Source organism: Lissotriton vulgaris, chromosome 2_1 (assembly GCF_964263255.1).
Source record: "Lissotriton vulgaris chromosome 2_1, aLisVul1.2, whole genome shotgun sequence".
In the NCBI taxonomy this organism is placed as follows: domain Eukaryota; kingdom Metazoa; phylum Chordata; class Amphibia; order Caudata; family Salamandridae; genus Lissotriton; species Lissotriton vulgaris.
Window position 1 is genome coordinate 1720126739 of NC_141687.1, and position 144179 is coordinate 1720270917.

Sequence of the window (144179 nt, forward strand, 5' to 3'; positions counted from 1 at the left end):
ATATGCCAATGTTGATGGCAGCATTCCTTGAGATACCACAGGCAGTAACTGCACCTGTTGGTATGGACACCGGCTCCTCCTCTGACACCCAGGCTTTGGGTGGCGCACAGGCTGCCCCAGCACCAGCTGCGGACAACGTGGAACATCATCTGTGCTCCATTGACGTACTCTGCGAGGTGCTACAGGGGCCATCTTCAGCAGAAGCAGGCAACAAAAATGTTGTGTCTACCAGCCAGGACATATAAACATTTGACTCATCTTTTGGCTCGTCTTGTGCTGAAAAAAATTCACCCTTTTTTAAACAAGCTCAAATTTGGAACTCAAAAGCAAAATTGACATTGACATTCCTTTCATTTATTGGGCATACATGGCTTTCTAATGCTTATAGTGATTCGGACTATAACTACTGACACTTCAGAGCTATGGCTTGCAAAAAACAATTTTTAACGTTTTTTACGTTTTTTTTAATTTATTTTTTTAGAAGTTTAAAACATTTAAGTTAAAGAGATGTTTTTATAAAACTTTGTGCGTAACAATATCCAGTAAGGCTAGTAGTGCGGTAATAAGTTACATATGTCGTGCAGTCGGAAGAGGAGTGGGTGTTATATTCCATATATGTACCCTACATAGGCGCAGGTAACATTGCAACCTTTCACCTATATTCTTCCCTACATTACATACATAACGGTTCATAGGGACTGACCTTTCACCTAGATACAACACTGCATTCAGAGCACAGGTTTTTCCCTAGTTCGAATCTCACACATTATGGATGAGTCTAAGCACAGTAGGACTAACAGCAGGACCAACATCTCCTGTGTAATATCTATGTATAAAGTTCAGGCCTGAAGTCATCCTTTAGGCCAACACAGTAGCACAGCAAGGTAGGACCCCTGGGGAGACCTATGGGTACACATATACATCAAATCTTGCTTAGAAAGACAGAGGAGACCAAGACTTCCCTGCTGAAACACTGATTAGAGAGACGGAGGTTCTTGCAGGCAGACACTCCAGCTGCAGTGGTCTAACATCCCTAACAGGGTGTCCAAATCGAGACCAGGACGGGGTCCCATATTCTCTCATTCTCAGGTAATGGGGTTCACTAAATCCTACAGGGATTTTTGGCATAATACCTACTTAGATGCTAGGCATATTTAGGTACATCTAGTTAGGGAGACATCATAGGAGTACACACTTTTTAATCATGTGTTTTAGATAATTGTATGTATTCATGATTATTGCAAAATGGTAGAGCTATACCATCCATTTACTTTCTTAGTGCTTCTAATCATATATCTCTGCTACTGTCTAATGGTTGTTGTAGCTCATCTATTCTACACTAGAATAACAACTGCTCAATAAATCCTTATTGACAAACGCCCAATATGTTTATTCTGTTTATCTCTGAAACAAACTAAGTGAGCATGAGTGACTGAGCGAAAGGTAGTATACTGTTTCCACGATTCTGAGGGATCAGGGTTGTCATGTTCTGAGGTTGCCAATAACTATTCTCTCCCAATAAGAGGAGATTCAAGTGGCACTGTGAGCTAGCTGATACAGACAGGTTAAGGTATCCAGTGGGGGTGCACGGAATCAGTCTGTCACCAATCCCAAAGTTTGTGTTATCCAAACGCGCAGATCCTGTATAGGTAATATAGGAACTACACAACAAAGCTTGTGTCAGGACTTGCAGGGATTGCATTGGGCCTTGGGGCGGAAGAAACGTTCACCTTGCTTTTAACATTCATTACAGGGTGTTAGCGGTTCCTAGTAGTCTATTTTTAGATCTCACAGACCTAGCGTTTGAGCGCGCATGCGCTCCTCGTTCTGCGAGGCTTATTGTGATCAATAAGATTTCAGAAGGAGAAATGAAGCCCCACCCATCGTACCCATTGGCAGGCGTCATCATTTATGTTAAACGCTGGCCTCTGATTAAAAAGGAGGCTTTTTTGTTACCGCCCTGTCTCTTTCTCGGATGGCCCATCCGGACTGGATCGTTTGCTAGCGGCGTGACATGGTGGGCTTTATCTGGTGGGTGAGCACTATTTAGTGTATTGACAATGGTGGCTACAAATGAGCGGCTGCCTTTGCTGAGGGGTCATCGCGGAATATTCTATCCTGACACAGAGTGCTGATTCTATCTTGACACCAAGTTCTGACTCTATCATGACTGAGTGCTGACTCTTATCATGACAGCAAGTGCTAACTCTCTACTGCACAGAGTGCTGAGTCTATCGTGACCATCTCAGGCTATTCGAGGCACCGGCCTATAGGGATTTCTAAGTCTCACAGGCCAGTCCGCCCTTGCAACAGTACAAACCCGCTCACGTCTCTTTTTAATGCCGCTCGGGTGAGGCTTCCACAAGTGACTTACCCTCCCACCCCCCTCACATCTCATGTTAATGCCACCCCATGCGCCCTGATGGCTGTTTGGGCCTTGACTGAGTTTACACAGCCTTTAATGTACACAGTTTTCAGAGAATTCTTTTTCAAAGGATACCCAAAGGACAAGCACCCTCGACTCTGTACGCTTGATGGACCTTGGAGTTACTCTGGCAGCTCTTGGCGTGCTGGGTCAAGGTCAGAGGTTACCCTCTCCCCATGTTAAGAGCTCGCTCAAGAATGTGGCTTGCAGCTGCCAGTGCGACTCCCGGCTTTACTCCTGGCTCGTCCCCCCTTCGAACTCTTCGAACTAGTCAAACAACAATCCAACAAACTCGCCAAAACATCGAGAGAAAACCCCAAGTCTCTAACATCATCCGAGGAATTCTCCTTGTTTTTTGCGGACAAAATCAAAACCTTAGGTAACGAACGTAGTTCCGCCTCATACTCTCTATCCACTGACCTGCCTCCTCCCCCAACTCCGCCCCAACAGGCTTCACCTAAGAATCAAGCACACTGGACCAACTTCACACTCTACGACGAAGACTCCGTCTCCAAAATCCTATCTACCTTAAACCCAAACAACCATTTCAATGACCCGCTCCCCACTAACTGCCTAGCTGCCACTGCCCAATCCATTATTCCTAGCTGGACTGCAATAATTAATGCCTCTCTCCTGCAGGGATCAATTCCTGACTCTCTGAAAGTGGGCCAAGTCCTCCGCATTCTGAAAAAGCCGTCCCTGGATCCAGCCTCCCCTGACAACTTCAGACCTATTTTCAACATCCCTCTCTTAGCTATAGTGCTGGAGAAGTGTGTAACTGCAGCTAAGTCATCACATCAACAACTTCCACCTACTCAATGACTTCCAATCTGGATTCAGACCGTGACACAGCACTGAAACCACCATGCTCCACATCGTTGATGATGCCCTCCAAGCCCGTGACCAAGGCAAAACTTCTCTCCTAATCCTACTAGATCTATTATCTGCCTTCGACACTGTCAACCATGGGGAGCTACTCGAACGCCTCAAACTCAGAATGGGATTAGATGGCTCTGTCCTAGAATGGTGTAGATCCTTCCTCCAAAACCGACCTCAGAGATTCCTAGTGAACGGCAACCTGTCCGCTCCCTCTTCGGTCACTGTTGGAGTCCCTCAAGGATCAACGCTGTCCCCCCACCCTCTTCAACCTTTATTTAGAACTGCTTGCCGAAGTTCTTCGCACCGCAAATATCTCCTACCATATGTACGCCGACAACACTCAGATCTACATCAAATCTCATCTCTTGAGGAGATTCTCTCCCTGAATGAGGCCCTGAAGTTGACAGTCCAATGGCTCTCCTCAAATCATCTCAAACTCAGCGCAAAGAAAACAGAATTTCTTCTAATTTCCCATCCGAAAACCGACCCTGAGACTCAGATATGGATTAAGGCCATCACAGCCTTAAATTGTCCACCGACCATTGTGGACCTGGCCAAATCACTGGGAATAACCTTGGATTGCAACTTGAAAATGCGGGACCACATCAACTTGATGGCCATATCAGCCAGATTCCACCTGAGCTACCTATGGAAACTGAAACCCTTTCATGACGCTTCCGACCTAAAACTGGCAGTCCAAGCACTAGTCATTTCTAGACAGGAATATGGCTGTTCCACCTTCTCTGGTTTACCCAAGATCTCCCTAGCACCTTTAAAAGCCTGCCTCAACGCGGCCTTCAGACTACTTACCGGCACAAAGAAATTTGATCACATTTCTCCACACCTGAAAGCGCTGAACTGGCTTCCTCTCGAGGCCAGAATACAGCTTAAGCTGTCATGCATCACACACAAGGCCTTATACTCAAACTCCCCTGCATATCTTGCACAGAAACTTGTGGTATCCGGAGGAATCAGAAACTCACGGTCCGCCAGAGACCTCCTACTCCAGCCTGCACGCTTTCGGAAAAAAACAAAACGTATAATCGGGCGTTTGCTGGGGCTGTGCCAAGAATATGGAACTCCCTCCCACCTGCCATAAGAAAAATCTCCTCTCTTGCACGTTTCAAAAAGGAGGCAAATCCTTCCTTATGGGTAAATTCCTCGTCTAAACCTTTACCTTCAACCGCCACAGAGACCTTGATCAATTTATGGCTATTGCCTCCCTCCGATGACCTGTCACCCCACCAAGAAACCTGGGACTATCTTCAGCAACTGTAATGTAAACTGTACATTGTACCACCCCATCCCTCTTGTACCCAGCACCCTGCCCCTTCTCAATTTATGGTATACTCTTGTGATTCCATGCCTCTTGTGCAACTCTATGACTATGTAAAGTGCTCTGATACCCTAACGGGTCAAGTTTGCGCTGTATAAAACACAACAATAAATAAATAATACGTATATATTTTTAACAGCAGATTATTTTTCTCTTAGCCCTTCATCAGAATCGATGATAAGTGATTATTTGTTCTATTGTATGATTTTAATTCATTTACACTCTGTAACTGAAACTGAAACAAACTGAAAATGAGTGAGAGTCCGTTGAATTGTAAAAGACTATTTACAAGTGTGAAACTCTGTTGAAGCATATGAGGCCAGCGATTCTGAGAGCTGGCTGATCTCTGAAGATATACATAGGTCAGAGCTTTTAAAATAATGTGACATTTTAGTGGTACATGAGGCAGTAAAAGGAGGAGAGAAATCTGCCTCAAGCGCTCCAAAAGTGCTGATCAGTTGCTTTATAAAGAGGATCAGGATGTGAAAATGCCCTCCCTTTTCGCCCCTTCCTATTGCACAATGCTAAAGCGCTTAGATCAGCCAGCCTGAGCCCTTGAAGGAGAGGGGAGGGGGGGCGGGGGGCTCACAGGAGAGCTGAGTCACACTCGCGCTGCAAGACTGCCAGCTGGGGCAAGGGCCACCGCAGAAAATTAATGGAGCTCTAGTTCTCTCTGCCACCCTATATACTGCCTCAACCCCTTTTTCTACTCACACTTCACTAGCTTATCTAGCAACGCTTTAGCATTTCATAATTCCCTGCTCATTGCTTGACTAGACTGACTCTCGACACCCATTGGGAGGAGGGCAACAGATCCAACACTCACACACACCACCTACACATGAAAGTGGCAGCCCGCCTTGATAAATGCAATACTACACCACTGCAGGCCTCTAGGTTGCACCACTGCACCAGCATCTTCTCCATACAGCAAAAGCCAAGTCTGACTTGCCAATGGGCGCCACTCGTGCACAAGTAGCTGCTTCTTCCAGTATCTAACCCAGTGCTAGGTTACAACTGCACAATGGGTGCACAAGATGCACCAATAATGGCTCCTTTAATGACCTCAGCCCAAGGTAGTACCAAAACCTGAATACACTCCACTTTCAAACAAAATCTAATCGCAACAGCGTGTGAACTCAACACTCCCTAAAATAGCTCCCTTCACCCACCAGTCCACCACTTGTCCATTCATCCTTTCATCTTTCCATCCATCAATTCTCCTACAACTCATCCATTCTTTTAGCCTTCTCCTCTACCTTTCATCTTATCTACCTTCTTTCGCCCTTCTTTCTTCCTCCTATTCATACCCCTTTCTTTCTGCCCACTTTTTTCTCACATCCTTACTTTTCCTTTCTTACCCGTCTCTTTTGCTCTGTCTCTTCCTGTCCCTTTTTCTCAATCCTCATCATTCTCCTCTCTCTTTTTCTTTCAAAGTAATGGCTCATAAGGCAATATGGTACAGCAAGACCAGGCCAACGATGAGAGAGCTAAGGAGCTTTATTAGAACAGGTCTAAGGCTAGATTTTGACCATGCATTTATTCGTTAGCCACCTCACTAATCAATTGACAGTGCCTATCTCACACCACCTGTAAGCCCCCCTGTGAACTCTCACAACCAATCAAATACATCCCCATTCCTATATAGCTTTTGTCAAACCCCAGCCTTTCAGAATACCAACCATCCATGCATCACTCCCTTTCTGCTAAAGATCAGTTATCCCGCCTCCTTAAGTGTCCCTGCTTCCCTTCTCTCCTCACCCCTTTCTAACTGCAGGCATCTACTCAACGACATCAGAGCTCTTTGAGACTAGTGCACCCTCACTGTCTTTTTCAGTAAACCTGTAACTCTTGTGAGACCTGACAGCCTTAGGCAAGCCCCCCATGATTACATGATTTCACAGTTTACAAATAAATCGCAAATTGGCACTTTTATAGAAATGCAGCGATTTTTACAAAAGTGCCCACAAAATATGTTTTTGGGAGAAAATAAACTAGCATTCACCATCTCTTTACTGGCTCTGTGCTGCCACTGAGCCAGTAAAGGGAGGGTGAGCAACAGGCAGGCAGCAAAGGTGATACATTTCTCTGTCACCTGCCTTTGAAATGCACCTCACCCTCTCTTGAGCAATTAGCCTGCAGGCCGCCTCACACCTTTGTATGCCCTCCTTCAGAACCTGAAGACCATTTCATAGGCTCTCCTGTTCCCCACCCTCCACTGCACTTCTCTACTTCGGTTCCCCATTGTCTCCCGTTAACCCCCAACATCCCCCATGTCTCCTAATTTTTTTGGGATTCCCTTTATCTTCTCTGACGCCCCCCCCCCCCCCTGCACCCCTGCTGCCCTTCACGCATAGGATGTCTGATGCCAAAAAGAAAAGGTTTCAAATTGTAATCTGTTCTCTTTGGCAACAGACACCCTTTGATTCCAGGCGCTGTGCTGCTGGAGACTCTGCAACGTCACAGACTGTGACACTGCACAGTCTCCAGCAGTGACAGAGCACAAACCTTCAGTATTTTAGTGGCGGGCAAATGTTTTGCCCACAGCAAAAATGCAGCTAATTTTTAGGTTTGGGACGCAAACTTTGCTTTATTTGGCACCCAAAGCTGCAAAATCCTGGAGGGTCTGCTTAGAGTGGTTTTCTCCGCAACTTTTTGCCTTCCTCCTCTACTTTTCTGACCTAGTTTTTAGGTTTCGCCTATTACCATTCGCTTGCGAATAGAATAGGCGAAAATTCAAGGGCTTGATCGACTAGTGAAACCACTGCGGTTTCTTCACAGTGCATGTGAGGTCACGTGACCACAAAAGCGGGTCACGTGACCACACAAGCACGAGCATCTCCCTAATCCGCCTGCCTCCCCTCGCTCGCATTCACGCCCCCCCACCAGGCTCTCCCGCCCCCATCAGGCTTCCCTCCTAATCCGCCTGCCTCCCCTCGCGCATTCACGCCCCCCCCACCAGGCTCTCCCGCCCCCATCCGGCTTCCCTCCTAATCCGCCTCCCCTCGCTCGCATTCCCGCCCCAGGCTCTCCCGCCCCCATCCGGCTTCCCTCCGCGCATCTGCCTGCCACACTTCTCCATTTCGATGAATACATGAAAGCCATCGGTAAGGTAAGCGCTGCATTTACATCTCACGCGATGGCTGTAAAATGCTGAAGTCAGCCTTACTACAGAGCTGCGGACGCATACAATAAAAGAAATGACTAGCCGTCATTCCGAACCAGGGTCAACCTCGCTACACCTCGCCCTCTAAATAACTTACTATAGCTGTCCCTCTCGCCTATATAGAACCACTAGCCGTTAGGACAAGATAGATCATCACCACACGAAATCATCACCCCACCAGGCTCTCCCGCCCCCATCCGGCTTCCCTCTGGCCATTTGCCACACTCCTTGCCTCTGTCTTGCCTCCCCCTCCATTCTCCTCTCCTCGCTCGCATTCCCGCCCCCCCACTAGGCTCTCCCGCCCCCATCCGGCCATTTGCCACACTCCTTGCCTCTGTCTTGTTACCAGGAGCTTTCCCTCCCCTATCAGACTTTACCACTTCCATAGCAACGCCGACAGCGGTGATGCCTACCTCGCCTCTCCTGACCTCATTGTTAACATCCCCTGTGCTATCCGGGGCTCATGCAAGCCGAGAACCGAATACAATGGGCCAGATCAAAGGTGTTCTCAGCTTGTGAAACAAGCACCGCTGTATGTGGGATCAGTCCCACGAGTGCTTCATTAGCCGCTGTCTCCATGACGGAGGTAAGTAAATGCAGTCAGCCAGTGCACCGCTCTGCGTGCTCCAGACACCGGCCGGTGCGTTGTTGTGGATTTCTGATCTATTTGTTATCATCGCAATGAATAGTGGTCTGTGAATATCGCCCTGGTGGCAGGCTCTCTTGTCTCGGAGGTTGCCACATGCCTTCATCTTGTTCCCAGTGACAGAAATGTGGGGGCTTATCACAGCAAGGTGACCCATGGGAACAACGGGAGCCCATCGCTGAACGTGGAAACGTTTGTGACATTTCTGGCTATTAGCGCAGCTTCTTTGAGAGATTTAAAGAAGCCGAATAGTCCAAAACCTTCAAAAATGAAATGCCTCCTAGCAGAGCCCCTCTCTGTTCATCCGAGTGCTATTCTTTGTATAGGCTGCACTGGCAGCTCCATGCAGAGACTGCACCAGTCGGCTTATTGTATTGCTTGTTTTAAGTATATGGTGTGACACTGATGAACAAGGAAAAGGTGGAAGAGGCACATTCTGCAGTCCGGCACCTTATACTATATGCATATGCAACGCTGCAAACGTCTCAGCTACTTACAACCCCTCCCCCCTCCAAACAAACATTTTCACTTTTGTTTTTATGCTCCATCCTGCACAGCATACCTGACCTCACCAACCACATGCTGCAATAAAGCGAACAGGGTGCAATGAGTGCACAAGAAAACAGGGTGAGTCATAGCCGACTCGTTTTGAGCGTTATTTTTAGAATATTAACGTTCTCGCCTCCGGAAAATTCCTCCCTTGTCTAACTACAGCCAAGTACGAACCGAACATTACCTCTACGTCCCTCGTCCTCGACCCAGTCATAACACATGAGGTATTCCACCCGACAGGAAACAAAACAGGAAACCCTTTTTAGACGCCACCCACCCTCCTGTCAGGTGCTATAATACACCTCACCACCAGAAGCAAATCCTGTTTTGTTTCCTGTCGGTTGGACTACTGATGGGTGACGCTGGGGTGAGTGCCGGGCACTTACCTGCTACGGATGTCCTGTGGTTTCCTCCTTGGCGGGGCCTTGGGGGTGCTCATGGACCTACGTGGGACCTTTTGTAAAGTCAGGCTGCTGGGCTTCCTGTACTTTCCTCCTGACGGGGACCCTGGGTTGCGGGGCTTCTCGGGTCCCCGTGGATTTTCCTTTTTCGCCCTGGCTTCACGGAACCCCGGAGCTTTCTGCCCGTTTCCATGGCTCCGGTGGGCTGGCTGCTGCTGGGAGGGGAAGACTGCTGCCTGTGCGTCCTGCTTTTGCCGGTGTTTGTGGGCGGGACGCGCTTGCTTCGGAGGAGTCGGGAACGCCCTCCCTTCTGGTGCGGATGCCCCTGGTTGGCGGGCGCCGGTTCTACGGTGTTTCCCGGGGCCTGGTGATGTCGGGAATCGGCAGGACGTTAACGGGCTTCGGTGCCTCATTTCTGCCTGGGCGGGCACCCGGTTGGGCTCCGGGTTCCCTGCCTCCTCACCTGATTGGCTGGATGGCGTTTGATGATGACGTCATCGTCTCATTTCGGCCTGTGTGACCTGGCAGGCTTTCCCTCGCTGGCCACTCCTGGGATGCTGGTTTCTGCCCCTCCTTCTTCGTTCGAAGTGGCTGCAGCTGCAGGGGTGAGTGTTTTCCTCCTATTTTATGGCGGGAGTTCAGTTCTCTCCTGTGACGCTTTTGTGTTGCTGTGTTTTGCGTGTGGCTGTTTCCTGTGTTTGGTGGAGATCGTTGCATATGATGGGGAAACACCACAGGAAGAGAAAGCATGTCTCTCCTGTTAGGTCATCTTCCTCCTCCTCATCCTCCTCCGACAGTCGTGATTCTGCGCCTGCTGGTCGGAGTGCTGGTCTGGGGGGCTCTAGGCGCCTGAAACGCCTGCTTTTGGAGACACTGTCCAGTCTCAAGGCTTCCAAGAAAGGTGCGGGGGGTCACTCTGGGGCGGCTGCCCCCCTGTATTCGGATATTTCTTCCTCCGCTTCCTCTGATGAGTCTACTTTGGGTGCGGTGGATCTACAGGGCAAATACATTTCGAGGGAGTTGATGCCTGATCTGCTTTGCCATGTTCGGGAGAATATGGGGTTCCCTGTGGAGTCTGTGCCCAGTACCTCCCAGGATGTTGTTTTGCCACAGTTTAGGAAGCCTGCGTCCTCTTCTATGCCCGTCCACCCGTTTGTCATGGATGTCCTCCTTAAGGAATGGAAGGACCCGGACCAAATTTCATGTCTAAGCTATATCCTTTGCAGGATTTGGAGGTTGCCCTGCCTGATTCAGTGCAGGTGGACTCTGTGGTTGCTTCTCTGGTTGGTCGGCCTTCCATGGCTGATGATAATATCCTGCAGGATGGCGTTGATAAAAAGATTGACTCTGCTCTAAAAAAGTCCTATGCTGGCTCTCACTTGGTGCTGCGTTCAGGGGTATATGGTGCATATGTTGCGCAGTCTTTGCTGGCTGACTTCAAGACTTTGTTCTCTGCTATGCAGGAGGGGATCAATTGTCTGGAGTTGCTGGAGTCTATGGAACGTCAATCTGAGTTCCTTTCGGACATCGCTTTTGACTCTGTCAGGGCTTCTGCTCTGTCTTGTGGTTCCTCGGTTGCTGCCCGTCGGAACTTACTTCTGCGTGGTTGGAAGACGGATGCTGCGCAGCGTTCTATGGCTTTGAGGTTGCCGTTTTCTGGTACTCATCTTTTTGGGGATGCCTTGGAGACCAAGCTCCATAAGGTCTTCAAGGAGAGGAAGCATTTGTTGTCTTTCCGTCATACTCCTTCTCAGAAGGGGTCCTCCTTCTCGAATGCCAGGTCCTTTCGCCAGCCTTCCAGGTTCCAGCAGTCCTCGTTTAGGGGCCAACGTGGTGCTCGCAGGTCCTTTCCTCGGAGGTTCCAGAAGAAGCTCCAGCCGGATGGTGGGTCTGGTGCTCCTCGCTCCTGACTACTCCGTTCCAGTACCCGTTCTCACTGGTGGTCAGCCCTCGGTTGGTGGGAGACTGCGGCTGTTCCTACATGCTTGACTGCTGACGACCTCGGACCAGTGGGTGCTGGATGTTCTTTTGCGGGGTTACCGGATGGAGTTCCTGTCCCCTCCTCCTCCCTCGGGTGTGGTGGAGACCTCTTTGCCTGCGGACCCTGCTCGCCGTCGGGCGTTGCTGGAGGGGGTTCAGTTGCTGTTCGGCAAACGGGCGATTGTCCCGGTCCCCCCCCTGGAACGTGGACTGGGGACTTATTCCGTTGTTTTTGTCGTTCCGAAGATCACGGGGGGGTTCCGTGTTGTCATCAATCTTCGGGCCTTGAACTTGTTTGTTCAGAAATTACCATTCAAAATGGAGACGTTGCAGAAGGTGATTCCCCTGATCCAGGAGGGTTGGGTGTTCGCGTCGCTGGTTTCTTGTTTTTCTCATATTCATTTACCCACAGCCTGTCTGTGTAGGGCTTTTCGTTTTTTGTATCATTATAACATACATCAATCATTGTCAGTACTTATTTTTGTTTTCTGCCAACAACCTGGTACAGAATAAGCCCATCTGAGAGTTTATATGGCTCAACTACAAACTTTTGGTTTCTCAGATGAACTCTTCGCCTCTCTTGTTGGAACCACAGTTACTCCAATCAATGGAGGTCCCACTAATATATCGAATAGCGAGGACTGCAGAAAACTCACTGAACTTAAAAAGAAACTGACCCGTATGGAAGCCCACGGGGAATTTATGCTGGCTTACCTGAAAAATGGCATTATCCCAATGGGTTTGAAAGTTCGCAATATTCCTGGCCTTTTTGTGAACCATAGGCCTTTCTTGGAAAAATGGAGCCTTATCGCGAATCGATGCTCTAGGGATCTCATGATCCTCATTATAGAGACAGCCAAAGAGCTAGCTGTCGACATTAAAAAGGAAATTGATGCACTAGAGACTAAACTTAAGAGCTGTGGTACTATAGAGGACGCTTTGAAGAAAATTGAAGAAGCCAATAAAGAATTGGAATCATTCAGTGCATATCTTAACAAGCGTAAGAATGACAAATTAGTTAAAGACAAACGCTATTACACCTTGGAAGGAACATACCCATATCTGAGACAGGATTTTTATAAACAGAACCACTATGTCGACGATATTAGAACAACACCTCTAAGAGTCAATAATTTCACTGACTCCTCTGATTCAGAAAATGAAGGAGCCAGTAATTATTATGAGGCAGAAAATCACTCTAACCAATATAATGGCCCTCGCCCTAAACAGCCTTTTTTATCCAACAGAGGCCCGAGGAGAGGGAGGCCGAGGGTGCATTTCCAAAACCAGACCAGAGGCAAATTTTCAACAAGCCCACCATCAGCAACAACCACAACATCAATATCAGCAGCACCCTCAACATCAGCCCCAGGAACCCCAATTCATTCGCGAGACACGCAATCGCCAATATTGGGGACAAGGGATGTAATCCCTATCTTTAATCTGTCCTCTAAAAATATTGATCCTCCTACTGAATCATTGTTATCTAAAGGCTTATTTATTTATTTATTTATTTATTTATTTCGATTTATATAGCGCTATATAACCCTGGGGTCTCTAAGCACTTGTCCAGTAAGCACCACAGGAACCAAAAGAAACATTACAGGAAATTTATATCCCTCCCCAGGCTTTCTGGAAAAGAACAGTCTTCAGCCTCTTCCGAAAGGTCAGCAAATTGGGTTCTTTGCGCAAGTCCACCGGTAGACTGTTCCAGGCCTCTGGGAGGGTGTTAGAAATGGCACGACCGCCCACTGTCGCCAATCTAAAACGGGGTTGCATGAGCAGGGTTGCCTTATGTCCCTCATTCTCAATTAAACATCTTTGAATTACAAACAGATATTATCTAATTCTTTCGCAAAATTAGGTTAAAAAAATATTTTTCTTTGCACACTGATGGCAACGATATACCTCAAGAGACTAGACATCTCTCCTTGCCTTCTACTTTCAACCCTTCCTTAGACCAGGTAGGCCCAGAAGTTGCGACTTTCGAATTGGTCGTTCTGCAACAGCTTGAGAGAGCACTCAGATATATACCAAAACCAATTTACAATCTTAGTAGACAAGAGTCAGAATCTCTTAAAAATCTAAGACAAGACAATACTCTAGTCGTTAAGAGCTGCGACAAAGGAGGTGGCATTGTCCTGATAGATACAGAAAAATATGAACAGAAAATGATGTCCATGCTCTCTGACACAGCCACTTACTGTCCAATAAAAACTAACCCCATGAAAATTATTTCTAATAAAATTTATAATTTGACTGCTTCAGCACTCACGAACGGTGATATCAATCAGAAGGAATTTGAGTTCCTTAATCACCACCAGTCCAAAACAGCATGCATATATGGCATGCCAAAAGTTCATAAGAATTTAATTGATCCACCGTACAGACCTATTGTATCCACGATAGGTACTAACACGGAGCCCCTATCTAAATTCATTGACTCTTTTCTACGCCCCCATATACCGAAGATGACGTCGTATATAAAGGATACAGGCGCCATGATATCCAAAATAGAAAATCTACCTTTTGACCCAAACAACGACCTTCTGGTTATTATGGATATCGAAGCGTTGTACAGTAACATCCCCCAAAAAGAGGCAATGCTTGCAACAAATTGGTTTATTGATACCTTCAACATTGACTGTCCGAAAAAACTCATATTAGATCTTCTACACATTGTCCTCACTGAGAACATTGTAGAATTTGGGAACAACCTCTATCGCCAAATTCAGGGCGTGAGTATGGGGGCTTCTGTTGCCCCATCTATCGCGAACATTTATATGGCAGCATTTGAAACAAAAGCCATCTACAATGAAATAGCACCATTCTACGAGTCAATTTCCCATTGGTCCAGATATATTGACGACATCTTCTTTATCTGGACCAATGGGGAACAAACACTCTGTGAATTTTTAGAATGGATCAACCTGGTGGATAGGAATCTTAAGTTCACAGCCCAATACAACAACAACCAGCTTGAATTTCTTGATATCATAATAAAACACAGCAATAATAAATTAGTCGTCGATCTTTTTGTCAAACCTACAGCGAGGAACACACTCCTCCATTTTAAAAGTTTCCACCCGCGGTGTCAAAGAGAGAGTATACCTTTCTCACAGTTCCTTCGTGTCAGAAGGAACTGCTCCAGTTTAGCTGACTTTGACACACAAGCAGATATCATGCGGCATAAATTTCTGAACAGAGGCTACCCTCATAGGTTAGTTAGAGATTCATATAAGCGAGCAAGATTTTACGACAGAGACTCACTACTCAGATCTAAGCCACCTACGATGAACAAACAATTAGTGTGTATTACAAAACACTCCACACTTGACAATACTGTTCGACATATTATAAACTCAAATTGGCATATTTTGAACGCCAATCCAACGAATTGTAAATTGGATAAACCTATGTTTGCTCACAAAAGAAACAAGAATCTCAAAGATCTGATTGTGCACTCTCGCTTCAATACGAACAAGAAGTGTTCAGAATTTGTTCAAAGATCCATTTCAGACAATTTTCCAGTCAGAGGCACTGTTAGATGCTCATCCTGTAAATCTTGTAAAAATATAATCACAGGTGAGTCCTTTGAACATAATGGCTGCCATATTAATGCCAACGACATGTGGAACTGCAAAATGGCTAATTGTGTTTATTTTATCATGTGCCCTTGCCAGTTGGGCTATGTAGGTGAAACTTCTAGACCCATACAGACGAGACTCACAGAACATCGGTCAGCTATCCGCACAAACAAGACCCTAGCGCCCTTGGTGAAGCATTTTTCAGAAAAACAACATGGCCCAGATGATTTTAAATGGCGGATACTTGAAAAGATTAGACTCCCAGATAACAAAGGGGGAGATAAAGTTAGAAGGAAAAGGGAAGTCTTCTGGATTTTTGCCCTTGGAACCTTTAAGAAAGGACTTAATGCGGAAATCCCGTGGGAAAACGCTCTAATCTAAATATATGTTTCACTGCCATCAATCGGTGTATTTTTCGTACATGTACACCCTCAGACGGAGCGTTTTATTCTAAGTTTCCCTCAGCTTACATCTGCTCCTCTCCTCATAGATATAGCTTTAGTAACTTAGTCACCTTTATTTGAGCTATCTATATATCTTTCCCTCCAAGGACTCTTTTATCCTTAAGCTGATTATAAGATCAATAGTCCGTCTATATGTATCCTGTTGAACTGTACGGGGATACTGACCTGATCATATAATATATTCATTATATCTATGATGTCATAGATGCATATCTTTTCTGGTGTCCATTTCAAATAAATAATTATCTTTATATTCTCCATTCCTTTGTCCATCAGAGTAATTATATACATACCTCATCTCTCTGAGTGGTATCTTATCTTGGTGATATATAGAACAACATGATACACCTTGATGCATTATTTAAATACACCACCTCTGCATCTTGTACTACTCGGAACAGCCATCTTGGAATGAGTATTTCTCTCCTATATCGTATGGCAATATCTACTTTGAAGTTTTCACATTAGTTGAAATTAGCCATTTCCTTAAGAATCCTACGGTATCTTCACGCATCTATCTTGATCATTAAGATAGCTCGTGAACAACTACAATCCCCAAAATATTCGCGCTGTTTTATAACATATAGCGCCATTTTGGAACTGGTAGCCTCTACAATACGTGGCCCTTAGTCCGTTGTTTGTTTTTATTATTTTGCTCACTAACCAAGTAGCATTCCGTCATTTGTTTTCTTTACCTCTTTTTTGGCGCCACTACCAGGGCTTTAAATACCAGCCGGCAACATTGGAACCTGATGTTCCCGACCACATTTATCCGTTAGGCACGCTGCCCCGGGATCTTTGGAGCAGCACCATCCTGCTGTCCGCACTACCGGCTCTACATTTTGGTAAGTCCCGTTTTAAACATCTTGCGTCCCGAGAGACTAGCGGACCCACGCGTTCCGCTCTCTGCTCCCTCTTCACCTCACATTATCCTGTTTAGCAATTGCTTTTAAACGATGTACGCATTCATACATCGTTTTTCTATTATTTTCGTTTTCTACAGTTTTATCGATCTTGTCACCATTGTGGATCTCTTGCTTCGGCTAAATATGGATTAAGAAAGACCATTTACGAATACTAATGAGCGGACGAGGTACATGTCTACGCTTTTACATTTCTAAAACGTGATGCCAGGAACGTTTTAATAATGTTCAGTTCACAAATCCAATCACCACCTTTCTTCTTAAGCAAGGGTTATTTCTTTATATTTTTGTGTCCTTTATCTATAGCCACGTATTGATTGACCTTCTGTGGACTCAAACATATCCTGGTTAATAACCTATACGCCTTCACCAGAACCCTTAAAGGTACTCTTCACTCTCTATTTGCTACGTTTTACTTAGCTGTAATAAGTTTACTCCACTAAAGTAAGGTGGTTAAATGCCCAACATCATCTCCTAATGTGAATCTTCTGTTTTCTGTTTTTCTAGCATCCTTTTACTTTTAGCCATATGATGTTTAGAATCGCCCGTCAGCCTTGGTTTTATCTTTCCTGGTGCTGATCGTGAATACCGGTATTTTGGATATAAAAAAACGATGTGTTGCTATTCCAGGTACTCTTGCCAACCACAGATGGCATTTTTTTATATATATTACTCAGTTAGGCATCTGTTAGTCACGAGTAGTATCCATACGGTAGAACATCAGTTATGTCTGATAGGTCTGATCGGCTAATTTATAATATCATTTACTGATTCCCATTGTTCCTTGTCTGACTATGGTATTGACAATGTGTCATCTAAAGGAACGTTTCCTCCTAGTAGGGGATGAGACTGAAAAAGGGTAGCATTCCTCCACGTTCCCCACAATTAAATGGCTTTCTCTTGTTTATTGGACATCACCACCTAGATAGAAGGATAGCGAATAACGGGACAGCCGTTGCATCTATATGGCGCTGAGTGTTTAATGTGAACCATTTATGTTCTTTTCAATTACCTCAGCTATCTATCCCTTTACCCCCTTAGTGATTTTTATATTATTATCTTTTACCAGGCTTTAGCCTCTATCAAGTGGCTCTGACTACCCACATGTATGAAGACGTTGTTTCAGCTTCCATGAATTGTATCAATGTAAGTGTCTATTGGTATCAAAGGGGTTGTCTATGGTCCATCTTAGAAATTAGACCACGTGTCACTACTTTCAATGCTCTATAGTTTCTGTTACCCATATCAGAAAGGAATATCACCTTTATACAGAAAAGTTGTTTGTATGATTAAGTACTGTACAATGGATTTATGAATATCTGTCAATCATATGACAAGAAATGACCAAATTTAATGTCCTTTGTTGGTAGTCTGTAGAGATTGACACTGTTTTTAGATATAAGATGAATTTTTTGTTTATATTGATACATATGCCATCTGAGAACTTATAGGTGTTATTTGAAAATGATGTATGTTAAATTATACTAACAAAACTCCATCTTTATATGCATTCTCTTTTTTGTATATTTTCTTTTTAGAATATCAGCAGAGACTCCTGAAGAAGGCGGTTTTCTGCCGAAACGCGCGTCGAGTGTTTCATGAGTGTTTTATGATTACTGATTTCAAATTCCCTGTGTAATCCAATATTGTGATTAGGTTGTGCCTTGTGATATATTTGTATGATTTATAGGAACCACATGAATTTGAAGTCTGTGTATTTGCATTTTTATGATCTATATTTTTAGCTCATCATATAGTCTATGTCACTATATGATTTTTATTTACACTAATTAAATATATATATGTATACAGTTTATTTTTTGTCTTTTCTTTACACTACTGATTAAGGTATAATTGGTCATTTACTCAGTTGACGTCCTAGGCTTGTTTTTCTCTACATACGCGTCGCTGGTTCTCCAGGATGCCTACCTGCATGTCCCGATGGCGTCAGAGGATCAGATGTTCCTGCGCTTTCGCCTGGATGATCGTCATTGGCAGTTCTGCGTCCTTCCTTTCGGTCTCCGGTCCACCCCCAGGGTGTTCACCAAAGTGGCTGCCCCTTTGGTGGCTCATCTCCATCTCCTGGGGGTGTCTGTGTTTCCGTACCCGGACGATTGGCTGCTACAGGCTGCGTCTTCGGAGGTCATGTCCCACCACCTTTCCTTGACCATGCGTACGCTCGAGGATCATGGCTTCCTTGTCAATCTGCCGAAATGTCACCTGGACCCTGCTACTCGGAGGACCTTCATTGGGGCAGTGTTCGACTCTGTGCTGGGCAAGGTCTTTCTCCCGGATTCTACGTCTACAGTCTTTGCTGAGGAGGTTGCTTTCCAAGGTTTCGGCTCCTCTCCTGCAGTGGCTGGTGGTTCAGGGCCAAATGTCTGCCACTGTGTTCACGGTGCCCTGGGCCAGGGTTCATCTTCGGCCTCTGTTGTGGCATATTCAGCGTTGGGTGCCCTTTCCTGTCCAGGACTTCTCGATTCCTGTTCCTGTGTCTCCAGAGTTGGTGTCTGCTCTCCAGTGGTGGCTGGATTCTTCAAATCTGACAAGGGGCATGTGGTTCCATCCTCCGCCCCCCTTGGTGTTGACGACGGATGCCAGCGCTTCCGGTTGGGGTGCGACTCTGGGCCCTTGGGCGGTGCAGGCGCATTGGCTTCCTGCGGAGTCACACCGTTCATCGAATTGGAGGGAGCTGTCTGCGGTGGAGAGGGCTCTTCGCCTTTTCAAGGATCGTCTTCTGGGGTGCAACGTGTTGGTGAGATCGGACAACACTGTGACCGTGGCCTACATCAACCACCAGGGCAGTACCCGCTGCCTTTCTCTAAACTTGGTGGCGTGTGCATTTGCGAGTTGGGCCGAGTGTCATCTGGTGGCCCTTTCTGCTCAACACATCCGGGGTGTGGACAACGTGGTTGCAGATTCCTTGAGTCGGCGGTTCCCGTCTTCTCTCACCCTGTGTCTGTCTCCTCGGATTTTCCGGTTGCTGTGCCTGAGGTTCGGGACTCCGGTGCTGGATCTTTTTGCCTCACGGACAGATGCCCTGCTTACCCTGTTCTGCTCCAGGGCTCCGGAGTCGGGGGCTTGGGGAGTGGATGCCTTGGCCGTCCTTTGGCCTCCTTGGTTCCTCTATGCATTCCCCCCTTTCCTCTGATTCCTGCCTTCTTGCTGAATGTTCAGCGGGTGGGGGCTCAGGTGGTGGCTGTTCTGCCTTATTGGCCTCGCCGCTCCTGGTTCCCTCTACTGCTGAGTCTGGCGGTGGGCCCTCCTTGGATCCTGCCCCGCTACCCATCTCCTCTGAGTTCCCCGTCAACCTCCCTGTTGGTCCCTCTCACCTTGGCGGTCTGGAGGTTGAACGGCTGTCTCTTGGTGTCCGGGGTTTGCCCGACCACCTCATCACTGTGATGCAGGCTTCTCATCGGAAGTCCACTCTTTCCTCCTATTCCAAGCACTGGGTTTCCTTTTCTTCTTGGTGTGCTTCCCTGGGCCTGTCCCCTGCCTCCTGTGATGTTTCTTCTATTTTTCAGTTTTTTCTGGATGGCTTTCAAAAACACTATGCTTTGTCCACTTTGAAGGGTCAGTGGGCTGCTATCCGGGCCTTTCGGGATCCAGCTTCTCTTCTGCCTTCGGACGGGTTGTTGGTTTCCCGTCTGTTTCGGAGTTTCTCTCTTTCTGCTCCTTCAGTCCGCTCCCCGGTTCCTCCCTGGGATCTTTCTTTGGTTTTGGGTGCCTTACAGTCCCCTCCCTTTGAGCCTTTGGAGTCCGTGGACTTGAAGTTCCTCTCTTTCAAGGTGGCCTTTTTGGTCGCTGTTACGTCTGCTCGGAGGTTGGGCGAGCTTACGGTGTTGCGCTGTTCTCCCCCCTTCTTGAGGTTTCTGGACGATGCGGTGGTCCTTTCTTTGGACCCCGGGTTTTTGCCTAAAATTCGTTCACGTTTTCATTCCTCCCAGGAATTGATTCTTCCTTCTCTCTGTCCTTCTCCTTCCTCGCCTTCTGACATCTTGCTCCATTCTTTGGATATGAGGCGTGCTTTGTCTGTTTATGTTGCACGTTCTGCTGGGTTTCGGTCTTCTGACTCCCTCTTCGTTACCTTTGGTCTGGCTGGTAGGGGGAAAGCTGCCTCTCGCCTTACTTTGGGTCATTGGATCAAGGCTGTGATCTCTTTGGCTTACCGGGGCTCTGGTTTGCCTTGTCCTTCTGGTGTTCAGGCGAGATCTACCAGGGGTGTTTCTGCTTCGTGGGCTGCTTTCCATGGGGTTCCCCTTGATGAGATTTGTAGGGCGGGGACGTGGGCGTCCGAATCCACTTTTGTGCAACATTATCGCTTGAATTGTGCTCTATCTGGCCGCCCTAATTTTGGTTCTGGTGTGTTGCAGGCTGTGGGGGTCCCCCCCCCTGTTTGATTTTGTTTGTTATTAAACTCTGTCTTGCTGCACTCCTTTGTGTCTGTTCTGTTTTCTGGGTGTGGTGTGCCAAAGGCCTTTTGGGGTTGCTTTGGTATGCCTCATGTGTTATGACTGGGTCGAGGACGAGGGACGTAGAGGTAATGCTTTGATTACTGGAGGTAATCCTCATTACTCTTAGTCCTACTCGTCCTCGACCCAGTCATACAACCCGCCCGCCCTCCCTTTCCAGGCCTTTGGTGCTTGGTACATCAGGATTTGCTTCTGGTGGTGAGGTGTATTATAGCACCTGACAGGAGGGTGGGTGGAGTCTAAAAAGCATTTCCTGTTTTGTTTCCTGTCGGGTGGAATACCTCATGTGTTATGACTGGGTCGAGGACGAGAAGGACTAAGAGTAATGTGGATTACCTCCAGTAATCAAAGCATTTCACAACATTGCATTCTTTTCCACAAAATCAATGTTTCCCTCTTTTGCAACAAGCACAGGGCCTTTAGAACTGCCACAGCCACGGTTATTTACTAAGAAAGCGCTGTAAAAAGAAAGTTTCAACACTGCGCATTGCCCTTTGGCCCTCATTAAACGGTATTTGCGCAGCAAACACCTCAAAGCTGCCAGCTGTACCAGAGATACATGCTCGTTTCACCACATAAGTGTCCCGAAGGCCAGGGAAGGGGCCGAATTAGGATGACGGCGTACCATTACTACTCTTGAGAGTAAAGTGACAACTTTAATGTCTTGGCGCCATTATTTTAGGTGTGCTGAAATGGAATCAGGACGTCACAACGCCTGTTCCAACTAGTGCCACGGCAGCGTCCAATCAGGTGGCATTCTCACTTAACCTCAAGCAGACAACGTATTGTTGTTGCGTTTGCATAGCGCCTCAAACCGCTAACACAGCTCAGAAGCACTTTCGGGCGTCATCCGCAGGACGCCAATCAGTTCGTCAAGTGTCGCATATAGAGCGTGGGTTCATAGAGAGGAATGTGAGGAAAGGGGTTTGGGTTGTTGTAAGACGCCCAAAGGGGTGCCCCAAAAGTGTTGGGGCACACTTTCTGCTTCTCTTATGAGTGGAGTAGAACAAAGAGGAATTCGACATTTGCATTTTGTACGTAGTGTGCACGCCTCGTGTCCAACAGTTCAACCCGGCATGCTACAACCAGCACGGGCTAGTAAAAGAGGCCCAAGCTGCAAGCCACAGAGCAAGTAGTTCATAAGGAGGTGAACGAGCACCACGGCCCCTGGGGCGACTGCCGACAGTTGCCCTTCCATCGAGCCCCGACGTTTGCAGGCCAAGACTTTCAGTAGGTCCCATCATTGAATTCCACATCTGAAAACACTCGATTCCAAATTTTGAAACAACTGACACTGGGTCTCAAATAAGCAAATTCCAGGCACTGCATAAAAATCTGGCACTGGATCCCAAATTAGGAAATATGTGCCCCTCTGTTCCAAATTAGCAATTCTTTTGAACAGGCTCTTAAATTCACAAATTCCAGGCACTGGATTCTAAATTACCATAAACGCAGCCCAAGGCCGCAAAATAACAAATGACGGACACTGGATTGCAAACCTGTAAACATGGATTCCAAATTATAAAACGCTGGGGACTGTACACCAATTTTAGTTAATAGAGGGGGAGGGGATGTTAGTACATATTGCAAATTTGATAGTGAAACACATTTGGTATCTGCAAAAAAAATATAGCCACAAATATATATTTTAAAAGAAAAGAAGTTGCTCCTGTGGTCTTATGAGACCTTCAAAAACATCACAACATCAGATACACTTAAAGAAAAACAGGTCATTATATGCATGCCTTTTAATTGCAAATTATAGTGCACTAAATAAATAGTATGCAAAGTACTAATCCTGGAGTGGGTTTCAAATGTACAAGACGAATTCACCACTGGTAATCAATTTTGGGGCGTTCTGTACCAGTGCAGATACTTAATTCGGCAGAAAAATACAAGTTTCCTTCATGGAAAAGAGAGAGAGCGAACGAGAGATTCTACATTTGAAGAATGTAAAATAGCAGCAAAAAATGAAAGTTGAAAGATGTATTGGCATGTTCTGCTCAGGCGTTTCCCACTAGCCCTTCCTGTACATTAAGAACACTAAAGGCGGACTTAAGAAATTAAAACAGTGCTTTCTCCATCCACCTGGCTTACATAATAGTCTTAAAAAACATATTTTCTGACACTTTAGAGCGAAAATGACCTTTCAAAGTTGTTGGCAAACTAAGTTTTCCAAAGATCTTGTGCATCATTTGGGGGCCTCAGAAGACTTAAAAACTATCCCGGGGGGGCATTCATTATAGCGTGCTTATGTTTCTAACATAACCAGAAGCAAACATGAGACAAAAGGAGGAAAGGTAGTGAGAAACTAAGGTGGTAGTGGGCAGAGGAAACAGAGCCAGATACATGAGAGGGAGTCAGGAAGAGCATACATGGAGGCCTATACTGTTAAGTAGTCCCTCATACAGTTCAATGCAGGCACTGCACTGGAAGTGAAAAGATACACCCCAACATGTGAGTGTGAAACACTCCTTGCGCTCAGACAAGATGTTATTGACAAAGTCTCAAACCAATGGCTGAAAAAGGCTGGTCTAAACAAGCACTGGCTTTGCCAATAGGTTTCGCATTTGGAAAGTTGGAGCTATTGGTTTTGTAAATGACATTTTATATTTATATATCGTTATTGGCATTGTCAATAACAATATATAAATATAAAATGTCATTTACAAAACCAATAGCTCCAACTTTCCAAATGCGAAACCTATTGGCAACGCCAGTGCTTGTTTATGGTATTGGTACTCTGTGCACTTTACCACTGCTAACCAGTGGTAAAGTGCTTCAGCTCTCTTCCCCTAAACATGGTAATATTGGTTCCCCCCAAATGGGCATATTTAATTTACTTATAAGTCCCTAGTAAGGTGATAGACCCTGTACTCAAGGCCTGAGAATTGAATGCTATTAATGAGCCTGAGCCACTGATTGTGCCGCACACTTAAGTAGCCATTTAACCATGTCTCAGGCCTGCCATTCCAGAAACTGTGTGTGCAGTTTACACTGCCATCTCAACCTGGCAAAATAAACATTTTGGAAGGCTTAAAACTTCCCTTTTTATACATATAGGTCAACCATAAGGTTGGCCTTGGAGAACTCAGGGACAGGATGCACTGTATTTAAAAGGCAGGCCAAGTTATCTTAAGTTTTACATATCCTGGTAGTGAAAAACTCTCAAAATCGTTTTTCACTAGTGCAAGGCCTATATCTCCCATAGGATAACATTGGGATAACCATATTAAATTTTAATAGAGTAATTTCCAAATGGGAAGGAATGACTGATTTAACTTTGGTGTCTCTGGAGTCATAATTTAAAATCCAAATTTACGGTGCAGTAGGATTTTAAATTGCAAATCTGAGAAAGCCTCTTTTAGAAAGTTGGCCGTTTCTTACTTTAGTCATTTGGTGCCTGCTGCCTATCTCTGATCACATGTTTGGGGTGGGCAATAGCTGTGCTTTGTGTATCCCCTCTGGACAGAAAAGAACAATGGAGCTTAGGTGAGACTTGATGGGCCATCCTGTCAGGAAGGAAAGGAGGAGGAGCTGGACCCAGCCTCACTTACACCTGAATGGACTTTGTCCTGTCCCTACCCAAAGGGATGCGCCCCTCCTTAGTGAGTCTGGAGACAGGGCAGGAAAGGTAGGGCCTCTGTGCACTTCAAAGGTGTGTCTTTGAAGCCCCCCCCCCCACTCCAAAGGCACCTCTGGGTATAAGTACTGAAGCTCAGATACCACCAATTCAGTACACTTCTGGACCTGTGGATACCCTGCCAGAAAGATGGACTGCTGTGCTGCTGAAAGACTGCCAGTTTGTTGAGTTTACCTGCTGGCCCTCCTGTTTGGGTAAGAAGGACTGGACCTGCATCTCTTGACCCCAGAACCCAGAGTGACTCCAATGGGTTAGTTGCCTGACCTCCTGATCGGTAATCTCAGGGACATAACAGGATCCACCCCCTGTCTACCCTGCCACATATTGCTACCCCAGTCCTGGACCCTTGGAAGTGGGCCTAAATATGCTTCTTAAATGTGCTTGCCAGCAGAACAGACGCATCTCCTCTGCTGAGCGGTATATCCCCTAGCAGAACCGATGCATCTCCCCAGCTGAGAGGCACATCACCGAGCAGAACCGATGCATCGCTGTTGTTGCATTGATTGGACCAATTCCAAAAGAATTGAATTGCTGCCTCTTCCTCCTGCATCTTGGGAACGACTCATCGCCTGCGGAACCAACACTGCACTATGCTTTTCCCAGAGCAAGCCCCTCGCATCCCTCAACAGTAGCCTTGATGCTGATGCCCAATTTTGGATTGCAGCTTCAACGCTCATTGGAATAGACACATTGCCTCAGCAGTCCCTCGCATCCTCCCCACCAGATTTCGCATCGCAAGCCCAGTCAACAGGAACTTCTATGTCCACACATCAGGATCTCGCACCTCAGCCTTGTCACACCTCGAAACCGACATAATGCCTCTGCTTAATGACGCATCTTCAGTGCGGATCCAAGCAATGCTCTGCCATCAGGATTTAAGGTACTATTTCAGTGGGCCTAACTGGGTCCTGTAGCCAGCCCACGCTCCATTGGGTTCTGCCTGAACCTATGATTTTGTCCCGGTACAGAGCGACCAGATATCCCCAATAGTGCTTTTTAGGTTTCGACCTGGCGAGGGCACGCAGTGCCCCTTCCAGATCGAAAACTTTTGTCTTCAGTATGGATGTTCGGACCGCCTCTGTTTCCCATTGGCTGGCTCCATAAATGGACGCTAGCCATTGGGAGACAGAGGCTGTCAATCACGCCTTCTCAGGAAAACGCGATTCGGGGGCGTTTCTCGGGCTTTTTTTAAGTCCCGCCCCTTTGTCCCGGGCCGCGCTGTGATTGGCTGCCGGCCCGGGACCTGACTTGTTTACAAAATGTTGCTGAAACAGTGTTTTGCGGATAGGCAATATGCAAATGTGGCCCACTTTTTTATCGTGCCCGGGACGATTTTTAATCCCAAGCCAACCCTGATGGGAAAGTGAGTGACCTTAAATATATTTTCTGTAGTCTTTTTGTGACCAAAACATAGTCTTATTTCTATGTCTACAGCCCTCCTGGTTCTTTATTCTGAAATTCTGGCCACCCTAAGTAGGAGGAAGCCCCTTTGCAAGGCTGTCCCTCAGTTTGACTCCTCGGCGTGTCCTGTTACCCGCCCGGTGCTTCGCCGCCATGCACCGCAGGTCCTTCTGTGCTCCGAGTCCCAGAGCGTCTCTACAGCACCTGTGTGATCTTGTGCCGCCCGCAGCTCAGGTGAGGCTGGGTCGTAGCGGGAGTTGGGAGTGAAGGTGAGACGCCTTTGCAGCAGTGGTAACCAGCGTCTCCCCACAGCATCAGTCCTACTACCGCCCCCAGAACCGCGAGCTAGATCAGACTCAATCATGAATACATGTGATTATGAAAACAACAACACAGAAAGCATATTTTGGTCTCTTATGTGCATAAGAAAGTTTTGTCACCAGGTAAAGAAAAAAGAGTGTTTCTATCAGCCATATCCAGCCCCCTGGCTGATTCACTCAGGGCTGAGTCACATTTGGAGTCCGGATTAGTATCAGCCGCTTCCTTTCCGGGTGTCTCTCGATAGCAGCTAATTGGAGCCACTGGCCCCCGAAGATTGGACCCACCCGATATTTATCACACTGGGGTCAGGGGTCACCCAAAGCCGCGCTATACACAATCAGGCTGATGCGCTCTTAAAAAAGACAATGTGGCATCGTTTGATGACACGCCCATCGCGTTACCTAGTATCATTCGTTTTGGGCTTGCCCAGAGACTTACTATATGGATAAACCCAGATATCTCCACATATGCCCGTGTCCACTATTGTACTAGTGAGGCAGGGGTAGCAAAGAGATTTACGGGCCTGCCTCGGGTTCTCCACATCAAACGCAAGCTGAACTGGGAGGGCAGCCCCATGTATACCACCCCTCGGGAGTATAATAAAATCTTAGTTTATTTTATAATGCTGGATCATGAGCCTAGGGACATTAACCCCATTTTTATTTAACCAGGTCTATTAGACCGTCTGAGCAGCGTCAGTCTGCTTGCGTCGCTGCTGGGCCATTGTCTGCCAGGATATTCAGAGTATCTGGGAGAGTCTCGTCGCCAATTTGTATATCTTTACCAGTCCAACCAGTTCGCTTGTTCCTGGCAGTAACTCATAGAAGGGGATTTTAGGTTCCCAGGGTCTATCCCTTTGTCGGAGAAGAAGTATCTCATTTGCATATATTTAAACATACAATTAGCACGTACTCCATACTAGAATATGAAATCTGAAAAATAAAAAAACTGTTGATCCTTTGTTTTTTAATATCTGTTATTGAATTTTAACATCAAAGCAACAGCCACCACAGTTCACATCCAAAGCACTTCTCAATTATTATTATTATATAATAATTTATTATGATTTAGAATTCAGAAGAATTCCACAAAAAATACACAATTAAAACACAATTCTATACACCAAAAAATTCAAATAAAATTACAGATTCTCATTTTCATTTTAAAAAGACATGAGCTTTAGGTAATAAAGTTACTGTATATGGATTGTTACCAGTTCATGCAGATTGTTTAAGCTACTTCTGTTTCTAAAAACATTAAAAGAGAACAATTTTTCTATTCACTGAATTATACTTTGCAGCGGTCAACTCAATTACAAGGCAAATGGTCTTTCAACATATACACACTTATTTCAAATACAATAGTTTATAATCTAGAAATAAATATCAAACAACACACGACATTTGAGAAGTTTCACATGTTTAGTTGTAAACATAAGAACCTGGACTTGGGGGCTGAAGGCAGAAAAAAGTGCAAGTGCTCTATGCCTCTTCTTTTGGAGAAGCTTTCCCACTTAATCCTAGCAGCAAAAAGTTTTTATAAGGTGCGCGGTAAAGTGCTAGTGCTCTGAACATCCTCTATGGAACACTCTTTATCAACAATTAACTCGCAGCAAAAGATATCTTGTAAAGTGTACTTAAGAACTTGAGCAAGACAACTGACGCGTTGAAAAAAGTGCAAGTGCTCTGTACAACTTTTTGGGTAACTATTTCCCAACCACCCCTAGCAGCAGGGTATTTTTATAGAATACGCAATAAAGTGCAAGTGCCCTGTGCATCCACATAAAATGGTCTTACCAACAATAACTAGCACCATACAATTTCTTTAGCCAATGACGGGAACTTCAGGGTAAGCATCAGGGACGGGCAGGTACAACAAGAGAGACGTAGAATGCCCACTGGGAGATACACACCTTGCAAATGGTCACTCAAGGTTCTGGGGGCGTCAACAAAGGGATTGGGGAACCCTACAAAGGAGACGAAAGATCTTCAGCACCATTAAGGTACCTCCGGAAGGGATCCCATGTATCTTTTGGGCAGACGGTAGGGTGCATAGTGTCCGCGTGTTGTCCAGACATTCGCTGACAGTAGACCGCACCGCGTATCCATTGCTCACCTTTGCATCAAACCGTAGCAATCCCCCGTTGAGCCAGCTCCAGCAGGATGGAGGCAAGCCATCGCTGTCCCTAGGGTAGGTCCACGGTGTCCTTCAGTGAAGCCATTTGGGGTGGTGGATCCAGGGGGATCTCGGGGATCTCGCCAATAGTATCAACTAAATCCAGCCAATATTTTGCAAGTGCAATACATGCCCACGCCATATGTTAATAATTGGCTAACACAGTCCCACAGCGTTTACATTCCCCCCAAGAAACTGTTGCTCCTTGAAAAGTTGTCCAACAATCTATAACCCAGTTTTAGCTCACTCATCATACAGCCATCATGAGGAAACGAGGGAAATCAAATGAAACAAGCACTCGCGTTGCCAATAGGTCTCGCAGTAGGAACGTTGGAGCTATTGGTTTTGTAAATGACATTTTATATTTATATATCGTTATTGGCATTGTCAATAACAATATATAAATATAAAATGTAATTTACAAAACCAATAGCTCCAACTTTCCAAATGCGAAACCTATTGGCAACGCCAGTGCTTGTTACTTCTTGGCACTATTTTAATAAAAAACTTTGAAATTCAATCTTTCCAGTTCTTACTAATTGCTTTTTTATCATTTTGATCTTGTTTTATGTATTAAAATGAGAGTTATTTTTCTAACTTGGTGTGGAATCTTTTTGTGTGGTGTTTTCACTAATTTACTGTTTGAAGTGTTGCACAGATACTTTACACATTGCCTCTAAGTTAAGCCTGACTGCTCTGTGCCAAGCTATAAGAGGGTGAGCACAGACTAATTTAGGGTTTTCCTGCCTCTTACCCTGACTAGGTTTGCGGTTGCTGCATGACAGGGGCTCATACCCCAGTAAACTAATAGCTGAATTTCTAACAACCCTGCCCAGGAGTTTTCCTGTTTGTATCAAATGTATGTCCATTTCATCCGGGGACCACTTGTGCTCAACCAGTTTTGTCCTATACTCTTCCCTCAACCCCTCCATCCTGTCCCCTACAACCTTTGTCATCAACACCAAAACTGCACTACCAGTCTCTCCATCTGACCTAAACAAGTGAAAATCTTCCTAAACTATGTCATTGTTTTGCAAAACCTCTATGCCACTGCTGCCACAAAAACACTGCATCTCTATGTTCACCTTGCACTTTGCTTTTACTACCACATTTTACTTATTAGCTCCACACCAAACATTCCATTATACAAGCTCTGTCCATGCCAAATCTTCTCATTACAGATGATTTATACTCTCCAGATCCACCTTCATTGCCTTCAACTGTGCCAGGTCCGAAACCTGCACCAAATCATTTACCCCAGATGAATATGCATATTTGGACATGCTCTTCCAGCAGCCAAACCTGCCAACCGCGGCAGCAGCTATCCTCATATCATTCTTCTACCCCCCCCCCCCCCACCCCCAACCCCAATTCAACCTGGAAGCCATCGGATCACAAACCCAATGCCTTCCCAAATTGGACGTTCTATGTTTGTTGTGACACCCAGAAGACTAGGGAATGCCCAATTATCCAAATGGTCACCAATACAGAGACCATGGTCCTACAACACAACCTAGAACAAAAGAAGAAGAACCAAAAGAATATTAAAATGCCTTTTCACACCCACCTTCAATCATTGTAATATATCTTGCACAGCAACTAGATTGGGAAGGTGCCTACATCTTGACACCCTTGTGACAAATAATATTCCACAGGGCCCGCCAACTTCACAAAATGCACACATTGCATCAATAGGGCACATTCTACCCTCCATCCTCACCTCCCCTTGTAATCTGTCTTAGACTGTATCAACGTCAGTTTCAACATGCCCTGTTAAATATCTCTTCATTCAACCTATCATCCTGACTGGCCTTCCTTTCTTAATATCATTAGGACCCTTGCTTCATATTAAGATCCCTACCCATTGCTTTTATTGTCTGCCCCCTGCCTGCATCCCGAACGGGGCGCAGTCCCTCACTCACATCGTTATTCATCTCCATCTCACCCTTCCAACTGTTACCTTGTCACTAACCTGAAGCCAGCATAACTTCACTAACCCACCCACAGGATACTTCCCATAAGACCTTCTTTGACCTTGGCTGTAACTGCTAATTCCTGCCCCACCCTTGCCCAACCTGATCCTGCTAGCCTGCCCTGTCCTGGACTGTGCTCTCCCCCAAAGCAGCCCAGAAGGAATTGTCCCAAGGATTGTCCTCCACAGGGGCACCCCCCCCCCCCCTTTGACAGCCCACAACCCTCACCTCAATCATGGCATTCTCTTACTGTGTTATTCATTTGTGTTGTTTGCAGACCAGCCTACATAAAAGACCCATAATCAACCAGTTAACATTTTAGGTGGACTATGCTTATGAGCCACTGGGCGAAAATGGCGCAGAAAGAAACAGGCCAAGGCAAGAGCAAAATTTCACTTATTAGGATATTGGACAGGTATGCAGATAAAATTGTATTTACATTACAACAAGTCATAAAAAACACACCTCCCTAACACAATTGATAACTAACCCCCTGACCGTTAATCCTCCCCCAAACCTAACCAGTCTCCCAACAACCATCCAAACATTCCTCACCATCCCCTTTCATTCCATTTGCTGTCCTTTACACGTAACCCAACCATTTCTCCCTTGTTCTCCCTTCGCCAGGGTCTGCCCGCAACACTTCCCATCAAGTGCGAGAGGCTGCATTTCTTCCACTTGTCTTAAAGTGACCATTAGTTACATGCTCCAACCTAAACATCAATAAAGCCAGCCCTGAACCAATATGACTGCAGACATGGCAACACATGCGGTTGGATGGAGAGCACAAAGACAGCCACAACTAGCATACCTGCCAGTACCACAGCGTTCAACCACTGTTCCCAACTGTCCCCTGAAATCTCTGTCACCCTGATCCCTCCCCTATGCTAAACTGGCTAATCATGAGCCTCCAAAAGCCGGACTGCACCAAACGCCTGAAGCACCTTGGGGGTGGACATCTGAAGGATGCCACAACCAGGAGCCTCCATCGGGCAAAAGTGGTGCTGAATGAAACAGGCCAAGGGAAGAGCAAAAGGCTGCTTTATTAGGACAGGTACGCAGCTTAAAACATATTTGCATTACAAAGTGCAATTGATAACTAACCCTCAACCCTTAATCCTCACCCCCACCTGAACAATCCCCCAACAACCATCCCAACCATTCTTCACCATCCCTTTCCATTCCATTCGCTGTCCTTTACATGTGACCCAACCATTGCTCCCCTGTATTCCCTCTGCCAAGGTCTGTCGTGCAAGGCCACTAACCGTTACAGCCCAGCGCGGGATCCTGCATTTCTGCCACCATTAAAAAAACCCTGCCATTGTGCTTTTTTCCTGCTCTTCCCTGACCCTTCCCCACACAAACAGCAAAATCTTTTAATAAAGCATAGTGGTTGTCACCCCCAACAGCCTTCAAACATCCTTTTGAGAAGCCATGTCACTCCACCAGCCTATGCCTCCGTAACACCATCTGCTTGCTGGTAAATTTGTTGCCAAAAGTACCCCATCCTGAAGATAAAACAAGAAGTCTTCTTTTCTAATGTCACCATGTTCCACCGATCATGTGGCCCTTGCTCTACAAAAAAGCTGCATTCCCCTGTTCACTTTACTCCTTGCCGTTTCTACTTCAGTGTATTTAACTGCCATCCATCTAACAGAAAAAGAGCCCTCAATCCATATCAAAAGGATCGTCATGCTGGAGCCTACTACGTACCTGAAAATTAATGCCTCCTGATATAACGTAAGCAATAGTCTGTAGCGTCGCGCTCTAGTTGTCGCGCACAACGCGATGACGTGGCGCGAGGCGGCCATTTTGGGAGGCACTTGAGTAAAGTACATGGAGAGCTCCGGACATTCCCGGCGCTCTCCTGCTGTTTAAAGCAATAAATATATATCTAAACCACCTCTGTCTCCAGCGCTTCCTTGGAGAAGTTTGGGAACTTTACAGTGGCGACGAGGCTGGGCTCAAAAAAGAAAAAGACAAAAGAAAATCAGACCCACCGGGCACAGTTGGAGACACCACGTGAAGCAGCAATTAAGGGAGCTGAATAAGCAGCAGGAGAGCGTGGCAGAGGGCATTACCACCACAGGCAGGTAGCCAGGGAGAACAAGCCTAACCAAGCACGATAAGCAGCACACAAACGCGGCAGTGCAGGAGACCACTACCACCAGGAAACCCACCATCATAAGGGTAAGGAGGAGGCAGAAAGGGAGAACACCCCACCAGATGGCCGTCACCCGTCACAGGTACCCAGAAGAGACCCAGGGCCCTGGCGGAATAAGGGCAACACGGAGAAGGGGGTGCCTTAGTGCCCCAACCGACCCAAACGCACGGTGAGAGTGCAAGCGCGCCGGGCAGCCCAAGGGGACAAGAGACAGAGACAGAAATGAGAGCGCAAGCGCCTCACTCACAAATCCTATCCCGTTCTTACCCAAACCAGGTGAACCCTTAATAAAGTGGGAGGACTGGAGAGAATATTTTATGAACTACATAGAAGCCCTGGAGGATGAAAGCGGAGAAGCATATCCTAGCAAGAGGAAGAAAAGAATATTGCTACACAACTTGGGCCCAGAAGGGATCAGGGTCTTCCAGAACCTAGTACCCACTCCCAGACAAGCCGCAGATGACGACGTGTTCCGGCACACGATAGAAGATCTAAAGAATCACTATCGGCCAGCAGTGTGCATGTCCATAGATAGATATGACTTCCAACAAAGGAAACAGGAAACGGGCGAATCTATAGACAACTATGTAGCTGCACTAAGAAAACTAGCAATCACGTGCAAATTTGGTGTCTTGCACAATGAGTTTATAAAAGACCAAATAGTCATGCACACGACAAACAAAGTAGTACAAGACAAACTATGGGTGAACGGACTCGCAACCCTGAAAGAAGTTATTGCCATGGTAAAAATGGCGGAACTATCCAAAAGATGCGCTGACGCAGCGAAAAGAGAATCCACCCGAGACCCATGGTCAATAAAGTCAATGAAGCAGAACCACCAGAGAGAGGTAAAGCCATCACAACGGAAGGGAAAGCGCCAAATAAATGGACTGCAAGACCAGCACAGCAAAAAAGACAGAACAAAGAAAGCACAAACATGTGCTACAGGTGTGGAAGCCAGTCCCATGCGGCATACGACAAACACTGTCCAGCGTTCCGAGCGAAATACATGTACTGCGGGATAGTATGACACTTTGAAAAACGGTGTCACCGCAAGATGAAGAGACCAACGGTGAAATATGTGACGCAAGAACCGGAGGAGGAAGGAGAAAGAGAACAGGATGAAGAGGACAATGTGCTGTGCGTCAAAGAACAAGTGCTAGGCATTGACTGCAGATGCTCCAGAAAACCACAATGCGACATGGTTATCAGAGGGATACCGACCAAGATGGTAGCAGACTCGGGCTCCCCGTATACCATCATCCAAAGGACAGTGTGGAGCGAAAACCTCAAACCCAGTCTAGGGCCACACCTGGAACCAGGACATAAGGCCAGTCACGTACACGGGTGAACCTATTCCGATGGTAGGATACTGAGCCTTGAAGTTCGAGTTCAAAGGCTGCAGCGCCGAGTGAAAGCTATACATGGCAGAAAAGGGCCCGTCGGTTCTTGGGTGGATGGATCAAGGCGACTTGGACATACAATTGAACCCAATAGGAGACACGCAGGTACTGATGACCAGCACAGAGCGTCAACCGAACTTCCTGAAGATGAAAAGTGAATTCACCAACGTGTTCGGAGGAACAGTGGGCAAACTAGTGAAATTCACGTATAGAATAGACCTTAAGGAGAATACCACGCCGGTATCCCACAAAGTGAGGAACATACCCATAGCGGTCAGGGAAGCAGTACAACAAGAGTTACAGAGCCTGGAAGACAATGGGATCATCGAACCCATAAACTGCTCAGAGTGACTAGCTCCATTGGTGGTGCAATGAAACCCAATGGTAAGGTCCTTCTATTTGTAGACTTACGCGTGTTGAACAAGTGCATAATCGTTGAAAAATTTCCCGTAGCCACGGATAGAAGAATTGCTGGCAAAGACAAAGGGGATAAAGTGGTTCTCCACCATTGATCTCACATCAGCCTATCACCAGATAGCCCTACACCCCACGAGCCGGAAACTGACGTCTTTTATAACACCCTTCGGATGCTATCAGTTCTGCCGCATGCCCTTCGGCTTAGCGTCAGCAGCAGCAGTGTTTTGAAAACATATGCACAAATTGTTCAGACACATAGAGGGAGTACAGTACTTCCAAGGTGACATATTGGTGATGGGCAAGGATCAAACTGACCACAACAAAAAGCTGGCCAAGGTGCTCCAAGTTCTGGAAGGAAATGGCCTCACAGCCGAATGAGAAAAGTGCCGGTTTGGAATTACATCAGTTACCTATCTTGGTCACAAGATTGGCGAACACGGGCATCACAACCACACAAGCCAACGTCAAGATGATATGCGAAGCACCAGCAACAAAGAACAAAGAAGAGGTGAGGTCCTTCTTGGGGTTGGCCGAATATTACAGCAAATTTGTGCAACACTTCGCCACCAAGACGCACCACCTGAGGAAGCTCATACGGGATAAAGCAACATTTACATGGACAGAAGAGGCGCAAAGTGACTTCAATACAATAAAGGAAGACATCAGCAAGGCCGTACCTCTTCAAGGATATGATCCTCATGGGCAGTCCATATTAACTACAGATGCCAGCGAAAAAGGACTGGGAGCAGTCCTTATGCAGGAAAGGAAGAATGTAGAAGTGGAGACCCTCAGCTTCGCATCCAGGTCCCTATCCCCAACCGAACAAAAGTTCAGTGTAATAGAAAAGGAGATGCTGACGGTAGTGTGGGCCATGGGGAAATTCCGCCAATTCTTGTGGGGTTACGAGGTTCAAGCTCAAGACAGACCATAAACCCCTGGTCAAAGTACTCATGTCATGTGGCCATGCCAGCGCAACACCCGCATCGTCAAGATGACTCTGAAACAGTTCAACTACAGGTATGATGTGGAGTACATCCCAGGGACAAGGAATAGGGTAGCTCTGACCAGCGCAGACGAGAGTGAAGTCCTTGTGGCTTTCACAGAGGATCCGGAGAAAGTGATAAGTGGCCAAGAATGGACAAAAGCCTATGAAGATGATCCCAACATCAGAAACGTTAAAGACTTCCTGCTACAAGGATGGCTGGAAAAGAAACATCTCCGGGCGGCACTAAGGAAATTCTTCGAGGTACTCGAGGAGTTGTCCATAGGAGATCAGGGGACATTCCTGTTTATAGGGAACAAAGTGGTTCCCCCAACGAAATTGATACCTCACCTGTTAGCGGTACTGCATGAAGGACACCTGAGTATCGTGAAAACGAAGACGAGAACGAAAAAGATGTACTGGTGGCCAGGAATGGACATCCAGGTTGAAAGACATGTAAGGGAATGTAACCAGTGCCAGAGAGCGGATAAAAATCAAACCCCACTAAGACCATCACTAGGAAAATTTGCCAACCCTATGAATCCTTGGGAGGAAATGTCGATAGACTTTCTGGGGCCTGTATTAGATACCCAGGGTACCCCAAAGTATGTGTGTGTCCTCATCGACAGGTATTTGAAGTGGCCCAAAGTACACATACAAGAGGAGATGGACACGGAAACAGTCCTCCGATTCCTAACTGACACATTACTCAGAGAAGGCATACCCCGCTCCATCTTGAGTGACAATGGGCCCCAATTCACCTCGGAAAAATGGCACAATTACATGGAGCGGAATGGGATCAAGATGAAACACACATCCATATACCACCCAGCCGGCAACGACCTAGTTGAAAGTTTTAACCGTGTCACAATGGGTTCTATACAGGCTGCCATTGCGATGGGCAAGGACTGGGAAAAAGAAGTGCAGAGTATGTTGTGGGCCTACCGAATTATGCCCACCAGCACAGGGTATAGTCCATTCCAGATCTTGGGAGGGCGTGACCCGTTCACCAAGGACAACCTGGCATGGAAGGAAAAGACAGTCACAAGTAAGTTGCCCCCAGCAGTGGTTCAGCATAATTTGGAGAAAGCACAAAGAATATACACCGAGCACTACAATAAGAGACGCAATGTGAAGGAGACCTCACTTGAAAGAGGAGAGTGGGTCAGAGTCAAACTGGCCCAGCTGAGAAGGAAAAGGGACAGCAAATACAGCCAGCCCATGCAGGTAAAGGAGGTGTATGACAGGGCAGCTTTGCTTAGTGATGGAAACGTCTGGTCCCAAGACTGTATGTCCAAATGCAACAAGATAGTGCAGTGGGCCACTGAAGAAAGATCGAAGACATCACAAGACCAAGCCCCACCCAAAGACAAAGAGGCACAGCGCGGAGGAGAAGAAGATCAAGGAGCTGGAGTAATGTACTGAGTTCGAGAATGGAGACAATCCCATTGCAGGGGAACATCAGGAGGAAGTTGGTGAGACTCCGAGGAGAGAGAGCCCCCAGGTAATCGAAGGGGGGATGACGAACCTGGCGGAGGACAACCCAGGGAATGCCTCCACTACTCCGGTAAGACTTACAAGGGCAGGCAGAGCAATTGTGAAGCCTACCAAATACAGAGACTATGAACTGGGGGATGGGAGATAATGGCGATCTGATGACAGACTTTACATTTTCTATTGTTATGTAAAGAAGGGAGATATGTAGCGTTGCGCTCTAGTTGTCGCGCACAACGCGATGACGTGGCACGAGGCGGCCATTTTGGGAGGCACTGGAGTAAAGTACACAGAGAGCTCCGGACGGTCCCGGCGCTCTCCTGCTGTTTAAAGCAATAAATATATATCTAAACCACCTCTGTCTCCAGCGCTTCCTTGGGGAAGTTTGAGAACTTTACATAGTCAGATAACCATCTACCCTGCTTCATTACTTCTTTCATGAATTAGCCCAACCTGTTCGCCTTGGACACTGCTCCTACTCTAAAATAATGTGTACCAAAGTCTCTGGGATGCACCCCATATCAGTTAAAACTTTCCTCATGACCTCCAGCATCTGGGATGCAAATAACTTTTTACATCTGCATGACAAAAACCCACACAGGTTGAGCACCCCCGCTTCTCTGTACTCTTGCCTAGCCTCAACCGGGCGTACTGAACCTCCTATTGCATTGAAGATAACCTTAGCCCCTTTTTTTTAATTTATCAGTTCCAGATCTTTTCAGATGCAACCTCAATTTACCATCCAACCATTCAATATCGACACCTGCCTTGTCTCTACCTACCAATTCTGAAACTCTAATTCCCTAAAAAATAACCCTAGCACATACCACCTAAACAATATTGTTTCAGACCTACAAAAACAGAACTTACCATGGCTCTTAAGCAAAAGCACCTAAATCGTCGTTGTCACTGGTTCTCATTGATTACCCATCCACTTTTTTTCCTTAGCTGACCCATGCAACAATCTTTTTCCCATCCCTCCTATTGTGGTTCACACCTTCAGAAACATTTTCCTTAAAAACGCATGCCAACCAATTTATCTGCAGTTGTTGCAGCTGCAATTCCTCTGTCAAAATTATTCCAGAGAAAGCGTACCAAGCTTTCAAACTCTCCTCATATTCCCTCTACTACCTTTGCCACTGTTAAAAAATGATTTCTTTCCACACCTGCCTATATGATGCTCTAGTACTTGCTGCAATAGAGATTTCTACCAGTTCCAAAGATTCTCAGTCTCTGAGTTACAAAACTTCCATTGGCATTTTCATCTTCCTCAAACCTGCTCTGGGCTCCAAACCACGGAATCCCTGGCACTGTGAATGAAACAATGCATCAGAGATGTTATTGTCCACACCTGGCATGTGTTTGACTCTATAAATGAGGATAAACATTTAAAAACCTTTGCTTTCTGGCTATTTACCAGATCAACCACAATTCTGTTGGTTCTGTGCTGACATGAAATGTCACTGTTTTGTTGGTTAAAGCTTTGCCCCACACTGTAATTGCTGCCAGCAATAGGAAAAACTCAAAGAAGGCAATACATCTACCCCCTCTCATCCATCTGGATAGCCATCTTTCTGAGCACCATCTTCCTTCCCAAAACAGTCCAAAACCATCTGAACATGCAGCATGTGAGAACATTTGAATCATCCACAAAAAATCATATAGAGACCACATTGTCACTTCATTGAAACCTTTCAAGAAAATAAGCCAAACTTCCAGATCTACATTAACTGTGGATGAAATTGTTATCCTGTGGCCGGGTAATTTTGCCCGTGACATAGCAAAATCGAGGCAATGACAAAATGCCATTCCTGCTCTCACAACACAGCATGCAAAATTTAGATGACCTAGCAAATGCTGTGCCTGTCTCAGTAGGAACTTAGCTGCTGAAATAGCTTCTTCTAAAATTGACACCATCTTCTTGATCTTAATATGAGACAATCTAGCCTCCATATTCACTGTATCCATAAAAACCAGACATCAATCAATCAGAGTACTTGTAAAGCGCGCTACTTACCCGTGAGAGTCTCCAGGCGCTGAGGGGAGGGGGTGCCGCTACTGCTCAAAGAGCCAGGTCTTGAGGAGTCTTCTGAAGGCGAGTATGTCTTGGGTCTGCCGTAGGTGGGCAGGGAGGGTGTTGCAGGTCTTGGCGGCGAAGTAGGAGAAGGATCTGCCACCGGAGGTCGTTCGTTGGATGCGGGGGACAGCGGCGAGGGCGAGGCTGGCGGAGCGGAGCTGGCGGGTTGGGGTGTAGAAGCTGAGTCTGCTGTTTAGGTAGGCTGGTCCGGCGTGGTGGGGTGCTTTGTGTGCGTGGGTGAGGAGCTTGAAGGTGATCCTTGTTGATGGGGAACCAGTGTAGGTCACTCAGGTGGGGGTTGATGTGGCTGTGGCGGGGGACGTTGAGGATCAGTCAGGCGGAGGTGTTTTGGATGCATTGTAGTCGTCTTAGGTGTTTAGCTAGGATTCCTGTATAGAGTGCCTTGCCGTAGTCCAGTCTGCTGCTGAAGGGGGCCTGTGTCACTGTTCTTCTTGTTTTGGTCGGGAAACACTTGTAGGTCCTGCATAGCTTGCATCAGGTGTTGTAGCAGGAGGAGGAGACGGTGCTGACCTGTTTAGACAAGGAGAGGGAGGAGTCGAGGATGAATCCTAGGTTGCGTGCCTGGTCGGTGGGTGTCGGTGCTCTTCTCAGTGTGGTCGGCCACCAGGAGTCGTCCTAGGCTGAGGGGGTGGGTTCGAGGATGAGGACCTCTACCTTGTCCGAGTTCAGCTTCAGACGGCTGCTCCTCATCCAGTCGGTGACGGCCTTCATTCCCTCATGGAGGTTGGTTTTGGAGGTGTGTGGGTCCTTGGTAAGGGAGAGCATGAGCTGGGTGTCGTCGGCGTAGGAGATGATGTGGAGGTCGTGATGGCAGGCCACTTGTGCGAGGGGGGCCATGTAGACATTGAACAGCGTCGGGCTGAGGGATGAGCCCTGGGGGACGCCGCAGATGATGTCAGCGGCTTGGGATTGGAAGGGTGGGAGGTGGACACTAAGGGTTCTGCCGGAGAGGAAGGACGTGGTCCAGTCGAGGGCCTTCTCTTGGATTCCGACTTCTTGGAGGCGTGTCTTTAGGGTGCGATGGCAGACCGTGTCGAAGAGAGCTGACAGGTCCAGGAGGATGAGGGCTGATGTTTCGCCATTGTCTAGTTGGCGCCTGATGTCGTCTGTGGCGGGAATGAGGGATGTCTTGGTGCTGTGGTTTCATCTGAATCTGGACAGGGACGGGTCCAAGATGTTGTTGTCTTCGAGGTGGCGGGCCAATTGTATGTTGACGATTTTCTCGATGACCTTCGCCGGGAACGGGAGCAGGGAGATGGGACGGAAATTCTTGAGGTCCTAGGGGTCCGCCTTGGGCTTCTTGAGGAGGGCGTTGATTTCGGCATGCTTCCAGCTTTCCGGGAATGTCGCTGTTTCGAAGGAGATGTTGATGACCTTCCGTAGTTGGAGGGCGATGGCTGCGTCTGCTTTGTTGAATACATGGTGTGGGCACGGGTCTGACGGAGATCCTGAGTGGATGGAGTTCAAGACCTTGCGTGTCTCATGGTCGTTGATGTTGGACCAGGAGGTCAGGCGGTTGGTGCTGGTGGTGTTCGTGGGGGAGGTGGAGTCTGGTGTAGTCGGGCGGTTGTGGTGTTGAAGCTGTCGTGGATGTCAGCAATCTTGCAGTGGAAGGAGGTGGCTAGTGAGTCGCACAGTTCTTGTGAGGGCGGGATGTCGTTGGCGCTGGGGTTGGAGAGTTCCTTTACGATGCTGAAGAGCTCTTTGCTGTTGTGTGAATTGTTGTCCAGGCGGTCTTTGAAGGAGGATCTCTTGGCTAATCTGATGAGGTGGTGATGACTGCGGGTGGCGTCCTTGTGGGCTGCGTGGTTGTCCGGTGTGCGTTCGTGGAGCCATTTCTTCTCCAGTTTCCGGCATGCATGCTTGGAGGTCTGGAGCTTGTTGGAGAACCAGGTGGCTCTCTTGCTGGCGTGTTAGTTGGCGGGTTTCTTGAGCGGGCGAGGATGTTGGTGCAGTCGTCGATCCACTGTTTGAGGTTGCGGGCTGCGGCGTCTGGGTTGGTGGGGTCGTGGGTGGGTTCTGGGCAGGGGTGGTGATGAGCTTGTCTTCGGTGACTTTGCTCCAACAGCGGCGAGGCAGCTGTTGGGTGCGGTGGTGCGTGGTTGGTTTCTTGAAGGTGAAATGGATGCAGCGGTGGTCGGTCCAGTGGAGTTTGTTGGTGTGGTCGAATGCAACGTGAGTGCCTGTGGAGAAGACGGGGTCCAGCGTGTGGCCGGCGGCGTGGGTGGGTGCGGTGATGAGTTGTCTGAGGCCGAGATAGGCGAGGTTGTCGATCAGGGTGGCAGAGTTGGCGTTGTTGTTCTCGAGGTCCCGAGGGTGTGGGTGCTGGCGAGGTCGGCGATGGAGTAGCTGAACTGGGCCCGGGGTCCGGGGGAACTGTAGACGAGTGTTCCTCTGAGGGTGGTGTTGGGGTCGGTGTGGATCCAGAAGTGCAGGTGTTGGGCGGTGTTGAGGGAGTCGTCTGCATGGGTGGCGACCTTGAGGGAGGACTTGTGGACGATGGCTATTACTCCTCCGATTCCGTTGGCGCGATCCCTGCGGGTGATCTTGTAGCTGTCCAGGATGGCTATGGCGATGTCGGGTGCCGAGGAGTCGTTCCACCAGGTCTCGGTCAGGAAGGCTAATTCTGGGGCGGAGGTGTCGAGCAGATCCCAGAGCTCGACGCGTGTTTGCGTGCGGAGCGGGTGTTGAGGAGTATGCAGCGTAGGTGGTTGGGTCCAGTCCTTGAAAGTTTGGTGGCTCTGTTGCAGGTGAAGCTGCAGGTGCAGCAGGAGAAGGGTCCGTGGGTCCGTTTAGGGGTGGCCTGGAAGCCTGTGTGGTTTCGACCAGTGTTGAGTGCGTGGAGGGTGCTGGCGTTGTAGCAGAGTCTAGTGTCGTGGCGTTCGCGTGGTACAGGGGTTCTGGGGCTGGGCGCGGTCCAGGAGCGGAAGGGCGCAGACGGGCTTGCCTTAGGCGCGCCTTCGGCGCACCCGCTGCGCGCGTCCGTGCAGCGTCCGGCAATATGGGGAGGTGGGAGGGAGGAGCAGCTGGGAGGCGGGAGCAGCGAGTGGGCAGGGGATTGGGGCCACAGGGGTCACAGCAGCGGGGAAGCAGTGGAACAGAAGCAAAATGGGGCACAAGAGGGGACAAAAGAGTGGTATAGAAGGCAAAAGGGGCATAATAGGGGGGGAAAACGAGTGGCACAGAGCACAAAAACGGGGCACACAGGCAGAGGGGCAGAAAAGGGGGGAGAAAATATGAGTGGCAGAGAGCACAAAATGGGGCACACAGGCAAAAGGAGCGAGAAAGAGGGGGGAAAAACGAGTGGCACAGAGAACAAAAATGGGTCACAGAGAGGGGGAGCAGTGGCCCAGAAGCCAGAGGATACTTACCAGCGAGTTGGCAGCGGCAGTAGGGGCACACAGTCGGAGCTGCGTGGAGGGGGAGCGACCTACCAGGAGGGTCACCTCACCGCGCAGGCGTCCGGCATATATGGGGAGGTGGGAGGGAGGAGCAGCTGGGAGGCGGAAGCAGCGAGTGGGCAGGGGGCGGGCCGCAGGGGTCACAGAGGCAGGGAAGCAGTGGAACATAAGCAAAATGGGGCACAAGAGGGGGCAAAAAGAGTGGTAAAGAAGACAAAAGGGGTACAAAAATGGGGGGAACGAGTGGCATAGAGCACAAAAACGGGGCACACAGGCAGAGGGGCAGAAAAGGGGGGAGAAAAAACGAGTGGCAGAGAGCACACAACGGGGCACACAGGCAAAAGGGGCGAGAAAGAGGGGGAAATGAGTGGCACAGAGCACACAAATGGGTCACTGAGAGGGGGAGCAGTGGCCCAGAAGCCAGAAGACACTTACCAGCGAGTTGGCAGCGGCAGCAGGGGCACACAGTTGGAGCTGCGTGGAGGGGGAGCGACCTACAATGAGGTTCAGGGGTCGCTCACCTCAACGCGCAGGCGTCCAGCATATATGGTGAGTTGGGAGGGAAGAGCAGCTGGGAAGCGGGAGCAGCGAGTGGGCAGGGGGCGGGGCTGCAGGGGTCACAGCGGCGAGGAAGCAGTGGAACAGAACCAAAATGGGGCACAAGAGGGGACAAAAAGAGTGGTACAGACGGCAAAAGGGGCAGAAAAGGGGGGAAACGAGTGGCACAGAGCACAAAAACGGGGCACACAGGCAGAGGGGCAGAAAAGGGGGGAGAAAAAAACGAGTGGCACAGAGCACAAAACGGGGCACACAGGTAGAAGGGGCGAGAAAGAGGGGGGAAAACGAGTGGCACAGAGCACAAAAATGGGTCACAGAGAGGGGGAGCAGTGGCCCAGAAGTCAGAGGACACTTACCAGCAAGTTGGCAGCTGCAGCAGGGGCACAGCACACAGTCGGAGCTGCGTGGAGGGGGAGCGACCTATCAGGGGGGTCAGGGGTCGCTCACCTCACCGCGCAGGCATCCGGCATATATGGGGAGGTGGGAGGGTGGAGAAGCTGGGAGGCGGGAGCAGGGAGTGGGCAGGGGGCGGGGTCGCAGGGGTCACAACAGTGGGGAAGCAGTGGAACAGAAGCAAAATGGGGCACAAGAGGGGACAAAAAGAGTGGTACAGAAGGCAAAAGGGGCACATGTACTTGGGGACATGTACTTGGGCCTTCTGTTTTCTCCTGTGCCAATGGAACCCGCAACTCTTTTACCATGCTATGAAACTCTTGTAACACTTTGTTACATTGAGCTGTGCCACAACCACTGATGAATAGGAAGTTGTCCAGATAATGAGTTACTAACTCGTTACATGACCTGAACGTATAGCACCATTGTCGAAACGAGCTAAATGTCTCCAACAGCCGGCAAGAAATTGCAGAGCCCATAAGTAACACTTTATCCACTTAAAGTTGATTTTCAAATTGTAGACCTAACAAAGAGAAATCTATGGAAGTACACTGAAGGAGGATTTGATTTTGTATCTTGCCAATTCTGAACCTGCCCCAATACCATAGCCACATCTACAGAAGCTAACTATTACTGTATACCTGTGTGAAATGAAATCATTCACAGACAAATCTTCAGGCCAAGAAAATGATGTATCTTCCTAAACTCACTTTCGGTTTTCTTTGGCACTACAGCTAAGTGGACCATCATCAAATCTGGTAGTGGGCAAAATGTAAATGGGTCTGCCATCCTCTCTTCAGCTTTCTCTTTACGCTCGCACAACCTGTGGCTGTTCTATGGCGATTTCAAATTCTCTGTGACCCTCCTCTGTATGGGGCCTTTATAATCTAAATGAACATCTTCTCGAAACTCTCATTCTAAAACCAGGGCATCTTCTCTGTTGGAGTAAAAGCAAGCCAGAAACTCCAAACTTCAACCTCTTCCCTGGGCACTTTAACCATAATTTACCTGTCCCCAAAACATTTTAACACAACATGCTTCTCCTGCATCAAGCACATTCATGTTTACATCTGCAGGAGTTCCGTGGGCAATATCCCCTGTTGAAACTCCAGCATGCCCCCAGGTTTGTGTTTGCCTCTTGACCTCGACCCCATGCACCCCCATGGTGGACCACCCAAAAAGGGCTGATACTCTACTGCCAAATCACTTCTGTGTGTAATGCTGGTGTTGGCCGTGTCGGGTACATCCGCTGTAACCATGGTTCATTGTCCACTTCTCCCCATGGTTTGTCAGATTTCAACGCCAGGTATGCTCTGAACTCATTGTCATAATGCAATGATGCAAACCTGCCAAAATCCATATTAGCCATTCTAATTGTGTCTATATATTTAAATATTGACACCACTCTTTTCACAATAAACATGTAATACAAATACACTGATGTCCATGTGTCAATTGTTGTAGGCACCCTAGGTCTCCTGGCTGACTCCCATGCTTCTTGGAATCCCTCTTTCACGTGTACCTCTCTGTGTAGTAATTTGTAGGCATCTTAGAATTCCCATTTCCACATTTTCTCCATTGTAGCAGTGGACAGATGTGCCCCCAACGGCATTGTTACCCCCAAGTAAGGCAAATTCTTCAAACCTTCTAATTTACCTTTACGTTCCACCTCCGTTGACTGTACCTGTTCAGCTTTGTACTCCATCTTATATTCCGTTGTACCCACATCCTCACCTTTACCTTTATTTTTTTATCTTTATTACCCACCTTTGCGGTATCATCTGACAACTTATCTCTACCAACCCATATATCTAGTAAAGTTCTGCCCACCCCATTTTCAACCAATACCGCATTTTCTTTATGTCCACCCATTACCTAACAACTCCACCATCCTTGCTCACCTACTCTTAGTCTTCTCCAACCTCTTCCTCCTTCTTTGTTGTCTGCTTTGCTGCCTTCTATCTGTAACACAGTACTACTGTGGGACACATTAGTCCCCTCCCATTCCCCCCTTGCACTCATTCCCGGTTTAGTGACATCTTTGACCATGTGGAATTTCCCCTTCCTCCAGCTTTTCTATTTCTCCTCATCCTCATAATCCAATTCAAACACTTCCCTCACTCCCCTTCATCTCTGCTCATGTCTTGGCACTCTCCATAATCCACCACACCCCTATCAAAAGTTCTCTAGTCATGCCATGTCCCGCTCGATGTGGATCTTATATTCCCTAGTTGTTGGGATGGTATCCCCAAACTTCTCCCTCTCTTCAGGCTGGTGTCCACAGGTCCCTGCAAACCTGACCAGTAGCTGCTCCCTTGATATGGACTTGCATTCCAATATTGTTCCCGTGTTGCCCTGCAGGTCGCTCCAGCCTGAAGGGTCTGTGGTCCTAGATCAGTGCTTTCCAAACTGTGCGTCGCGAAACAGTAGTGTGTCACCTCGCATTTGTGGGTGTGTCGCGTTTACGATGACGTCTCCGGGCAGATTAGGGCGAATGCTCTCTTGGCCGAACGTATTCAGTGACGCAGACACAGTCCAGCTGAGTACCTGGAGGACGAAGGAGAAGTGTATGGCGAGCGGGCAGCCTTGTTCATTTTGCGACGCAGTAACGAGGAACGAGGAACAGCACACAGTCGGAGCTGCGTGGAGGGGGAGCGACCTATCAGGGGGGTCAGGGGTCGCTCACCTCACCGCGCAGGCATCCGGCATATATGGGGAGGTGGGAGGGTGGAGAAGCTGGGAGGCGGGAGCAGGGAGTGGGCAGGGGGCGGGGTCGCAGGGGTCACAACAGTGGGGAAGCAGTGGAACAGAAGCAAAATGGGGCACAAGAGGGGACAAAAAGAGTGGTACAGAAGGCAAAAGGGGCACATGTACTTGGGGACATGTACTTGGGCCTTCTGTTTTCTCCTGTGCCAATGGAACCCGCAACTCTTTTACCATGCTATGAAACTCTTGTAACACTTTGTTACATTGAGCTGTGCCACAACCACTGATGAATAGGAAGTTGTCCAGATAATGAGTTACTAACTCGTTACATGACCTGAACGTATAGCACCATTGTCGAAACGAGCTAAATGTCTCCAACAGCCGGCAAGAAATTGCAGAGCCCATAAGTAACACTTTATCCACTTAAAGTTGATTTTCAAATTGTAGACCTAACAAAGAGAAATCTATGGAAGTACACTGAAGGAGGATTTGATTTTGTATCTTGCCAATTCTGAACCTGCCCCAATACCATAGCCACATCTACAGAAGCTAACTATTACTGTATACCTGTGTGAAATGAAATCATTCACAGACAAATCTTCAGGCCAAGAAAATGATGTATCTTCCTAAACTCACTTTCGGTTTTCTTTGGCACTACAGCTAAGTGGACCATCATCAAATCTGGTAGTGGGCAAAATGTAAATGGGTCTGCCATCCTCTCTTCAGCTTTCTCTTTACGCTCGCACAACCTGTGGCTGTTCTATGGCGATTTCAAATTCTCTGTGACCCTCCTCTGTATGGGGCCTTTATAATCTAAATGAACATCTTCTCGAAACTCTCATTCTAAAACCAGGGCATCTTCTCTGTTGGAGTAAAAGCAAGCCAGAAACTCCAAACTTCAACCTCTTCCCTGGGCACTTTAACCATAATTTACCTGTCCCCAAAACATTTTAACACAACATGCTTCTCCTGCATCAAGCACATTCATGTTTACATCTGCAGGAGTTCCGTGGGCAATATCCCCTGTTGAAACTCCAGCATGCCCCCAGGTTTGTGTTTGCCTCTTGACCTCGACCCCATGCACCCCCATGGTGGACCACCCAAAAAGGGCTGATACTCTACTGCCAAATCACTTCTGTGTGTAATGCTGGTGTTGGCCGTGTCGGGTACATCCGCTGTAACCATGGTTCATTGTCCACTTCTCCCCATGGTTTGTCAGATTTCAACGCCAGGTATGCTCTGAACTCATTGTCATAATGCAATGATGCAAACCTGCCAAAATCCATATTAGCCATTCTAATTGTGTCTATATATTTAAATATTGACACCACTCTTTTCACAATAAACATGTAATACAAATACACTGATGTCCATGTGTCAATTGTTGTAGGCACCCTAGGTCTCCTGGCTGACTCCCATGCTTCTTGGAATCCCTCTTTCACGTGTACCTCTCTGTGTAGTAATTTGTAGGCATCTTAGAATTCCCATTTCCACATTTTCTCCATTGTAGCAGTGGACAGATGTGCCCCCAACGGCATTGTTACCCCCAAGTAAGGCAAATTCTTCAAACCTTCTAATTTACCTTTACGTTCCACCTCCGTTGACTGTACCTGTTCAGCTTTGTACTCCATCTTATATTCCGTTGTACCCACATCCTCACCTTTACCTTTATTTTTTTATCTTTATTACCCACCTTTGCGGTATCATCTGACAACTTATCTCTACCAACCCATATATCTAGTAAAGTTCTGCCCACCCCATTTTCAACCAATACCGCATTTTCTTTATGTCCACCCATTACCTAACAACTCCACCATCCTTGCTCACCTACTCTTAGTCTTCTCCAACCTCTTCCTCCTTCTTTGTTGTCTGCTTTGCTGCCTTCTATCTGTAACACAGTACTACTGTGGGACACATTAGTCCCCTCCCATTCCCCCCTTGCACTCATTCCCGGTTTAGTGACATCTTTGACCATGTGGAATTTCCCCTTCCTCCAGCTTTTCTATTTCTCCTCATCCTCATAATCCAATTCAAACACTTCCCTCACTCCCCTTCATCTCTGCTCATGTCTTGGCACTCTCCATAATCCACCACACCCCTATCAAAAGTTCTCTAGTCATGCCATGTCCCGCTCGATGTGGATCTTATATTCCCTAGTTGTTGGGATGGTATCCCCAAACTTCTCCCTCTCTTCAGGCTGGTGTCCACAGGTCCCTGCAAACCTGACCAGTAGCTGCTCCCTTGATATGGACTTGCATTCCAATATTGTTCCCGTGTTGCCCTGCAGGTCGCTCCAGCCTGAAGGGTCTGTGGTCCTAGATCAGTGCTTTCCAAACTGTGCGTCGCGAAACAGTAGTGTGTCACCTCGCATTTGTGGGTGTGTCGCGTTTACGATGACGTCTCCGGGCAGATTAGGGCGAATGCTCTCTTGGCCGAACGTATTCAGTGACGCAGACACAGTCCAGCTGAGTACCTGGAGGACGAAGGAGAAGTGTATGGCGAGCGGGCAGCCTTGTTCATTTTGCGACGCAGTAACGAGGAACGAGGAACTTGAACTGCCTCTGCACCCTGTCCCAGGCGCTCCGTAATGGAAATATCCAAAATTGTAAAACTCTGTTGGCATCCCTCTCTACATTTCTCCTCTTTCACTGCTCCTGCTCGCTCTCTCCCATTGTCTCTTTTTACCTCTTCTTTCATTCTGCTTATGCCCACACTGTGCTCTGTAAGGGAAATTGTCGAAATTGTAAAACTATGTTGGCATCCCTCTCTACTTTTCTCCTCTTTCGCTGCTCCCACTCGCTGTCTCCCATCGTCTTTTACCCTCTTCACTTCTGTTGTCTAAACATCTGACCAAGTTCATGAAGTGATCGCCGCTGGCCTGAGGCAGTCATTACGCCGGCCGGCTCCCAAGGCACCCGAGACCCAGGGTGGTACCTTTTTAGGTATGCTCCCCCTTCTCACTCGCTCACGCCTTACCACATATCATTAGCAGCTGGTTTCTTCACGGTCCTTCAACATGTACATTAACTGGTTCCACACCTAAAATGTTGTCGGCTTTTTTGAGTGCGCAGCCCTTTACTTCTACATCATAGCTCACTTCACTTACAGCCTGACAAGACTTTAACTGCACAGGGCACCATTATACCTGATCATCTAGGTATTACCTACCTCGTCCTTGTGCAACTCTTGATCGCTCGCTTTGTATCCTCACAGATCCTTTGTTGAGATCTTCACTAGTCTCACCCGGTAACCATTAGCTCTATTCTTCCAGATCCATACTCCACTGGCTGCACGCATCAGCCTTTTACGCCGTCCTGCTTTGCCCAGCCCTGACCTTTCATCGCCCTGACCTCTACACTTTCCCCCGCAGCACTCAACAAATTTGACAACCCCGTCCTGAAGACGATCCCTAGTAAAGAGGATCGAAACGCCGTCGACACCACAGCGCAATTTTTTGGCGTATTTCTCCTGTTCAGCTCATGACAAAAATGGAAAATAATGAATGCGATTGATGTAATTTGTTATTCTTTTGAGCCACCACTGCATATATATTTCTCCACCATTGTTCACCTTGCGCCGCTCACCCTGTTCACTCTGATCACTTGCGTCGTCACCTGTTTCCACTTGTAAATATCACTATACACCAAGTGCCTTCGGGTTGTCATATGATTTTCACTATACAGTGCTGCTTTAACTGTATATCCCTATGTATCTGTGTTTGATATATTTTGGTGAATAACAACCTTAATGAATGAATGAATGAAATGAAATTTGTATTGCGCTACTTAGCCCCAAGGCATCAAGGCGCATCAGATGGTACAGCTGAATGAGAGGTAAAACCAGATGTCGACTATAGGTAGGCTTCTGTGTAGAGCCAGGTCTTTGGGGCTTTGCGGAAAAGAGCGAAGGACGCATGGCCCTTGAGTTCAACTGGAAGCATGTTCCAGAGTTTCGGGGCAAGGGAAAAAAGGCCTTCCCTCCCCATCTGCCTTAACAGTTCGGGGAACCGACAGAAGGTTCTTGTTGGCAGAGCGCAGAGCCCTGCCCGGGATATAGGAGGACACAAGAGACCTAATGTCTTCTGCACCGGATCCATGGAGAGCACGGTGGATAAGACACAGAACCTTAAAGTTTGTCCTAGCCTGCATAGGAAGCCAATGAAGGCTTTTTCTGATGGAGGAGCCTGATGACCGTCTGGGGGCATCAACAACGAACCTAGCTGCTGCATTCTGCACAACTTGTAAGCGTTGGACCAGCCTCCTATTTATGCCTAAATAGAGTGTGTTACAGTAATCTAACCGTGAGGAGATGAGAGCTACCGAGAGTTGTTTCCGAGCTTCCAGGGAGAGGTAGTGTGAAAGTTTTCTCAAAATCCTTAAGACACCACAACAGGTGGAAACAGTCCTATTGACTTGCCTGTCAAAGGAAAGTGTGGTGTCAAGAATTACACCCAAATTGCGGGAGGCAAGGGAGGGTGTGGGACAGGTTCCAAGGACAGACGGCCACCAGTCAGCCGACCAGACTTCCTGTTTACCTCCGAAAATGAGGACCTCGGTCTTTTCCCCATTTAATTTAAGGACGTTTTTGGTCATCCAGCCTGCCACTGCTTCCATGCAATTCCTAAAATTTAAGGCCACAGTCTCCACAGATTGAGAGAGGGAAACCATAATCTGGGTGTCGTCAGCATACGACAGTACTTCCAATCCGAACGATCTTACTAGCCTGGCAAGTGGGGCCACATAGATGTTAAAAAGTGTGGGGCTCAAGGATGAGCCCTGAGGCACCCCACACTGCACAGGCTTACCCTTTGCTCACGCTGATTGAGAAACGACGTCAAGAGGCTCAGAGCGGGCCCATCCACTCCCATCTCACTGAGGCGGGTGGCCAGGATGGTGGGGGACAGGGTGTCAAATGCGGCTGTAAGGTCGAGCAGGATCAGAAGGGTAGTCTGACCACTGTCGACCTTGGCGCGGATGTTATTGACCACCACTGTGAGGGCTGACTCCGTACTATGCGACTTCCGAAAGCCATGCTGAGAAGAATCTAGCAGGCTGGATTTGTCCAGGAAGACACTCAGATGGTAGTTAAGATGGGCCTCGAGCACCTTCGCGGGAACAGGAAGCAGGGAAATGGGGCGAAAGTTTTTTAGAATAGCACGGTCTAGGGTAGCCTTCTTCAGAAGGGGCTTGACAGTGGCCATCTTCCAAAGCGCGGGGAAGACACCCTTGGAGATTGCCTGGTTCATTACCTCCAGAAAGGGGGTAGCAAAACATCTCAGCACTCCTTCAGAGTCTTTAAGGGACATGGATCCAGGGGGGATCCAGATTTGAGCTTATCGAGGAGCTGATTGAGAAGTTCCAGGGTAAGAAGGGGGAAATTGGACAGGTTGCCACGAGGCCCAGTGATAAGGTCCTGCAGGGAGTGTGTGACTGGGGGAAGGGCAGCCTCTAGCAGGGGGGGGGGGGCATTCATTTTATACTTGGTCTAGCGTTTCTGTTGAGCCTAAGGGTGGGATTATTGTATTTGGTTGTCTCTTGAAGCAGGTGCTGGGCGTTTGGCAGCTAGTATTTTCAGGGTTACATGTTAAGTTTACGGTTGTGATTAAGTTACACCAGGAGGAAGCTATAAATGAGAAGTTAAGATAGATATTTAGATAGGGCAATGTTTATAGAAGTAGGTAAGAGGTTACAGGGGTTAAAGTTCAACAGTTAATGAACAAGTAGGGGTCTTAAACAGTTGCAATAAAAGGATATAGGGAGGGAACCTTAGGGATGTGGGGAGGAGCCACGTAGGTGAACAAATGTATAGTTAGGTGTAGTTTTGTAAGGCAAAGGTGAACATTGTGAGGTGCACCTGTCTTCAATAAAGCGGCTTTTTCACACATAAAGAGCGAGTTTGTGGTCTGTGCTGCGCCCCCTTTGGCCCAACTGTGCAAGTGGAGTAAGAAGCCACTGCCTCGGTCTATGCTGTACTGACATTTGCACACCAAGGCCCCTCATTCCGAGTTGCACAAATTGCTTATATGCAAGCAGAATAACCTGCTTCAACAATACCTCAGTTTAGAGATTAATCACGCGTGGGTTACATCAAACACGCATCTGCCACTGCAAGTGCGTTTATACATTTTACAAGCCGATTTAAAACCATGAACGGCTTTAACTTTTTCCTCCTCGGTTAAAAACCCTTCACTTCAATGAAAATGTATATAGAAATTAATTATTTTCGATTATCTATTAAATCCCCCTCTTCTAAGGTCTGTCATCGGCATCATCATCCCACTCCACGTGAAACGATTTCACTGGGATTCCAAGTGGGGACCACGAACGCACGCGCGGAGGCAAACAAGTCCCCCAATGCTCCTAATCCGTATTGTTCCATTACGCACGCAACCTTACATTGATTCCCTGTTGAATTTTGAAGCTCATATTTAAAGACCCGCCCCTCCCAAACCTGACGCGAGATCACATGACTCTGTGTTGCCCGCGGTCAGCTGATGCGGCGTCACATGCCTAGTCCCCCAGTAACTGCTTGTTCAATAACAGGAGGAAGGAGGCGAGCAGAGACGGATAATAAAGTCCAGTGAGAACTCTGTAGCACTGACTGTCGCGCCAGGACTGAAAGCAGCCATGGGGGTCTCTCGCCTGATCCTGCTGGTCCCGCTGCTGCTCGAGTGTACCGCCCTGGTCAGGTGAGGGGAGCTCGAAGGTGTGGGGTGGGGGTGTTGCTGCACCGGCATTCGGCCCTGTTAATCCACAAAGGCGTGGGAGTTGGAGCGCCGCCCAGTCTGGTGTAAAGTCAAGCCCTTCAACTCGTGCTAGCACTTAAGTTGTTAGTGTAAAATGTCCATCTTTTTACTTATTTCCATAGTTGTGCCTTATGTCACGAGGGTCACCTTCAATCAGCCGTGTTTACAGCTAAGTGCACTAAGTTTTCTGAGTTTTTTTAGTTTCATTTTCCCACGATAAAATGTTGGATTACCAGTATAGCAACGACTGGCTTAAAGTCACACGTATGACATGAAGCAAAGTGACATATGGCAGGTCTCTCAACTTTTCAGGTTCTGTGTAGGATTACCTTATCCAAATCTGTTTTTTTGTTGTTGGTTGCTGAGTATTGCAGCCGTGTTTAGCACATGTTAAACAGTAAAATCTCTCTTAGGATAAATGCATAGCTGCCAAGGTTTTAGATTGCTATGTGTGACATTTTCTTAATTTCAGTGTAATTATGAGTGACATTTCACCCACTATGAGTGACACTTCCTCTCGCGCAAAATAAAGCAAAGATGAGGGGAAACGTATAAATATCAGAAATTACATCTATTTGAGCAATGAGATCGGCTTTAGGATCATGTGTTCAAACACACATAGTTAAGCTTAAAGAGTTCTGACCAAAAACTCTAAAGAGTTATAAAACAGGCAATTGACTTTCTCCATCTATCCATAAAGGATTTGGAAACACATCCCTGTATCCTTCAGGGCTGCCTCAACACTGCTCCGACTGAGGAAAGAGTTGTAGACGCACCTTTTTAAAGAGCAGGACAGCACAATGCAGTAATATTACACGTCTCCTCACAGAACCCAGGTACCTCTCCCATCACTCACTGACTATACTTGTGCCTTGACCCTGTACATCACTCCACTTGTCTTGTTTTGTGCTATTAAAATAGCATATACTTAGAATAATCTCCCTTCACAGACATAGAACTTCAGAGTAATCTACAGGTGCAAGAAAGCAAATGTTTTGCTTAGTCATATATGGCGACTAATAACTAGAATGTTATAAGCAGAGAAGCAATGTTAAATACAATAATCAAATAAAACAATCTTTATTTAAAAAGTAACACTACAGATCTGGATAACAATGTTGGAGTTATTTTGAAATTGTAATGTATGCAGATACAGCCCTGCCTGTTGTTGTTTCTCTTAGGTGTTTCTGTTTATTAGCTATTAGTCTTGTACCCAAACTCAGTTCTAATAGTGCGCCTACCAGGAAACTCTTGCTGCCTGTGCCCTTACTTAGCTCCAGGAGTTCCTATGGGCCCTGGCTGCCTGTGCCAATACTCGGGTGTAAACCTACGAAAATTCCCAACTGCTCTGCAGACAGCCTCCAGCAGAGATAGTGCCTATAATAGAGGAGATGGGCTGACGTTGCAGAAATGGAGGCTTAGATCTGGGGGGTGGGGGAAGAAGGAAGGAATACATGTTTTATTTATGTGTATTTTTATATAGCGTGCACATTTATGTAAATTTTTTCGGATGATAATAAACAGTATCAATGCTAGAATTCAAACATTAACAAAAGAAGTAGGTCATATGTCCATTAGTGAAACAATTGCTTAGTACAACAGTAAGCCAGTGATATTTGTGAGCAGCACGCACCCGATGAAGATGAGCTGGCATCTTTCAAAGCCAAGTGGCGAGTGGGAGTGAGACCATAATACAAGCAACTATTGTATGAAACAACCGACTGCTTGCTACTTAAAAGGTAGTGTGAGACACTTACTTGTGGCGTAGGGAACACAGCAGTGCTGACATGGTACGAGCCAGCCGCCACGACTTCCTCCTGCACCGTGAGCAGAGGCCACGGCCTAGGCCTCGAGTCAAGGACTGGCGCAGGCCCTGCATTTTATTATACCCCGAGTTCTGCTGCACTCACTGCAGTGCTACAGGCTTCGGTGCCTGTTGAGGCACCATCAGTTTGGCATACAGGTCATGAGTGACGGGGTCGTGATATCACAGCAGTAATTCAGGGCACAAGTCAACGTGCGGTGAGAGCAGAAACTGTCTGCAAATCTGTGCCGCCCGCTTGTGCTGAGGGCGGCCGGCCCGCCTTATGACGGTTGCCTGCACCACTGAAAGTACGGGTAGGTCAGTTGCCCTCGCCGCTGCACCCTCCGACTGCTGGGGTGTGAAAGCTGCCACCTGCCATACTTCCAAATCATATTTTGCAATATATGAGGATGGCGATAGTGCATTTAAAGTGGTAGCGCAGCAATTTTTTGGTCACTTTGCCTGTCTTCATCCGGACCAGCCAGGCAGCTGCTGGCCACTCAAGTCGACGACAGTCTCGGGACTCCTCGGCTCCCGGCAATGCGGCCGCTGGCGCTCGCAATCCTGGTGGTGGCCTGGCAGAGTCGCCTGCACAGCTGCTGAGGTGCAGCCTGCATTGTTTTGCTGGGCTCAGCCGGCCACCGCAATCGAAGATCATTTTCATGCCCCCTCTTGCCGCGGCGGGCGGCCATGGGGGCATGAGAGCGAGTCCGAGGAGTCTACCTCCTGCCTGCACTTCAGATTCCCCCGCCGCTTCTGCCTACTTCCTCCGAGTCCGGAAGTGACGGCCCATGGTGCCACGCCGGTGATTGACAGCAGTTTCCACGGCAACACAGCAGGCGGCTGAGCCTGCCTGGGCAGATTGCAGATACATTGTAGCGCTCTCAGCCACTCCACAGAGGCTGAGAGCAGTTAACTATTTTGGAACTCGGGCTCAGACAGCACTTCTCGAGCAGCAGTCAGAGCCCGGGCACAGGCACCGCTGGAGGCGCGCCTGGCACTGGTGGCAAAATGCGCGAAAATGCATTTCAGTGCGGTGATGCGGATCACCGCACTGAAATGCGTGAGTGTCACACCAGTTGCGTGACTCTTGGCAGGACTGTAAATATGCAAAACCAACTTTCATTCACAAACACTCGAATTTATCACCATCCAAGCTACGTTCGAAACATCTTCTTTCCTATAAACAGGTACCACACTTCTACCGATCTGCTTTTAATATCAACAGGGATCCATAATGAATACAGTTCCTCGTGTAAAGCTTCCCAGTGTATAAATATATGCGTTAGAATCGTTTTGGTGGAAATATTGATAACCGCCTTCTTCAGGACAGCACAAGTGGATTTTTTAGAATTTTACTGTCTACTGGGACCCTGCCCGCTCAATCAATCAATCAATCGGGCGTTTAATAAGCGCGACTACTCACCCGTGAGGGTCTCAAGGCTCTGGGAGTAGCAGGCTCCAGTGCCTCGGGGGGGGGGTCCATCGAAGAGCCAGGTTTTGAGGTTTCTTACAAAGGTGGCGAGTGCAGCAATCTGCCTGAGGTGGAGCGGAAGGGTGTTCCAGGCCCTGGCTGCAATGAAGGAGAAGGAGCGGCCTCCCGATCTGGTGCGTGGGACCACGGCATTGTGGAGCTGGGCTGATCGCTGTGCTCTTTGGGGTGCGTAGAATTTGAGTCTGCTGTTCAGGTATGCTAGTCCGGTGTCGTGGAGGACCCTTTGTGCGTGGGTGAGCATCTTGAAGGTGACTCTTGCTTCGATGGGGAGCCAGTGCAGTGTGCGAAGGTGCTGGGAGATGTGGCTGTGTTTTGGCAGGTTGAGGACCAGTCTTGCAGCGGCATTCTGGATTTTCTGTAGCTTGCGGGTGAGGTTTTTGTTTATTCTGGCGTAGAGTGCGTTGCCGTAGTCTAGTCTGCTGGTGACCAAGGTGTGCGTGACAGTTTTCCTGTGTTCAGGGGGGATCCATTTTAAAGTCTTACTTAGGAGGCGGAGGGTATGGAAGCAGGAGGACGCTTGGTGTGTGGGATCCCTCTCGTCTTAGCAATAACCCATGAAACCCAGTATTGAAAGTCCCAGAATTCAAAGAAAATACCTGGGATATTCGTGGTACTCATGCATGGAATAGGGAAATGTTCTCCCCTGATAAAATTTTGGGGAAAAAGCGCCTCATAGTGCATTATAGAGTGCGATTTTCATGCACATATGCTCAAAAATCATCGGTCTTTTTAGAGTGTACCAAGGAAGCCAAATCATCTCCAGGAGATGGCCTTTTGTTTTTCAGATTTACAATGTGCTTATCCCATATATAAGAAATTGCATCCAGGATGTTAAGACCAACATTTCCTCCATTGGTGCCTCTTTACATGCAGTGCACCCCTTGTGGCCAGAATTTCATAGAATGTGCTAATGTTTTGTCAGACATGCATTCATACTTCATTTGTGCCCCTGCCATATGTCAAACGTTAGCTCCAGTATGTAAGGACAGTCATTTTTCAATTGGCAGATTATTTAGAATTGTTGGTATTTCCTGCAATATATCAGCACCAGGATTTGGTAGTATGTTTGGCCTGCATGTTGCCGTCTCTCTCGTCCCCCAAGCTGAAATATTGCTGACACTTGAACCACTTTACCTCAAAGAAGTACACCTGCGGTAGTGTAAGAGAAACGTGCCTTCCTGCACAAAGGTGGAAAGAAACAGGACTTGGATGAGAGTGGGTCCCTCGGATGTGCTCAAAAACAGAGGTTCAAAGTGGCGGTGAGCAAACAAGGGATCCTGTGATGAGGGCGGATAGGCACGGTCGACTCCGGAGTGAGAAGCAGACCCCTTTAGTCTGGGTTTTAAGTGGGATGAACAGACGGGGTTGCTCCAAAGGGTGTCGATCAAATTAAGGGCGTGGCTTAAAAAACAAAAAAGTTAAGAATCTGTGCTTGGCATAGTGTGCCGCCGGCCTGTTCTCTTGCAGTTTTAATCATTGCATCCGGATATCCAGATACAAGTAGCATTACACATACAACAGGCCAGGACTATTGGTTTGTAGTTGCATAAGATAAAATTAGAAAAACTATGGCTTCGTTGCATATAACATTGAAAATGCTTCCGTTCTGAAATGATGAGACTGAAAGAACTATAACGAGTCTCTTTTTAGTTACCTCAAAAGCAGTGAAGGGTGGTACTGCTGCTGAGATATGATTATTTTTTTCACCTCAGCATTTCAGCATATAATGGTTGGTGGTCGCAGATATCATTTTTTTTTCTCCGTTTTACCCTAGCTATATCCTCATTGTCTTCGATTCTAGTTGAGTTTGGTCACTACGATGCTTAGATGCGGATCACTCAGTCGTCCCCTGGCTGCGATTGCATTTTCTCAGGTTGAGGCTTGCAGTAGGGTGACATTAGGCCAGTACCTTGGCCTTCACACCACACAGACCTTAGCAGGCGGACAGCAGATGCCAAGGATTTAGATAGGGGCTTACTGGAAATCCTAAAATTCTGAGCATACATGTCTTTACCGGCAGAGACCAACCCTACAGACTATAGTAGTTGTGAGACGTGCTGCAGGCCCTTGCAGCATCGTCAGTGCTGTACTCTGGCAGGCGGATGTCGACGTTGCATCTGTTAGGTTCTCTCCGGATTTCTGCTAACCCTTTGGTCTGACCACTTTGTCGTTCAGGGCTGGTGTCTGTCTGCCTGCTCGCTCCTCTGGCGCTGTGGCGGTTGTTTATGTCCGTTTAGCTCTTACAGTTCTAGGTCACAAATCCTCTGAAGTATTTGTAAATCTGCCCGCGTTGTTTCACCGGCTCCTGCAGGCGGTTGGTGCTGCTCTTCGTGCCTTCTGTGCTGCCTTAGAGTGGCTGGGGGTGGCACTAGTGTTATTACTAGTTCATGGTTAATTCTTCGATTGAGGGATTCTCACAATCGGAGAAATCTTCCCTCGTGGTGCTAACAAGGGGTGGCTAACATAGGTCCAGGAGGGGCGGAACCATGGCAAAGTCTCAGAATATTCACGTAAGAAGAATCTGCACACAGTGAGACTAAATGGGAAAAGTTTACATAGTTGGATCTAATTTTGAAAAATATGCATCTTTCTGACTCTGCTACGCTTATGATGGACGCCTCTGTTAATAGAATTTATATTCTTCCCTGAATGCATTCATTTTTGGATGAAGGGTTAAGCCTGAAAATGTTCACGTTGGCGATGTGTGTAGGGGAACATTGTGCCCTTTTATGGCAGTGCCCACCCCTCTATCTTGCACATGCTGTTTGAAGAGGGGTCCCTGGAACACATAGTTTGACACCGCCCTTCCTCCTCCCTCCCAGGCGGTAAGCACGCATCTACCACCAGCACAGACCGACACCGTTTATGTCAAGCCCTTGAACCCAGGCATGCCAGGACTCGTAACAAATACCGCATTACACCCAGGCCTGCTCGACGGCAGATTTTTGTACCGACAATAACTGTTCAGAAGAGGCTCGTGGGAGGTTAGAGCACTTCCTTCCTGTTTTCCATCTTTACGGCTCGAATGCTGAATTTTACACCCAGTACTCCTGTGCTTGGAGTTGGTGTATCATCCGTATAAATAAGTGCATTCATAGGTTGCAAACCTGCATCAGCTAACAAAAGGAATATTCTTATAACGCCTTATTCAGTTGCCAGTGTGAAACCAAAACAACACGGACAACAAAATGTACCAGTTCCATGTTGAAGCCAGTGTAGTGATCAACACTGATCATCCCTAAAGTAGAGTTTGATCAAACGCCAGTGCTTGTTTACAGCCCCCAAGAAAGTTTGTCTGCCACTGATCGAGAACAACCACAGGCTATATGTTTGAATCCGACCACCAACTAAGCACACAATATAGATAAGATCTGCAAGAATGGGGTACGGGATGTTTCACTTGTGCTTTGTTATAGATTTTTGTGGAATGTACAGTGTTGACTGAGTCTCTCATGTAGATGTTCCATACTTGCCAACTCACACGTTGCCACGGTGTGACACGCAATGTCGGCCCCCCATCACACGGTCACTCGGTGAGGAGCCGCTATCACGGGGTGGCAGGGAAACCAGCTCAAAACTACTGAAAATAGTGTTTTTACAGCTCGTTTTCCGAGGCTATGTACGGCCAGGTTCATTAAGGGGTTTGATGACACCCCAGGACATCGGCACCAGCTTCGCACTCTTTTTTGGGGGGTTCAAAGGTGCCTCCTAGATCTAGCCACTTCTGGCACAAGGCCCCGCCCCCTCATCAAATGTGAAATTTTTCTTCAAGTTGGCAGCTATGAGGTTCTTAGTTTCCTGAGAGTCTGTTGGTGTAGTCGGGGATAGCCACTGGGAGACGTCGGGAGTTCTTCTTTGTAACCTCTTGAAGAACAAAAGCAGTTTCTTCATCTCTTGACCGTCACATACTTTACGACGAGGTCACTAATCGCCAAGTTTGTTGACGTCGGTCAGTAAGTGACTTTGGTGACTACAGTACAGGGAAGGCCCCAGAAGCAGCAAATGATTTGCCAATAGGGAGCCTGTACATATGTGACAGTGCCTGCTCCCTATCTGTAGGTGTTATCCAGCTGTAGCATGCCTTAAAAGGAATAATTGTCATGATTATGTTCATCAAAGATTTGGGGACTATTTTGAGTTTGAGGTACATTGGGTTTATGCCAACTGCCATAGTACTGCATTTAAGCTGAGCATTTTTGTTTATTCAGTGGTTATATTTTATACTTAAGGCGCTCAGTACACATCTTTAGCAGAAGACTAGGGCCATACTCAGCTTTTTTTGGCTGCTTTCCTTTTTATGGGTTAGGCCTGTACCCCGCGTTTGAGAGCGACATTGCTGTTGTATTTGAAGGAGAACAGGAAAGGTTGGAGGTCTGGTAATTTGCATCATTCCTATAAGGAATTAGCATCAGCAAAGCCAATAGGTCTTGCATATTCAAGAGCTATTTGCTTTGGCAAAGTGTTTTTTCCGTGTTTTCTACCATTGTTGTAGACTGGATTTGTTGGAGTAGAGGTTTGTGGCAGAGAGTGTCGTGGAGTGGATTGAAGCAGTGGGTTGAATTGAGTGGAGTAGGGTGGATTAGAGTGGGTGGAGTGAATGGGGTGAATTGGATTTGAGTGGGGTGGATTGAAATTAGGTGAGGGGAATTGGGGTGGAGTGATGGGACTGGGGTGGGGCGGAGTGGATTAGGATGGGATACAAGACGACATAACATAACATGGGATGGATTGGATTAGAATAGAGTAGTTGGAGTGGGGTGGATTAGATTGGATTGGAGTGGATTTCAATGGGGTTCGAGTGGGGTGGATTAGTTTGGGGTGGGCTGGATTCGGGTGGAGTTCGTTGGATTGGAGATGGGGTGGATTGGAGGGGTGGATTAGATTGGATTGGGGGTGGCGTGGGGTAGATTGGAGTGGGGGTGGTGTTGGGTAGATTGGAGTGGGTGAGTGTGGTGTATGAGGAGTGGGTGAGTGGGGTGTATGAGGAATGGGTGAGTGGGGCGTATGAGGAGTGGGGTGTATGATGAGTGGGTGAGTGGGGTGTATGAGGAATGGGTGAGTGGGGTGTGTATGGGAGTGGTGCAGATGTGGAGTAGTGGTGTGGAATAGTGTGGCGGATTGGATTGGAATAGTGTGGTGGATTGGATTGGAGTAGTGTGGCGGATTGGATTGGAGTAGTGTGGCGGATTGGATTGGAGTAGTGTGGCGGATTGGATTGGAGTAGTGTGGCGGATTGGATTGGAGTAGTGTGGCGGATTGGATTGGAGTAGTGTGGCGGATTGGATTTGGTAAGATTGGAGCAGGCAAGAGTGCTTTGGAGTGGAGCGGGCCAGGGTACTTTGGAGTGGGGTGAACTGGAGTGGGGCAGATTGGAGTGGGTTGGGAGGAGGATTGGAAATATTTAGAACAAAGTAATCCTCATCTTTTGAGAACATTGCCCACTAGCTAAAACAAAAGATAACATGAGTGCAAAGTGAGAAAAGACTTGGCAAAATGAAATAAATTTAACTATAGAAAATAAATCTTTGCAAATATGTTCGTCCTCTTGGGCACATTTTTGCCAGTCACACGCCTTCTGTTTGCATGGCACTAAACATTAAAAAAAAATCAAAATAGTACCTCAATCACATAGGGAGCAGTGGACAGGCACTGATTTTGTTGAATCGGTGCTTGGTGCTTGCTCCACAGAGAGGAATTGAAATTGGCTAGGCCTGCAGTGACGAAATACAAGTCTGTAAAAAAGAGTGCCAGGCAAGGCAGCAAATGGTAAACAATGAGCGGGCACCATTCCCTTTTTGTTAACAATAGTGTCTCACAAGCGAGACCCTGAGCAAAAGGGTACACCTAAAGGCAAAGCGCTAAACTGGTTAAAATGCATCGACGTCCACATTGCTGAATTGAATTCAGAAGCATCGCAGATCAATACAATAGAAAAGTAAAACGGTTTCATTAACCCGGTTGGGAGCTTGGGAACCCTAAAGTGACAGCGTCAGTATATTTATATTCAGCACAAATGCACAAACTAACTTAAAGAAGATGGCATTAGATTACAAATGTTCCGGTCACAGCCCCATCACCAACAGTTATCATATGACCGGACAGCATGCATGACACTATCTGCCGTCTTGGCTTTTTAACCAATATCATGTTGCTACAGGACACTTGTAGTTTCACTTTTAACATTGGTGATTATGGGCTCAAAAAAAGAGGAGGGGGCGAGTGGTTGGCTGTTGCTTTCATACACAAAACATCTTCATGCTCTTATCTTACTAAAAAGGTAATGCAAACAGAACCATCACCGTGTGTATCATAAAACGTCACCTCAAAATGCCAACAAGCAGGAAAATACATGAATATGGCAATACTCAACTCACTTGAGGCTAGGCTGCTCGCCACAAGACAAAAAAAAATAACCGCCTAGAGGAAATGCAACTTCAAGGTATCCGTGTCACTACAAGCTCCACAGTCTTTCAGTTCCATATTTCTACATCATTTAAGTTGACTTTCAGCTGAGAGCAGCCCTGTTTAATGGTGGTGCACGGGGACGGTTGCTATAGACTTCAGTCGGTGTTTAAAACCGTGAATGAAAGGACGCTAACTGTGCTGCTGAGATAATATCTGTTTAAATACTTTTTTTCCCCTTAAAAGCTGCACATTCTTTTAGTGAAGTAACTGACGCTAACGTTTGATTGATTTTGCTTGAAGTTCCAACCTTTTACTATATGCTTTAAAATTGCATGTTTCCGTGTTCCTTCTTCCCTCCTCTTTGCATGTATATTTTATGCTCGATCTTCGTGAAAATAACCTCTGCCCCACAACCAACAAGCAGCCGAGCGCCACCATGGCTACTTCTCGTGCACCGGTTACAAACAGATTGACTTTTGCTCGCCTTCATAAAAACTAGCCACCGCCCTTGCCGGTGGGAGAGGTACAGGGAGGCCTAGGAGGGAGCACGTGATGGCAGGAGGAGGGTGATTGGGTGGCAGGATAAGCAAGAATATGGTCTGGAGGAGAGTGATTTAAGCATTATGGATGGAGCAGTAGGGTGGGACAGTGGGGTCTAGAAATAGTAACGCAGTTGCGTCGAGCGCAGCAGATAGGCACAGAGTAACTTGAATTAATCTGAGTTTGGTCACTGCTCCATAGTAAGCATCGGAAGTGACGTTTCAGCTGCACTGGCCAATTACAGAGCCAGTTAAAGAGTGACGTGAAGAAAGCAAATGGTAAGCAGTGTTGTCTGTATACAACAGTGTCTCGCAAGCGAGACGCATGCTCTAGCGCAAGCACAATCACTCAGAGGCTCGACCCTGAAAGGGTATGTGGCATTTTACACGTGCACATACCCTGGTTAGTATATAGTGGATGGTGACTAAGGAACTATGCATTCAGAGTAATGATTGTGCCGCCACAATACATATTTAATGTATTAAGATTATGATCTTGATATAGATAATGTCCTATCCTTTTTCCTGAAGGCATACCACTGATTGGACACAATTATTGTGAGAAGCACGTGCTACCTGATGTAGAAATTGTATCTCAAATCAGTATTGACTGCTAGATTTCACTAACCCCTGAAACTCTTGGAGTAATAACTGGTTCTGGTGTTTCAAAGAACAGCTGCCGTGCATCTCACAAGGATTGTCCAACTAACATGAAGTCTCCCATGCCCTGGAGTATTATATGCTATGTGAAGACCTTTGGCTGGACAGACACTTGAAGAGCCTTTCTACTACTGTTTTCTGGTCACTTTGTATAATAAGCATTTGCAAAGCCTATAGTTATGGCTTTAGGAGGTGTATCCTTTTTTAAAAATCGTTTTCTCAATGTTTTGTAAGCATATGAAATAGCAGTTAAAAGTTTGAAAGTAAAAATGACTCCGGCTGACCCATTGCCCATACTGTATGCTGTCTAATGGGCAGAAGCAAAATGTGAATGACACATGAACAGACTAAAGAGTTCAGAGGGCTTACAGAAAGTCTAGTGTTATATCCTACATAATTATTTACCATGTATTCCAGTCTTGCTGCCACGAGCTGCTCAGCCAGAGTGTGTCTTGCTTTTAGAATGTTGGTGTGACTGTGATGCGTGGAATGCCTGTGTGACTGAGTGGGGTGAATGTGGCAGTTGAAGATGGGCTGAGCAGAAGGGAGGCTGCTCCTGGTGGGGCTGGTACCACACTAGGCTGGCTGGAGTACAGAGATGTTGTTACCTTAACTGATGACTTATTAAAGAAGACTTAAGAATACATCCTGGCTCCTGGTGTCTTTTCCACCAACGGCACAACATCTAGCTATGTATATATTATATGATTTTTTTTTATTTGATATCATATTATATACTTTTTTTTAACTTGAAGCTGGCAAGGCAGCTCACCTGTTTCTTAGCCAGATTTAACAAGCATTGACAAAGTCAATAGGTCTCAACTATGCAAGACGTATTGCTTTGCCAATGTGTTTTAGCCATGTTGTACACCAGCGTGGCTGCTGCTCGTCGTGGAGTGGAGTGGAGTGGCACACTGCTATTACGCCAAAATATTTTCAATTGAAATGACCATTACATTTTTTTAGAGACCTACAGTTTTACTGATAACATTATACAGTGCACAAACGATGTGTGGAAAAGGCATCAATTACCTTGTGTATTAATTTGTTTTAATCTTATTAAAATGTGTTTTCACCACACTTCAGGATTACAAAAAAGTGCTTCGTTAGTGCCATCCTAATTCTGATATATTCTGGACAATTTGCACAGTTCCTTTAGAGACATTTACATTTTGTTGTATGCTAGAAAAAAATCCAGCCTTCCTCAAGCATAACCCCAGTATCCATCAGGATTGTCACATAAATCCTCTCACTTTGAAGTCATAGAAAGAAAAGTAAACTTCAAGCTCCCTCTGACATAGCTCAACATTTGACTTCGGTCTTTGAATGCTCAGCAAATGTGACAAGATAAGAACATTTAAAGGCCTGTTTCCAGAAAGCGAGCACTCATTGAAGAATACAGAAACCCCGCTATGCTCTACAGGAGGGAACATACATACTGGACAGCCCAAAACAAACAAAGCCAGCACATAGAAAGCAAGCAAACTGTGAGTCTCAAAGCAAAAAGCCAATAGTAAGCAAATGGCAGAATGCATTCCAAGGGAAGCTTTCAGAATGTCCAGAACAAGTCTTTGCACACCAGACAGCTGTGCTGTCTGGTAGGATTTGACGGAAACCGCAGCCTACCTCAATAAAGAGGAACTATGTTTTGGTTACTTTTAGCATAACTGAAGGAAGTTTGGATATCTTTGTTGTGGTCTAGTCAAACGTCAGTAGAGCTTGGTTGAAATGCATCCATGCTCCAAATGACACTGCCCTGCATTTCCTAAGGCAATGCCTAGGACACTGGGGCTGTGGATAAAACCTAGTTATTGTTTGTGGGAAAGCATTTCAACGACAAACTCCAACATGTCAAAGTTTGCAAATTTTTCTGGAATCAGGAATCAACACTGTCTCGAAACACATGCCACTAAAAATGTTCAATAATACCCCTAGGTTAAAGGTGAAGTCTAGCTTTTCTTTTTATTCAGTTGCATTATCTTGTGTGCTCCTTTGCCACAGACCCCCGTGCTAATGCAAACTGTTCAAAGACAAAATACTTAATTTTGAACAATTTTAATGAGGTGGTCTGCTTCAAAAGATGAAGCACCCAGAAATCTAATATGTTATGAGGATTTGTAAAGCGCGCTTATCATCCGAGGCATATCCAGGTGCTGGAGTAGGTGAGGAGGCTGATCAGACTCCTGGTCGAATAGCCAGGTCTTCAGTTCCTTGCAGAATTCGAGAAGGGATGGGGAGGCCCTGATGTGGTGTGGCAGGTCGTTTCAGGATTTGGCGACCGTTCTCCTAACTTGCTTGCTGCGGATGTGGGGTATTTGCTCAAGGAGGAGTGAGTCTGAGCGCAGTTGCTTGGTGGAAGTTGAGGCAGTGGTTGAGCTAGGCAGGTCTGACATCGTGGAGAGCTTTGCTTGCGTCATGAGTTGTTTGAATTGGCATTGCTTCTGGATTGGTAGCCAGTGTAGCTCTCTTAGGTGGGGCATGGTGTGTGCGTTGCGGGGGATGTTGAAGATGAGTCTGACAGTGGCTTTCTGGTTGGTCTGGAGTTTTTGTAAATTTCTTTTTTTTATAAATCTTCTTATTGATGACATTGTGCATATAATACAAATATATTGACACAATATTGAACAGAGCATTACATTGTTAGGGATGAGCGTAGGAAACAAGATCCATATCTATTGCTAATCCGCGAGTGTGTCTGCCTTTGAGGTGTACTCATTCCATCTGCGACTGAGTGCGTACGGGGACTCGCCCATGGGGCTCACAAATATTTCCTCTATATTCATTCCACAGTCCCCATATTTGTGACCACTTTTTAGGATATTCCCTAGATTCATATACTGTTCGCTCCCTCAACATGCACCAGTCCAGGTTCTTTTTCCATACTGCAATTGTCGGTGCTTCTGGCGCTCTCCAAAGATTAGCGAATTTACGTTTCGCTATCATCAGTCCCAGTGATAACCAGGTCCTTGCCTTACTGCCAAGATCAGACAACTCCCAGATATTCAGGAGGCACAATCCCGGTTTCGGTTATATTGGTATTTTTAGAATATCCCCCATGCATCGAGTTACTGCGGACCAGTATTGTTAAATGTGTGTACTTTTCCATATGATGTGTATGATTGTACCCTCCCTACCACATCCTCTGCCACAATCGGAAGTCTCCCTATAGCCCATTTTTACAAAAGCTGGACATGTCAGGTACGCCCTGTGTAGGACCATGAGTTGTATGAACTGTAGTTTTGAGGAGATTGCTGTCTCTCTAGGGGGCGCCAGGGCTTCCTGCCAGTCCTCCTCTTCCATACCCACTACATCTCGCTCCCACTGCTGATGCAATTTCCTTAGAGGATCAGTCATACTGTTGATTAATTTTTATTATGCCAATGAGATGGATTTCTGGGGCATGTGCCCGTCGAGGATCTGGGCCTCAAGCGGGGTGAATCGTACCAGCGATTCTCCCTTTGGTATGGCTGCTTGTAGCGCATGCCTAACCGGTAGGTATCTGAAATACTCATTGTCTTCCGGCTCGTATTCCGTCTGCAATTGTGCAAAGGGATTCACTCCCTCTTTTGCCCAGAGGTCCCGACTGAGTTTTTGTAAAAGTTGATTTGTGAACCCGGTGTAGAGCGTGTAGCCATAGTTCAGTCTACTGGTGATAAGGGCCTGGTTGACCGTGTGTGTGTTTGCTGTGTTGGACATACAAGTTTTGAAGTTGGTCCTGGTGGTGTGTTTGTTGTCAGTGATAGAGAGAATGAGCGGAGTGTCATCTGTGTAGAATACAATGTTGATTGTGTAGGAGCTTATGATGTGGGCAAGTGGTGCCATGTAGACGTTGAAGAGAGCAGGGCTCAGTGATGATCTTTGAGGTACTATGCCGATGATCTTCTTTGGTTTGGAGGCGTAGGGAGTGCATGCAAGCTGGAGGCTTTGTAGTGGTGCTGTTCTGTTGGATCAGGGTCCTTGGCACTGGTCATGATTCAAACGCAGATGGGCTTTCATTTGGCTTCCCTTCGCCTCTTCAAAATGAAATTGAGGGTAAAGGTAACGTTTAATTTGAATTTTATGTCTTTCTGCATTAGTGTTTAGAAGTAATTGACATGAATTACAGTGTGGCATGGTAGGAGGACATTGTTTTGTCTCAATTTTGTCAGCAAGAGTTTGAGATTTGGTGTAGTGTTTGCTTACCCCAGTTCAAGAGTTCCGGTAAGCACACTTTTTGTGGCAAATGGTGCAGTAGGTAAATGGGTACTTTGAATATATTGCAGTCTGTTCTATGCATGAGAAGAAAGTTGAAATAATGAAACATTAAGATTGGAATTTCTGAATTAAACCAACTTTGGCAAAGCCTGTAGCTCAAACCTTTGGGCCTTATTGGCTTTGTCAGTGTGTGGTGTATGTATTTTTTTAAATAGCTATACTTACCAATAGCTTCTTTAGTTTGACTAAATGGAAAAATGTCTATTGCTTCTTTTTGTAGACGTGCTCCCCACACATGCGGGTGCCTACAAGATGAAGCTGACACTTTTTTTTTTTTTTTTAGTTGCTGATCCAGCTCTGATCATCAAAAGTAAAATACCGCAAAGGTTTGATGGTGTTGTGTTTTTTTTTTTTTTTTGTTACCGGTGGGAACAACACAGGTGTTGGGCGGCGTGGAAGAACGCTGGCCTTGTGGGGGCTATACCAACAAGCAGAACTTGAAGCAACATGAAGGGTGTAGCGTGGAGCTAATGGGTTGTAGTAAGAGCATTGTGGCACACTGGGGAACAAAAGCAAACCGGTAAGAGTGTGTGAACATTCAATCAATTGGGAATTTTTAAAGCGCACAACTCACCGGTGAGGGTATGAAGATGCTGGGGTTGAGGGGGAATTCGTGCAGGTCTGTCTCAGCCGAATAGCCAGGTCTTGAGGCTCTTCCTGAAAGCTTGCAGTGTGAGGGTTCGTCTGATGCTGAGGGGTAGTTCATTCCAGGTCTTGGCCGCGATGTAGGAGAATGCTCTCCCTTTCGCTCTGCTGATGTTTGGGATTTCAACCAATGTCAGCAGAGGTATCTCTTGGGTGCGTAGAAGGAGATTCTTTCATTGAGGTATTCGGGGGTCTGGTGATGTGGAGGGATTTGTATTCATGATTGAGCAGCTTGAAGGTCACTCTTTTTTGGACAGGAAGCCAGTAGAGGTATCGTAGATGCTGGGTGATGTGGTCTTGTCATGGGATGCCGAGGACAAGTCTGGCTGCAGCGTTGTGGATGGTCTGGAGTTTGAGGAGTAGAGTTTTGTTGATTCCGGCTTAGAGGGCGTTCGCATGATCCAGTCTGGTGGTTATGAGTGCGTGAGTGACGGTCTTCCTGGATTCGGGGTGGGATCCATTTGAAGGTCTTGCAGAGTATGCGGATGGTCTTGTGCATGTGGAAGATACAGCGTTGACCTGTCTATTCATTGTGAGGGAGGGGTTGAGTATGATGCCGAGGTTGCGGGCGTGGTCCATGGGCGTGGGAGGGTTGCCGATGCCAGTGAGCCACCATGTGTTGTCCCATGCAGAGGGGGTGGGTCCGAGGACAATGACTTCCATTTTCTCAGAGTTGAGCTTCAGGCAGCTGCTGCTCATCCATGATGCTACGTCTTTCACTCCTTCCTGGAAGCTGTGTCTGGTGATGTCAGGTACCTTGGTGAGAGAGAGGATGAGTTGGGTGTTGCCAGTCCTTGTTGTCTGACGATGGTAGTGAGGGGGGCCATGTAGATGCTGAAGAGTGTGGGGCTGGGTGAGGATCCTTGGGGTACTCTGCAGCTGATCTCAGTGGGTTTGGAGGGGAAGGGCATGAGTCGGATTCTTTGGGTTCGGCTGGTGAAGATGGATCAGATCCAATCAAGGGCAGTTCCCTGTATGCCGACGTCGTGGAGCCTGGTGGTTAGTGTGAGGTGGCAGACGGTGTCCAGAGTTTTGGATCTGGGAATGGGAAGGAGCCGATGGGTGAGAAAGCAACACAGATGGGGGAGAAGCACACAGGCGTGCAAGCTGAGAAGAGCGGGACACTAGAGATAGAGCTCGAAAACAAATGCACTCCTGTAGAGTGCTTAAACAAAAAGAAAAAAGTAGCCTCTAAAAAAGTGAGCAGTAGAAGGACACACTTAAAGCGTCCATGCTCCAGGAAAGGGGGAAACACCGAAAAAGGAAGGCAACCCCACACCCGCTAATGAGTAAGAAGCAAGCTAATAAGAGTGAGATAGAAGTCTACCAGTGGTAAGTGCTGGGCGGGACTTTAAGACGACTATAAGGTAACAACAGACATCACATGCAGTGTATAGTAGGCAAGACTTCCAAAAAGATCTTTGGTTTATCTTAAGGGGGATAAATGAATGACAGAGGGGTTTGCAATGCGAGAGAGCAAGGCCTCTGTGTTCACAGGGAAGAAGTTCATTGCTAATCTTCTTTCTACTACTCCACCCCCACATCGTCTGCAGACACACTGTCCGCTCTCTCCATTCTTCTGTTATCAATATGTGTATGTATATTTATGCAGTGCTATAGAATGTAAAAATGATAAATGTGTTTGAAGCAGACCTGTTTTAAATCAGTTTGATTTGCGATGTAATCACATTGGCAGGAATGAAGAAACTGAATGAATAAAATCTGACCACATTCCCACCTGTAACGCTGAACCTTACTTTACTACTGTGCTGAACCCTGACTCTAAAGTTTGTCCAATGGCCCTACAGCTGTAGTTAGCGTCATGTTATTGTTGAGCCTAATCATATCTCCGACTCTTACCTTTAATTAACCATATCCCCTAACCGGATCCATTTTCATAACCATGGTCATAATCCAACCCCTACTGAACCTCAACCTTAATCTTGATGAGCTCCCCTGCCCTTTCAAACAAACTCTAAGCTGATACCTATCCCTAATCCCAACCCTCTGGGGCTGTAATCTTTTTTTTTTTGTCTCTATATAATAGATACTTTTACATCAATGCAACGTTTACTAGAGCTAAAGAGCTTTGAGGAAGGTAGCATGCAAAATTGACCTTAGGGTAAAGTGCAATTAAAGCAACATGTTGACCTGATAAGTCAGTGTACATCACCCATTAAAACAAAGACCCCAATAAGAAGAGTGTTGATTTGGGGTGAACACTCTTATTATTCACAGCTAAAGAGGCTATTCCTTTTCTCTCATATAAAGAGGCTATTTCAAAGGATGTTACGATACCCCGTTGATGACATCACATATCCTAATACAAGACGTAACTAAGGATATTGATGAAAAGGGACTAAAAGTGCTGTTGCTCTTCTCCCCTTTTGAAACCAGCAGAGTGCTGGGTTCAGGCCTTCTGATGTCCCTGTAGACCATCTCCACACTGCTCGGTGCTCCTTGCATTAGCTGCTAATACTTGCTTGAGATTTTGTCACCTAACCTCTTACATTTTCCTCCCTTCCATCAACAGGATCCCGCTGACCAAGTTCCGCACAATCCGACGCACTTTTATCAATGAGTCAACTGAAATCGAAAAACTTGTGGCTACTGGTGATCAACTAAAGTACAACCTGGGCTTCCCACCCAGAAAAGGTCCCACACCAGAAATCCTCATGAACTACTTGGATGTAAGCAACCAGTCTTTCCACTCTAAAGCTGCCAGGGGAGGTGTCCTGCATTTCTTCTTTCTTGCTCACCCCTTCCTCCTCTCAGCTGTGTATGAAAGCTGTTTTTATTTTGGGCTCTCTTTCTTCCGCATTACAATGATCACACCATGCTTGACATTTCCTACAAGTGAACGTGTGTGTTTGTATGGCTGTTTTTACATTGATTCTCCAGCAAGTCTTTTTCTTTAGCAGGCTAGACAGAACACTTTGGGTTATTTGTTTTATTTTTTGTGTTTGGGACTGGGAGTGGGAGTGGGGCAGAGTTTTAAGTGGAAGTATTTGGCACTTGTAGCACACTCTTGGTTCTTTAGGCAGTGTTACCCTGTGTGTCTGATAGGCACTTCTTTCAAGATAGACCCAAGATTGTTAAGAGTGCTTTGACTCTCTAAGAGACACAACACCACAAGACAGGCTTGTTGGAACAATTAGCTGCCTTGAACGCATATTTGAATACTGTCAATCTGTTGTAAAAGTGCTTTGCATGTTGCCAAAAGATTACCCATTAGTTGAATTCTAGATATCACAGGATCCAATCCTGGCACTGCATACATTTTCCTATCCCACAGCTGGTTACATGTCCTAGAGCAACCTCTTCATCCTACCTAATATTTCTAGACTAGTGAATAGGTGGGGCTCCCAGGATTAAAGGTTGACTGGAAGTGGGTTTCCTCCTGCTTCTTTTCTTGGATTTTCCTAGAACCTCCTGTCTTCCACTCATGTCACTTACCCAGGTAAATGCTGGCTGGAAGTATCAATCTGCCTGTTGCAGGACTGCACTACTTGCCTTGGCAGTGGCCTTTTCTAGGGTGGTAGAACGTTGGGCATGTACCCTACACAGGTTGCAGCAGGTGTTTGAAAAAGTTAAGCAGTTTTGGAAGCTGGTGCAAGTAAGTTGCACCCATCAGTCTTTGTTCCAAGACCTCTCACCCAATAAGTCTTCCACATGGCATCCTAAACCGCAAGGGGAAAGAGCAGACGTGTCTGTTGAAACTCTCAGAGAAACTGCTGATGTATTTGTAGTTGCACTGTCGTAGAATGTTTCATCAAGGGGAGCAGAGTGAAAGGCGACAATGCTCCCAAACTGCCCCGTATAAACTTTTACAGGGCATGTTGGCACAGCTTCCTGCATTTACTGCCCTGGGGATCATTGAGAGGCAGATTAGTGTCTATCGACAGGCGAGCATGTCCTTGAAGAGACATTCTATCAGCAGTATCTCCGTGCTACAATACACCTTCCTCCTTGACACATGTTCTTCCCCTTTTCAGCATACGTCTTTCTTTCATTCATTCCTTTTGGTTCCTCCTCTTCTAATCTGAAAATACTGACGCTCTGTGTTGCGGAACTTCCCTGTCCTCTGGCTCTTTGCTTCAGCTGCCACCTTCATTTACTTTTTTTGTACCACACGCCATATCTGGGCTCCCTCTTGCTCTCTGTATTTGCACCCCTTACTGTATTACTCTCACAATTCTGCCAGGCTGCCCTTTTTGTGGGAGCTCCTTTCTTGCCTCGCCTCTTCTTATTGCCTCTTTTCTTCATAGTTGTACATCAAGGAAGCGTTGGGTGTATGGAAGTCAACTATTCACTTTGATCTTCTTTTCCCGCTCTCAGGCCCAGTACTATGGAGAGATCGGCATTGGTACACCCCCTCAACCGTTCACAGTGGTCTTCGACACTGGTTCTTCTAACTTGTGGGTGCCCTCCATCCATTGTTCTCTGCTGGACATCGCCTGCTGTAAGTGTGGTCCTCGCCCTGCCTTCTTGAGCAAAGGAGTGGGAGGGTTGTAGTGTTAAATTGATGGCGGTTGGCTGGTGGTGGGCGAGAGCTATGAAAGTATTTCCTCCAACCTGTCCTCGCAGCTGGAGAGGAGCAGAGTTTGAGGAAGTGTATTGTAGCAGAGTGAAAGAGTGCAGCACAGCAGAGAATTGTTACCTGAAGATCACTGGTTCACACCTCACGGGTGCCTACGCTGTGCTTTTCCTCATTTCTGTATTGAGCTACCGTGTTCTAATTAATTGGGAAATAAAATCTTATCAGTCCGTGTACAGATACTATTCAATTGGTAGAGTGTGCTTTGTACACGTGTTGATTCCTCATATTCACTAACAATTCAAGGGAGCGAGCAAATGTATTTGAAGATGGGAAGTACTGCATGAAAGGGTAGTATGAGAATATGTTCTCAGATCCTTTCTCTGCACTTCTTGTATCTATTTTAACACCACTCTCATCTCATGTTTTTTCCCCTCTGCCTTTTTCCCCAATGCAGTGATACATCATAAGTATGATTCTTCGAAGTCGAGTACGTTTGTGAAGAATGGGACTGCCTTCGCAATCCAGTATGGAACTGGAAGCCTCTCCGGGTACCTCAGCCAGGACACTGTCGCTGTGAGTTTCAAGCCCACCCTCCCTTTTAAGGTCAGATGGGGAGAGGTCAAAGCGCTACTTTAGAACCTACTAGGAGGCTGTCTATTAGCAGTAGCGCTTGCAGTGTGCCGGAGTAGAATTGTGTCTAAGCTCTCTAACTCTTAATTGTAACATGGTATCTACATGTTTGAGGGACCGACTAGTTCCTGTATTCGCTTTGGGTATGTCCCAGATACTTTAGAGACTTGTTCTGCAGCCTCCCCTTTGGTGCCATTGTTGTCTTTCACCCTGTTCCGCTGGATGTTTCCCTTGATTCAGAAAACCTTTGAGTATGCGAACAGTCTGCTGTGAGGGGATTTCAAGGAGATGCATTTGTACACCACCTCCAGATACTGCAAGCTAAGAGGGTTCCACAATGTATATATTTTTAGCCCACAATTCACTATTGAACATGTATTGTAAACTCCAAACCTACTTTTGGCATCATCTTAACACAGCACTGTTGGAGAATGGTCATCAGAATTAGTCTGATCATTCAATATGTCTGTGAGAAATACATGAACATAGTTTGCCTTTTGAAGAGGGTGGGGGCTTGTTCAGAGTGTAGTTTGTACCAACAGGATGTTGGAAATACTTCACTTCATTGAATGCATTCTATTTAGTTAGGACATTATCTCTGATGGGTAGTTCTCCAAAATGTTTACGCTAAAATCCATGGTTAATCTTCCTGTGGTTTTCTTTTGGTCAGAACTTTGTTTAAGAGGTTTTAAACCTTTTTAATATGAGCAAATCAAGTGGATGCCTCCGCAGGAGCCTATTCCAAGAGGGGATGCCAATATGTGTTCCAGTGATTGTTCATATGATTTCTCAGCTCTGCAAACACTCGAAGACCAGACCTGTTTTATGATGGTACAGGGCATATCAGTTCGTTGTTTCTAAAATAATCCCACAAGCCATGCCTGTTAAGATCATTCCATTAAAAACTCATTAATTGGAGGAGGGGCCACCTCTTAATCCAGCGCTTCTTTAAGTTCAGTTCCAACAGCTGGGATTAGGTAAGCCACTTTACCACTGCTTGATTTTAGGTAAGGTATTCCTGGGGATATTGTCAATTGGATGGTGCAAGACTTTCAGCCAAGATATGATACACTGTGGTGTAGGCTGGCCTTCATTTGTAAGGCTTGCGCAGACGTGTCAAAAGTGCACCCCATTTTATGCAATTAAACTTGCCTTCCACTACTTGCAGTAAATGCTCAGCTCCTGGGTTAAACACTTTAGACTGGGATAAGCCAAGCTTACTGGTTGTAAGACTATATTAATGCATGCAACGACAGCATATTGGCCTTATCCAAATCTGACAAAATATGCAGCTGATACCCTTTTAATGTAGCCCCTTTCGTGTGGGTCTCATGAAGAACCTTTTTCTTTTGTTTGCACTAGCAAGCAAGAAGGAAACCAGATCATTCTACTTTGTGTAATGCTAGCTATGTCTTGTCCGCCACGTGAAGAACAGGATGTCAATTGTGGTCACATTGATGTATTAGGTTGGCAGAGGAATTCAAGTGATGCAGTCGTACTGATGCGTGGTCTAGTAGGGCTCAGTCTTTTGCTCACAACCCTATCGTGCAGTATGCCACGTTTTGGAGGAACCCCTCATCTCATACTGCATTTAAATGAGCTAAATAAAAGGGTGCTAAACCCCACCCCTATTTAAACCAGTTATTGGTGGGACTCCTTGGTGTAAGGATGCCATTCTGGATATGTGTTGTCCAATCGCTTGTCTTTTCCAGGATTGACTATGGCAACGCCACTTTGGCTGGCACCCCTAAAATCCATCTTGCACCAATTAAATCTGTCCTCAATTTAGCTGCGAGACTCCTCTCTGATTGTAAAAAATGTGATCACATCTCCCCGATCCTCAAAAATCTCAATTGGCTCCCAATAGAAGGAAGATCCACCTACAAGATTGCCTGCATCACTCACAAAGCTCTTCACCAAAACACCCCTTCTTACCTTACAACAAAACTACACAAAGCTGGTTGCGCCAGGTCCCTGAGGAGCACAAACTCCCTTGTCTTGATCCCACCCAGACTCAAATGTCAAAAGGCCCAATCCTGTGCGTTCTCTGGTAACGCTCCAACAATTTGGAACTCTCTCTCTAAGGATCTTCGCTGCAACCCCTCTTACCCTCTCTTCAAAAAGGAACTCAAAGTACTTCTTCTCAACAAATACTGGGGTATCTAATGTTACTGACTCTGACCATGTTCACTCCTTTCTCTTCCCTTGTCTGCTCCTCTTCCCACCCCCTCTCAATCCCTTCATTTTCTCACTCCCCCTCTCTTCACCCCCCTCTCTCTCCTAACTTTTAATATTCACGTTCCACTTAATTTTATCTCTGTTTCTTTGCCCCCTTAACCCTGTTGAATGCATTATCATACTGTAACTCTTTTTCGCTTAATTGTTAATTTTATCTCATTATGTTCACCATCCTTGTAAAGCGCTCTGATACTCTTGGGTCCAGTAGCGCTATATAAAACCTTTGAAAATAAAATTAAAATAAAAAATACATGGAGATGCTATGAAATGGGAAAAGTGGGCTGACGGCCAACCCTGGTTTGGACATTTTCCAGTTGGAACTCTTTCTCCATGTAGTGCAGGTTGGAACTCCACATAAGCATTATTATTACCCAAGATTTTCTGTTCATTTCCGAACCAAGTAGAAAAGGGCCAGAAGCAGGCACCCTATGCAAGTTCATTTGGTAAGTTTTGCCTTATTTACTGCTTTAACTGACTGCCCGCTCTTCCCTCTTCTGGAATAAATGTTTACAAGATTCTTTCTCCCGCACCATCCAATGGAGAAATACGTTTTTGAGGAGCAAGGTGGTGTCAATGACCTTTTTATAAATTAGCAAAATAACTCTCCATATGAATGACTTGGTGGGGGGAGGGTAGGGTGGTGCAGCAGGGGAGGGGAGGATGCATTGCCAGGAGCATTTCTAGAATGAAGCTAAAGGTTACCCACCACAAGAGGTTGACAGCTTCATTGAGTGACGGAGCCATTGAGGCAGGAATTAGTAAAACACGATTTAAATAGTGGTCATTATCAACCATACTATCCTGTTTTTTTTTTGTAGGTCTCAGTTCTGTCCCCAATGGGCACAAAACGTCTTTAATGTGATAAACCCGTTCCATTTATGATATGAAACGGTCTTCCCTCTGGAGTAGTTTGAGCTGTAAGAATCACCTGCAAAATGCTTGCTAATTCCGGTTTCCAAAACCAAGATTTTGTGTTTCCATACCTGTTTTCAAAGGCAGGGTTTCATCATTGAACTAATTTTGTATATTGGATTTTAGCATGCTGTGGACTGTTTGAAACTCTGACTGAGCACTTTTAACTTCACAGAACATCCAAAGTTAATAACGTGTTTTAGCAGCGTGTGTGGTAGTGTTGGAAAGTGTCTTGGAGAGTTTTACAGTAGGATGGAGGGGCGCAGGGGAGAGGGTTGTACAGTTAAGTGTAGGGGTATACAGTGGAGTTAAGTATCATGCAGTAGAGTAGAGTGTAGTGGAGTCAAGTGAAGTAAGTAGCATGTTCTAAAGTGTAATGGCATGGAATCGAGTACAGTGTAGTGGCGTAGTATACAGCGGGGTAAAGTGTTGTGGAGTGGTGCGTGGTGCGTGGTACAGTGAAGTGAACTGGTGTGTTCTAGAGGGTCAAAGTGTCGTAGAGTGGAGTAGAATAGAGTGTCATAGAGTGGATTAAAGTGTTGTAGAGTGGCGTGGAGTAAAATAGTGTGATACAGTATGGTAGAGTGGAGCGGGATAGACTGTTGTACAGTTGAGTGGCGTACAGTGCAGTAGTGTCTCATACAAAATACAGTGTAGTGCTCTACAGTGCAGTATAGTGTGGTACAGTGGAGGGGCGTTGAGTGGAGTATAGTGTTGAGTGGAACACAGTGGTGTGGCGTGAAGTTGGTTAGAGTGAAGTTGCATACAGTGAAGTGGTGTAGAGTGACAGTACAACAGAGTGGAAAGGGGTAGAATAGCATTATTTACTGTGTGAGTAGAGTACAGTGTCATGGAGTGGTGTACAGTGAATAGAATCGAACAGCTTAGAGTTCAGTGGCATAGACTGTAGTTGCGTATAGTGGAGTGGAGTCTAATAGTGTAAAGTGGAGTAGGGTAGAGTGCAGTGGTGTAGAGTTGAACTGTGTACAATGGAATGAGGTACAGTGTAGTGGCATAGAGTGGAATAGCATACTATGGTTTGGCATAAAGTAGAATAGCGTAGTATGGAGTGGTGTAGAGTGGATTTGCGTACAGTGGAATAGCGTATAGTAAAGTTGCATACACTGGAATAGCGTAGAATGTGTTGGCATTGATTAATTTCACTCTATCATCATTTGTAGAGTGCGGCACTTCATCCCTGGGGCTAGTGCGAAACCTCCGTTAAAAAGGCAGGTTGAGGAAACTGCTGGAAGAGGGAAGAAACTAGCAGAAAAAGGAAAAAAAAAGGGCAGAAAGACAAAACCGAGTAGAAAAGGGCATAACAAGTCATTCAAATTAGCAGAAAAGGCCAAACAGAAGGCAGAAAAACGAACCATAAAAGGCAAAGCAGAAGGAGTCAAAACAGAGGGCAGAAGGTAGATCGGCAGCAGAGGATAGCAGACTGAGGGCAAGCTGGACAGGAGAACCCTCACAGGGGAAGCCGCAATAGGAAAAGCATAGAGGGTAGTGTTTTAAAGGGTTGGGAGATAGTGTAGAATAGTAGACTGGGGTGGCGTAGAGTGTAGTGGCTTAAACTAGCGGTGTGCAGTGGAATAGCATACAGTAGAGTGGCGTTTAGTGGAGTGGTGTAGTGTGGAATAACATATGAGTATTACTGGCATAGAGTGTAGTGATGTAGAATGGAGTGTAGTAACGTGGAGTGGTGTAGAATGGAGTGATGAACAGTGTAATAGCGTGCAGTGGATTGTCGGAGTGGAATACAGTGGAATAGTGTACAGTGCTGTACAACGCAATGAACATGAAGTGGCGTACAGTGGAATAGCATAGAGTGTAGTGCCTTAAAGTGGAGCTACGTACAGTGGAATAGTGTACAATGGAATAGTGTGGAGGGGCGTGCATTGATGTCATAAAATAAAGTGGCGTAGAGTGTAATCGCGTACAGTGTAGTGGCGCAGAGGGGAGTGGCGTAGTTGAAACAGACGTAACGTGACAGTGTGTGAATAGACGTAGATGTAATAAGGCAGGAAAATACTTTATTCAGTGTAAATAGTAATGTTTGATAGTATATGTGCATTCTGTCAGTAGTGTCAAAGAGTTATACATTTTAAAATACACTGGTATGTATTGTACCGTGGCATACATTGGTATGTTTGCAGTATACCCTGGTACATGCACATAAGGCAGTATGGGGTTGGCTAATGGTTATGTTTACCAAACTTAATAGGTAGCCATTTTGCTTTCAGCACAATTTGGCTGTGTTCTGCGTTAGGCTCTTAGCTATAGTTAAGTAGTAGGTTTTATTGTTGTTCCCTTACTTTTATCACTTTATTAAAGTGCTAATAGGTAGAGGAATGTATTTATAGGTTTCTGTATATTTTTACAGCAGTTTAGAGAGCTGCACATTTTTTATTTTTTTAAGTGTCACAAAAATTTGTAGGTATTACCTCTGTAATCTATAGGCTTTTTTGTGAAGATTTAAATGTGTTTAAAATAGAAAATAAACATTGTAGTACAGTATATTTGTAATACAGTCTTTTTAAATGTTTAACATTTTTTAAATGTATTTTAAGTAAAGTGGTACATCTGGGGCAGTACCGCAGTACTACTTATATTTTTTTAAAAATATATAGAAACTTATAATTCGCTTTCCCTACCTAGTACCCCTTTAGTAAAGAGGTAATAGGTAGTGGAAGTAGCAATCCTAATATTTCTCTAAATCTAAAGGCATAACACAGCCACAGTGTACCTAAAAACAACCTGGCGGCCTCTCACTTTTGTAAATGCAGTCACATAATGCCTGGTCTTCAATTTGTTCCGCAGTACTTCTGCGAAATATTATGTTTTTTTAAACTACTGCAACAACCAATATTGTGAAGTTAAAATGCCTTCAAAATTACTTACCATGTTTGCCTGTAGAACCCAAAATGATCATCCGCACACCATAATGTCTAATCCTGCCAAATTTCATGTCAATTCGTTTAGCCATTTTCACGCTATGCGAGATACAAATGTCTATGGAAAGTGCTTTTGGTGGAAAAACACATTTTAGGAACAACCTTTTTATCTTTGAACCACCTTGACCAATCATTTCAAATTTCCATCCTCAATGTAGAAAATGCTAAAGGTCTGGAAAGCTTTGTGGCGATTCGTCAAACAGGGGCAAAGTTATTAGTGCCGAAAATTCAGAGGAGTTCGTATAACCAGGGCCACTGGAATTATGCGGCAGTAGAGAGAACTCCAATATTGTGATTTAGCCCAAGTGGGCAGTTATAAAACAAGTTATTATTTTATGGCTTCCCAATTGGGAGTGATCAGTAAATGAAGATTATTTATTATTGTGTATTTTATACAATTGAATAGCTTACATATGCAAATGTGGAGTTTTATGTGCTAAGGAATTTAATAAATAAGGACTTGATGTACAATGGAAGCCATAAAATAATAACTTATGTTTTATAAACTGCCCACTTGGGCTGAATCACAATATTGGAATTTTAGCAACGTCGGTATTGGAGGTATTTAGAATAATGTATATAGATGTATACAGATACAGATGTATATAGATTATAGAAGCCAAGTTGAAAGGAGAGAAAAAAAAAATATTTTCAATTTGATTTAAATTGTATACTGGTATATATTGTCAAATTTTGAGTATTTTAAAATATATATAGTGCAAGAAGTAATTCGATGTCTACACATCGGTATTTGATACCAAAAAGAACCGGTAGAGTCTGTCACTTTTCATGAGCAAGGAAGTGATGTGCCTTTTAAATTAAAGATAACTTGGCACCTTCGAATGTGAGCAAGCCTGCCTGGCAGCTGAAACACGTCTGCAGGAGCACGATTAGCACTTTAAAATAAAAGAAACTTGAGAAGCACCTTTTTGATGCCTTCGGTTTTGGTGCCCTAATGCGCAAAAGCCAAGGAAAAGTAAAATATATATTTTTGCTTTCAAGGCCGTAAATTGCTTGCCTTCAGCTTACTCTATTTCCATCTGTTATATAGAAAGTTAGCATATGGCCTATTAGTTCTTTTTGTTCTGTTCTTCTTTTGCTTAAATGCTCTATAGTCTTGCATCTTGAAAGTATTTACATTAGGGTTTGCACTATGTAAGACAGATTTGAAGTCTTTAGTAACTGATTTAAATTATTCAGCGCCCCCTCCTTCAGTGGGGATTTCCACTCCCTTCTGTTCTCCCATGTGTATACATGTTTCCACAAAAAATAGACTGAGACCGCATATGAAAACTCACATTTCTATTAATCTGATTGGGGCCTCCTGAGGGAATGTGCCTTGCAAATTATGTGCCTGCTGGAAGACCTTTCCTGAGCCCCTGGTTGTGAATCGTTTCTCTCAGTGGTGGCTTTTTTTTTCTTTTTCTAAAAAACGTCATCCCGTTGCTCAATCCTTGTATCGGTTTCTCAGGTTAAACATATCTCATCAAAGTAAAATATGTATGTGCTTCTTTTCTTTCGTGTTGTATGCTTAATCCATATATTTATTGAATTTGTGGAGCAACGAGGAGATTCAACAGCTCTGCAGCTTCCTTACATTTTTACTGAGGCTGCTAGGAAAGCAATGAAACTCATGTGCCCTGAAACCAATGAACATTGAGTGATGAAGATGTGAGCAACTAATACCTGGTATAACTTGCCCCCAATGTTATGTGTTTTTTCAGGTTGGCGCTCTCCCGGTGCAAAATCAGGTCTTTGGAGAAGCCATCAAGCAGCCAGGTGTGGCCTTTATTGCTGCTAAGTTTGATGGGATCTTGGGGATGGCGTATCCACGCATCGCTGTTGATGGAGTGACCACTGTCTTCGACAACATCATGAGTCAGAAACTGGTGGAAAAAAATGTTTTCTCTTTCTACTTGAACAGGTGAGGAATTTATTTTAAGTACTCGCCGGTTTCTACTCGACCCTACATTATCTAAATAACATGATTGGTTTTCTGTATGCAAGCGTGACCACAGAAAGCAGTAGCACATGAGCTAATTAAAGGATCTGTTATCCGGTGTGTAGTTTATGGAATTCTGATAGCCTGACTCCCAGGACGTATTGTTTGGGGTGAAGGACAACACGTTTTCATGTTTATTTTGTTCAAGTATGTCCAACCCCCTGCAGCACAAACCCTTTGGCTGCCAGTTTACAGTATCTAATGATGTATTGGGCATTGTCTGCAGTTAAGGTAATATTTGTATCCATATGTTAATGCTGTTCTAACTTGTATTGAAGGTTCATTAATGCAAAACCTTTATTATTGGGGTGAGTACGCTTAAGGAAATGCTGCAGACTGCACTGCTGACAGTGGTCCCAATATAAAAATGTGTACACGTGTGTAAAGTTATGAGGCTACGAATAATGCTCCCAGAATGTATTTGTAGAAGCCTGAAAGCAAGTTTGAGTTTTTGCGTTCAAATTAAATGTTCACAAAAAATGCAACTAGGCAAAAAAGTGTTTTGTTAAACTACTGTGAAATGTTAGGTACCATTTCTTTGAACCATCATCTAGTAAAATGTGTTGATGCATGCTAATATTCCCAAATAATTTTCATTATGGAAAATCAGTGCCACCAGTTTCAACAAGATTTTTAAACTTTTTTATTTGTGAGAACTGCCTGGCCCTCACCATTATATCAATCAGTGGCAAAAAACAATCCTATTTTTTGGTCTCGAAAAGCGCACCTTGCCACAGTAGTCCATGGCACTGAATAAAACGACTTTGTGTGCGGATATGTTCCTTGTGAATGAACAGAATGCTGTCATTCACAGTGAAGTCAGTTTATGGATAGCTAGAGAGACAGAATTTTAATAAGCACAAGATTTCTTGGTTAACTCAAGAGCAAATTAGAGGCCCAATTCTTAAATAAAGTGCACCTGTGGTATATGCCCTTCCATTAGTGCAGATTTACATCTTTCAAGAATTCAAAATACTTTACAAAAATAGGCCAGGAAATCGTACTCCTTGAAAACATTTATTAACTGTATTTTAGCAAGAGTTAACTATGCATGAGTAGATTTGCTGATGCGAAAATCTGTTGAGCGTTTAGAAGTTCACTTTCCCTCCAACCACTTTTTCCCCCCAACCGTGGAAGAAGGGTTACTTCTACCCTTCAGCCAATAAATGAAACACCTGTAATCGTGAGTCACCCCAGTTGTTTTGGATTCCCATCAAAGTCTTACAAGATCAATATTATCATTTGGTAATCCCTGGCGGGTATTGTGTCTCCTGACCATTGAGATCACAAGCATACCCTCTCGGATGGTTCGGGGTAGCGACCACAATCACACAGGTATCACAAATGCTGTTGATTCAATGGGAAAGGTGCAGTGCAAAAAGGAATAAGTGGTGATTTAAAATAGGATAGGGAACTAACAAAAGCAATTTTAATAGGCGTTGGCCCCTTCCTGATTAAAAACAAGAACAGACTGGTAAACTTATCGCATTGATAACAAATATCTGCGCGGAGACCAACATGTTTCAGCCTAAGAGGGAGTGACCTCGGGCTTTCTTCAGGGTCTCTGTTCTAGATGGTGCTACTGCCTGTATAAGTGTAGTAAAGTGTGAAAAATTATACAAAAAAACACACAAGTGAAAAGAGCCAGAAAAGGATATAGTGTTCCTTCTTCTGTGCGTACTCCTCTTCGGAAGCAGGTACTCGGTTACTGTAGTCGGGGGACAAACATACAAGTGAAGCACTTTCAGCAACCCTGGTCTGAGTATTACCAAGCATCGAGTCAAGAACTTCATCAACCTGTGATACTCACCCAGTACTTCCGGGGAGTGGACCTCACCTCTTCCTGGACCTGGCTCAGGATATGTGAGACCCCGCTCTACGGGAACAGAAACCGACCTCATGGTTATGTTTATGGAGGGATCAGGTAGATCTACTCTCATGCATACTACATGAAGTCAAACATGTTCTGGACGTAGAGTATACTGTCATACACCTGGACGCGCTCTCGTGTCAGTGCCCCTCATTGCACCCACCCGCCGCGAGTCCAAAAGGACTTGAGAGATGTTCTATTGACAAGGCTATGGGTTGATGTCAAACGTAGCCCGCCGAGGGTGCTAGCGGAGCTATCGTCCTACCTGTCCGTCGTTGTCTCGAGCTGTGACTGAGTCAGGGGGAGGCTCAGAACAGTGTTCGTCATTCTTACTTGAATGGTTAGAGAAAAAGTTCCCAACCAATCAGCCAGAGATACAACGACGTAACCTCATACTGAGGCTCGAACTACTCGATGACGTCATACTCAACATTCGGGTAGTTTCAGTGATATGCAAAGGACCCCGTGGTTGTTCAGTGGCCGGTCAAAATTGCCTGGTGGGGAAATTAGGAGAGACTGAACCATGGGATGTCGTCATTCAGTCCGTGTTGATCAGTACCCAATTTGTACACCCATCTTTGCTCTTTGCGAAATAGGAAGTTGGACACATCGCTTACATGGGTGGGGATGTGTGGTTTTTCAAGAACATGCCAATGGAAATCGTTTTCACTGTGATTATGCTCGATAAAGTGTTTGGTAAGTTTCGAGATATCTTTTTTGCAGCGGAATGTACTCTTATGTTCCTGCATTCTTACTCTAACCTTTCTGGTGGTCATGCCAACATATCGCTCGTTACAGATGCATGTGAGGAGATAGATAAGGTTGTTGCTGTTGCAATTGGAGAATTGCCTCAACTCCCAAGGTCGATCTGTCCCGATATCCACGCTAGTGATCTTAGAGGTAAGTGGACAGACAGAACAGTTACCACAAGGGTGGTGGCCTGTAACAGGTGGCAGGTCCCAAAGGGTGCCCACTTCTCTCTTGGCAGTGGTTTTGGGACGGGTATGTACCAGTCGATCTCTTAAGTTTTTGGAGCGTTTGAACGCAAATAGGGGGGATTCAAGTTTGTCCTTCCCGCTGTTAAGAATGCGCCAGTGTTTCTTGATAATTTTCTGAACCTTATTTGACTTGGTGTTATAAGTACTCACGAGAGTGAGTCGTTCTGTCGGTGGTTTGGCAGGTTTAGGTTCCAGTAGCGCAGCCCGGTGGTTGTTGGCTGCTCTTTTGCATGACCGATTCACCAGTCTTTTGGGGTAATGCCTTGCCAGAAGCTGATTGGACAGTTCACCGGCATGTCGTTCAAAACTTTCAGCGGTGGAGCAGTTCCTGCGGACTCGTAGGAATTGCCCAAATGGGAGGTTATCCCTTAGGGCCTTGGGATGTTGACTCTCATACAATAGGAGGGAGTTGCGTGCCATTGGTTTACGGTAGAGTTCGCTCTGTAGGCCATTCGCTGTACAGTAGATTGAAAGATCCAGAAAGGCTACTCTTTCCTTACTTATTTCAATAGTGAAACGGAGGTAGTCATTTTGATGATTGAGCCATTCGTGGAATTGTAGAATGGATTCTTGGGACCCTCTCCACACTAACAAGACATCGTCTATATATCTCTTCCACCAGATAATAGACGTGAAATGTGGGTTGCTCGCATGTAGGACCGTGGTCTGTTCAAATTTGTGAACATACAGGTTCGCCAGGGACGGGGCAAAAATACTTCCCATGCTGGTTCCAGAGATTTGATGATATATTCGGTCTTCAAACATGAAGAAATTTTCTTTCATTGCTATAGTAGCAAGCGACATGATAAAGGGTACAGGAGTGATGGAGTCAAGCTCAGATTCCTCCAGGATGGTGCGGACGGTGTCTAGAGTGGCATCCTGGGGGATCGATGTGTATAATGACTCAATGTCCAGTGAGACAAGGTAGTCAGTCTCTTGGCAAAAGTCAATTTCCGGGATTACCCTTAGGACATCAGTGGTGTCCTTCAGATGACATTGAGTCATTATACACATCGATCCCCCAGGATGCCACTCTAGACACCGTCCGCACCATCCTGGAGGAATCTGAGCTTGACTCCATCACTCCTGTACCCTTTATCATGTCGCTTGCTACTATAGCAATGAAAGAAAATGTCTTCATGTTTGAAGACCGAATATATCATCAAATCTCTGGAACCAGCATGGGAAGTATTTTTGCCCCGTCCCTGGCGAACCTGTATGTTCACAAATTTGAACAGACCACGGTCCTACATGCGAGCAACCCACATTTCACGTCTATTATCTGGTGGAAGAGATATATAGACGATGTCTTGTTAGTGTGGAGAGGGTCCCAAGAATCCATTCTACAATTCCACGAATGGCTCAATCATCAAAATGACTACCTCCGTTTCACTATTGAAATAAGTAAGGAAAGAGTAGCCTTTCTGGATCTTTCAATCTACTGTACAGCGAATGGCCTACAGAGCGAACTCTACCGTAAACCAATGGCACGCAACTCCCTCCTATTGTATGAGAGTCAACATCCCAAGGCCCTAAGGGATAACCTCCCATTTGGGCAATTCCTACGAGTCCGCAGGAACTGCTCCACCGCTGAAAGTTTTGAACGACATGCCGGTGAACTGTCCAATCAGCTTCTGGCAAGGCATTACCCCAAAAGACTGGTGAATCGGTCATGCAAAAGAGCAGCCAACAACCACCGGGCTGCGCTACTGGAACCTAAACCTGCCAAACCACCGACAGAACGACTCACTCTCGTGAGTACTTATAACACCAAGTCAAATAAGGTTCAGAAAATTATCAAGAAACACTGGCGCATTCTTAACAGCGGGAAGGACAAACTTGAATTCCCCCTATTTGCGTTCAAACGCTCCAAAAACTTAAGAGATCGACTGGTACATACCCGTCCCAAAACCACTGCCAAGAGAGAAGTGGGCACCCTTTGGGACCTGCCACCTGTTACAGGCCACCACCCTTGTGGTAACTGTTCTGTCTGTCCACTTACCTCTAAGATCACTAGCGTGGATATCGGGACAGATCGACCTTGGGAGTTGAGGCAATTCTCCAATTGCAACAGCAACAACCTTATCTATCTCCTCACATGCATCTGTAACGAGCGATATGTTGGCATGACCACCAGAAAGGTTAGAGTAAGAATGCAGGAACATAAGAGTACATTCCGCTGCAAAAAAGATATCTCGAAACTTACCAAACACTTTATCGAGCATAATCACAGTGAAAACGATTTCCATTGGCATGTTCTTGAAAAACCACACATCCCCACCCATGTAAGCGATGTGTCCAACTTCCTATTTCGCAAAGAGCAAACATGGGTGTACAAATTGGGTACTGATCAACACGGACTGAATGACGACATCCCATGGTTCAGTCTCTCCTAATTTCCCCACCAGGCAATTTTGACCGGCCACTGAACAACCACGGGGTCCTTTGCATATCACTGAAACTACCCGAATGTTGAGTATGACGTCATCGAGTAGTTCGAGCCTCAGTATGAGGTTACGTCGTTGTATCTCTGGCTGATTGGTTGGGAACTTTTTCTCTAACCATTCAAGTAAGAATGACGAACACTGTTCTGAGCCTCCCCCTGACTCAGTCACAGCTCGAGACAACGACGGACAGGTAGGACGATAGCTCCGCTAGCACCCTCGGCGGGCTACGTTTGACATCAACCCATAGCCTTGTCAATAGAACATCTCTCGAGTCCTTTTGGACTCGCGGCGGGTGGGTGCAATGAGGGGCACTGACACGAGAGCGCGTCCAGGTGTATGACAGTATACTCTACGTCCAGAACATGTTTGACTTCATGTAGTATGCATGAGAGTAGATCTACCTGATCCCTCCATAAACATAACCATGAGGTCGGTTTCTGTTCCCGTAGAGCGGGGTCTCACATATCCTGAGCCAGGTCCAGGAAGAGGTGAGGTCCACTCCCCGGAAGTACTGGGTGAGTATCACAGGTTGATGAAGTTCTTGACTCGATGCTTGGTAATACTCAGACCAGGGTTGCTGAAAGTGCTTCACTTGTATGTTTGTCCCCCGACTACAGTAACCGAGTACCTGCTTCCGAAGAGGAGTACGCACAGAAGAAGGAACACTATATCCTTTTCTGGCTCTTTTCACTTGTGTGTTTTTTTGTATAATTTTTCACACTTTACTACACTTATACAGGCAGTAGCACCATCTAGAACAGAGACCCTGAAGAAAGCCCGAGGTCACTCCCTCTTAGGCTGAAACATGTTGGTCTCTGCGCAGATATTTGTTATCAATGCGATAAGTTTACCAGTCTGTTCTTGTTTTTAATCAGGAAGGGGCCAACGCCTATTAAAATTGCTTTTGTTAGTTCCCTATCCTATTTTAAATCACCACTTATTCCTTTTTGCACTGCACCTTTCCCATTGAATCAACAGCATTTGTGATACCTGTGTGATTGTGGTCGCTACCCCGAACCATCCGAGAGGGTATGCTTGTGATCTCAATGGTCAGGAGACACAATACCAGCCAGGGATTACCAAATGATAATATTGATCTTGTAAGACTTTGATGGGAATCCAAAACAACTGGGGTGACTCACGATTACAGGTGTTTCATTTATTGGCGATTCGGTCTGTTACTGTTTATATTCCTATAGTACTAACTAGACATAGGTTTTATAGCAGCAAACACTTTTCTGGTTTCAGCTCCTAGACCCCTAAGTACCTTGTGTATAATTGAGTCCTTTGGGGACATTACTTAGGCATCGGTCTTTAAACGTCCCTCTAGCCCTCCCCTACTGTTTGTTTTGTTATTACTTCTACCCTTGTCAGGAGTAAATTTCCAACCTTTTCTCAGTATAGGTAAAGATTAGAGAAGAGCTGGTAAAATCCCCTAAAATATGCAAGTTAGTAGGATTTCCCAGACGCAAAAGCTCTTTCTACCTCTGGAACTATTGTTTAACGCTACCTCTAGCCCCAGTATGTAGATCTGTAGAAAGGTGGCAAAGTGTGGAAATTGCTAGAATTCAAACCCTACTATAGTATGAGCCCTGGCGTAATCAGAGATACTATTATTATAGCTCTTATATAATGAGATTGCTGTCATAATTTATCGCCGGATAAATTTCACACCACTGTGTTCTGTTTAGTCAGTTTGGCTGTTAGTAGTATGAGCAACCTGCATCACTGAAATTATGTTTAGCACTAGGAAACACCTAGTCCATTTACATTTATATACCTTGCAAACCGCTCACATGTTAGTTCCTTGATTTATACAAATCTTTGACTACAGACTGTAGAGTTGCCACTTAGATAGTGCTGATTTCACATACAATAGAAAATAAGACATTTTGTAAAGCTATAAAGATTCCATTGACTGGAAGCAGCTAGACTCTCCCACTGGTCACACAGCCATCAAATCACATACCATTGAGTCATTCCTTTGCTTAAAGTTCTCACCAATTCGGGTCTTTTGATAAATCTCCCATGTTGGAAGCTCAATCAGTTAGGATCTGTCATTCGTACTTGAGTCCTTGACCAACTTAGTGATTTTGACATAGAAGAGCTTTATCTCTGATTTTGCAGAGCCACAAACATGTTTTGAATTGGTATTTCAGATGGTTGAAAACAGCTTTCACTACAGTTTTGATCTGGTAGGTCACAAGCAGACCCAGCATTCATGTTGCACAGATCACCAAACTGCCCTAGACTGCAGAACTCGCTCCCCAGTTGTACAGAGGCTAAACCTAAGAGAATCCTTAGAAAGCAGAGTTACCCCTCTGGTTAGAAACATCTCCCAGGTTCAGCCTTGTACAGTTACACTCATATCTCTCGCTCTCTCTCTCTCTCTCTTCAGATGTCATTTGTGTTGTGTTTTCTACGTGATGCCGGTCTTTGTTTTGAAAGGTAGCAATTCATGTGTGATAACAAGTCTCTTGTTTTTGCTGTTTAGGAATCCGACCACTCAACCTGGAGGGGAGCTCCTCTTGGGAGGCACAGACCCTAAGTACTACACTGGCGATTTTGATTATTATAATGTCACTCGCAAAGCATACTGGCAGATCCACATGGACCAGTGAGTACCACAAAGGGACGGGCAATGGTAATGAGGGACTTTGAGAGACCTTGTTGTGGTGTCTTTGGAACATGGCAAGTAGCCCGCTGCATAGAGGCTATAGTAGTCCAAGAAGGTATGCAAGGTCATACCATGGGAGGAAATAAGGGTTTGAGGGTAGCTTAATAGTAGAAGGACTAATTTGCATAAAAAATCTGAAGCAGGGCAGGGGAAGCTGTGAGAGATTGTGTCTCTTGGAGAGAGTGAAGAATCCCACTCATTGGAAGTATGAGCCATCGCAGGGAATTAGTGAAACTCAAACTGCTCCCTAAGGAAGATGTATTGAAGGGCTCATTGAAGGGGGCTGCAGACACTGGCTCTCCACAGTAGCGCTCCAGAAGAACCAGTAAAGAGAGGGTCTTAGCAGAGAAGAGGAAGACTGCAGCTTTTATGTTATAATAATGTGAGGTGTTGGCATCCTGGATCATGCCTGTGCTTGTTCATAGATGAATGAGCCGGGATCATCACACCATTGTTGGTATTTCCTTTGTGAGCCGTAGGTTTTCTTGTGGTGCACATGTCTTGCTAGCATGCAGCACATTTTTAACTGAAAGGGGCTCTACTTTGAGAAGTGACCTCACTTCTTTCATTTCTCATTCTGTGCTTTGTGTAGGATGAACGTTGGGGACCAATTGACCATCTGCAAGGGTGGATGTGAGGCCATAGTGGACACTGGTACCTCACTTATTGTGGGGCCCTCTGAGGAGGTGACCGCGTTACAGAAGGCAATTGGAGCAATACCGCTGATTCATGGTGAGGTAAGTGTGCATATTGTGCCTAGTAGGTGTGAGGCAAATACGAGAAAGATCGTTTGGGATTCTTGAAAATTGAAAGCTTCTAAAAGGGTTATAGGCTTGGGGCAGTCGGGGGGCCTTAATAAGTGGCCTGTGACTGAAATGATCTTCCACTTGAATTCGGAGTCGATTTGAAATGTTCTAGAATACTAGCTTGCTTGTGTCCTTCAGTCACCGCCTTGCAGTTATTTCCAGGCTCTTTTGCCTTCTGTCCTGCTAGGGAATTTTGTACAGAATTGGGTGGTTCTGGGCCGGGCCCTGCTGTACTAGGCAGGCAACATGAAAATCTACCTTGATGATGCTTTTGTTGCTAGTTTGGATTGCTGCTGTTGGAGGTGGCCTGTGTCGTTCCTCGTGATCATCTGCTCGCACTGGATTGGCAATGATGACTTGAGTACTCAAGGCTCTGCACCTCTTCCACAACTTGGACTGGGCAGGCTGATCCTCCCACCCTCCTTGGTATTGTGCAGTCAGTAACTCTACACCCTAGACATGGGTCTTGTGTCTGCTACCTTAGCCAGTCCGACCACAGGGGTTCAGCGTTGACCACAAAGGCTTTATTCAGCCGTGCTGAATGTGCGTTGTGCTGCCTAACTCTGCCTACCTCTTGTGATGGTCCTTAGTTGAGACTTGCTCTTGGCTAGCTGCTGTGATGGTGACTGTGGATACCCCGGATGCCAGGTGCTCCTCTCTGTGTGGTTGTCGTTGATGCATTGACTGCCTTCAAGACTCCCTAATATCGAAGAGCAAAAGCCCTGGCAACAGGCTATGACTCGGCTGTCATTAAAAGGGTATTTATTAAAAAACACTTGGGTTATCATGCCTTTGGCTTCTAAGGAACACCATGTAATTTTAGGGACATCCATACACTTCAAAATATTTTGGAGGGTAATTTAAGCCCTTTTTGTAATGCCATTGCCTACAGTAGGTTCAGTTTCATGGTTTGAGGATTTGCAAGTGTACAAGGGTGGACAATATGACGTGAAATTGGTATAGATCAGTGAGTGCCCCCTCCTTTCACACAGGTCTATTGCATTTCACTGAAAGCCATTGACTGCAGCTTTCTTCTACTATAGCAAGAGCCTGCTCACCGATTTACCAGTAGAGCATCGGGAGGCCACTTAAGGAGACAAACATGCTGCAAGCTGAAGAAGTTCAAAGCTATGCATTACTTCAATATGAATGTGCTCATTTTCATCTATAGACTTCTACAAATTGATTTGCCTGAAGAGACACTTACATTTTTTGCTAGTAAATGGAACTGAGGCATAGGTAGGAAATCAGGTGGCCATGATCACACGCTAATCCGATGGAGAATCATGAGTTTCAACCCAGCCCTTGAGGTTCAGAATTGTGTACTCTGCCATTAGAACTTATTTCGTTTTAAGCAACCCTTCCAGCAAATTGATTTTTCCAACACACTACATTCAAATTCCTCATTCTCAGCGCAAGTTAGGAGTCTTTTGAACTTAACTTTATCTGCTATGGATGGATAGGCTATTTGTATTTGTTAAAAGTTGCCTGTGTGCATTTGTGTGTGTGCAACACACAAGATTGAGTGCAAATAATACTCATTTTATTTATAAATTGATTTTTACTTTTACTTTCCTATCTGTCATTTGTCTATATATTCTTACTTTCCAAACTTTGGATGTATAGTAAATGAATAATACTTCAGGGTGGTATGATGTGGTCTGCACCAGTTCATTCAGTAGACCTGTATTTCTTTCACCCTCCTTAGCCTCCCCCCTCCTCTTCCCCTGGAAGTTTAAGAACAGATACTCCTTTAGTCATCTCTGCTGCCAGCCTAGCTTCCAGAGAGAGGAACATTGCAAATGGCTCCACTGATGCTAGCAGCCTGTACAACAACCTGTCCAAGAAGAAGCCCAACTCTAGGTTTTGTCAAGGCTGTTGTATAACACTCTAGTTTATGCAAATTCCTCTTTAGAGATCAGCCAGTCGTAGCATCCTTTGACAGATCTGCCTCCTAGCTGAGACTGAGATGTGTCCCTCGGGATCCTCTACTTCAGATGTCATTTCATGATCTTATCGTTCTGAGCTCTTGGAAGACATTTTCACCCATGGAGTTCTCCCACCAATGTCTTGCTTCTGGGTCTAAGATTTCCTCTGTCAATTCATGAATCTCCAGCCCCAGTACTGTGGCTGAGAAGATCTGCCACTAATCCTGGGTCTATTAGTCCTAGTGGTGTCAAAGTTCATTTACCTTCGATGACTGGTCGGTCTTTTTGTCCTGGTTTCCTTCCATTAACCTCTTCTTTCTCTGGTCTTGTCTCAGTTGTCAATCTTAGTCAAATAGGGCTCTTGTTGGATCTCCTGCCTGAGGTCTGTGTCTAACAATGTGCCCCTGCTGACATCTGCTGGTTCTAGAAGTTGCATTTTAGAATCTATCCAAGTGGACCAGGCCCAGAAGTCCGTAACGTCTTAAATATTTGTCACAGCATCTCTATCTTTGCGTGTGTTTAGTTGGTTTACATGAGAATCAGCCATTGGCACAGCATTGAACACCTTGTATAATGTCCATATGTCAGGGGATCCAAGCAACCAAAATGAGAATAAATCTCCTTTAAATGTTGCCTCCTCCGTGGATGTAGATGAAATATCAATGCAGTATCAAAAATGTTACTCACTTACTTGGTGTATGGCTCATCCAGTGTTGAAAGCCTAGGTTTTTTTTAAACTAGTCTTATTTGTTTTGCTTTCTCATTGAACAAAAATTTGAACTTGTGTATATCCTTGTTTATGTGGGTTCCCGGGCATAGTAAATACTCAGTCCTTCAAACTCACCCTAATCTGTCTAATTAGAAAAAGTAAGCAAACCATCACCTATGGTGTTTATTTATATTATTCCCTGCAGTACATGATTCCTTGCGGTAAAGTTGCTTCCCTGCCGGTCATCACTTTTATCCTTGGAGGCAAGCCCTATGCAGTCACCGGAGATCAGTATGTGCTTAAGGTAAGTCTAAACCGGTTCTCTCTCTTTTTCAACTCTTTGTACGTTTGCTCACAGTTACTCAGGTTAACTCGCTGTTCTCAACAAGAAGCTATTAAGATGTCAGTTTGTGAAATTTGCCACTGTATAGGCTGTTGAGCACTTTAGTAAGGTACAGCATGAGCAGCAGTTTAACACACTCATGCATCATGACCAGCAAGTGGCATGTTTTATTAATGCACAAAAGAGCTACAGCAGGGTCAATAACACTGCAAATGTTCATCATAGACTGAGATGGTACAACACTGTCAGCGGCCACACAAGCCGCCCTAAAGCTCAGAAAGGGCACAGCATAGGCAACAGCAGTGTGAACTTCTGCACCCATTATATCAGTCTACAGTTGGACAAGGACATACCTACATAAATGCACACACAGGTGTTCAATAATTGCAACAGAATAACCTATCTTCAGGACACTCAGGACTTTCTAGATAGACGTCTGGTCCTCTCTCCCTTCATTGGCCTCAATCTGGCCTATAGAACTCCATTAAAAGTAGGGCAAGTTAATGTAAAGAAGCCTCCTAATGCCTTGTATAGTGAGGCTATAGAACCAGATCAAAGACTCCCCGAGGAACGCACATGGCACAGTAAAGAGTGGGCTTGGTGTATTGAACAAATATAGGTTTCCAGAAAGGTTTATTCCTAAAACAAGATTGAGTATCTTGAACTGTATTTCCATAGTATAACTGGTGACCAGTTTTTTGTGTTTTAAAAACTTTCTTTCATCCATGCTACCGGGCAAAGCAAGCTAAGGAATAATTTGATGAGTTGGTTTTGTCTCTATTTCTTTATTGTTTTTCTAATTTTAAAAAATATATAATGCTATACCTCTATAAAGAGATTAGCAACTCTTATAGTGACTCCATTGCCTTTGAAATTCTCACATGCATAATTTACTAATTAAAAAAGAGATATAACGTGCACTGGTGAAATCCTGACTTATCAGATTATACATGTCTGTTAATTCTTTACTGCTACTTCATCCTGGTTATTTATTGACTTGTCAAGATCTTTACCATCGTCTCTCTGCACCTGTCTGTCTCCGCACCGTAGAAAATGGTGATGGCTACTTCCTTGCTCACTAGTGGCTGGACTTCTTAGTAACAGAAAACTATCACCGACCTACTTCACTTTTGACAAGGTCCCTGAAATAATTTTTGCTGTAAAGCTCTCGACTGGTCTAAAGGGACATCTGACTTGATCCCTGGCACCTTGGCTTTCCCCCAGGATTGGCCACAAACAACCCTCGAGATACAGCATGAGGCGAACTGGGACACAGTGTAGTTAAAAGAAGTAGTAGTCATTATTTAATTGGCTTTGTCTACTGCATCCATTACAGAGAATTGTGCCTCTCTGAAGATCAGGTTTGAGGAAATTGGAATTGTCGAGACTGTAACTGGTTCTCATCCTTTTAGGAGGTATGTTACCATACCACCATTTCAATCGTAGATATATAGTTCAGTGTGAAGTCCTCCAGGGCTCTTCATTGTCCCAGATGCCTTTTAGTATATACTTGAATCCCGCCTCCATGAATTAAATCATTTGGGTACTCTGTATTAAGCTATTTTGATGATACACCGGTTAATCATTGGACATGACCAGAATGTGCCAGGCTCCCTTTCCAGTGCTGGAAACTGCATCTTTTATTCAAAAATCGATGACCAAAACCTTTTTGATGCTAAAAGAAGCAAACCCAGATGTCGCTGTTGGGCATAAATAAACATTGCTGGCAAGATTGCATGTGGGCTGCAACATTGGGCCCTTCTCTAGTACCAGCAGTTAAGGTCAATTAACTGGGTGTAATGATAGATGAAGCCTCTTTGAGGACAAATCAGTGAAGTGTCTCGGACTGATTACTTTTACTGTATTTATAATGGCCTGACAGGAACCACTCTGGAGACACTTGGATTCAGAATTTTGCATTGAGGAAAGCAGCAGGAGCGATTTAAAGGTTTGTCCACTTAAAAGCCGCCAGACATAGCCCACAATACTTTGCATGAGGTACATCCTCTTTTACAATATCAACAAATACTGTCTGAAGATAGATTTACGGGAGGCGCCTTTTCTAGAGCTCACCTCCCCCAACTCTGGCTTTTTGTTTCATGGTGAAAGGTCTCTCAGAGATGTGGTCCCCAAGATGGGAAATGAACTCTCATTTGCAAAGGATACATAGATACTTCTATTTTTCAAAGTTGTTGGAGACCACGTTTTTGAGTTAGTCCCCTTTCCTTTTTTGTAACAATCACAGAACAATGTGATGGTGTAGTGCCTAACTTGGCACCTAGCCAATCTTCAGCAAGCACTAACCCTATTTGTGGTCACCAGTGGGGTTTATTCACCCTCGGAGTGCCAATTAGAATGAAAGTGGAAGCTTCACCCACTTATTGTGGCATGCTTCATGATTGTCTAACTTATCCTACCCTGGTAAGATGATTCTCAACTCCACTTAATTACTTGGGAGTTCTTAAGAAAAGTATACTGCACAGAAAGATATCCAGATCATCAAAAAATAACTTGAGGTAGACCCAGAGGTATACCTTTATTATTCAGTACCTTGGATACGGCTAAAACACAACGGGATGGTATATAGGTATAATGACCAATCCATTCGTATTAGGCCAACATGTTTCTGCCCTCTATAGTGCCGTTATCGGTCAGGGACATTCGTCAGGGCAAATGGTATCACAGTTTCTGCTTCTTTCCCTTACTAGAACAAATGTGAGGTGCATAGCTTTCGTAAATAATGTTTCTACCTTTTCAACAAAAAAAGTTGTGTTTCCTGCACATAGGAAAAAAATTATTTAATTAGGAAATAATGGAGGATTAAATTCTGGCAATCCAGTGATATTTCACATGCAAGGTGTAGATAGAAAACACATAAATGCTCATGTAAGACAGCACTACAAACACAGGCAGAACACTTGTGTAAAATGAATACATGCTTAGCCAAACTGGATACTAGTTTACCCTAATTACTGAGAACTAAGGTTTCATTGTCTCGTTTTTATGCCTCTTAAGTGGTTAAACTTGGATGTTAAGTCTTTGCTGGCGCCATGATGCTTCTTGAAGTAAATGCTGCTCTCTGTAAATTCGAACTAGAAAGACTCTGCTCTCATGCTAATGAACTCTCTCTCTCCCCTATGTTTTGAATTGTGTGTATGAAACGAAGGAATCTGCTGTGCCAGCACATCTCAGTGCATCGCTGTGCTGACATCCAAATATATCCGGTTGTTGCCCATGGGCGACATCTGTTTTAACGAGGACTGGCTGTGTGAGAGAGAGAGGCAGAGATGGCTGCACAGTTCTTGTAACTTCATCTTGAAAAAATAATGTTTTTGCCAGTAAGACCTACCGGCCTATAAGGTCTAAGATGGCTGACTTGCACTTAGAGTATTAGTTAACACCTTTGTTGTTTCCTGAACCTCATTGTTAGTCACATGTACATGTTTCACAATCTAATATTGCAGCTGTAAATTACATCCTTAGATAGCCAACAAATATTAAATATAGGAATCAACCAACCATAGATCCTTTGTAAATCACTTTCCTTACTCTTCTGTGAATGTTCGATTTTATTTATTGAGATACATAATCCTTCTTGAAAAACAATTACTCCACATATATCCCTTCCCACTTGGGACAACATGAGCTGCAGTAGTGTAGTTTCATTCCCATTGAACAGTAGTAGCAGTAATGGATGCTTGTCTTCTACACAAATGGTCTTGGGCAAGGTAAGTTCTTTATGGGGACCCATCAATTTGTAGGCATAAGCCAAACACCTGCCCTGACATCGTCTGATTCTGGGGAATGTCATGAGTGAATAGTTCAGTAGTTTACGTTTAGCCCTCGCGGAGCTCTCAAGATGGCCACGTCCACACACAAAGTCTCATCTAATCTAGGTTTTAGCTTTGCATTCTGTGACTTGTAGCTCTGCTTCTCCCACTACGCTCTGTTCTTATATGTCGCAGATTGCAAAGGAAAAAATCTGAACTGCATGAGCTTGGAAGCTGGAGTAATCTGGACCTAGTCATACTCTGCTGCTATATTTAAAATGTTTTCTCTTTTTTTCATTCTCCCCACCCACCCTCATCCCTGCTCTAGGTATCTCAAGCAGGACAAACTATCTGTCTGAGCGGCTTCATGGGTTTGGACGTTCCCCCGCCCGCTGGGCCACTCTGGATCCTGGGTGATGTCTTCATTGGCGAGTACTACACCGTTTTCGACCGCGACAATGACCGTGTGGGCTTTGCTAAGGCCCAATCTTTATAAGCGGCTGGTCTTCACCAAATCACATGACCAAATCACTACCACACCAATCTCAAATAGGTTTTTTAAATTTTCGAAATTAGGAGTGGCTGCGCTTTTTGACTTCCTAATATTTTCTTAAGATTGATGGGTTGTTTTGCGCTTCCTTGGACCATTAGTTAAGATCCACAGTCTGTCACCTGGCTCTGACCAGGCCATGGAGTAGATGCTGAAACATTGGTCTTGTAAAAGTGTGGAAAATAGTTTGTCAGTTTGATTAATTGAACATTGGCACATTAAAAAAAAATGGATGCTTTTAACAAGTTTCTAGACTAGACCTAAAGGAAGAATTTTCTACTGATGAAATATACCAAGCGACGCAGCGCGATGCTGAAATTCTTCCCTGGCCGAAACAAACCTCAATGATTTATAACCTCTGAATTCATAAAGTGGCTCCAAGAACCAAGGAGTCTCAACCTTTCCTCCCACATATGGTGGCATTTGTGTGATAAGATTATGACTGCACACATTGATTAATGTGCAGATTCAGTAATTTGTACAAATTGTCATGCTATGAAGTAGAGGTTTGCCTGTGATTAAAAAAACAAATTGAAGAAATATCTTTTTTTTGAAGGGTAAATGTGCACTGTGTGAGGAAAAACACTGATTTGTGAACCCTAGTAGAAATATTGACTTTTTTTTAATTGTATCTAAGCAAAGCCCTTCCTTCCACATTTGTCACTAATACTGCTCTCAAAATACTGCATTGAGGTGAGAACAGTAGCCTTATCACGCATAAGGAGATGCCTCTAGGCTCTGCCCCCACAATATTGCACCAGAGTGATGATTTTCCCAAAATGTTGTCTCTGAAAAGCAGATGGAGATTGGGAGGTACCGATCAAATTTCAGGCCAGCGTCTATTAAAAGAACATTAGAGCTGGAACATCATTGCATGTCGGACATGCGTGTTGTGACTCAGACTGCGCAGTCGCACATTTCAGAGGAGCAGCCCTGCTTGGAAATCCTGGTCTGCCTGTGTTCCCTTGGGACAATCAGCCTGTGGTAATCTCTGCACTTATAAGAAAGTGAATGTTCTTTTGTTTTACTGTTGTTAATAACACGCTGAGGAAAAATGAAACTATGAATAAAGCAACTTTAAAGATGTGCTGAAAATATAAAGGTCTTTCATATTATTTCCTTGGTTTGAGTGTGAAACCTGAGAATACGAATGTGTGTGCTCTCATAAAGTCTGTCCCACACCCCCATCTCCAAGCATTGATCTGAAACTGGATCCAAGCCATCCAAATTCCCATGGAGCTATTTAGGACATCAGCGGGACATCTTGGGGCCTATGTCTTCTCTATTCATCCTTTGCACTGTGTCACTCAACCTTGAAGAAGTAAATGCTAGATGTGAGAATGCTAGCCATCAACGCCTAGCTGGTACCTTTGCTGATGGTCTTAAACTGAGATCAGGGATTGTCATTTCCGAGGCTATTAACAGATCTCCCCGGAAGTCCGCCCTGGGAATGTAACTTACTATTACAAATTACATTCTGTTTACCTATAACCACGAGTTTATAAGAAAAAAATGAATTGGATTTCAGTTCAAATAAATATGATGCTGTTCTTTGATTCAGGTACCTGGCTGCTAAAGACTACTGAGCACTGTTATTTTTAGGGCGGATGTGACTAGAGGCAAATTGCTTTGCATACTCGAGATGTCTCGAAGTTTCATCATCTGCCTTTTATCCCATGCTAGGTAACACCCCATGTGTCTACTGTCTCCCTTGCACCAGCACTCCCAGGTTACTTATGGTACTACCCCCTGAGTTACATGAAATGTTTTCAAGGAATTATCTCGCATAACTTCCAAATGTTCACTGCAGCAAATATTTTTGAAATGTGTAATATTGAACATATTTAGACATTTTAATGAAAATTACTTCATACTCACGTGAGAAAGTGCAACTGTCCTCCTAACAGCTTACCCGCAGTTTCTCACAAGTCAAGCAGTCACCTTTTCAATATGTAAACAAGACAGATCAGATTTTAAATGGCTAATATTAATTTCATTCCTTACTGTATTTTCGTCGTGTCACAAGGGCCTCCATCACTCGTGCATAAAAATAAATGCATGTCGACCACCTCACATTTTGTGCATTTCCTTCATTCCCTGAAATAAAACAAATTCAGGAATTTTCAGTGCTCAATAGCTTAAGCCATTTCATAGGTTTAATATTAGCATGGCTTACTAAAACAATTATTTATTTTTAAATGTATTTGCTGTTTTACATAGCTTTACATTGTTATCATGCATATACACTTAAGGTTCGTTATACTACATCATATTTAAGACCTGAGGAGCCAGTTACAATTAAGCAGGAAAGGCAGTTCATGGAAAAATCCTCTTCCAACAGGCAACCAAAAACTAGGGTGAGGGCAGCTGGAACTGCCCATCACAATGAAGCTGCTGCCGGTCATCTTCAAGCTCACCTGCCATTCATGATGTCACAAATAAAGGCAATCCCTCCATTGTAGAGCTTTTCAGGCTTTATTTGTTGTTAAGACCTTCTTTATTGATTTCGTCCGAAATAACAAAAAAAGATATATCAACAATAGCCCTCATCAACCATTTCGCAGAGAGGATCAGCCGATACAACATAGGCAAATCTGAACTCTAGCATTATACCTAGATCGAGCTCCTTCATGAATATACGATTAAAATAACAAAATACCAGTCAGCCTCTGGACATTCAACAAGGCAATGCCACACCCCACAGAAACGTAATTAGTCACCCTCTGTCGCGGCATAGTCCTCTTCATCTGTTGAGTATAACATTCGAGATCCCCCTGGGTCTGTCCATGAAAAAAGCCAGGAGTTTCGTCCACAACCCCAGATCATCCCCCACCTTATCGCGCCTGCACTGCTTCACACATACTTACTCTGCCACTGCCCATTCAGCCACCTCTGCCACCCAACGCTCCACACTGGGACTCACCTGACCCATCTAGTTGATTGCCACTCTATGTCTAGCCGGTAGTAGCAACACATGCACAAACTTAAACGCCATTTTCTAACCGTTCTGCCTAAATATGTCACCCAACAGGCAACCAGTAGGGTCTGCATTAAAGGGAACCTGCTCTCCCGAGCCACCACACTCATTCAGAATGTATGCATAGCTGGGTAAGCCAATGCCAAATATAAAAAAGAGGACATGGGTCCGGCATCTGGGACAACTAACCGACCTACTAGGGTTCATTTCATGTAAGAGCACTGGCGTGCCATACCTGCGATGTAGGAAATGAAAATGTGTAAATTTAGATCTGGCATTATTCGATATGAACTTCACCAATGCACACATTCTTGCCCATTGCGCATTCTAAATAGTATCCCCAGGTCACACGGGCAGGGGATGGAATGCACGACCGATCAGCTGTCATTGCTTTGTATAGGAAAGAGACCAAGTGGGGTCCTCTGCCTAATTCCAGCAAGCACTTAAATGTAAGTGAGGCGAATGGAGTCATGGGGAAGGAGGGCCATATATCCCGGACTAAAGCTGTAACTAGCATGTTGAAGGAACTGTCCCTGCCCTATGCAAAAACTTTGCTCTGCAGCTTCAAATGTGATAAACTCTTCATTGGGGATTAGGTCCCCCAGCGTCTGTACCCCCAAGGAAGCCGTATGTTTAATAAGGTATGGTACTGGGGCTGCATCCCTGCCCTCTTCCATCCCTTCCCACCTCCCCGCCATTGGAAGCTGGGAAAGAGACTGGCCCTCACAGCATCCTGTGAAAGGGACTTCTCCCAATTATCCCCTCCAAAAGCCAATGTGCAGCGTGTTGGATCTGGAAGGCCAAGTAATATTGCTCCAACTTGGGATCCACTAGCCCCCTGGTGGCTGGAAGAGAAATTCCCTATCCACTCTACTACATTCCCCTCCCCAGATAAGCGAGGTAAGGAAGCCTCCAAAAGTAAGCGTGTGGATAAGTGTCAAACGTGTGCTGCATGGATTATAAGTCATCAAAGAGAGAGGGAGGGGAAATGTAGCGAATGCAGTCTTAGTCCCCAAATATATAGCTTAAACAACAAATTAGTGTAGTTACTGTAACCTCAACAGAGGGTGCATGGGATTAGATATATAAATCTTTTGGATTTATATAGAAGGTCCTCACTCACCAACCTGGATGGTGACATGCTTCATCATCGGGCCCCACCGGGAGAGGCCGAGTGCCTCCCCGGTGGGCTTCACCGCCAGAGTTACTGTGGAGCTGTTTTTTGTGATGTGACAAGTGAAGAAGTGATAGTGTGGTTTACTTAAAAATGTCTAGATTGTCGCAACATTTTGTTATAAATAGAAGTAAGAGGCGGCACACCAGCGTCGTGTCAGGTAGGGTCGTTTATTTAGATACGACGTAGAAAACCCAACCATCGTGGACGGAACCAAACGGGCCACTGACGACCGTTGGACCGAACACGAGACATGTCACCAAGTCGGCAGCGCGAGCACAGCGCGCGACAATGACAGTGACGCATGGCACAGGGCGAATACAACACATCTCTTTTCCTTAAACAGAGAATAAAAAGAAAGCAGTAGAATACATAAGTCAAAAGCTTCACAGTAACCTTCTGCGGAGAAAAGGTGAAACACCAAAAGGAACAAAGCAGAATCGAACATGTTAGCTACACTTGAGAATGCAGGACAAGGTAAAACAGGCCATTCAACCCCACATCCTCCCTTAAGCAAACGGAATTACACATAGTCTTTCAAATAGGCAGGAGCAACCTTACAGCGAATAGGTCTACAAACCTTATCTGCAACCACATTCTTAGAAGTTTGAGCTAAAGGCACAGATTTAACCCTTTTCTGGTAAAGTGCTACCCTGCGGAGGTTCCACGTTTGACCATTTTGCAACTTCACATAATTGTCAACTACAGACTTGACCAGGTAGGGTCCCCTGAACTTGTTGAACATCTTTTGATTACCTCCAGGTTTAACTTTTACCAGGTCCCCTTCAGCTATTTTGGTAGAGAGGGCTTTACCCCGGATGTCGCCTCCCACCTTGTTCTTTTTCTCATGTAGCCAAGTAGGAATGAGTTTCGTGCCTGGCACCCTCCCCCTCATGAGCTCAAAAGGTGTTACAGACATATTGTTATGAACAGTTGTGCGGTATGCCCACAGCATTTCTTTAATCTCTTTCTGCACAGGGCGTCCTGACGCTAAGGCGAGCTGCATAGTGCCCTTAACCAGCCTGTTTATTCGCTCACAAAGTCCATTCCCTTGTGGGTTGTAAAGCGATGTACGCAAATGCTTTACTCCCAGAAAAATAAAGTAATCCTCCATAATGGCAGAGGTAAGCTGCGTGCCATTATCCGTTAACACCATTGAGGGAATACCCTCACGCCGAAATATCTCATCAAGGGCCCTGACAGTGGACTCAGCAGTAATGCTTTTCATGAAAGCAACCTCAACCCACCTTGAAGTAGAATCCACCAATACCAAGGCGAACTTCTCAGCATCAGTCAAGTCATGAAAGGGGCCTATAAAGTCAATGCAGACTTTCTGCCATACACCATCGTCTGTGATAATTTTCCCCATGTCACCTTTGCCCGCACAAACCTGCAACCTCTTTTCAGACTCCTTGCAGGGCTGGCATTGCTCAACCCAACTCCTCACCTGTGCATCTACCCCCGGCCACCAGAAATCAGCTTTGACCCGTTTGCCAGTAAGGGTTTGGCCTAGATGGCCCTCATGCGCCAGGGCAATGATACGGGGTCTGAGGGATACCGGAGGTATGTATTTCTCACCCCTCACAAGGATATGCTCCCCTTGTAAAGAAATCTCATCTTGTAACTGAACATAAGGCCTAAGAGCAGGTGAGACTGTACTTTGCCTTGACACCCCTTCTTTGCACATCTTGAATAGGCCAACCATAACAGGATCTTTCCCCATTTCCTCAATCCATTCCCTCCTAGATATAGAGCTGGGTAAGTCGCTTTCTAAGTCATCCAAAAACGCGACCACACTTTCGGTCACCAACTCCTTAGGCGACACTTTAGTGTCAGGTAATCTAGATAGGCAGTCCGCTACACTGTTGCACCAACCAGGCAAGTATTCCACACTATATGTAAACTCCTGCACACTGACAGCAAGCCTCGCTAACCTCCCAGAGCAGTTCCTAATCCCCCCAGGGGCTAAAACCTTCAACAGGGGCTTATGGTCTGTTCTGAGTGTGAAGGTGATTCCCCACAAATACACCCTGAAATACCGAGTTGCCCACGCAGCCGCCAGTGCTTCACGTTCTATGACCGAGTAATTCCTTTCAGTCTCAGTCAGAGAACGCGACGCAAAAGCAATAGTGTTCTGTTTGCCACCCCCTTTTTGTGTTAGAACGGCACCAATCCCAACAGAACTGGCGTCAACAGTGAGAATGGTGTGATATGACTGCACGAAACTTGAAAGAATGTTAGCATCCAATATGTTCTGCTTGATCAATAGAAAGGCATTCCTCTGATCTGCACCCCAAGTAAAACCTTTCCCTTTTCGCAAGATAATTCGCAAGGGTTCAACCTTTTCTGCAAAGTTCTTTACAAATTTCGCATAGTACTCAACCATGCCCATAAAAGACCTTAGTTTGTCTTTGTCATCAGGTTCAGACACATTACAAATAGCACTTACTAGGTCTTTTTTGGGTTGTATGCCACGGCCAGATACGTGGTAACCCAGGTAGTCTACTTCCTCCACAGCAAACACACATTTTTCTCTGCGCAATGTTAAGCCTGCCCTTGAAAGAGCAGAGAGAACTTTGTCCAGGATAACATCATGGTCACCAACATCCAAACCATGAATCAGGATGTCATCCTGGAAAAATACTACCCTTTCAATGTCTTTGAGTACGTCTGTAATGATCCTTTGGAAAGCGCTTGCTGCAGAGCAGAGACCAAAAGGAAGTCTTTTGAATTGGTAAGTTCCTTCCGGAGTGATGAACGATGTGAATTGCTTTGAGTCCGGATGGAGCTTAACCTGGTGGTATGCGCTGCGAAGGTCCAATTTTGAAAAGATTTTGCCTCCACCCAAACTCAGGACAATCTCATTAATGTTTGGAAGCGGAAAGTTATCCATTATCACGGCTTTGTTAAGGCTCCGCATGTCCACACAGAAGCGCAAGGATTTGTCCGGTTTCTGTGTGATAACCACAGGACTCAACCACTGTGTGGCCTCCACAGGCTCAATTATGTCATCCTCCAATAATTGCTTGATAACCTTTCTGACCTCATCTCTTGCAGATAGGGGTATCTTCCTAGCAGTATGTTTCACAGGTGCTACACTTTTCTTTGTTTTGATAACATGTTGGTAACCAATGGCCTCCCCCAACTTCTCACTGAAAATGCTTTCATGCTTTTTAAGAATAACCACTAAGTTCTCCTGTACTATATTGCATGCTGCACTCTCAACTTCAACACACATAACAGGTGGATCAGCTCTCGGGTTCACCCTTATGTTGAGCTCGTATTGGTGTAGCCACCCTAAAATAGCAGGGCCATGTGGGGACACATAAACTTTCCCCTGGGTGACTCTCCCTTTGAACTCAATATTGGCCTCAAAGTATCCAAGGACACCAATGCTCACACCTTGGTAACCCCTTAGTGTGATGTCAGATTTCACTAAAATAGAACCAGTGCAAGCTGAATTATACAATTTCTTAGGGATGATTGTGTAAAGCGACCCTGTATCCACCATTAAATTAACAACAATACCATTCAATTCAAAATCTGCACTAGGCCGAGATAGGACAACACCCTCAGTTGACTCCAAGCTGCCAGCAGACGTAATCATCATTACTTCCGCCTCATCATCAGTAATTTCGCTCTCAACCATAGCAACCTTTCTTGAGCCAATAGTTCTACACATCCGTGCATAATGCCCTTTCTTCCCACATTTTTAAACAATCCCTGGACAAAGCCGTACAATTCTTCACACCTATTACAAGACCGTGTAGGCGGTCTAAACTTGCTTGTACCACTTTTATTAAAAGAGGTTGTGGGTTTCCCCCCCTTATTCGTCTGTTTCCCTTGTATTAAACCAATGCTCTCTGAAGCATCTGCCTGTAAACTCGCAACCTCCTGACAACTATTGTGTCCCAATTGTATTCTTTTAAGCTCCTTCATACACCTATCGCTTTCTTCAGCGACTTTGGCAATGGTAATTGCCTCAGTAAGGGTGGGGTTTTTAGCTGCCCACAACTTTTCCTGTGTTTTTTTACTAAAACATTGTACAATTAACTGATCTCGAATCATCTCATCTTGTATGTTCCCAAACTGACATTTCATAGAGAGTTCCCTTAGCCTAGAGACAAATTCATCTATTGTTTCATTTTCCTTTTGAGGAGCAGTATAGAATTTGTGCCTGCGCATCACAACATTTTCTTGCTTAGCAAATCTAGTGTAAAGTCTAAACAGAGCATCTTTGCGAAAATGGCACACCGCCCTCGTCGCCAGGCACCCGCTGCGCTGCGTCAAACCCTGGAACAGGACAGGGGGGCAATGATCCCACAGGTTAGCCAAATAGATCTCACAACCAATTCTCCCCCTTCCCCCACCAGGACAAGTAGGACTAAACCACAATATCGTACCAGCCCAAAAAAAATTGATGTCCGGACGTACACCATCGCAACCCAACCCCCTCCAAGAGCAACTCATCAAATAGAAGACCCTACCCTCTCCCGCTATTGCGACACAAACCTGTAGCACAAGTTACTACTTGTGTAACCATATATCTGTAAGGAACATTATTTAGTGATGGATTCCTTACCATAGAATATCCCCAGGCATCAGACTGGATCCAGAAAACTTTCATCAACAGTACCCCTGTGTGTCGATAGGCGTCGTCGTACGGCTCCGCGTGCGTCGCTGGCGTCGAGATTACATCACTGGACCTACTTAGATGCGCCCACGTGCGCTGATGTCAGTTCTGTACGCAACTTTCCACAACAGGAACACAGAGGCATGTAAGATACTGACCACTGGTGCATAAAAACTAGGGCCCGAAAGGATGACCTTAACACCAGTAATCAGTTTGCAGAACGGGGAGGGGGGGGCGGTAAGGAATCTATCACTAACTAATGTCTCTTACAGATATATCGTTACACAAGTAGTAAATTGTGCATCTGAAAGAGACACGTTAGTGATAGATTCCTTACCTTAGAATAGATACCCCCGCAATACCAACCCCGGTGGTGGGTCTGCGAATAAGATTACACCAGAAAGTCACGGAGAACAGAACGGCCAAAGAAGCCGTCCCTCCGGACCGGACTGTCAAGGCAATAATGCTTTGTAAAAGTGTGCAGTGAAGCCCACGTGGCAGCCTGACAGATGTCGTGCAAGGGGACACCTCGTCCCAATGCAGTAGTGGCTGCTGTTGCCCTGGTAGAATGGGTGTGCAGCCCCACCCGAGGTTCCTTTTTTAGCCATAGAATAACAGGCCTTGATACACAAGACGACCCAGTGGGAGATAGTTCTCTGGTGAACAGCCCGGCCTTTCTTGGCACTTGCGTAGCCAACAAAGAGCTGGTCATCCACTGGGAATGCTTGTGTGTGATTCAGATAAAAGGAAAGCACACGTTTTGGGTCCAGACGGTGGAACGTCTCTGGAAGACGGCGGAAAGAAAGTGGGCAAGGTGATAGTCTGCCCGATGTAGAAGGCAGTGACAACCTTAGGCAAGAAGGAAGGACGAGTGCGAAGCACAACCTTGTCCGGATGAACCGACCAAAAAGGAGGCTTAAAAGAAAGAGCCTGAAGCTCACTCACTCTCCTGGCAGAAGTGATAGCCACCAGGAAGGCAGTGTTCAAAGTCAGAAGACGTAAGGGACAATTGTGAAGCGGCTCAAAGAGCGCGCACTTGAGATGGGTCAAAACAAGATTCAAGTCCAACTGATTCATTATGAAAGGAACAGGAAGGAACATATGCGTAATGCCTTTTAAGAATCTCTGTACAACAGGGGACTTGAAAAGAGAAGGCTGATCTGGAAGCCTCAAAGGCTGAAATGGCCGAAAGTTAGCCCTTGATAGTGCCCAGAGCAGAGCCCTGCCGAGCCAGAGAAAGAAGGAACGAAAGGACCTCAGAAAGGGGATCCACAGTCTTGGCTGTGCACCATGCCACAAATTTGTTCCACCTGCAGGCGCATACCGATTTAGTGGAGGGACGCCTGACTGCCAGAATGACATCACAGACTTCGGGAGGCAAGTCAAATGGAATCAACTGTCGCCGCTGAAGGTAGAGGCTGGACAGGTTTGGTTGAGAACCATCCCCTCCTGCTGCGACAGAAGATCCTCCCGCAGAGGCAGTCTGATCAGGGGATCCAGGCTCATACTGAGTAGCTCGGGATACCAAAATCTTCGAGCCTAGTCCGAGCCACAAGGATGACTTGGGCCCTGTCGTGTCTCGTCTTCTTCAGAACTCTGGGCAGAAATGGTATAGGCGGAAAGGTGTACAACAGACCGCAACTCCACTCGCGACGAAAAGCGTCACGGAGCGAGTGCCGCCTTGGAAATTCCAACGCGCAGAACTGATGACATTGCACGCTCTCTTCGGTGGCGAACAGATCTAACCAAGGCTCTCCCCACTGTTGAAAGAGACCTTGCGCCACCTCAGAGTGAAGACGCCGTTCATGACCCATCAGACACTGGCGGCTGAGTTCGTCAGCCCTGCCGTTTAAACAACCTGCCAAGTACTGAACCGTCAAGGAAATGCTGTGACGCTCTAGCCATGTCCAGAGGTGCTGGGCCTCATGACATAGGGTCTACAACCCCACCCCGCCCTGTTTGTTTCAATACCACATGGTGGTGGTGTTGACGTGAACACCTGCACCACCTTCACCTTGACAGAGGGGAGGAATGCCTTCAGTGCAAGAAGAATCGCCCGAAGCTCCAGAACGTTGATTTGGAGCCGGGACTCCGCCGGAGACCAGAGGCCTCTGATCTTCACCTCTACCATGTGGCCGCCCCATCCCTGGAGGGATGCATCTGTCACCACTGTGTGCTCCGGTTGGGGAAGAGAGAGGGATCTGCCGCAGACCAAATGCTGATTCGTGAGCCACCACTGCAATTGTTGCGCAGCACCCTCCGAGATCTAGACGTAATCGGACAGGTTTCCCTGATTTATTTATTTATTTATTTATTTATGTATTTATTTAAACTTATCATGCGCACAGCTACCCGCAGTGGGTTTTCCGGCGCTCAGGGATAGACTGAAGAAGAACAACTTGTATGCTGATTTTACTAAGGAGAGGCTACAAATTACTGTTGAAAGAGCCAAGTTTTAAGTCCCTTGCGTAAGCGAAAAAGATTTGTTTCTGTCTTTAGGGTCACAGGAAGAGTATTCCAAAATTTGGGGCCCAAGTGGGCAAAGGAGCGGCCTCCCATTTTAGCTAGCCTAAATCTGGGAACGCAAAAATCCCCTTTACCTGATGATCTCAGAGTTCGGTTAGGCTTATAAGCCTGGATGAGGCCCTGAAGGTATTTGGGAGCTGAGCCTTGCTTAATTTTAAAAACATGACAGAGGGCTTTAAATTTAATTCTATTTGGAATTTTGAGCCAGTGAAGGTGGCGGAGTGCTAGAGAGGCAGATGTTCTCCTGGGGACGTTGCGGAGCAGCCTAGCAGGCAGCGTTCTGAACAACCTGAAGTTTTTTCATGGTTGTCAGATCGGCTCCAAGATATAGAACCTTGCCGTAGTCCAGGCGGGAAACAACCAACGCCTGGACAACCGTTCTTTGAGTCGAAGGGGGCAACATCCACAGGATTTGTTGAAGCCATCTCAGGGTGGCGTAACAAATCGAAGCCACTTTCACAGCCTGCTGTCTCATTGTAAGGTTAACCCGAGATTGCGTACTACAGTTGTAGGCTGCGGGGTAGGTCCCATGTCCTTGGGCCAATGGTGGGGGCCCCAGAGGTCCTTAACCCTGCCTAGTATCACAACCTCGGTCTTATCGCCGTTAAGTTTCAGGAAATTACTCTCCATCCACTTAGAGACACAAATCAAACTTTCCTTCAAAGTAGAGGTGTCATTACTTTTTTCATTGGAAAGAGAAAAATTATTTGTGTATCATCGGCGTAAGAGTACAAACTAAGGCCGGCATTCTCCACAATGGTAGCCAAAGGTCTTATATAGATATTAAATAATAAGGGGCTGAGTATCGACCCTTGGGGAACGCCATGGTCCGATGGACAAATTGTAGAGGAGGCAGATGCAGAGAAAACCTGAAAAGTGCGGTCTCTTAAAAAGGAGGCTATCCAAGCTAGAGCAGCACACTCTACACCCAGGGACCGAAGAGTCGCAAGAAGAATGGAGTGAGACACAGTGTCTAACGCCGCGTTCAGGTCGAGAAGAATGAGGGCGGATGTTTCTCCGCGGTCGACACTGTCGCAGACTCTCGGTGACTCCTAAGAGTGTGGTTTCGGTCAAATGGTGCGCTCTAAAGCCTGACTGAGACGGATGCAGAAATCCCGAGCTCTCCACAAGATTGGTTAATTGTGTGTTGATATGCCTTTCCAAAATGTTTGATAGAATGGGCAGCAATGAAATAGGTCTGAAATTCGACAAGTTGGCAACATCGGCTCCAGCCTTTTTCAGTAAGGGAATAATCATTGCATGCTTCCACTCCTGTGGGACATGTGACTCTGATAGTGAGGAGTTAAGGAGGTGCATTAGCACACGACGAGGGCCAGGTTCAAGCAATTTTAAAATTTTGGCTGGTATCGGATCCCGTGGGGAGCCAGATTTGATGCTATTCAGGCAAGAAGAAAAGGAGGCATCGAAGAGTGACCAATGTGTTTGTTTAGCCATTGCAAAGGGTGAATGACCAGGAGTCAAAACTGGCTCAATCAAAGGTGTATCATAGGATGTAGAGGGGTTTAAAGAATCGTAGATACGCTCTACTTTGGATATAAAAATGTTTGCAATAGAATTGCATTGGGTCTCGTCTAAGGCAGGGGGGGCTGGTACCACATCTTCTCCTGTTAATTTTTTTACAACAGAAAATAGGGTACGTGGACAGTTTTGGGCATTAGTAACTGTGTTAGAAACATAGGCGGCTCTAGCCATTTTGCATTGGTGGTGATAGTCTCTAAGGGCTTCCTTATAGGCCACTTTATGAGGAGCGGAGTAGGAGCGTCTCCATTTCCTTTCCAAGACCGTACAATGGGATCTCATGCACTTTAGGTCTTCAGAAAACTAGGGTGCAGGAGGTCGATGGGATGTGAAATTCTTGGGTGTTAGAGGGAGCACGTCATCAATGGCGGAGCTCAGCCATTTGGAAACTGCAGTATTTAACACAGGTATGGACGTGTCGGTATTAGGAAGTGTGTCCATTAAGCGAGTATTGAAATTGATTATATCAAGTTTGTTCCACTGACGTATGAACACGTCCTTACTGCCATTGTCTCTAGTCGGGGTTTTAGTCAAAGATGGAACAAAATGTAAAGCATAGTGATCTGACCATTCCAGGGGGCGGGCCGGATAAGAACATTCAAATCGAAGGTTAGAAAGAATAGGGTCTAATAAATGTCCAGCGGAGTGTGTTGGTCCGGAGTTGCATAACAGAATATTTAAAGCTTCTAGTTCAGATAAGAACAGTTTGCTCGCATTACATTGATTATCTTCCAGATGAAGATACAGGTCGCCAAGAATAGTGAAATTGGCCGCCTTCAGGGATAGGGGAGCAATGATGTCATCGAAAGACATCGTCCATTCGTTCATATTTCCAGGAGGGCGGTAAATCAGGAGACCTGATAGAGTGAACTGGGAGCATGTAGCAAGTTTAAAATATCCAGCCTCACATCCAGGCATGGGGAAAGCATCGAAAGTACATACATAATTTGATTTAAAAATAATCGCGATGCCCCCCCTGGAACTTCAGGTCCCACTGCAGAGCCCGCATATGCCACCTGGCATAGGTAGTCAGCAGGAGGCCATGAGTCCCAGCAGCCTCAAGGTCTTCCTGACTGAAACCCAGGACAAGGGCTAAAATATCGGAATCATAGCCTGATTGTTCGGGAGGATAACCCCGAAGCTGTGCCGTGTCCAGAACTGCTCCGATGAAGAGGAGCTTCTGAGAGGGAATCTGGTGCGACTTTGGCACGTTGATGGAAAATCCCAGCAAAAGCTGGAGGTCGGCGTAGTCTGGAGATGGGAGACGACTGTCTGAGGCGAGCCTGCCTTGAACAACCAGTCGTTGAGATAGGGGAAGACTGAAACCCCTGCTCTGCGGAGATGAGCTGCGACCACCGCCATCACTTTCGTGAACACCCGAGGGGCGCTGCTAAGGCCAAAGGGGAGCACGGTGAACTGAAAATGCTCCTGGCCCACCATGAATCGTAGGTAACGCCGATGGTCCAGCAGGATGGGAATATAAGAATAAGCATCCTGCAGGTCCAGTGCCACCATCCAGTCTTGTGGGTCGAGAGCAGACAATAGCTGAGCCAGAGTGAGCATTTTGAACTTCTACTTCCGGAGGAAGCGATTGAGGTTCCGAAGGTCTAAGATGGGACGTAGACCTGTGTTGTTCTTTGTTACCAAGAAGTAGTGGGAGTAACAACCACGACCTACTTCTGGTATTGGAACGCGCTCGATGGCCTTCTTGGCCTAGAGGGCCACAACTTCCTGCTGCAGAAGTGCAAAATGATCCCCTGACATGCGGTGGCATGGCTGGGGGGGGGGGGGGGGGGTAGGGGGGGGGGGGTACACTCAAAGGGGCGGGGGTAGCCAGAACCCACCTGTCTGATGTAATGGCGTGCCAGTGGGGGAGGTGATGACGAATTTTGCCCCCCACTGGTGTCTGGTGGGGCTGAAACACCGAACTAGGAAGGTGTGGAGAGAACGTGCAGCGGGGGGCGTTGGTGGACTGACCCGCAAACTGGCCCCGTGACCCGCCTCTCCGAGCCCCACATCCACGGCTGTGCTGGGACTGTTGCTGCACAGGCTTGTTCTGAAAGGAACGTGTTTGCACGCCTCTTCCGGAGCTTCGAAAGGAACAAAAGTAGGAAGTGGAAGGAGTATGTGCGGCCGAAAGGCCTAAGGACTTGGCTGTGGCCGGAGAGTCCTTAAAACGCTCCAAAGTGAAATCCGCCTTGGCACCCGCCTCTTTGGTGATATCGAAGGGCATGTCCATCAAAGTATTCTGGACATCAGCAGAAAAGCCAGTCGTCCTCACCACCAGGCATGACGACGTAAGGCCACCGTTGTGTAAATCGGGCTACCCAGCAAATCACCGGTATCAAGACCACAACGTATAGTTAACTTGGCCGCATCTCTCCCCTCCATAAGAGCTCGGGAGAGAACTGTCCAAGCCTCTTCCAGACACTGAGGTAGCACCTGCTCAACTGCATCCCATACAGAATGGGAATAGCGGCCCAAGAGACAGGCAGTGTTCACAGACCGCAGTCCAGAACTTGCGGAAAAATAAATCTTTTTGCCAAACTGTTCCAATATCTTGGATTCCTTGTCTGGTGGAGCAGAAGGAAACTCACTCGGGGACACGGAGACCTGAACCACCAAACTTTCAGGTGTGGGATGCTGGGTGAGGAAGGCTAGGTCGCCCGGAGCCGGGCGATGACGTCGACCCACACCCTTATCCACAGGAGCCCCTGTGTTGGGCCGGGACCAAGTGCCTAAAAGCACATCAGAAAGTGCCTCATTAAATGGCAACAGCGGTTCTGTAGAAGAAGCTTGCCGAAGCACTTCAGTCAGTAGGTTGGTCCTGACCGCCACTGTAATTAGTTCGAGGCCAAGAGTCTCAGCCGCCCTACATAGCACCGTGGAAAAGGAACCACTCTCCTCCATAGTAGCTGAAGGGGATGGTGAACCAGGCGCCGGAGCGTAATCCGGGCCACCGGCCTCCGCCTCCTCATCCCAGTCAGGGACGGACTCGCACTGTGCTGCCAGAGGGTCTTCAAACCCTTCCCAATCCTACCCTTCCTGCACGAGGGGACGAGGACATGGGTGAATAAAAGGGTAAAAGTCCCCCATTGGCGTTGGAATCGGTGCCGGAAGAGTGCCGGAAGACATCCCCCCCCCACCCCGACGTCGGAAAAGAAGTTGACGCAGGCGTTGCCGGCACCATCGGCGATGTCTGTCAGTGGTGGCCATACAGGGCCCACCAGTAAGAACTGGGAGCCCCAGCCAGAGCCAAGGAGACCTCTGGGCTTCGACATCGGGCCGCAGCCGTTGAGGAACGCAGAACAACGGGGCCCGAAGGCGATCCGACGGGGCCGCATGGGCCGAAGATGCATGCCATTGTGGACACGATTGCCGATGGACCCGGGAAAGGTGGGTAAGCCAACGGTAACTGCTCAGGCGGAGCTGCAGGGATGGTGCCACCAGTCCCCTCAGCCGCGACCGGCGAGGGGATGACGAAGAGTTGCGACGCTTGTTCGACTTTTTGTGCTTGGCCTTACCGGACTCCGAGTGCGAAGACTTCGAATGGTGGTGCTTGCTCTACGACCGGGCCCGCGACCTCCCAGGAGACCGGGACCTGGAACGACGTGGGGCCGTCTGCCAGGCCTCCAGCCTCTTTCGGGACCACTCCCGCAAAGTTTTCGGGGCCATGGCTCAGCAGTGGGAACACGACTTGGTGTCATGGTCATGCCCCTGGCAGAAGTGACACTCACAATGTGGGTCCCTCAGCGACATCGTGCGCGATCAGGCCTTGCAAAGCTTGAAACCGGGTATCTCTATGCACCAGGAGTAAGTTTTACTTACAATTCAATCAAATAAACAAGTTGACGGGTTACCGCTCTTTCCAGATCTGCGCTTGCTGTCGCGGAAAAAGAAAGAACTGACGTCCGTGCGCTTCTAAGTAGCTTCAGTGACGTCATCTCGGCGAATACGACACCTGTGACGCGCGCAGAGCTGTACGACGACGCCTATTGACGCGCAGGGGTACTTCTGGCGAAAGCGCTCCGGATCCAGTCTGACACCTGGGGATATTCTAAGGTAAGGAATGTATCACTAACGTGTCTCTTTCAGATCACACATACAAAGAGATGGCAAACATCTCAAACAGAACCCATCTGATGCAAACAGTCAGCTGCCCATATTCCCCTTCATTGGCAGGAATAGAACTGCACAGAAGACTCGCATTGATACATGTGGCACATACTCTGCAGTTAACCCCCAGTCAACATCAGCCATCCCTCACAGGAGCGTGCCCAGCAAGGGATCCACAGTGGGCAGAAAGACAGTAAATATCTAGGGGTGGGCGATAAACTCCGCTCCACCTGCGGAGTTGGTGGAGTTTTGGCACTCCGCGCTCAGCTTGGAACGTGAAGTCCTGCATAAAAACGCAGCTGGCAGAGCTAGGTTTATGTTCTTACCGACTCCCAATCCTCAAATGACATTCTGCATCACGTTTGAAACAGAAACGCCAAATGGAGTGTTTATATTGACACTAAGATTTCACGATTGGCCTGTCTTGCACTTTATGCTTGACTTGACAAATCTTTTCTCAGCTTAACACATTAGACTCCCATCTTTTAGATGTTTATCTTATCTTGACATGCTCCCAAAGTATTATATTCACATGCGATCGACCCCTTGGTTTACAGTCATGCTTCTTAACTCTATCAGACTCGAGCTACTCTCGTATCTCTTTTTCTCTCAGCTGGTCCTCTACAGAGTACACCTGTCTATCTTAAGGCGTGCTGCTTTCTTTTTAAGAGGATCCAGGGCCAGGTGCCTGCTGCTCTGACTTGTTATATTGTGCCAGTGGCGTAACTGGCCCCTGGACGTTAGTACTATGGACCATGGTGAAGGGGGGGACTTAAAATATTACCCACAGTGTGGGTCTTGGTGGTTTGGTCCCAGGATCATATGGGCGTGTTAACAAACATTGGGAAGGGCAGGCGGAGTCAGAGACCACCTGCGCTAGTACCCATACAATTTACACATTGCAGTATGTGTCCATCATTGCAGTACATGTCCATCATTACAGGCCCTTTGCACACTTCACTGAGGCGACCCCCCCCCCCCCAAAGTTGTTTCGGAGTTGCCAACATAACACCCCCTAGTACCTAGCAGAGAGATGCATGCTGCTGCCCAGAGCGCCCCTGCTTTGTGCACTCACATTGTTTCTAGCCTTCACACAAGACCCAATAGGACACCAGGGGCCACTGCAGCTTTTCCCAGAAAAGCTGCGATCAGGGAAGGCTCTCTGCCAGGAAACCCTGGAAGATGGTCATTGTGGCGGCAGCCAGGGCAGAGGCAATGTACAAGGAAGCAGCAGCAGCATGACTAGTGAGTGCCCTCGAGTCTTGCTAGACGTCCCATTGTTTTTGGGGGGGAATTGGGACAGAGTTACAGTGCAAGGGGAGTGAGGGCTGATCAGGTGAAGGCTGCTGCAGCCTGCTTTCTGAGCAACATACCCCCCACCTGGCCTTTCACACGCCAATCAATTCATCTCAGGGACCTGGCTGTTGCCTGGCTGCCAGCATTACTCTGCCCGCAGGACTCTCCGGAATTCGATGAGTTCTTTGGTAACTACCTTGAATCCCGTGGAGTGTAACTCTGCCAGCTCTGCCCAGCACTATAAATATCCATCAGGGAGGCACATTGCCAGCAATAACGTCACTATATTTAGAAGTAGTGTCTGAGAATTCACCATCTGCTGGCTGGCCTCCACCCTGGACCTGGGGTGCCTGCACCACTCACCACAGATGTAGAAGTGATCTGCTTTGCTAAGTCAGTGTGCCGGGAGCCTCTCTGACATGTCCGACAATTACCAAATTTCCTCAGGATGTTGAAAAAAAAAGGCGACTTCCCCCTCTGCAATAACACTGATCTTGCCTGGGTAGAGAAGCATATATTTGAGGTCTATGGCACGCAACCTCTTCACCCCAAAAAGGATTTGCACTGCTCCTGGACCTTTTGGGTGTAGTCAGGGTAAATTGCAATATTAAGCTTCTCAAACTGCAGGACAGGTGCCTCCCTGGCAGCTCTGAAGATCACGTCTCTGTCCCTGTAGTTCAGTATCCTAGAGATTGAAGGCACTTGAAGGGGCGCTCTAGTGAGGAAACTGAGCCCCCCTTCTATAACAAAGAAGTTGGACAGGTCTCTGGGGCGTAAAGTGTGCCTCACCCAATGCTCCAGGAATCGCTCTGCTGACTGGCCCTCTACTCTCGCAGGGAAGCCCAACGTGCACACCTTGTTCTGTCTGGAACGGCCTTCCACATCCTCAACCCGATTTTCCAAGGTGCTGGAGCTCAACGTCAGCTGGGAGACCTGTTTTGAGCTGACACACCTCCGTCTGCAGGGAAGTGATATTGGTTTCTGCATTCTCCACCTCGTCTGCCCCCTTGCAAAGATAGGCTTGCAGCAGATTCACATCAGTGGAGACCCCTGCAATTTTGCCCACAAAAGCTGCTCTTGAGCCTTTTTGCCTCCAGTAGAGGAGCATGCGGTGGCTCCTACTGGTTCTCCGAAGAGTGCTCCTGGGTGCATGGGCTCTCTTGACGAGGGAGTCTGTAGGTTGCCTGGTGGGGGTAGTATATTGGGTGATATTAGCTGCTGCTGCCTCTGCGGTCTATTCTTCCCCATATTGTAGGTGAGAAAGGGCAATCATTTTACGCTAAGCAACCAACAGAGTCCAGGGTGCAGAGTCCCCCTGCCACCCCCTCCTTCTCCTCCAAGAGCACGCCCGACCGAGCAGAGGCTGCTACCAGGGAGCAGAAGTGCGAGGCAAACCAGGGTACCAAAGCAGTCTGGAGTGTACCAGGTGTCCACAGCAGTAGTAGAAGGCAGGCGGGTTCCACCCCCCCTCCCTTCCCCCCCGGTCAATGCAAATAGGACGATATTAGTCCACAGGAAAAATTGACACATGGAAGCCACAGAGGAGCTAGTGAAGCAGCCACAATCCACAATATCAGCTCCTGTCACAGGTTCGGTGTATTATCCGCTCCTTGCCTCCAGTAGTTAGTCCCAGGGAAAGACAAGTAATGAAAAACAGAAGGTCCGTAAAGCCCGCTACATGCTCTGGCCTGGATTCAAACTGTGCCATCTCTTCAGTGGCCCCCAGGCGATCCACAATGAAGATCCCTACACACACTGTGTGAGCCCCAAGCTGACCCGAGGCCTACACTCCCCCAGGGAACCCCTGCACTTGTAACCTTGAGGGGCTACCTGCCTATGCTTGAGCATCTGCCTTGAAGTCCTCTCCAGCAAGTACAGTGCTTTTATCATCCCGCAGACGCTGCAACAGTGGCCCCACCAGGGGTCCTCGATATGCCCCACAGCCACTTGGTATTTGGACCTGTTCTTCAGTGTTACTTGCTTTTATTGTCCTCTGGGTCCTCTCCATGACTCCTTGTCACAACAAAGATATGAATTCCCATTGGTGATTAAGGTAATTTGTCAAACATTCATCTCATTCATACCACAAGCAAATCATCTCACTTTTCTGAGGAATCACCCAATTTCTATTTGCAATGCGACAAGACAACCACTGCATGTAATTGGAATGTCACCTGTATTTTGGTAAAATCATTTAAGAGTTATATATTGTGCACAATTCATCGATCAACACAGTGAAAAACATATATCATTATTAACTTTCTTATAAATATTGTGTTGATTGATACTGAAGATGCAAAAAACGAACTTTTGTATCAAGATTATTTAAAAAACATAATGTATCACATATACATCAAATGTACATCATATCCAACATATAAAAACAGTGAGAAAGGATTAAAGTTTTTGTTTAGCCTCCAACTGAAGATAAAGATAAGACACAAGAGAAACAAACAAAAGGACAGTACACGTATTCCTAGTTCGTAGACTAATCCAGATTAAAAAACCTCAATTGCCAGACATGTATATATCCCAAGTATTATTATTACGATGACTGGTCAGTGTGTTGGATTTAGTTTACCCCATGAATCGACGCGTTTCTGTGGTTTATGCAGAGTAATGGCAACCTTTATCAACACAAACTTAGAATGTCTCTCCTTTTGCAGTCTTCAGATAACTGCCCAAATCAAATGTGGCAAGTATCCTAAATGTGTATGCCTTCCTTAGTTGTGAAATCAATCCGCTGTGTATTGAGAATTTTCTCCTTCCTATCACACTGTGCTGTTGTGATAGTTCTATTGGTTAATAACTGGCGATCTCAGGTATGTCCGAGTATCCAGATATTCATCCAGATTTGTTAGTCCCAAATATTAATGCATATGGTCCTGTCTTTGTGACGATCCGATTATATTTATGGTATTTCGGCGTCCGTGTCACAACAGCTGTTGTCAATCAGCACACTACCGCAGGGTAAAAAATCCAGGAACCCCAAGACCACTATTGTAGCCCTTTCAGGCAAGAACTCTGTGCTCTCAGCCTCCGCCTCACTATGACGCTGTCCCTCTAGGCACACCCACTCCTGTCGCCATGACTGGGAAGGCCGGGCAGGTTGATAGAGCCCGCAGACGAGGCTCTACAGGATTCAGATTCATGTTCTCAGGCCACGGGGTTACACTCTCGGCCCAAAGGATTGCCTGGCATCCAACAGCCGCCAGCAGTGCCACCCCATGACAACTTAAAGCCCCTAAACAAACAATACTGGTTCTGTCAGGACGTACAATTCAAATAAACAAGGTAATTAATACATCAATGTACTTAAATGTCTAATGGGAGGTACATACGTAGTAGACCAATAAATGAACACTGTCCCAAATGATGAGAAAGTAAATCTTTAGTATTCAACTTTAGTTGCAGCATTTAGTCACTGGGCGACAGAGCTCCCTATGGGCACATCCTGTCAGCTAGCGTGATTGTTTTCATACTACTCTCCAGTTGTCATTATCATGGTAGATGTGTGCTGGACACTTCATAGCCGTCTAAATGCAATAGATCAGTAACCACAGCAAATTATAGTTTCCAGGCAGATCCGTAAGGTTCTCATTCCATCTGTAGCCACATGTGAGCCAATGCGATATTCCACTACTTTTTGTTAGTCCATTGCATGTTTGTCCTTACATGTTTAGAAGTGGTGAATGCAGAATATTTACAGAGGAATTGAAGCAAGCACTAAAGAAAACATCTGATTATTTTTGTAAAGTTGATATAGTGCTGCATACTTTAATAATCATGACTGTAGGCTATCTTCTGAGAGAGCATTTGCTACCTCCTGGCAAGAGCTAATTAAATTGAGTCTCTGCATCTGAAAAGATTAGACAGGGGTCACATCTGCTATAATGTTAACCTAGGAAGCTACAGGTGCTCACACAGATAAGGCACTAGAGTTTTACCTCTGAATCATTCCTAGTCTTCTGAGGATGTTCTACAATGTTGCATGATTTGCACATTTGTTGCACTACATCCTCTTAAAGGAGTGTTCTTCTTGTTGCCTCTTAAGGCAAGACCTTCTTTCGATAAGATGACCTCTCTTACACATATTGCCCACCGCTTCACAGATGACCCCCATCATGGCAGCTTAATCCTCATTAAAGCATGCCCAGTGTGGGTCATTGAGTTTCAAAACAGTGGCTTATGTCCTAATGTAGCTGTAGAGCTCGTAATGACAAGTGTCCAGCCCATGTACTAGATCTGTCTTCCCTGTGCACTAGTAATATCTATGGGTCAACTTAGCTATCACCGGGACATGTCCATTCTTGTGGATATGCCCTCACATAGCTATAGTGTACCCTGCTTTAGGGGTGTCTGTCCTATGCCACATGTAGTGGTGGCACACAGGCATGTCTGCTATGTCGACTCTTCGGTTTTCTCTGCACTAAGGCACCAGCTGCAATGGCATGAGCTTGGTGAGGGGTCCCTTGGGGTGGCACAATTTGTGCTGCAGCACTTAGGGACCCTGTTTAGGTCCAATGCCCTAGGTACCAAGGGTACCAATTACTAGGAATTTACAAGGATTCCAAAGGGTTTGCCAATTGTAGAACAATCGTACAGTTTAGGGAAAGAACACTGGTGCTGCGGACCTGGTTAGCATGAACCCAGCACACTCTCAGTCAAAATTGCACCAGATACCAGGCAAAAGTGGGGGGTAACTGTGTCAAAAGCTGCACTTTCGTACATTGGGTGTAAAGTGTCCTTTTGGTAGTAGATCAAAATAGTTTCAGTAGTTTATATGGCCTGATTAAGAAAGATAAACGTACACTTTTGTGTAAGTTTATGATTTTTTGTATCTTTACGAATAAGGACTCACTAAACATAAAAATATCGGACAATCCTATCTTTCTGTGTGCAGAGACTCTGCAGTCCTAAAGATCTGTCTAGTAAAATGCCTTTGTGAATAGCAAAGTTACACAAAAGTGTACATTTACCATTGTTAATCTTCGGCGCGACCGCTGCGTCCACGTGCAGCGGTCGCGCCGAAGGTGCGCCAAAGGTAAGCCCGTCTACGCGCGTCCGCGCCTGGACCGCGCCCAGCACCAGACCCCCTGTCCCCCGCAAAACCCACTCCCCCCGCATTACATACGACGCCGCCACGCTCTCAGCACTTAACCCTGGCCGACTCCTTAACTGCGTCCAAGCCGCCCCAGGACACACCCATGCACCATTCACCTGCAACTCCTGCAAGTTCGACTGCATCAGAACCCTCACCAAATCCACAAACACCAAACAGAGTCCCGACACCAACCACCTGAAATGTATCCTTCTTAACACCCGCTCTGTCCACAGACACGCCTTCCAACTTTGGAACCTACTAGACTCCACATCGCCGGACATCGCCTTTCTAACAGAAACCTGGATGAACGCCTCATCAACACCAGACATCGCCATAGCCATCCCGACAGCTACAAGATTATCCGTAAAGACCGCACCAACCAAATAGGTGGAGGCATTGCCATTGTTCATAAGAACACCATCCGCATCACAACCAGTTCCGACGACAACCTCGCAACCGCCGAACACCTCCACTTCCAGATCCACATCGACCCCAAGACCACTCTCAGAGGCACCCTCATCTACAGACCACCAGGGCCACGCACACAATTTAGCCAAGACATCGCGGACTTCATCAGCCCACATGCCCTCCCTTCCGAGGACTACATTCTACTAGGAGACCTCAACTTCCACCTGGAAAAAGACAAAGACATCAATACCACCACCCTTCTGGACAACCTCGCAAATCTCGGACTCAAACAACTTGTTGACACCCCCACCCACTATGCCGGACTCACGCTAGACCCAATCTTCACATCCAGCAAACACATTTCCTTCAATCATACCTCAGCTCTCCATTGGACAGACCACAGCTGTGTTCACTTCAACTACAAAAAGACCACGACCCACAACCAACCACAACCTATTCCACGCAGAAACTGGAGCAAAATCACCACCAACCAGCTTTTCACATCACTACACCAATACCCTCCTGCCTACTCATCAGACCCAAACCAAGCAGCCACCAACCTTGCACAATGGATCACCTGCAGCGCTGACAAATTAGCACCCTTAAAAAACAATCCCACCAAACAAGGTCACAAAAAGCCCCCTAGTTCAATGATGAACTTAAGAAATCGAAAAAGACGTGCCGCACCCTCGAGAAAGCATGGAAAAAAAAAACAACCACAGAAAACCTTGCCACTTTCAAGAACGCCATCCGTAAACACCATCAACTGATCCGATCCACAAAGAAAACAGCATTCAAGGATCGAATCGACAAAAACGCCCACAGCAGCAAGGAACTGTTCAACATCGTAAAAGAATTCACCAACCCCTCAGCCGGCACCAACGACATCTCTCCCTCCCAAAACCTCTGCGACGCCCTAGCCTCATTCTTCCACAACAAAATCGCCGACATACACAACAGCTTCGTTACCCAGTCCGAAGACCAATCCTCCCCACCCACCTCCGAACCAAACCCCCCTCCCAACATCCTCTACACCTGGAACCCAGTCACCACTGAAGACACCATCCGCCTGTTGAACTCCATCCACTCAGGATCACCAACGGACCCATGTCCCCATCACATCTTCAACAAAGCAGACTCCATCATCGCTCCCCACCTTCGAGACGTCATCAACTGCTCCTTCAACTCCGACTCCTTCCCGGAAAGCTGGAAACACGCCGAACTCCGCGCCCTCCTGAAGAAACCCACAGCAGACCCCACTGAACTTAAGAACTACCGTCCTATCTCGCTCCTCCCATTCCCTGCCAAAGTCATTGAGAAAGCTGTCAACAGTCAACTCGCCGCATTCCTCGAATCCAACAAATCCCTCGACCCCTCACAGTCTGGCTTCCGAGCCAAACACAGCACAGAGACCGCCCTCCTCGCAGCAACAGACGACATTCGAAAACTATTGGACAATGGTGAAACAGTTGCTCTCATCTTACTCGACCTCTCCGCAGCCTTCGACACAGTCTGTCATAGCACCCTTATACAACGACTCAGCAACATCGGAATTCAAGGACTAGCACTGGACTGGATCATCTCGTTCCTCGCCGGAAGAACGCAAAGAGTCCGCCTCCCCCCTTTCAAATCAGAGGCCATGGAAGTCATCTGCGGCGTACCTCAAGGATCATCACTCAGTCCTACCCTCTTCAACGTATACATGAGCCCCCTCGCGACCATCGCACGCCAACACAACCTCAATATCATCTCCTACGCAGACGACACCCAGCTAATCCTTTCCCTCACCAAAGACCCAAACACCGCCAAAACCAACCTACACGAAGGGATGAAAGAATTGGCAGAATGGATGAGGAACAGCCGCCTAAAACTGAATTCGGACAAAACGGAAGTCCTCATTTTAGGATCATCCCCCTCCGCCTGGGATAACTCATGGTGGCCACCGGCGCTAGGAAACGCCCCCACTCCTACGGACCACGCACGCAATCTGGGCTTCATCCTAGACTCCTCCCTATCGATGACCAAACAAGTCAACGCCGTCTCCTTCTCTTGCTTCAATATACTACGTATGCTCAAAAAGATCTTCCGCTGGATCCCCACCGACACTAGAAAGACAGTCACCCACGCTCTGGTCACTAGCCGACTGGATTACGGAAACACCCTCTATGCCGGAACCACCGCCAAACTACAGAAAAAACTCCAACATATCCAAAACGCCTCAGCCAGACTCATTCTAGATGTCCCCCGCAGAGCTCACATTTCCAGTCACTTGAAAGACCTCCACTAGCTGCCCGTCAACAAGAGAATCACATTCCGACTCCTTACCCACGCACACAAAGCCCTATACGATATAGGACCCGAATGCCTCAACACGCGCCTTTACTTTTACACCCCCACCCGCAATCTTCGATCATCCGATCAAGCCCTCGCCGCGATCCCACGCATCCACAGGTCCACCATGGGGGGAAGATCCTTCTCCTACTTAGCGGCCAAAACCTGGAACTCCCTCCCCACCCACCTCCGACTCACTCAGAACCACCTCTCCTTCAGAAAAGAACTCAAAATCTGGTTATTTGACTAGTAACTTCCCCCCTCCCTCAAGCGCCTTGAGACCCCATGGGTGAGTAGTGCGCTATATAAATGCCAACTTGAACTTGGTCTGTAATGCTAGAAAACGTAGTAATATATTGAGCCGTGGCCCATCACAATGACAAAACAGTATAGGATTAGATTATGAAAGTTAATAAAAAATTAAAACACAGCCACATTGTTTAGACCTCCTGTAGTCTACGTTCTGGGTTTTAGGTGGACTGGAAAGAATGTAGAAGTCTAGGTAAGTCTGTAAAGCTGGGAAAAGTAATTTTATTACTTCTTATTTTCTAAACAAGACTTTATGGAGTACTGTGCTAGTACCTAGAAAGTCCTGCAGTAGTTACAGAAAAGAAAAAAATCACATTTAAAATACACTGTATTACCCTATTTTCCCCTTATAACCCAGAATGCAGACTTAGGGCCTGATTCAGATTTTAGTGGTCCGTGAACCTCCGTACCCGTGGTTGAGGTCCAACGGCCATATTGCAAAATTGTTGCATTGCTTTTAGAAAGACTGCCACCAAGCATCTACAGAGGTCTTTCCAACAGCAATCCCAAAAATTTGCAATATGGTGCGGTCATTGGAAAAGCAGCTGCCATAGGGCGGTACAGAGAAGTTTTCACTGCTGTCCGTATTATGAGTTGGCTTTACGACAAGCCAACCACAGCAGTGGGACCGCCAGCTTTGAGTGGGTGGAATTGAGGGATTTGGGGTGCATACTCTCCTCTTTCCTGTTATTCCCGTCAGGGTTCAATGTGGATCCCTTTTTCCTGGTTTCCCCCTACACAGCAGCATCTTTACCCCGAAGAACATGACCTTGTTTGCGGCAAAATGCAGTTAAGTCTGTTTTGTACTATATACACATTGACTGTACTGGCCACATATGGGCCAGTTCCAGCAAAGGGTAGGTGGTATTTTTCCAAATGTATTATACATATGTGGACATTCATTATGTGCAGCCAAAGTATACACCAAGGCATCGATAAATATTCAGCCCGAGCGGTGAACTCTGCTCCGTTCGTGGAGTTTGCAGAGTTTTTCGCATTCCGCAGAGGTCCGAAAAACTCTGCTCCGCGGAGTGTTGTTTTTTACTCACTCATGCTCGCCAACTTTAAGTTGGAAAGTCCAAGCGAAGAAAATCCAACTCTAGACCACTTCCTGCAAGACTTCTCCACGCGTGCGGCCGCGGATGGTCGCTGCCACTCGCGTTGAGAAACCTTCCATTCGCGTTGAGGAAGCTGCAGCTTCTACTCAAGCGGCAGAAAGAAGCAGCTCCCTCTTGCACTGTGCGGGATGCCGTTCATGCTGATTTTACAGTGTGGGACAAACAGCCGACACAAAAAATCAGTGTGAACGGCACAAGGTAACCCTCTGGCGCTCGCAGAATTCCGTGTAGCTTGGCAGATTTTTTTTGTCACTATGCGGAGCTCCGCATGGCAGAACTCCGTCCAGGCTTGATAAGTATGGAAAACCATAGCCCGCTGCTGACCCCGTGGTCAACTCGTAATATGGTGGTCGGAATACCGCTGGCCCGCAGTTTTCTAGAGACTGCGGCCTTCAGGCAGTTGGATCGCCAAACACGTAATAAGGCCCTTAGTGCAGTCTAAACAATATGACTGCCTTTTAATTTTGTAAGGGCAAAATATTGTTTATTCCACACTTAGTATGCATTCTAGGTTTTAATGTGAAATACAGTGAAGTACTGTGTGTTTTTAATTGTTTTACATATTGAATCTAAAAAAAGTTTTTTTTAACTTCTGCAGTAGTTTCTAGGTAGTAATTATAAAACCTTTTTCCTACCTTCACATGCATACATTAGGTGCCTCAAACCTTCCTATAACCAGTAGTTCAGTAAATTTCCACTAAAACACCACAACCTGAATGTGCGCTAAACAACATGGCTGCCTTTAAATTTTCTAAAGCTTTTATTACTCAAGAATTTACTGCCTTGTCATCGGCATATACTGCGAAATTGATGCTGTAAACATGGCCCAATATATCACTAACATTTGTGACTTCTAACTATCTAACGGTTTTTTGATCTAGTAACAAAAAGGACGCTTACTAGACTATACTTTAAATTCCTGCCAATTTGTGAGAAAATCTGTCTGCCTGCTTTGCTGCTGTCGGTCTAAAATGTCTATGGTAAAAGCATTTGTGAAAAAACACGTTTTGAGCCCTCCGCCCCCCCCCCCCCCCCTCCCCCCCCCCCCGCAACACTTTTTACTTTCCACTCCCTTCACAAATCACCACAAAACTTTGCATCTTCGGCCAATGTAGAAAAAGCAATATTTCTGCAACACTTTCTGGAGATTTGTCAATTAGAGTCAAAGTTATTAGCAAGCGATAAATCTGAGCAATTCTTTTTTCTGACAATCCTAACTATAATTACAGAATGGCTATCACCACTCTGTGTAACATATATAATTGTGTATGTAATGTGTGTATATATTACAGAGGTGCTGTATTCTATTTTTAGGTAAGGTGGGTGTGTTGCTCCCACTACCCCAAGCTGTTGTGAGGCCTCGGGACCCAATCCACCCCCCACCCCCCCACCCCAGGGCTGCAAAACATTTAAATATTGGATTGATGGCTACCAGGGACACCAACAGCATTTGCTGGCTATGGGGTCACAAGGGTGCCTTAAAGTAACTATCTTGCACTCTTGCCTTGCACTACTAATTACCTTTCATATTATATCCGATGTGACCTGTTCTCTGGCATCATTGATCATATCATTGCAAAATCTGAAATGACATTATTCTTGACAACACAGCATTGTGGAAGTTCATCCTATATTTACTTGACATAACCAACTTGGTAATTTCAAAGTTCAGTGGTTTTGTTTTGTTTGTGTAAAAATGTATGTTGTAACTAACATTTTCACCTAACACTTGTCTGTTTTCAGTGAATTATTAAGGCTGTGTTTTTAATATAATGTAAGATATTTAATTTCCTATGATGTCACTTGAATCTTTTGATTTATTTTTTTTGCATTGCAGTATCTATATCATCCCTTAAGTAATACCAAGCAATCTCAGTGTACTGACGTTGGCTGTAACAATAGAAAATCATTCTCTTCAACCCAGTAGTCCCAAAGGTGGGTAAATGCAAAGGAAGTGAGTGGCTGGGCCAAAAGCTACAGCAGGACCATTTGTCACACAAGCCATCAACACAGGTTAGAAACCTTCTAATCTGTCTCTGCACACATTAAGGACCTAATTACGAGTCTGGCGGTTCTTGGACTACAAGACTCCTGGTGGGGTGGCAGTGGTGGTCGTTCGACCGCCACATTATGACCTTGGCAGTCGTGCTGCCCTGGGCCCGCTGACTCCGCCAGGGAACCGCCGTTCCCTGATGGTGGGGCGGAAGGCTTGAGGCAGTGATGAGCTTGGCAGGACTGTTGCGGTCCAGCCAAAATATTGCGACTTTACTCACTGCCACTGATTTCATGGAGGTCTTTCCTCCAAGAAACAGTGGCGGTGAGGAAAGAAAAGGGCCCCTGTGGAGCCACCTTGCGCCTCACTCCATGTGAATGCACGTAGGGGTGTGCATGGAACCCCGTTTCCAGCAAGACATGGACTTCGCAGTGCATGTCATGCTGGAACTTCCTTTGACGTTCCCGTTGCGGTGACAGTTTTATAGGCGCCGCCATGGGAACGCCAAAGAAACCGCCCTCCAGTGACTAAAGAGGTCCGCTAATCTCGGAATCGGGACCTTAGTATTAACGGATGAGTATCAACAGATGAATTGGGTTATACGTTGAGCCAGTCAAGCTTCTTAATGCTATAGGTACTTCTTTATCATCAGGCCTCTTGTAGGAGTCACGTCACCAACATCTTCTTTGAGTGCAGTTATCTCTCTTCGGTGAACTTTACACAGAGCTCTCTTTTCTCCCCTGGTATCTTCCAGGCTGTGATAAACTACGTGAGAAGGTGCGCATGACATGCTTTCATCAAACTGTCCAACGATCTGTTGATTCAGATGGCGTAGGCATATCCCCAACAAGAGTCTTCATTTCCCGTCTATGCATTTGAAGCCGACAATCCACTGCACTGAAATAACTGCCTCCCTTTCAGAGCAAACAGGGGCTGTATTCATGGTGGGGACTCCAAATGCCTTGGACCCACAACTTTCTTGCACATGACATCACCTTTGCATTTATAAAATCCAAAACTAAGATGTAGGGTGACAGGGTCATTGCTGATTGACATATGCTCCATGGATCGTCATGCTTATGATGGCCATAATTTGTTGCATGAAAACTAACTCCATTTTCATCCATCAAGGTAAACGTTAAACAATGGCTTTTCTGATCCAACAATTATGGTGTCTATTCCCTTGCCTTAGAAATTCGTACATTTGGCTGCCACTATGAAAGGTCTAGAGGCAGAAACCAATGCCACCCCTCAGTTCTATGTCCAGCAAATATTTTATTTGAGGGTAATTTTGTCACCAACTTGCAATTATTCTTTTCTGCTATTGAAAAGACCTCCGAATTATGATGCTATGTTTTGAGTATAGGCAGAAAATTCAATTGGTAATATAGGTGTTGTGGGAAGTTTGATAACTTTTTTCAAAGGGCCATTGTAATGTGTAGGCGTAAGACGTTTTAACATCATTCCTTTGGTTACATGATTACCTTTATGTTTGAGATTTTAATATATATATATATATATATATATATATATATATATATATATATATATATATATATATATATATATATCCTACTGGCGGTCACCAGTAGGTAGTTATAGTTAGGATTTTTTTCAATGCAAAATCTCAAAATTCTATTTGGAATAACTTTGGCGCCGGTTGACGAATCTGCCTGAATTTCCTCAAATTTGCCTCGTCGAGCTCCGGTCCTTCCCTGAAAGTTTGGGGGGGATTCGTCAAGCGGGGTCCGAGATAAAAGGGGGGTCCCAAAACGTGTTTTCCCCATGTTAATTTCCATAGGGCGGTCAAACTCACTTATAGCCCGAACGGCTGAATGGATTTCCACCAAACTTGGCAAAATTGTAGGGACTGGTAGCCTGATGTGCCTTTGCTATGTCTCAAGATATGTGCTCCAGTGGATTGTGAGTAATTTAGGTTCAAAAAAATATATATATCTATGGCAGCGCCCCGGTACGCGCACCGGGGAGCGCACCGGGCGTGCCACGTGACTTGCGCACGGAAAGCTGATTGGCTCTCGGGTGTCTGTAAACATCCGAAACAGTCCGGAGCAGCCGCCATCTTGTGTCTCGGTAGGATCGAGACACAAGAGGTGGCCAAAACAAAGGGGGAAATGACCATAAGGGGGCAGGGATAGACCCCCCATGACTCCCTAGGTTGGATTTGGGGGCTATAAAAGGGCCCACGGGGCAAAAAAATATATTTTGTTTTGCGCGGGGGGAGCGCCCGGTACGCGTACCGGGGAGCGTACCGGGGAGCGTACCATGGGGAAAAAAGAATGACAGACTTTTCAAAAATGGTATGTTTATTAATTATTCTTTTTATTGTTTTTTTTTATTAAGTACCAACATGTAGGTACCAATGCAGAGTCTAAAATTTAATATACACCGTCTCCTTTGTAGATATCTTGCATGTTGTTACAGAAGCTATTGTGGTATATGGAATTCATACCATAGTCTGTCAGGAAAGCAGAAACAACATGGAGGCAGGAGATGATAAAGAGATGTTAAATACACATTGGAGATAATATAGTGGGAGAAAGGAAGTAACTATGAGCAAACTTACTATGTAACACAAAAAAGTTGCACAGTATACTATAAGTCTCACTTTATATTATAAACATTTTGGAACTACTTGATGAATTACATATAAAAATAAATAATGGCTTGAACAATTTTTGATTATTAAATATAAATTTATTCTTCTGATTCTTTTTCATAATTTAATAAAACTTCTAACAATATATTGTCTGGAATGTCCTCATTTTCATTCTGTGATTCCATTGATTCCACACACTGAACTAATTCATGGTCCAGAGACTCATCCATAAAATCAAAGTTATCATTCTCAGCAATTTTTTCTTCAGGGTTGTTATCCAAAACAATTTCAAAAGAAATATCCTGTTCTCCTTCCATTTTGTTGCTGTAAATTGCATAAAAAATAAATATATCAGTAGAGATACGGCACTGTTGGGTTTAAGTTCAGACATGTAGTTTGGATTTTTTAACAGTGAAGTTATCTTTGGGTAGTGTATGGTATCAAGCTGGAATTAGAAATATAAAAAAGTGTATGTGATAAAGCCTAAGTAAATTTATAATTATACAAGAGAAGCCTAACTCAATCCATAACTATAACAGAGAAGCCTATTTCGATCTATAACTATTACAGAGTAATAGTATATAACTATCAGAATATTTTTTCTCAAATTAACTTAAAGTGCACAACATACTTCACTTTCCAAAATAACAACTTACCTTTGAGAAAGCAGTTGAAGTTCTCAGTGTAATTCCTTTTCAAATGTACTTCAGGAAGTAGTAGTCAAAATGGCTGTGTTTCCCTCTCTTTTTTTATATATATTCATCACAGCCAATCAAATGTCAGGAAATAATCGTAGAAAATGAAAGTAACTTTTTAATTGGTTGTAAATTCTAACACTTCATATGTGTTTTTGTCATGTAATTTACCTCAGGATATTTAGACAGACCTACAGCCTAAATGTCTCAATGGAATCCCACTAAATTTGGGTAAATGGTAGGGACTATTCTATATTTGGTGAAAGTGTCTCCAGTGTTTTTTCTGTAAATTACTTTCCCACCTTTTTTTAGGGAGCGCTTACCGGTGCGCGCCCCGGTACGCACACCGGCAGCGTTACGGGAGTCCTCCAGTTTGTGTTTCGGTACAATCGAGACACAAGATGGAGGACAAACAACATTGGGAATGGGTAGAAGGGGGCACGGTAGACAGCCCCTGACCCCCTAGGTTTTCTGAGGGGGGCTTAGGAGGCTCATAAAGGCTAAAAAAATATATATTTTTAATTTTTTCGTGGGGGAAGCGCCCGGTACGCGCACCGGGGAGCCTACTTTGGTGAAAAATAGTGAAAAAAGTTAGAAAAAGATAATCATTTGGAGTGATCAGAGGTAGGGTAGCCTTGAAAAGAGCTTTTGGATTCTGTGGCTGATTTAGGTACCTACAAGTAGGTTCCAATGCACAGTCTTAAATTCAGGAGGAATATTCTATTCCCCTCATCTGAGAAGTGCACACCATCTCCTCTGTAGATGTCTTGCATGTTGTAACGCAAGTTATTATTGTATATTGAACCCATTCCACAGTCTCTCATGTAAGCAGAAACAGATTTATTCATATGTTTCCGTGCTTTCTCAAATTGTGGACAAAATTGGTTGGACCAGTTCCATTTCTGTCTTTGGCATATATTAGAATATACCAAGGCAGTTTGTGGAAAAAGTGTCATCAATTGATCAAAGGTGTCCTTTAAAAGCATTTCCAGACCAACCCTAGTCATAGTGCCCAAGTAATTTCCTCCACAGTGCACTATTAAGAGGTCAGGGTTTGGCAGATGCAAAAAGGTTCTCACCAAAGGTACCAATTGGTGACATCTCAATCCTCTCTGGCCAATCCGTTTGATTTCCACATTTGATAAATCAAGTTTGTGAAAATTTGTGCTAGCTGCATACCTTTGAGCCCATTGGACGTAGCTATGTCCAATAATCCACACAGAATACATGATGAGAGAAGGTTCTGGTGCAGTCAGATGAAGTGTGGGAATGAAATGGCAGTTGGAACAGTAGGAGTTTACAAAAAAATAATTGTGGGGTTTCTCTGCTCTTGAATCACAAGCAATGATTGGTGGATTCAGATAGTTGAAAACTGAAAGTTAGGATGCATGGTTGTGTTGTGTGAAAGAAGCAATTTGAATGGTTAAGAAAAAGTTACTAAAAGCAATAATGCCCTGGATAAGCTGGTGTATTGAGAGGTCAAACATCCTTGCTGACTTAATTTGCAACATTGTAGAATAAACTTTTGAACCTAAGAGTTCAGTTAGGAGGGAGTTGCTATGGAAACAGATAGAAAGGTCTGAGAGGGGGTATGGTGTTGGTTTGAAAAAAGTGAGGGAAGAGTTTTGATTGGTTGAAATGAGGCATATGTGTGTAGAATTAGAGGTTTACTCTGCCAGTCTTGGTTTCAGTGTATTGAGTGCACACCTTTTGCCCTGCTAAAGAAAAATTGGTGTGTGTGTCTGACACTGTTCTTAATCTCCCAAAGCATTTGTAAAGGTAAGTAATGATTCATTTAATTTAGATAGAGACTTATTTGCTCTATGGAGAAGATTTGGAAGCAGATAGTGAAGTTTCAGTAGTAAAATTGATTGCTTGTACATAGGACTTGTGCTGTGTTTGTAAAAAGTTATTTAAAAAACGATTTGGGGGTATAAGAATGGCTTTTATTATTTTGAGAAGCAATTAATAGTGTCTGCCTCTGTAAAGAAATATATTTGAATGTTTTAGAATTATGTCACCTGTGTTACCTCAAATTAGGAAGCAGATTGAGATTTGTTCTTGTTGGTTTGTGGCATGATTTTTGGAAATGCTTGATATTAAAATATGCAAGATAGAGGAATTGTCTTTTGTGAAACAGTGAGGTTTCAGTAGTGAAATGAAATGCTTGTACATAGGACCTGCGCTGTGTTTGTAAAATGTTATTCAAAAAACGATTTGGGGGGCAAATCAATGGTATTTACATTTGGGTGTTATTTATGATTGCCTTGTGGCGCCGGTGCGTCACTTTTATCATGGGAAAAAAGTGACTTACCGGTGGTGCAAGACCTTCATAAATAAGGCCCTGAGTTTCTTTGCTGTTGGTTTGTGTCTTGCTTTTTGATAATGCTTGCTATGTATATTTGCAAGATAGGGGATTTGTATTTTGTGAAACAGTGAGGTTTCAGTAGTGAAATTGAATGCTTGTACATAGGTCCTGCGCTGTGTTTCTAAAATGTTATTCAAAAAACGATTTTGGGGGCAAATCAATGGTATTTACATTTGGGTGTTATTTATGATTGCCTTGTGGCGCCGGTGTGTCACTTTTAACATGGGACAAAAGTGACGTACCAGTGGTGCAAGGCCTCCATAAATCTGGCCCTGAGTTTCTTTGCTGTTGGTTTGTGTCTTGCTTTTTGATAATGCTTGCTATGTATATTTGCAAGATAGGGGATTTGTATTTTGTGAAACAGTGAGGTTTCAGTAGTGAAATTGAAAAAAGTGACGCACCGGTGGTGCAAGGCCTCCATAAATAAGGCCCTAAGTTTCTTTGCTGTTGGTTTGTATCTTGCTTTTTGATAATGCTTGCTATGAACATGTGTAAGATAGTGGATTTGTATTATGTGAAACAGTGAGGTTTCAGTAGTGAAATTGAATGTTTGTACATAGGTTCTGCGCTGTGTTTTTTAAATGTTATTCCAAAAACGATTTTGGTGGCCAATTAATGGTATTTACATTTGGGCCTTATTTATGTTTGCCTTATGGCGCCGGTGAAATTGAGTTTTGTTATTTTGGGAACAAAGAGGACAGTGTAGAAATGGATATAGTAATGGATGGCAATGTGGAAGACAATGTACAGATTTCAAGTACAGAAAAGTTTGACGAGGAAATTACCAAGTTTAAGGTGAAATCAAGTGAAAGGCCTAATTTAACTTGTGTGTGTTGTCGACGGACTCATTATAAGATTCAGACTAGGTTGGTTGATTTATATGCAAAATGTGAATTGGAAAATAATAGTGAATGGAAGGAGTTTGTAAGTTATTTGTTGGTTGAGAATTCTTTTGATTTGAGTTTTGATCACCGTATTTGTAATTATTGTTTGAAAAAATTAAATGAAAATAGAATGCCTGCTAGAGCTGCTCATAATAATTTTCAGTTGATAGATATTCCTTCTGAATTGATGGATTTAATTACTTATGAATCAATTTTGATTCAATGTGTCCATCCTTTTCAAGCTATTGTTCGCATGGAGCCTAAGATAGGGAAATTACCTCCTACAGATTTACAAAGAGGATTAAAGGGAAGAGTTGTTTATTGCCTCTAGATGTCAAAAAAAATATTCATACAATTGGTGTAGAAAGAGTAGAAGAGGATCCTCTGGTTATTTTAGTTAATGGGGTTCCGACAAAGAGTAAGAAAAAAGATTTAGTGGATGTTAGGACAGTCAAAAAGGCAACGTTGTATTTGGTCAAAAACAATGAGTACTATAAAGATGTAAGTGTTGGAGCAGAGGAAACAGCTACAGAAGAAGACAGTGATTGTTCAGTTGGCCAAATTGAAAAAGTTGATGTGTCTAGAAGTGAAGAAATATATGAACATTATACTGTTCATCCTTTGCATTCCAAAGATGTAATGGGGAATGCAATTGACTTGTTTCAAATGAAAGCAGCAAAAGGAAGTACTATTAGTGTATGGGAAGAAAGTTTGGAAACTCGTTGTTTTCCACAGTTATTTCCAACAGGTCGAGGTGGATAATATGACGATCGACCAGTTCAAAGTCCTGCAGCTGAATACCGGACTTTAAGATTATATGCTGAAGATCCAAGGTTTCGTCAATGCATTCCGTATTTGTTTAATCTACTGTATGAAAGTGATTTGTCCGGGCTTTCTTATGCAGTTAATCATGTAATGAAAAGTGGAGCTCATCTGCAAAATGTTTCGGCGAGGGACTTTATGGAGAAAGTCAATCTGCAAGACAGTATTTTGGAATCTCAGCTAATCAATCTCATGGCATGTCAGCGTGGAACAAACGAGTATTGGTTCCGTCGTCATGGGGAATTGAAATATATGCTAAGAAACTTAGGAACTCCTACATGGTTCCTCACTCTTAGCTGTGCTGAGTATGCATGGGACGACTTACTTCAATTTCTACGAGAGGCAAATGGAAACATACAAAATATAGAATTGAAAACACCTGGAGGACTATGTTCTTTGGATCCAGTGAATGTTTGCAGATATTTTAATCATAGATTTGAAGCTATGATGTCTTTTATTACCAACAAAAAAAAATCCTCCCCTTGGAGAGGTTTTGGATTTCTTTTGGAGGAAGAAATATCAAGCGAGAGGTGCTCCTCATATACATATGTTGTTATGGATTAAAGATGCACCCAAATTTGGATCAGATTCGGATGAAACAGTGATGAGTTTCATTGAAGAGTATTCAACATGTGCTGTTCCGAAAACTACTGAAGAAAACAGTGTAAGGCAACAAGTTTTACGTTTTCAATCTCATCGTTGTGGAAAGTACTGTCGTCAAATTAAAAAACAAGGAAAAGTACTACACGAAATGTCGTTTTGCGTTTCCACGACCAGTGATTTCTAAGGGAAGAGTAAATAATTTGATGACATCTCTACGACATACTGTGACGAGGAAATCACCCAAAAATACATATAATTTAAAAAGAAACGAAGAGTCCAAGTACATCAACGTCTACAACCCAGTGATTTTGTCCATGTGGAATGCTAACATGGATATTCAGTTCGTTGCTGACAACTCTATTGCTGTTGCTCGATATGTGACATCTTACATCACAAAAAAAGAAAAGACAGAACTGAAGGAAATGTGGGAGGACATTTCACATGAAAAGAGTCTAAGCAAGAAATTATACAGTTTCAGTCTGAAGATGTTGTCGCATCGAGAAATTGGAGCATATGAATGTTCTGATCTGTTATCATCAGCAAGTCTCTATGCCAAATCAAGAACAATCATTTGGGTGAGTCTAGGTCTTGCTGCAACACGAAACCGAGTTTTGAAATCTGTACAAGGAATTGATTCTTTGGCGGAGAAAGAACCAAACAGTACAGATATTTTGAAGACAAATATGTTGGATACATACTATCCAAATAGAAGTACTCACCTTGAGAACACTTGTTTGTATGAAGTTATGCAAAACTTCAGTTATAAGAGGAACATCACAGAATATATCAATAATGGAAAATATGCTGTCATTGGGTGTGAAGGATGTCTATTGAAGCAGAGAAAAGGCCATTTGATTAATCATCGAAAATTGAGTTGCGAAGCTCCAGACAAAAGAGAATTTTACTATTTAGCTCTTTTGCAACTCTTTAAGCCATGGCGTACAGAAGAGGAACTACTTTTCTCTGTCATGAAGACTCTTTTAATGCAACTAAGGATACCATAGAATGTCCTGTTTTTCCAAATTATCTGCAAATGTTGATAGAAGAAATGGAGCAAGAAACCACATTTGCTGAAGAGATTGCTAGAGACAGTTCTCAAGACAGTCAGAGTTATACTTCATTGAGTCAGGATCCACTAGGAGGACCAATTATCCAAAATGAAGCTGCAACTGCCATGGATGAGGTGGAAAGAGCTATGGAACAAACTCAAGAGGATGGAGTTAACTTAGAAGATTTGGTAAAGCAACTAAACGTTGAGCAGAAAAAGATATATGGCGAAGTTACAGAACAGATTGAACATGGATTCAGACATGAGAAAAAAGTGTGCTCATGTACATCATTTAAGCCTGTTTGACTGTACGTAAGTGGAGAAGCAGGAACAGGAAAAAGTTTTCTGATTAAAGCCATTGCAACTTATTTGCAGAAAAGGACTGAATCACCGCTGTCTTGTGTTGTAACCGCTCCAACTGGACAGGCAGCACATAACATTAAAGGGATTACTCTACATCGTTTACTGATGCTGCCAGTTGAGCATGATAATAAATTGCATTACAACAAGCTATCTGGAGATGCGTGTTCTGAAGTTTCCAGAGTCTTGAAGAAAATGAAACTTCTTATCATTGATGAAGTAAGCATAGTCTCAAATCTAATGCTTGCTTTTGTGCATTTGAGAATGCAGAAATTCTTAGAACAGAGTATGATGTGTTATTTGGAGGAAAACACATTATTGTTTTTGGAGATCTACTGCAGTTGACTCCAGTAAAGGACAACCAGTGTTTAAAATGCTTACGCATGAAGATACCAGGAAGTCCCTTGGAAGCATTGGAAACGTTAATATATTGTAAAATTTTAAATATGCTGAACTGCTTCAAAATATGCGACAGGCAAAGGATGAAGATTATAAAAATATTCTACAAGATGTAAGAATCGGAAAAGTAAGGGAGCTTGGGAAAGGAGCTTTACATGCTCGATTAATTTCAAATTTGTATCCAAATGAAAACATTCTTCCAAAGAATATTTAAAAAAAAATGACTGAGAAGAAATCTGGGATATGTTTGATGCCAACTCTGCAAGTATGTTCCATCTTCAACAACAAAATGTTAAAGTTAGAAAATGAAGAAATTGTGAAACTGGAAGCAATAGATAAAATAGAGCATATGGGTGCAACAATTGTTTTGTCAGAAAATTTGAAAACAAAATTGGATTCATTAGAGAAAAGTATTTCTAAAACAGCTGGTTTTGAAAAGACTCTGTGTGTTTAAATTGTCGTATCATTTTGAGAAGGAATTTAAATGTTGAAAGAGGTCTGGTAAATGGAGCAATGGATTAGGTTGTTGATTTTGTGAATTATAAAAATAGAGATGGAATTGAATTTTTAAAAATAAAATTTGATGGTATTGAGCAAGTACAACAAATCAGTCATTGTTCTGCTAGATTTTTGCTTGTAAAAGACTTATATGTTCGCCGAAAACAGTTTCCTGTTTGTTTGGCATATGCGGTGACAATTCATAAATCTCAAGGTTTAAGTGTAGATAGTGCTTTGGTGAACATTGGAAGATCTGTGTTTAAAGAGGGTATGGCATATGTGGCATTATCACGAGTCAGAACTTTATCAGGATTGTACTTGATTGAGTGTGATGAGACAAAGATTTGTGCAGATCTAGATTGTGTTAAAGAATACAATAGGTTAAGAAGAGAGTATGCTCCACATTTGCCTCAATATCCTCTGTTTGAAAAACGTGTGGTAGGCCGAAAAAGGTGAGGTAGTAGCAAAAAGCCAAAAAGTAGATGAAACTGTTATTCAAAACAGAAAGAAAAAGGATTCTGATGAAAATGTTGTTGGATTTCAGTTTGAAAACAGTTCTGGTGTCAACTGCTATGCTAATGTAGTGGTTAATGTTGTTTTTTTTCTTCAAACTTTACAAGAACAGATTATTGAAAATCGGGATCAAAGATTGTGTGGTTTATTGAATTCTGTGTTTGAGAAATGTAGCAGTGATAGAGCAAAAATAGAAAGTGTAACAGAAATTCGAAATATTTTAGATATGTGTTCTGGTCAAGATAAATTTTCACAGAACATTCAGCAGGATTGTCAGGAATTTTTAATGTATATGTTTGGTGTTTTGGAAGATGAAGGTGTAGATGTAGATAATCTTTTTAGCCTTTCTTATCAATGGCAGCATGACTGCCACAACTGTAGTACATCAAGTACTACTAGAATAGACACTGAAAGATTTATATATTTGACTTTACCAGATTGTAAATCAGTGTCATTTAAAAATCTAGTTAAAGCAGCAGATCATAATATGGTGTGTACCCAATGTAAGTGTCCAATGCTGTCCACATTATTTATACAAAGTTATGGTCAGTATATCATTTTAGTTTTCCAACGATGTAGACCTGATGGAACTAAATTGACAACTTGTATCAAAAATGTTGTGGCTTCTCAGTTATCAATTTCAGGAAGAACCTTTACAACTGTAGCTATTATTTATCATGACGGTCCTTCGACAACATCAGGACATTATACATGCTACTTAAAATGTCAAAAAGGTTGGAGTTACTGCAATGATTCTCATTTGACTTCTAAACAACGTTTGCCTTATGACTTTAAAAATTCTTACCTAGTGTTTTTAAAACCAAAGTTTTAGTAAAGGTAATTGGCCTTTGAAGACGGGGGTAGTTAATAAAAGTTAGTTAGTTAGTCTAATGTTTAAAATTATTTATGTCATATAGGTACTGTAAGTGGATCTCATAGTAAAAAATTCTCATATATCTGACACGATTCGGCCGTAAGGAAAGTGTAAGGTATGATGTTCTCAGATCCTTTTTCATAGGAAGTCGATGAAATGGAAGTTATAGAGAACAGCAGACTTTTTTTCCACCAAAAGGACCTTCACTGTCTTCTATTTGGCCTCAAGGAAAAGTAAGTGAATCAAAGATTAATGTACATATATGATTTGTAAGTTTTTATGGTTTTTTAAAAACACAATCTTTTAGATTGTTTTTTTTCCGCTGTTATATGATGAAGAGTTTGAACTCCCTAATTTAAGTGAAATTCAATATATTCTGAGAACAGCAAAAATAAACAATGTAACATATTGTATAAGTCATTCTATAGTTTGCATTGTGTAATTTATATTGTATTCCCATTGTCTCACACTCACTTTCCTTTTTCCACCCTTATTTAGCTCTCTTTACTCACTTACACTGCCTTTTTTCACTTTGTTTCATCGCTGTTCCTTTACTCCACTTCTTTCACAACTCCTCAATCCAATTTCAACTGTCTGCATTACCTCTCTCCCTTCCACCACTTTTCAGCTTTCTCACATTCTCTCAGTACCACTGCTTTAGTTCTCTTCCCCTCTTTCCTTCTTTTGCTCCTTTACTCTTTTTCCTTTCTCACTCATTGTACTGCAGTTCACTCAGTCCTTCCCTTTGTCTTTCTGTGTACTTACTTTCTCACTCCTTTTTCCTCTATCGTTCTATATTAACCTCATTCCTTTCGTCCCTTCACTCTGTGACTCCCCTTCACTCACTCTCAGCCATCTTCCATTCCTCTTTCTTATTAATGGATCCTCATTTAGACTCCTTTCCTTTTCACACATTTTCCTTTTACTTTCTTCTCTTTCCTGATTTCGTTTTGGTATCTCACATTCTTTTAGTATCTTACTTATCTTCAGTAATTTGTTCTCTTTCTATTTCTTTTTCCCTCTTTTTTGTCTTTCTACATTACTTTATTTCTGTTTTTGTATCCTTCACTATTGCTTTATTTCTTAGTACACTTTTTTGATTTTTTACCTCTTGACCTGTTTCTTCTATTTTAAAATATATATTTTACTAATTATAACTTGTTTTTTCTTTTGTCTTTCACAGATACAAAGTGTAGTTTAAAGATGCAAGTACGTTTTCATTAATTATATGGTAAGTGTGACTACAAAATGTAGTATGTCATCACCCTTTGCTTTAACCTCACTACTTTTCTCTCAACCTACCTCACCCCCGTTTCCTTACTCTGCTTCCCTCACTTATTCTTATCCTCCATATTTACTTCTCTTTTCCTTACATTCCTCCCACATTCAACTACTTTCAGTGCCCCTGCTCACCCACACTCCCTCACTTTGCTTTTTTTTCTGGTTCACTTTGTCCCTTTCTGACACTCCTTCCTTTACTCTCTCTGTTCTTTCTTTCTGTCACTCCCCATGTCTTACCCTTATTCACTTTTATCCACTCTCTTTCACTCCTCTTTACTTACACTCACTGCTATTTTCTTTCCCTCCGTCACCACTGTTCCTTTTCTCTGGTTCCGTCACTACCTGTCATTCTCCATCCTTTACTCTCCTTCCTTTTACTTTCATCACCCATTCACATTCTCCCAGAACATCTGCTTTAGTTTTCTTCCTCTTTCTTCTCTTCTTTTGGTCCCTTATTCATTTTCCTTTTCTCAGCTACTTCCTCTTATACCATTTCTCTGTTTTACTATCTATTACACAGTCCCTCTGTGTTTCTCCCTCTAGCTCTCTTTCTCTTTACACCACTCTCTTTGTCCCCATTCCTCATTCTCTCTCCTTCATTTTTTTTACATTTTTTTTTGTTGGTGCGCTGACGGGACGCGCCCCGGTACGCACACCGGGGCGCTCACCGGTACGCGCACCGGGAGCGCTCCAGAGTGAAATATAAAAAAAAATGAATATACTTTAAAAAAAATATATTATATTAATATACAATATAGGATTCATTTTTAGAAAAACATACCTTTCTAAGCTATAGATATTTGCGAAAAAATAACCTTAGAAATTCACTAAAAAACACATAGGTATGAGGCCCTATAAAAAGTTAGGAATTAGCAGTTAAAAAACCTATGAAATTCACAGAAAAAACCATAGGTTTCACACCAGTTATAGTTAGGAATTAGCATTTTAAAAACCTATGAAATTCACTGAAAAAACCATAGGTTTCACACCAGTTATAGTTAGGAATTAGCATTTTAAAAACCTATCAAATTCACTGAAAAAACCATAGGTTTCACACCAGTTATAGTTACCTGGAAATTTTACTGACATAAAACCATTGAAATTCCCACGTTATAGTTAGTTGGACTCACTATAACTTGCCCGTGTAATGCACTGCTGATGACATCACATATTACATCACTCATGACATGGTCAGTGACATCACTCATGACATCACTGATGACACCATCCTTGTGACAGAGTGACTGACCTCCTTTCACTGTAAAGTAACCCTTGAAACACATATTCAAAAATAGAAACTAACATTTTCAAAAAAGTGGAGATACCTATACCAGTTACAACAACCAATTCAGTAATTCCACCATTTATATACACATCCACTCATTCACCAACAGTTCTATATAGTCATTCATACATATACTCACTTATCATATATAGTGAGACACCTTTACATCCGTTAACACACCGACAGTCTTCCAAAAGTTGCTCTCACACATGCAAATAAACTATTGAACATCCATTTTTTTGCATGTACAGCTATACACACACTACCACCTTACTTCTAAGGAAACTTACACATACTTACTCTCTTAAACAATCACTTATAGAAACACATACTTATTAAAACAAGAACTCTTTCAATCTCTCACTCACATATGCTCACTTATATACATCAATACTCACATATACTAGATTAAAACATATGTAGTTACTGATAAAGACACTAGTGAGACAGTCATTCACTTACTAACACATACATATACACACTCATTCAACCATACAGTCCGGCACATATGCTGTCTTCAAAACACATACTAACAGTGAGTCAGTCATTGATGCATCTATGTGCTAAGTAACACCCCCACCAAATCAAACAGACAATTATAAAGATACTAAAAAAATATATAATAACCCATATACACTCACATGTAGCTACTCACCAACCCATGCAGCCACTTATACACAAGGTGAAACACTGATACAAACATTTAAATATTTAAACAATACTCGCTAATATATGTATTCTCTATGATACACTTAATAAGCCAGTTAACCAATCAATTTTTTTTTTTAAAAAACATCCATTAAGACACTTATTGAAACATTTATTCTTCCATCGACCTTTACATATACATATATAAAACATGTTTATTTTTCAGAAAGGCACACATTCACTGGATGGGGTCATCAGTGATGTCATGAGTGATGTCACTGACCATGTCTTGAGTGGTGTAATATGTGATGTCATCAGTAGTGCATTACACGCGCAAGTTATAGTGAGTCCAACTAACTATAACGTGGGAATTTCAATGGTTTTATGTCAGTAAAATTTCCAGGTAACTATAACTGGTGTGAAACCTATGGTTTTTTCAGTGAATATATATATATATATATATATATATATATATATATATATATATATATATATATATATATATATATATATATATATATATATATATATATATATATATATAATATACCTAGTGGGTAGTTATAATTAGGACCTATTTTCCATAGGAAATCTGCAACATTCTATTCCAACATATTTTGGCGCCGGTTGACAAATCTTCGCGAAATTTTCCAAACTCTTGGGGCACACCGGTCCGCTCCTATCCTGAAAAACTCGGGGTGATTCGTCAAGCGGGGCTGAGAAAAAAGGGGGGTCCCAAAACTTGTTTTCCCCATGCAATTTTCCATAGGAACGTTTAGTCGCAGCTACAACCCGAACTGCTGAACGGAATTACACCAAATTTGGCAAAGAGGTAGTCCTTGGTTCAGACTCGTGCCTTTTTGTTAAATGGTGTAAATCTGTTCAGTAGTTTTTTAGATATTAAAGGAAAAAAATACATATATATCTGGGCAGAGCCTAACCACACATCTCATCGGGACATCATGTTTGGCTGTCAGCACTTCATCCAAGAAGTGTTGGCAGCCATCTTGGGACCAATATACATGATAGCACCTCATTAAAAAGCATTGCAGTTAATAGAAGGTTTTAAGACTTTAGTTACATTATAAGTCATTTGTTGATGGTACCATACTCATTTTAGAAATTGTGGTGTGTTCTAAGGTGATTTTGCCATGTGAAAAAGCCTTCTGGAATATCATGAATCCTGTTTGAGAGAAAACTATTTTCTCATGTTTTTCCCACAGCGGTTTGGAACGTGAGCTATAAGCTACATTGAGAGCATATTTTCTGTAAATTCACATTATCTTTCTCAGTCAGGTGAGAATGAAGACTGACATTCTCAGTAAAATATGTACAGTCAACAAGGGCAGAGACTGTCAGTTGATTCCTTTGTGTTCTACTGCAGCTTCCCAGAGTGTTCTAAAGAACAACTAGAGTGCTAACAGCCTTACTTATGACAAATGTGTAGCACACCTGAAGCCATCTTGATTGGAAAAAAGTGGTAACTCTTAACATTTAATTTAAAAAGGAACAAAATGAGGGGCTTCATTTCGCCATAGAAATTATGATTAGTGCTGCAGGAAGAAAAATTAGGGCACATTTTGACTTCTCAAATCCTTTTCTATTTCATTAAAAAATTCTAACATGCAGACTGAAACGTGCACTTTGAATACCAGCAGCAGACTTCCCTGGTGAGCAGTAGCTTTACTACAGTGATCTAATGAGCAACTAGAGTGCTAACATTCAGAATTTTTGGCAAATGTGTGCCGCATCTGAAGGCCTTCTTGAAGGAACCAAAGTAAAAAACAAAGTGTTTCCTACTGAAGAGACTGTAGTAAAGGAGAAAATTAGGAAACTTCATAACAAATTAGTCTCCCAAGATGGCCACCAGAGACAAAAG

General features: G+C 45.1%; 1 protein-coding gene across 1 annotated transcript; it reads left to right on the forward strand.

Moving 5' to 3' along the window:
• Positions 1-52415: 52415 nt before the first annotated feature.
• CTSD (cathepsin D) lies at positions 52416-98982 on the forward strand. The gene is made up of 9 exons (XM_086957723.1): positions 52416-52648; positions 71041-71197; positions 72846-72969; positions 73502-73620; positions 81506-81705; positions 89593-89715; positions 90368-90512; positions 93424-93522; positions 97660-98982. Exons 1-9 carry the CDS (start codon positions 52587-52589, stop codon positions 97825-97827), a joined length of 1197 nt encoding a protein of 398 aa, XP_086813849.1. The 5' UTR covers positions 52416-52586; the 3' UTR covers positions 97828-98982.
• The last annotated feature ends 45197 nt before the right edge of the window (positions 98983-144179 follow it).

Excerpts from the sequence above, each read along its gene's own strand:
- CTSD (XM_086957723.1), top strand. The coding sequence starts at position 52,587 with ATGGGGGTCTCTCGCCTGATCCTGCTGGTCCCGCTGCTGCTCGAGTGT. Across the intron at positions 73,621-81,505 it reads TCAGCCAGGACACTGTCGCT|GTTGGCGCTCTCCCGGTGCA; the intron begins GTGAGTTTCAAG and ends GTGTTTTTTCAG. Across the intron at positions 93,523-97,659 it reads GAGATCAGTATGTGCTTAAG|GTATCTCAAGCAGGACAAAC; the intron begins GTAAGTCTAAAC and ends TCCCTGCTCTAG.